Here is a 124,029-nt window from a genome sequence, read left to right on the forward strand (position 1 = left end):
ATATACATATTTCAGTTTTTTGTTCCACATCTGCTCCCACTCCCTAAATTGAATAGGTCTTCTTATGTTTTCGGCCCATTTTATCATACATGTTTTCACTTGCTCGCACTCCGTTAGCCAGGTTAATAATGTATTATAAATAACTGAAATTACTTTCTTATTCGTCTTTAATATTTTGTCCCAAATTGACTCTTCCCAGGCGAAGCCTATCTTATTGTCTTGCTTGATATATTCTTTCATTTACAAGTAGTGTAACCACGTCAAGTTACCATTTATTTCTTTCATTTGCTGAAAGGATTTAATTTCCATAGTATTCCTCACTAGTATGTCTCTATATGTTGGCCACGCTCTCCAACCTAGTAATCTTCTTTGATGTGCCTCCATCGGTGAAACCCATAGAGGCGTTTTAGTATAAAAATGATTCTTGTATTTCATCCAAACTCTTAATAATGATGCTCTTACAAAATGGTTTCCAATTTTTTTTTCATTTTTTTCTCGGTCGTACCACGTGTAGGCATGCCAGCCTACACGTAGATCATGTCCTTCTAAGTTCAAACCTTTTCCATTTTCTAGTGTCATCCAGTCTCTTATCCACAAAAGGGCACTAGCCTCATGATATGTTTTCAGATCTAGGAATCCCAGTCCCCCTCGCGTTTTTTTATCAATTAAGTTCAAATATTTAATTCTCGGTCTTTTCCCATTCCACACAAATTTCAATAATTCTTTCTTCCATTTAATAAATTCTGTTTGATTTTTGATTATGGGTATATTTTGAAATAAAAACAATAATTTAGGTAAGACATTCATTTTTATAAGTGCAATTCTTCCTAATAGAGATAATTTCAGTAAGCTCCATTTCTTTAAATCCTTCTGTATCTTGCTCCAAGTCAAGTCATAATTATTCTTCAATAGTTGGCCATTCTTTGCTGTCAACCAAATCCCCAGGTACCTTAATTTTTTCACTATTTCCATTCCTGTAATCCTTGTAATTTCTTCTTGGTCTTCTTTCCCTATATTTTTAGTTAGTATTTTAGTTTTCCCTTTATTTATTTTGAGGCCTGCCACTTTCCCAAATTCTTGTATTTTTTCAATCCAATTTTGTAGATTATTAATTGGGTCTTCCACTATTCCCAATAAATCGTCCGCAAAAGCTCTTATTTTGTATTCATATACAAAAATTTTCCCGATTTTTACTCCTTTAACATTTGTATCTTCTCTTATTTTCATCATCAATGGTTCCAACGCCATTATAAAAATTAACGGGGGTAACGGACATCCCTGTCTCGTTCCTTTTGTAATCTCAAATTCCTCTGATAATTGGCCGTTTATCTGAATTTTTGCCTTTTGTAGATCATAGATCGCATCAATTGAATTTATAAATTTAGCTCCCATATCCAATTCTTGAATCAATATCTTAAAGAAGTCCCAATTCAGATTATCAAACGCCTTCTCGGCATCGATTGATAAAATAGCCATTTCTTTCTGGTGGTTCGCCTCAAAATATTCAATCAAATCCAATACTGTGCGGATATTATCTTTCATATATCTTCCGGGGAGAAACCCTGTTTGGTCCTCCCCTATCCAATCTTTCAGAAATTCCTTTAGTCTCGCCGCCAGTATATTCGTAAATATTTTATAGTCCACATTTAATAGGGAGATCGGTCTATAATTCTTGATATCTTCCGGGGCTGAACCTTCTTTGTGTATCATTACTATCTCAGCTTGCTTCCAGGTTTCTGGGATTCTTTGGTGATTTAATGCTTCATTTAAGACTTTCTTTACCACAGTTTTTTTCATTGACTTGTAAAATCCTGCTGTAAATCCATCTGGTCCCGGAGCTTTATCTGCATCCATTTTATTAATTGCTCTTTCAATCTCTTCTTCCATAATTTCTTTATTCAATTTTTCTCTTATTTCCTCTGTAATTTTCTGCAATTTCAATTGGCCTATATATGCTGTAATATCATCTTTCTTTATTCCATCTTTCGTATATAATTTACTATAGAATTTCATAAATTCTCCCATAATCTCCTTATCAGTTGTAACAGTTTTATCTCCCGATATTATTTTTGTAATTTGTGTAGTTTGTTTCTTCTTTCTTACTTGTCTTGCTAGCCATTTCCCTGATCTATTCGCATTTTCAAAAGATTGTTGTTTTAGAAACTTCAACTCTCTTGCCTGTCTTTCCATTTCCAAGCAAGACTTCTCTTGATTAAGTCTCGCTAATTCTTTATTCAATTTTTTACACTGTGGTTTCTTTTTTAGCTCTGTTTCTCTATTAGCAATCTTATTCATCAATTCTTTCATTTTTTTATTTCTGTCTTTATTCTTCCTGGACCCATGTTGAATAAAGCATCCTCTCAAAACCGCTTTGAGGGCGTCCCAAGTCACTTGTATTTTTGTCTCCTCAATGTCATTAATGACAATGACATTAATGACACGATGTGAACTTTAGTATAGCTTGTAATAATTTCTTTACTTAAAATTGTAAGAAATTGTTCTGAAAGTTTAACGTTATAAAATAAGTTCTGGGGGATGCACACATTTATCCAGCACGATCCATGCTGTTCATGGACCAGCATATTGTAATAATATTATTTTACCAAAAAAAAAAATGCATAACAAAATGTATGCTGCTAAAAGGCATTCCTCCTTATGCCACAGTGTGGTAGCCAAACACAGGTAATCTATTGCTTTCATCAGCAACAAAATAAAACCTAGGCAATGTAGGAACAACACTTCTAAGCACACCAAGAATAAATAAATAGGTAAGGTAACTAAGAAGGATCTGTTGGATAAAACTGAAACAAAGCAAATTATTGCATTACTATAGGGTTGTTCTGAGGCTGAATGATGATCCTAGTAACATCTCAATCTTCACTTGAGGTTACATGTTTATCAAATATTGCAAAAGGTTCCAGTGTATATGCACCTGCCTCTAGAATCCCATTTATTGTACAAATTTGAAGGCTTCCAGATTTGTCTGGCTTGCAGTCCATATCATCTTGTCAGTTCTATTCAATGTTATTCTTAGATTCATAGAATTGCAAGAAACCACGAGATACATCCTGTCCAAACCCATTTTGCCGTGCAGGAAGTTCCAATCAAAGAAGACTTGACAAATGGCCATCCAGCCTCTGCTTAAAGCCCTTGAGAGAAGGAGACTCCGCCATGATCCAAGGCAGCAGTGTATTCCACTGCCAAACAGCTCTTAGCACCAGGAAGTTTTTCCTAACCGAATGTTTCGGTGGAATCTTTTTTCCTGCTATTTGGAACCTAGTCACCTGAGCAACAGAAAACAAGTTTCCTCCCCTTCTCAATGTGACACCCTTTCACATTCTAAAACGTGGCTAGCATGTTTTCTCTCAGCCTCCTTTTCTCCAAGATGAACATATCAGCTCCTTCAGCTGCTCTTAATAGGGCTTGGCTTCCAAAGCTTTGATCATTTTGGTTTACTTTCCCTGGGCATGTTCCAGCTTGTCAATATCCTCCCTGAAATGCAGTGCCCAGAACTGGACATGTTCTTATTCCATATGAGGTCTGAAGAAAGCAGAACAGAGTGTGACGATGACTTCTCTCAATCTAGACACTATATTCCTATTCATGCACCCTAAAATCCCATTGCCACATAACACTCTTGTTCAGCTTGTGGTCTACTAGTGACTTCTTCATACTGGCTGTCGAAATTGCCACGCATTGTGGGTGTGTCAGGGAGCGTGGGGAACCCATTTGAATGCAAAAAGACAAATCAAAGAAAAGTGATAAAAAAACAAAGACATCTCATTGTGTATGCACTACATAATGATCTTTGGTGTTGTACTTGAACCTGCCTGGCCATGACATCATAACCAGAGAGTTTAACTCCTCCTCCTTTGTAATTTGAACTGTGATGTCACCTGGCAAGTCCAGGCACCCCCACACCCCCATGAGAGGATGCCAAGGGACAGGAATTCAGTAGGAGTTGCTGTTTCAAGCCAAGAAGAACACAACTTGAAAACCTCTGGTCAGTATTTCCAGGGAGCTAGATCTCGAGGACAAATAGTTTCAAACAGTGTCAACTGTTCTGTGCTTTCAAATGGACACTGATTGATGGTGACACTATCATAGGCAAGGTTTATTCAGAAGAGGTTTGCCACTACCTTTCTTTTAGGGTGAAAAAGTAATAACTTGCCTAACATAACCTGTTGGGTTTCCATAGAACTATGCATTTTGCCCAAAATTCCTATTGGTGTTTGACTAAATTAAAACTTTGCATCATTTATACCAAATTTTTACATGTTGAACAGTGTGGCTTTAAAATCCACATATAGTCAGCTTTCCGCTTTCAAAGATCTAACTTTTGTGGATTCGATTATTTGCATATTTAATTAATATGTTCTCTTTAGGAAACTCTAGATCCTCCAAGGTGACTATGGTTAACTTCTAAGACTACATCCTGCAATGTAATTTGAAACTCAGCTTCCAGCAGGTTGGCAGTAGTGTCACCCTGGAGGACCCAGAGAGTCCTTGGAAAGTGTTTTTTCAGGTAATAAAATCAATTTTTAATTCACAGTTTTCCTATTTTCACAGTAGCCCTGTGCTCCAACTCTCACAAAAGCAGAGGGCCTACTTTATAGCTCAAAACAATGCTTTTGACTGTATTTTACTTTCTACAGCATATCATCAAATATAAAGTGATTGAAAGGTCACGCAACCTGTATTTTCTAATAGCGGGGTTGCAACAATAAGTTGTCTAAACTGAATTAAAAAACCTTTGTTGTACTAAAAAAAACTACTGTCAGCTGATCCACCAGCACATGAGTTAAACATAGTTGTTTTAAATATAAATGTTTACACAAACTGTAGCAGGGAAACATTATCATCAAGGACCCATGATTCCTTTTATAAAATTAGTAGCATTTTTTCATAATAATAATAATAATAATAATAATACTTTATTTTTATACCCCACCTCCATCTCCCTGAAGGGACTTGGGGCGACTTATAAAGGGACAAGCCCGAAAAAATATACAGAATTAAAACATAGCACAATAAAATAAAATCAATAAAATGAAATCAGGTAAAAACATATCACAGTATCAGAGCAAATATCATAAAAACAATATCATGGCTCATCTAGGGGAAAAAGAGAGATAAAGTGTTACCTTTCTCCCAGAGTATTGATCCTGTTAAATGCTGTCTAATCAATCAATTAAAACTGATACAATTAATAAACTTAGGTTTTCCCCTCCTTAAAAACAGGTCACATTCCTCCTTTTCATACTTTCCAAACCCTTTTGAGCCTGCATGTATTGACTGTGTCCCAGTTCTCCCAAAACACTTCCGTTGACAATGAAGAAGACAGGCTTTGTTTTCCTGAAAGACAATATTATATGTCCAATATGCCTCGAGGTGTTCAGAAACCCCGTCACCACCGCCTGCGGGCACAACTTCTGCATCGACTGTTTGCAAGACTACTGGGACCACCAGGTCCTGATTGGGGAGTGCCCCTACTGCCCCCAGTGCCGGGAGCCCTTCAGCTCAAGGCCTCAGCTCCGCAAGAACATCACCTTGGGAGAGATCGCCATGAAGTTTGTTCGCGAGGAGGCCCAGGTGTCCAGGAAGTCGGCCAGCTCGAAGGACGTCCCCTGCGACTTCTGTGCCACCAGGAAGTTCAAAGCCGTCAAGTCCTGCCTGCAGTGCATGGCCGCCTTGTGCGACAACCACATCCGATCCCACTACGAAGACAAGACCTTCAAGAACCATCAGCTGGTTGACCCACTCAGCGACCTGAAGGCCAACATCTGCCTGAAACATCGCAGGCTGCTGGAGCTATTCTGCAAAATAGAAGGAAAATTCATTTGCCAAACCTGCATCCGGGAGGAGCACAAGAACCATGAAGCCGTCTCTCTCAAAGATGAGAGAGTCAAGGCCGAAGTGAGTATTGTGCCTTTCATCATAAGAATAACGTTGACAACACTGAGGAGGGTGCAAGGCTTCCAGGATAACTGCCTCCCTTGAACAAGTTACTTCACACCTCTTAAATTTAGGATTGTCAGAATGGAAACTGGAGACAACTCCCTCATTTTTTATGGTTGTGTAGAAGAGGGAACTCCAATAAATATCATTTGTCATACAACCAAGCAACAAGCAGTACCAGCTGAAATCCCCTCCTCTACACAACCATTAAAAGGACAGGAACTGGTTCCAGCTTCCACTGGTGACTCTAGCTCTCATCTTCCTCTCTGCTGTCTGGGGTGTTTTAAATCTTCCTAAATACCCACGCATCTCCTACCCCTCTTTAGATTCCTTGGCTAACAGTTTGGACCAGCGCCTGTTTCAGATTTTGTATTCTTGAGGCTCTGCACTTTAATCTTCTCTGTACCTGACAGCTTGGCTACCATAGCATGCAACATCTAGGCATTTAAGATCCAAAGGCAATGGATTATCATCTGCTCTACTGACACACACTCATGGCCTCATCACACTAGAGCATGCATCTACTTTAAATCAGGTTTCAGTCTACTGCAGAATTCTGGGATGTGTAGTTTAATGAGGTCCACAATCTGTCTAGCTGAGCAGTTTAAAGGCCCCTCCCTAAACTACAAGCCCCAGAGTTCTGCAGGAGACAGAAAAAGGATTTAAAGTGGATCCATGCTTTAGTGTGATGAGGCTGTCAGCTCTGTCAATGCTGAAGCATATTAAGATGCACCCTTCACCCCCCCCCCCCCATGAATATGGAAGCAGGTTGTGTATTTATTGTGTCTGTATATGTTGATAATTCCATCATTTGGTGAAAGAGTGTTATAGATAGATTCATCCCTCCTCATTTGCAGATTTCATTATTTGTGAATTTGATTCAAAATGTTATCTCAAGCTCCTCCAGCATGACTCTATGGTCAACTTCTTCCAGTCTTGCTGCAAGGAGAATCTAGAGATAGCTAGTGAAAGCATTTCTCTGGGAATTTCTTGGTCCTCCAATGCAATTCTGTGGCCAGCTTTCCATCGAGTCGTACCGGAAGACCTATACATTCCTAGATAGATGATCTCTCAGGTCAAAATAAGGAATTTCTTTATTCATAATTTTTCACAGGGGTCCTGTGCTCCTAACCTCATCAAATGTGGTATTTGGGAAGTGGGGCAACATTAAAAATAATAATATTCAATATGTATTAGATTAGAATTCACTATCTAGTCCAGGATTCTGTTCCCACATTGAGCAACCATTTTCCTTTTGGAGGTCTGCAAAAAGGTCTTGAATCCAACAGTAGCTTCTGTTCATGTTTTTTTTTACAAACAGTTGTTCAAAGGCATTCTCATTGTTAGCAGAAGTCATCCCAAGGCTTAGCTTCACTGATTTCATTAAACCCTCTTTAACACTCTCCAAATTGTTATTTCCAATCTTACAAATTGCATATATATAGAAATTTAGCCTATCAGGCATTCCTCACTGGAGGAACATTGTGCAGCCCTCAGCCAAGTTTAATGTGAACCCACATTGTTTGAACTGAGGGTGGCATTGCATCTTCATTTTGCATGCTGAGAAATCTGTTTTATGTTATTTGCATCCCCTGGAAGGAGAATGGGAGAAAATACAGAAAATAAATTCTAGGTTTTCTTTAGAAAAGGTTTAGATATTGTCTGAAGAACTGAAAGCAATCACATCAAACTTATCTTCTTCACCCAGAACAAGCAGTAAAACTCTCATAGTTACTGGCTTATCACTGCAGGGAGATGCTGTTATTGCAGTTGGCATAAAAGAATAATCAATGCCACAGAAACCTGATATGATCCTAAGGTCTGAAGCAAGCAAAAAGAGAGGATATCTGCAGTGAAAGCGCATATCCCCTTGTGTATTGTTGTTTTAAATTAAGCCCTCTTGCTTCATTTCTGTTTTGTTTGGGGGGATGATTGGATTAGATTAGAATATTTGGAAACTAGCTGCACTTAGATTACACCGTCCAAGATCAATGGGACATATATTACTAAAAAAGTCTCATTGATTTCAATACTTCTGCTTTAAATGTAGCTCTCTAGTTCCAATCCATTAGTAATAAACATATAAGAAGTTACACAGAGGACACACAACTATAAAATTCAGTGAAGTCTCACTGGGATATAACTTCCACATACATTTATTAGATGCCCCAGTAAAATAATTGATAGCACATACAAAAGGTTTAAAACAATGGTGGCCCTCATCACACTAGAGCATGGATCCACTTTAAATCTGGCTTCTGCCTCCTGCAGAATTCTGGGGTTTGTAGTTTATAAGGAGGGGGACTTTAAACTGCTCAGCCAGGCAGGTTCTGGGTCTCAATAAACTACGAACCCCAGAATTCTGCAGGAGGCAGAAACTGGATTTAAAGTGGATTCATTCTCTAGTGTGATGAGGCTGAAACATTATTTTGAAAAGTGAACACATTCCTGATTATTCTTTTGCTGTCCCATGAGTAACATATATATTAATCTAGCCCCCATCATCAGCAACTGCCTTCCCAAATACCCCCAATAATGTTTTCTCTATTATGGGTGAATGTTATTAATTATGACACAAACACAAACTTACTGTTAACACAGATGCCATTATAACCTTTCAAACGTAATGTCGGTGAACCTCATCACCAACTATAGTGGTGAATAATTGCACTGTACTTAATGCATTACTTCCAAGCTCTGCTCCCAACTTCTTTCTCAGCTGTTAATCTAAAAGATACTACAAGATGCAGTACTGTTCCATTATCTGGGCAGAGGCCACAAGGGGGTGCTAGAGAGAGAAGTATAGTCCATTTTATGGAGGGAGGGGAGGGTGGGTTGAAGGAGGAAAACCAATACCCCCTGTTTTCCTGTTATTCCCACACCAATGTTCCCGTTGTGGAAACAACCCTCGTTTATGAAATGGGAAGTGTGGTGGGGGAATAACCAGGGAAAATGGTTTTCCTCCTTCAACTCCCCCCCCCCCCCACATAAAATGGACTAGCCTTCTCTATCTAGCGCCCCCTTGTTGCCTCCGTCCAGATAATGGAACCGTACTCAAGATCCCATTGCGTACTCAAGATCCCATTGCATCCCATTATGTATACCGCATAAGCGGTATACAAATATAGTAAATAAATAAATAAATCCAGATGGACATGGCTATGACTTTGAGTTCTACTTCCAAGCTCCATTAGAAAAAAATGGTAGTGCCTAAGTTAGTCTTCCTTCAGACCTGGTACCTTGGAACCGTTGTCCAGTAGGTACTATTCTGTTTTGAGACTGTGCCGAGCTACCATTGCCTTGTTCCCAGTCCTTGACCACACTGAATTAAGCTGGTGGGAGTTGGTATCCAGCAACATCTAAAGAGCAATATCCTTGTTGCAGATGTCCACAGAGTTGAGTCATAATACTTCAGCACACTGGATGTTTGAGAAACCGCAAGAGTACTAGGGACTACATTTAAAGATGTACATGAAGTAGTGGTTTCCAACCTGCTGCTTTCTATGTTCTTATTATTTCTTTTTCTTTTCCAGGTGGAGGTCAGGCAAATACATGCCAATGTGGGAAACCAGATCTTCATGTTGGTTGCAGACAGTCACAAACACAGAGGGAGAGTGAATTACCTTGAGGTGAGAAAAGCTTCTGAGACAGTTCAGCAAAGAGGGGGTGAAACTGTGTATGTGACACACCCTGCACAGTCTCTATGGCATGTATGGCCACTAGATATGTAAAATTTTGTAGGTTAGTGTGTCTACTTGCATAGTATAGATTCACCGGATACTTTGAGTCTGAAGATGGAGGGTACAGTAGTCATCCTGCAAGGGTGAATAAATGTTGAACATATTTTTCCTACTGCTCTGTTGATTGGGCATGTAGCCCAGTCTCAGATTGGCTATAAACCAGGAGCTCTCAAACTTTTTAAACAGAGGGCCTGTTCACGGTCCCTCCAACTGTTTGAGAGGCCAGACTATAGTTTGAAACAAACATGAACAAATTCCTATGCACACTGCACATAACTTATTTGTAGTACAAAAAAACATGAAAGAATTAGACAATATTTCTTGGGTAATAAGTAGCCTTTCCTTCTTTACATTTTCTATGTAAACAATGCAAACACACAGCTATGACAGATACAGACTTTTTCCTTCAAGTCTAGCAGTCATCCCAGGACACACACACCCACCAAACCCCACAGCCATCATCGTCATTAGCCAAATAGAAGATCTGGGAACTATTGTTTATGAAAAGTAGCTTTTCCCCAACTCTCAGTATGGTAAGCTCTCCTCTTCATCATGACTTTGCTCCTCAAACAAAATATATGGCTGCCTCATGACTGAAAACTGAAAACGTCCTCCTCTTCTGCTCTTATTTTTCATGCTGATTATATTTTTACAAAATATAAGCCCACTTAGCAAGCTTATCTGCTTAAACCAGTGTTTCTCAACGTGTGGGTCCCCAGATGTTTTGGCCTTCAACTCCCACAAATCATAACAGCTGGTAAACTAGCTGAGATTTCTGGGAATTGTAGGCCGAAACACCTAGGGACACACAGGCTGAGAACCACTGAGTCTTAAACAGGTTTTTTTAGAGTGTATGTGTGTGTTTTTAAGAAATCATTTCTTCAATGTAAAAAGCCTCCACTCCCAAGAGAAGGAGGAAGTTGGCAGTGTGATATCCCAAGTCCTTGTTAGTACAGTGTACAGCTGCCTTTACACCAAACCAGCAAAACCTGTTGCCATTTGATGCTACTGAGAAATTCAGGCTGAAATGTGAGGAGGGAGGGAGGGGAGGTCCGTTTTGAGGGTGGCTTCTTACTGATTCGAATGTTTTAGTGCAGAGGCACAGAAATGAAAGTATGGTGTAATGCGGACGGAATATTTAAAAATCCTTTTAGAGTTTATTTATTTATTTATTTCATGAATGGACTTTGATAGTGGTCTGAACTCGGTCATTCAAATATATATTGCCAGGTCAACTATAATTTCATAATCCAAGGTTTCACTCCAAATTAGCAATTAAACCAAATGTATGTAGAATTTTTACAAAAACATATAATGCCAACAATTGAACAGCAAAAGGGCATGACATACACATTCGCCAGTATGGAGCAAGCACTGTTTCCAAACTGTCTACAAAGGCTTCTAGGAGTCCGCTGATATTTGGTTCCAGATCCCCTTGTGGATAACAAAATCCATTGTTGCTCAAGTCCTATTATAAAGAATGATATAATAAAATGGTCTCCTTGAAATAAAATGACAAAATCAATTATTTACTTCATTTATAGCCCACCTTTCTCACCCCGCAAGGCACTAAAGGCAGCTTACAGACTCCGGCAAAAATTCAATGCCTCATATAAACATAACAATAAAAACATACCGCATCAAATTATAACAACTAAACACATAAGCAAATAGAACAACGAAACGGATTAAAACATGTAAAGTGCTGAGTTTTTATTTCATACTTATTGATTGATCCATAATCCTTATTCAGACTATGTCAAAATAAATATTTGTATTTTGGAACTGTTATTGTTTTGGAATATTTACAAGCCATGGGTGGTTGAATCTGCTGAATCTATAGGGCAGATTGTATGTCACACTTGTGCTTTTTGTCTTGTTTCGATGTTCTAGCTGTTATCATACAAGAGCTTTGGGAGCATGGCTCAGAATGTTTTGTACATGTTTATCTTAACTTGAAACCACTAGAAACTTGCAACATTTTCCATGTCTACGCAAATTGTTTTTGTCCATTTGGCTCTAATCCATCTAGCCTTTGTAGTTACTTTGTGGATTTCCCCTTCAAGTGTTCTCCTCCCCCTCTCAGAAAGTGGTCAAAGCAGCTAGAGATGAAGTGAATCGGGCCTTTGCTGATGTGCTCAAAGAGGTCAAGCGACAACAGACCAAAGTGATGGACTTCATAGACCAGGAAGAAAAATCCGCCTTGGTTGGAATGGGGAATTCCATTCAGCACAGGCAAGATCAGCTGGCCAATCTCAGGAGGCAAAACCTCTGGCTGGCGACACTGATTGACGAATCAAGTGACTATCGGTTCCTCCAGGTATGGTTCACACATTCTTTCTCTCCTTATCTGTGTCTGGAGGATACATTAGGAGGACTGCTGCTGCTGCCTGCGACTGTGGTGTGGTCTCCTGGGGCCCATTCAGATAGTGGCAGGTCTGACTTTGGTGGCGTCTGAGGCAGAAAAAGTGGCACACATCTTCATGACATTTCCAAATGTGATCCTGTGGGTGAAATGCAAGTATTGGAGGAAGAAACTCCTAGAATGGCTCTCAATATGGAGAGAGTCCACAGTGTGATAGCAAGCCATATAGTCCTTGAATGTTCACTCAGTCCTTAGCAGTCTTTCTCCAGCCAAACAATAATTTACTTACTTTGTTTCTATCCCACGTTTCTACCCGTAGGGACTCAAGGCAGTTAACAATAACATGACAACCCAATGCAATGTAAAAACAAGACAAATACAACAGTTAAAAAACCAAATATTTGTGCCATGACAGAACGAAAGTGAGCATCTGTGGCCTTCCAGGTATTTTTGGACTGTATCCCAATATCCCTCATCATTGGTATGCTGCCTAAAGCTGATGCAAGCTATAGGCCCAAAGGTATGAGCAGGGTCACAATGAGTTATTCTGAGATATCAATGGATGGGAAAGACCATTCCCAGCTGAAGAACCACTTGCAGTCAGGGAAAGCTGATTTACTTGGACAACTCAGATCTTCCTTTGCACATCCTAGAATCTCTTTCTCATTCCCATTCTACATATGTAATATATATGTCCCACAGGTTTACTATAAAGAGAAACAGACTCAAAAGCTGGAACACAATTTACAGGTCAAATTGCATTATTAAGAGAAATTATGATTTTTGAGCTATTAGTAAGAGAAATTATGATTTTTGAGAAGTCACAAATGCTGAACCTATTGTGAACCGTATCTTCCCCCTTCGCATGAAGAACAGGTCCTGGAAAAGCAACATTTTGGGCTATAATGATAAAACTTAACTACGAGAGATAAAACTCCCAGCCATCACCAGATCCCCTCTGCTCTCAGAAACTAAAAATGGCCAGCCCTGGTGAGTGCTTTGAAGGAGGACCACCAAGGAATCCCAGTTGCTGTAGGATAATTTGGAGGAAGGCATTGGCAAAATCACCTCTAAATACTCCTTGCCCATGAAAAACCTATGAAGTCCGCGGGGTAAGTAGGCAATTTGGAAACACACACATGAGACCCAAAAGACTGTGAGCTATACCTGACTAGGGTGAAGCCAGAGAAACGTGTGGTGGAGGTCTGTAGTAATCCTGGCTTGCAAAGCATTCATTCATCCTGGGTACAGGAGTGAAAAACTGATCAAAACGTTTAATAGCTAGTTATCCCTGAAGGTTCCCACAGGTGCTTGTCCAATCCCCCATCACAGTTTTATCTGGTGGGACAGGGCTTTATTAGATTGCCTGCAAGATCTGAGGAGAGCTGTTGATGTTGGGAGGACTTGAAGGTTTCTCAGGCACAGGATAGTCAATGTAAACTTGAGGGTATTTGACTTTGACTCCCCTATGGCTGAGAAACCTTCACATTTCAACAGTAGCCCCAACTTCTTCCTCTTTACTCTCCTGGGAAGAGTGCCAGGAACACATGGGAGGCTATGGGTGTTTTCACTTGACCAGCCTTAATGCTAATATCCGTGACCTGCCCATCATTCGATCTCTCCCATTCTGTGTTTACAAAACAGTCTTCTCCTCTAAAGTCTGCATCAGCTACTGACCCAAGCAGTTGGCTTTGCAACTTGGATTTCATAATTTATTGCAGAGCTTGGGGAAGTTCCTTTTTTGGACTACAGCAAGGTGAGGTAGGAAATTTTCCAGGATCTAGACTATAGGTGCATTAGGCAGCAAACAGCAGAGAATCTCTCCTTTTGTGATGGAGGTGCAAAAAAGAGTTTGTGTTTTTTGTTATTTGTTTGAACAGGGAGGAGAGGTTTTGCAAGGTCAAGCCACTGCAGAACTACAAGTAATAAAACACAATCTAGATCAAGAGATAAAAATTATGTGATCAAGTGGCCTCTACCCCATTTAAGTCAAACTATAAAGACACAAATAAAAATGGTCTTCTCTGCACAGAGGTGACATTTGCTGAATAGCTATAGGTGGGTTTATCCTGCAGTAAAACAGAAGCTGAGCATTCATTCAGTTACATTCCAATGGCATTGTATATTTTCCAGTAATGTTCACATTTTTACATGAAAGTATACCATAAGCTCTTGATGGTTCTCTTAGGGATATTTTTGTCCACCCAGGATGTTGTTTATTATTTGTTATATTTACACCACACTCTTACTCTGAGGAAGTCACAGCTTCAATTCAGCCATGAGACCGCCAGGTGACAATTTTGCTTAAGGCAGTCCTTAGCAAGCAGATGCAAATATAGGCATCCAAGGGCTCCTCCAGGTACATGTTTTTCCAAACCATCTTCTGGTAAATCCCTCCATCAACTGTAACATTTAATTCCCACCTAGAGTTGCTGTCTTTATGATTCTGTCACAATTCAGAACAATGTATTGTCGAAGGTTTCATGGCTGGAATCACTGGGTTGTTGTAGGTTTTTTGGGCTGTATGGCCATGTTCCAGAAGCATTCTCTCCTGATGTTTCCCCTGTATCTATGACAGGCATCCTCAGAGGTTGTGAGACCTGTGAGGATGCCTGCCATAGATGCAGGTGAAATGTCAGGAGAGAATGCTTTTAGAACATGGCCAGATAGCCTGAAAAACCTATAACAACCCAATTCAGAACAATATATTCTGTTTTCTTCTCCCTTTTTCTTTTGATTTTTAGCATGATAATGCTATAGTGCACCAATGAAGTGGCACTTTTTCATGAATATGCAAAACAAAACATTCAGAGAAGAGAACATTTTTCCTTTGAGCCACATGTCCACCCCATATGGAAAAGGTTTAGTGCGGATCCAAGAAATCATCACAAACAGAATGGAACAAGTGGCTGCATTGGCAAGAACAACCAACAAAACTTGCAAAACACAAGGACCTATATTGTGAAAGTTTCCACTTTGTTAGGTTAATCTGGAAGTCATACATTTAATAGCATATCATGTTAGTTCTCCCAAATGCATCACTTATCCAAGAATTCAGGGTTGGTGTGTTGCAGGGTCTCATTTCCTTTTGTTTTGTTCTACTGTCATCTTTCTTTTCTTCGCAGGACCTGTCCAACATCCTCCTGCTATTCTTTTCTTCTTCCATCTCCATCCCACCCAACAAGCACTCCTTTTGTGCAGTCTTTTCTTGACCTTCATCAATTGACAATCCAGTATCCCCTTTTCAAGTTGGGAAAGTATTTTTTTGGATTTACTCTAGATTTCCGACAACCTGCAAGATCAGTACTGTAATATTTCCAACCACTTCTTCACAAGCTGGGTACTTGAGATAAATGTTCAGAGTCTGACTATGTTGCAACAAAGAAGGAGACCTGTAACACACACAGAGAGAGATTGATCTCCTGCTAATGCTTCCCAGTTTGCTTGTAAACATTTTGTTCCTGATTCAGGCTTTAGAAATGTAAATAAGCACAGTTTGAACTATCCTCACAAAAGGATTTGTAAAGAGTAGGAAGGATTGGCTTACCTCTTCAACTTGTGTCTCACCTTTATCTTTATCCCAGCAAGCATGGATTTCTGGCAGTATGTTGCTTCAAGCTTCACCCTCAGTATAACCAATAAGCAGCCAGTGTTGCCACCTGAATCATAGAAGTAAGAGATAAAAACAATTATGTACTATATGAGTTGAAGAGATAGCCTTGTCAGTCTGCTTTATCATAAAAAGATTTACGACCTCATCACACCAGGAGAAATTGGCGTCCTAGCACGCTGCCAGGATGCTTCCTCCTTGGAGCCCACGAGATGCCATCACACAATGTATGGCAACTTCCAGTGGGGCTCCATAATGGAAGCCTCCTGGTAGCGTTCTAGGACGCTTCCCACATTTGATGGAGAAGTGTTGCTGCAGGAGAGGCAGGGCGCAGGGCGACAGGATTGCTCCGCTGCCCCACAGATTTGCCATGGAGTCTGATAAATCACCTCCCATGCCCTCATCAATGTGATGAAATCCTTAAAATAATCCCATGACACCTTTTGGACAAAGATACATTTCTAGCATATTTAATGGTTCCCTCCACAAACCCCATTGTTCTTGTGTGCCTACAAGTCATTTCTGCTTTATGACAGCTCTAATGTAAACCTATCATAGGGCTTTCTTGGCAAGATTTGTTCAAAGAAATTTTGCCTTTGCCTTCCTCTGAGACCCAGAGAACATGACTTGCCCAAGATCGTGCCACAGGCTCCCATGGCCAAGGCGTAATTCAAACCCTGGTCTCCAGAGTTGTAGCCCAACACTCAAACCATTACATCACACTCATATGGGGTTGGCAAGATTTATTCTGGGAAAGTCGGCTGTTGCCTTTCTCTTGCTCAAGGTGAGTCACTCACTGGGCTTCCTTGGCTGATCAGGAATTTGAATCCAGGTCTCCCAGAGTCCTAGTTCCACTAACAACGACTTCTAAAGCCCATTTCTTCCTACAGGACTTCCCCAAAACTAAGAAAATGTCTGGTTGTATAGAAGCTTTGATCGGTCTGAAATGTGAGGAACCCACCAGTTTCGTAGGGCTTAAGCAGACGCTCACTGACTTGAAATCCCAGATATCCATGATTGGGCTGTGCTTTATTAACAAAGTGCTTCAGAAAGGTGAGTTGAGAAAGGGATCAATGGGAAACAAACATGTCAACCTTTCAATAATGCTATGCAGTTTATAGTACAACCTCGTTTGAACCACAATTGATATTTCTGGTCACCCCTACCTCTCAAAAAGCTGGAACTATGGAGAGCTGGAAAAGTGAAGAAAGGGACAACTAAATAGGGTTGGAATAGGCCTCCTCTGAGGAAGATTACCAGTCAAGTAAGATGGATGGATGGATGGATGGATGGATGGATGGATGGACGGACGGACGGACGGACGGACGGACGGACGGACGGACGGACGGACGGACGGACAGACAGACAGACCATGTATGTGTCTGTATACACACACACACACGTATATGATGATACATATATGCATGATGCCTACATAAAATGGATAGGGAGAGTTTTTGTTATACAGACTGAGTATCCCTTTTCTGAAATGCTTGAGACAAGAAATGTCAGGGATTTTTTTTTAATTTTGAGTACCCGTATTTGCCTATACATTATATAAATAAAAATGTAATGTTCGGGATTAACATAACTCAAAAAGCACTGGATGAATTGACATGAAAGTTGGACACAATACACCTATCAAGCCAACAAGTGACCATCACTCATAAAAACACTGAAAAACACATCAGAAGAGACTTAAAAAGCCAAAAATTAAAAAATACACTAACGCATGTGCAAAACCACACGTATATACGCAAACACACATATATACACATATACACACACAAAACACATATACACAGACTGAGCCACAGTAACGCGTGGCAGGGGACAGCTAGTTCATAATATCTTGGGAAAAGGACCCCTGTCTTGTAATAATTTTGTGCATGAAGTAAAATGTTTGAACATTGAATCATCAGAAAGTAAAGGTGTTACTATCTCAGCCTCCCTTGTGGACAATTTGGCTTATTGGAATACTTTGGATTTTGGAATGCCAGCCAAGAGAGGCTCAAGCTGTGAATTGTTATGGCATCAAATTGCTGCCAATTTGTAAGCTGCCTTGAGTCACCTTCAGGCTTGAGAAAGGCGGGATAGAAACAGCGTAAATAAATAAATAAATAAATAAATAAATAGTGGCAGCAAGAAATTGAACAAATGAATGGAGAGCAATACTGGTGGTAGCTACTGATCATAATGGTACATATTGCATCAGAGTCAATATATCTCTGGATTTCACTTGTTGAGAAGAATGAGTTGGAGAGATTGCTGTTGCCTTCGCATCTTGTCTATGGGTTCCCCAAATATGGCAAGTTGACCTGTTTTGGGAAACAGAATGTTGGACCACGCTTAGCCTCTACCCTACTCAAATTCCTATATTATGGCTAGGTTTGTGAGATCTTAGCATGCCACACAGAGTCCCCAGTTTTGATGATTTGCCTCCAAGTGAAAGGAGAAGGTTTAGGTTCTCCACTTTTCACAGGGTCAGCTCCAGACAGGAGGCAAGGTTGCATGCAAACCTCCAGAGCTTTCTAACTGACGTGTAGCTTACTATACTTGCAAAGGTGTCAAGATGTCACAGTTACAAATACAATTAATTTCCAACCAGAAAAATGTGTTCTGTCTATGACCAGATCTTGTTTTGGTTTAATGCATAATGCTTAGTTACATCACCAATGTCATCACCAGAGTCCAGCCCTAGGTCTCATGTTTTTGCCCAGAGATTTGAGGGCCTGAGATGATTCTGATCTGATGACTCTAGTTATGGTATTTGGTGAAGGGTGGAGCTGGAGTTAATAGTAACTCAGTGGAGCCTGAGAGGTTTGCTTGTGGGAAGTTCTTGGTGAATAAGGGATGCTATTATAAAATAATGTTTTCAGACACACAAATAGTTTTAACCCATGTTCCAAGAGAAGACCTATAGTTGACCTTTTTGTTCGACTCTTATATAAAGTTCCATCACATGGCAGATTGGGTGCACTCCCAGAGTACTGTTTCTGATGCCGTCTACACAAGAAAGGAGATTTGTCAAAGCTCTTCACAACATTGTTCTGCCCTTTTCTGGCACAGCTTGAACCACTTCTACTTTTGCAGTAAAATACAACTGTAAACTGAGATTGAGAAAAACTCCTACGAGAAGCTGCTTTTGCAATCGTGCCAAGCTATTCTAGTGTCTCAATTTCTAGGCAATGGCACCTGGCTTTATGTTATGACCTCTACTGGGTACAAATGTGGGAAAATAACTCAGAAAATAAAGGTTTACTGAAGCAAAGAAACTTCAAAGGGAGATTAGAACAAAAGATTACTGCATTAAAATTCAGCAGTAGGGTGCAGGGATGTAAACGGAGGCATAATTGTTTTATCACATTATCTTGTGTTTACCAACTAATTGAAGGCCAGAGGATTTGCATTACATTGTGTGGGTGGCCAATATTAATAATGTAATGATCACAGGCAGTACTTTATAAGTTTAATACCCCTTTGACCTCATTGTCTACAGTCCCATTGGTAAACCTATTCTGATGTGTGTAGCTGTAATTAGACTATACATTCTTCCAACTGATAAAGTGGATCAGGAAGGCTTATAACCTTATTTCATAATGAATGTGTTAGTCTGAAAGGTGCCACAATGCAAAACACCCTACTGTTTACTACAGTACATTGAAACAGATGTATATTGATAATCAAGAACTTCGAGGGATAGTGAAGAATAGAAAGTCATCCACTGTGACTCAAGTGTTTAAAAAATAAGCTCAAAATCAGCTGTGTCCACGGCACTAAGTGTGAGATCGGACCTTTTTACAAAGCACAAGTTCAGAGTGTTCAAAGGGTATAGAATACATATAATGGGCACTTGGTTTCCACTGGGGTTTGGGTCCAGGACTCCCTGTGGATACCAAAATCCGTGGATGGACGTTCAATATGCAGTGGCATAGCAAAATAGTACCCCTTATATAAAATAGCAAAATCAAAAAGATAGATAATATTTTCAAGCTATGGATGGTTGAATCCACGGATGTAGAATCTGTGGATATGGAGGGCTGACTGTAACACAAATACTTTTTGTTTTCAGGGATCACAATGGTGCCCTATGAAGTGATACCAGCACCCTCAGATCGGAGGAGCTTTCTAAAGTGTAGGTGATATACTAACATTTGTTTTCTCACCATCACCCTTGCAAAGTTTTTAACCCAGAAGCAGGCAACATTGTAAATTGACAGATTTTAACAACTTATTTTATTAAACTGATTGCTTGTATGTGGCAGGACAAGATGCGGTCACCAGTTATGAGTTATTACCAGCAATGGAATACTACCCTTCTGCAGTCTATCTGGCCCCAACATTAACTACTTTTTGGTACCAAGTTAAGACAATCCTCTGCTCCAGTTGTCAATTATAGGATGTAATTGATCATGTCGGTTGTTTTTTTTTAAGATCAGCATTATAGGTCTACACTACATATATATATATATATATATATATATATATATATATATATATATCTGTTTTTAACTTTTGTGTATTTTAACTGTGTAAGGTAGTAGTAGTGGTGATTTGTGTAGTGAACGGCATTATAGAGTTACTAGCTGTGCCCTGCCACGCGTTGCTGTGGCCTATAGTAAAACTTATCAAAGTAGAGGTAGATATCTGGACTATTATGAAAGAGAGGTCCCTACCTATTCCTTCCCCCTTTTCCTCCCCCTTTCTCTCCTTTCTTCCTTCTCTACCTCTTTCTTTCTTTCCTTCTTTCACTACTTGGTTTCATCCTTCTCTCTTTCCTTCATTCCCTCCCCCTTTCTTCCTTTGCCTTTCTTCCCTCCCTGTTTGCTTCCTTCTTTCACTTTTTATTTCCTTTTATTGCACCACCATCATAACAATAACAATAATGCAATGCATTGCCTCTGGGACCTGACACCTCTCCCATTCCCCCCAAAAGGGTCTCAGAGGAAGAATAATAGCATCATCATAATCATAGAAATAACAACCTTTACCCGTCACGTGTTGCTGTGGCCAATCTTCCCTCTTTCCCTCCCTCCCTCCCTCCCTCCTTCCTTCCTTCCTTCCCATCTTTCCTTCTCCTCTTCTTTCTCTATCTCTTTCCTTCCTTCCCCCTTTTTCTTTCTCTTCTGCTGTCTCTCTTTTCTTTCCTTCCATCTTTCCTTTTCTTTCCTTTTCTTCTTCCTCTAACTTTCCTTCCTTCCCCCTTTTTCTTTACCTCCCTTTCTCTTTCTTCCTTCTTTCCTTCCTTCCTGTCTTTCCTAGATTTTGACAGGGCGGGAAGGGGTGGGGTGGGGTTTGGAGGTGGCGTGAAGTAAAAGGAGGTAAGATTGGGGCAGGGGAGTGATGGAGCGTGGGGTTGCGTGTGTGTGTGCGGCAGCGGGGGGAGTGATGGAGCGTGGGGTTGCGTGTGTGTGTGCGGCGGCGGTGGGGGGAGTGGGGTTGTGTGTGTGTGTGTGGCGGCGGGGGGAGTGGGGTTGCGTGTGTGTGCGGCAGTGGGGGGAGTGATGGAGCGTGGGGTTGCATGTGTGTGTGTGGCGGCGGGGGAGTGGGGTTGCGTGTGTGTATGCAGCGGCGGGGGGAGTGATGCAGCGTGGGGTTGCGTGTGTGTGCGCGGCAGGGTGTGTGTGTGTGCGGGAAGCGGCGCGGCGGGGCTTGGAGTGGGCATGGTTTCCGCAGAGGGAACGTTGGCCGGAAGGCCATGTGCGCGCGCCAGGGAACTTGCGGCTGGGCACCAATGCGCATGCTCAGTTGTTTTGCCGTTTTGTGAATGTGTTGTTGTGTTGTTTTTCATTTTGAGTAGATATGTTTGTACCTTGTGGGTTGTGTTATGGGCACGGGGATTTTAGTTAAGTTTCGTTGGGGGATTTTTGAGTTTTGTTGTTTTGCCGTTTTGTGAGTGTGTTGTTGTGTTGTTTTTCATTTTGAGTAGGTATGTTTGTACATTGTGGGTTGTGTTATGGGCACGGGGATTTTGGTTAAGTTTCGTTGGGGGATTTTTTGAGTTTTGTTGTTTTGCCATTTTGTGAGTGTGTTGTTGTGTTGTTTTTCATTTTGAGTAGATATGTTTGTACCTTGTGGGTTGTGTTATGGGCACGGGGATTTTGGTTAAGTTTTGTTGGGGTTTTTTTGAGTTTTGTTGTTTTGCCGTTTTGTGAGTGTGTTGTTGTGTTGTTTTTCATTTTGAGTAGATATGTTTGTACCTTGTGGGTTGTGTTATGGGCATGGGAATTTTGGTTAAGTTTCGTTGGGGTTTTTTTGAGTTTTGTTGTTTTGCCATTTTGTGAGTGTGTTGTTGTGTTGTTTTTCATTTTGAGTAGATATGTTTGTACCTTGTGGGTTGTGTTATGGGCATGGGAATTTTGGTTAAGTTTCGTTGGGGGTTTTTTGAGTTTTGTTTCCTTGTTGGATGCCCCTAACAAATTTATATATATAGATTGGGAATGGATTTGTGCCTTTAATTTGTGAAAGTGGCATTATCTGGCTGGTAAAGCTTTAAAACATTATAAAGTCACAGTGGTAGGAATGATGTCAACAAAGGAAATTACTTGGGCATGGGGGATACACCTAGAATCAAGCCAAATTTTTGCAAAATCCTATAAAGATTTTTACACAGCGGAATATTATGCTTGGTGACATTACTCTTGATTTGTGTTGCTTGCATGGTTTATGCCAGGCACAGGCAAACATTGGCCTTCTAGGTGTTTTGGACTTCAACTCCCACAATTCCTAACAGCCTACTGGCTGTTAGGAATTGTGGGAGTTGAAGTCCAAAACACCCGGAGGGACCAAGTGTGCCCATACCTGGTATATGCCATGGTGACTTTAAGAATAGGAGACTTCCAAGAACCTTGATCATCAGCAGCCATGATTGAATCAATCCACTAGTAGTGTGATTTTCCTGTTTTTGACTGTCTTCAGTTTTATCAGGCATTATTGTGTGTTCCAATGAGTCAGGTCATCTCATGACATGTCAAAATTATAGCTTCAGTTTGGTCATTTTGACTTCTATAGAGTTGTTCAGACTTGATTTTCTGTAGAACCTATTAATTTGTCATTATGGCCATCCATGGTATCCATAGAACTTTTCTTCAACACTTAAATAGACAAATGGCCACCCTAGATTACTTTTAGGCAATTTAAGCACAAAGCAAAACTGAATTTACACAGGCTCAAACTAAACCAACAGAAATTGAGGGTTTTAAAATTACTAAGATGGATGAAGGTATCTTTACTGTTGTCCATCACAAGTTGTTTTCCACAGTCCAACAGCATTTAGATGCAAAATATAACAAAACTTTCCTCTGCTTAAAGTCAGGATAGTAGGATACTAGCATACTTGGGGATTTGAAGCAACCTACCCCTGCTCCCAGTGGCGGAGCAGATTAAACCACTGAGCTGCTGAACTTGCTGACCTAAAGGTCGACGGTTTGACGGTTTGAATCCAGGGAGCAGGTTGAGCTCCTGCTGTTAGCCCTAGCTTCTGCCAACCTAGCAGTTTGAAAACAAGCAAATGTGAGAAGATCAATAGGTACCACTTTGGTGGGAAGGTAACGGCGTTCCTGCAGTCTTGCTGGCCACATGATTTTGGAGGTGTCTACAGACAACGCCAGCTCTTCAGCTTAGAAGTTGAGATGAGCACCAACCTCCACAGTCAGACAAGACTAGATTTAATGTCAGGGGAAACTTTTACCTTTACTTTTACCCCTGCTCCCTAGTCTTAGAAGGTGTGTATGTGAGACCCAAAGTCTTTAGCTGTAGCTTGTGCTGCCATTTGTACATAATCCTATTAGATGAGTTGCCTGAGAACCAGTGTCACCCTGGACTTATGACAGCAGCATGTGCTCTGATGATGTGCCAAGTTTATACTAAGGCCCATGTACAGAAAACCCTTCAAGGCAGTCCCTTTGAATGGATGAACTTAAGTGCTGCATTAGAAACTCAGAAATCAAGGACCAGAAAGTAAAGTGTTAATCTGGCCTTACAAATTCTGAACCCCAAACATTCTGGATAAACTGTCCAGAGGGGCAGAAAGCCTCACTAAAATTAGAATCCAAAAGCAAGCGAACACTTTCTACTTAGCTTGCCTTATTATGGCTGTTTATTTATCGTATTTATATCCCTCCTTTCTCAGCCCGAAGGCAATATATTATATGAAATGTGACAACAGTTGAGTTGTTGGGAAGCAGGAATGAGGAAGAGTAGCCATTTATGATTTCTTTTCCCTAACTGATTGCTATAATTTGAACAGTATGATCCTCCTGTATCTTCAGAATCAATATACGTCGTTTCCTTTATGTTGCCCTATACAAATTATGCCCTTTCCTTGCTATTGCCACATTTTGTACCATAGATAAGAATATGGTTCACTATAATCCATGGCGTCACATATCGATATGAAATCCAAGAATGTATCCCCTGAAGATTTGGGGGTCATATTATATATTACATCTTTATGCTGGAAAAATCCATCCTGGTGAATTTGTGGCTTAAGCAGCAGTCAAAAGGATTTGTTGAGGGATGGAAGGACTTAGCACAAACCCCAGGAAATGACCTGCAGCTGTGCTATGTCCAAATTTTGACAAGCTTCTTCTTATAGCATTTCGTTGGAGACTTGCGCAACCTTTTGGCTACCCCAAACTGCAGGTTTTGTAGGACTCTTTCTGAGCCAGTCTCCGCAAGAGATGTAACAAAAATAATCATAATATTTAGAATGGTTCATGCAAGAATTCCCAAATGCATTCCCTCCAGCTGGTGTTGTAGAGTAGTCCAAAACATCTAGGGGATGGGCAACATTTGGAGGAGGGTATAATAAAACATCCCTGAATCCAGACATTTTCTTGCTTGGTGGCCGTGCCCTAGGTTTTAAACATGCAATTACAATACCTGCAGACAGGAAAAGGATTCACCATGGGCTTGTTCCTGAAGAACAGAGCTTTCCAAAATGTGTGTCATGACACGTTGGTGTGTCGGTTGCTGTGTATAGGTGTGTCCTGCAAACATAACAAGAACCCTCTGAGCCTGTGTAAAATAAGCAATAAATCATGTATTTTTAAAAACATAAAAGAACACTTTTCATGAGATAGTAGTAGTAGTAATAACAATAATAATAATAATGTATTTGTAGACCACCCTATCTCCCCGATGAAGCTATATTCCAACATGTATGGCAAACATTTTGTTATTATAATTTATGTATTTGTCCATATCTCTTATAATAACTGTTTGTTTTAACCCCTGGTTTGCTAGTAAAACTGAATTACTGTGCTACAAAATGATACATGTCTACAAAGTTTGTCACTAACATTAACACTAACATTAGGACGGGTTTAAATGGTGTATTTTAATATTTTGCTAAATGTTTTTTAATGTTTATGTATTGTATGTGAATTTGTGTCCTGGCATTGAATGTTTGCCATGTATATGCTGTGCTCCGCCCTGAGTCCCCTTCGGGGTGGGAAGGGCGGAAGATAAATGTTTTAAATAGTAAATAAATAAATAAATGTTTGGAAAAGTCTGCTGTAAAGCAAGCCTGTCTTCTTCTCTCACAGTGTTACCTTTTGTAATACTTTTGATGAGAAATGCTTACTTGTGAATCAAACATTTTATAGATTTAATTGCTGACTTAATTGTTCCTGCAGTTCTCTTTATGTTCCAGAGCAATATTTCTGTCTTTTAAAAGCTAACCACCATCCTTTAAAAAAGTATTACTCTTTGTCTTTGTAAACAAACAAATATTTTAATATGTTGTAGCATTAAAAAAAATTGCACCTAGTGTGTGCAGGGGGGGGAGTTTTAGAAATTCAAAATCTCCCTGGCTCTCAGCACAATGCGAACACCTGAATCAGTTTTCATTCACGCTTGAACCTGTAGGTCGAGCAAAATTATGTAATACTCCTTCATCCTCCTAATTTAAGAGCTGTTTTGATGCATCCTTTGCCTTTAGTCATGATGACTACTGTTGGTGTCACCCAGTGCGGTTACCCATGATGTCAACCCCATGAACTTCCTCCCATAACAAACCTTACCACGATATTGTTGCTGAAATACCAGAAAATGTAACAAAATTAGTGACTATAAAAATCACCAGCAGAAAAACTGACATGTGCTAGTAACATGTGCAGACAAAACCACATGATTTAAAGTGTCATTGTAATTTGGTAATAATGTCAACAGTAACTAGAGCACATGCACATTGGAAGGTTCAAAAAGTAAATTAGCTTAGAGTTTTAGCCTTGTTAACAGATTGATAACAGTACATGTAAGCTAGGCTTACAGAAAATGTTTTTGTGATTATCAACCTCATCACACGCCGCTGCCCCCTCCCCACAAATGATGTTTCGGCAGCCTCCATGTCAAAACGGCAGGGACACGGACTGACTGTCGCTCCGTGTGCTGTTCTTGGCTTCCCCCATTACATAGGCGAAGCTTCGTTAATGTGCCACTGAAGTATGCTGGCTCCATTGGAGCTTCAGTTGCTACATCTTTTCCCCATGATAACTCTTCCAAAAGTGAATTTCCCTTCCTAGGGGTACTTTTCTCTCACTTCCTGTTTTCTCAGCCCTGTTCTTAACTATGCGTCATTTGTGTTGGATGTAAGTCAGATGTTTATAGGTTAGGGACTGTCTATACACTGTGAAGAGGTAGGAGGCCCTTATCAATTGTGGCACCCATTTGTGGAATGTCCTCTCCTTAAAGACTAAGTGAGTGCCAATCCTGGTTTCATGTGGGCATGATTTTCATGAACTGGTCTATTTTTAAAAAATGCATTATTTTTTTAATAATATAGCTTAACAACAACAACAACAACAACAACAACAACAACAACAACAACAACGCTTTATTTTATATTCCACCCTTCTCCCCAAGGGGACTTGGAGTGGATTACAGCATATAAACAGACACATGCAAACATTCAATGCCTTGTTACAATGAAATATACTGAGACACAAATACAGGGACAAAGGCAAAGGCTTCTCCTCTCATTTCCAGCTCTGGAAGCGATGCTCATCTCTGGTTCTCTTCTCCATTTCCAATCCGAGGAGCCTGCGTTGTCCTTAGACACCTCCTGGTCGTGTGGCTGGCATGACTGCCTGGAGCATCTTTTGCTTTTCCCACAAAAGCAGTACCTATTGATCTACTCAAATTTGCATGTTTTCTGCTAAGCTGGCAGGAGCTAGAGCTAACAGCAAGAACTCACTCTGTCCTGCAGATTTGAATGGCCAACTTTCAGGTCAGCAGTTCAGCAGCACAAGGGTTTAACCCATTGCACGACCTGCAATGTTTTCATCTATTTATATTTATTTTGCTTGTATACTGCCTGGAAGATCTTGTGATATTAGTCGGGATATAAAGAAACAAAACATATCTTTTGGTCTTGCTGGGATGGAGTGAGAGTTTTGTCCCCATGCTTTCCTCCAGGGTAGAAATGAAGATCAGTAACAGGATCTCTGGTAGACAAAGGGAAGGCTCTCTCCACTCCCTTCTGCAGAGATCTTCATTTAGATAGTTTGTCCTTGCTGGTAAGATGGATCTGTGTAGGCATAGGGAAATCTTAGGAGGAGTTGAAAGTGTGCAGCTGGGTAGGGGAGGCTTTTCTCTCAATAGCTTCTGAGGATCAACCCACGTGAGGGGTGTATCCCAGCTTCATTGCTTGGTATGATCCCATTAACCTTACGTCCTCCAGATTTAATTGTGCAACCTAAAATAAACTCATACAGCGGACATGGGTAAAAACATCCACTTGTATCTATTTGACTTCAGTTGTGGGAAATCTGTGGCTTTCAAGACCAATTTGATTTTGGATAAAAATGGCTGAGTATGATGTCAATGTGTCGGATAAGAGCAGGATATTGCACAGTGTAGCTGAGATACAGCCTTAGGTGGATTTGGCCTGGGACAAAGGGCAAGGTGGTGCCTCTCTCCTTGTTACACATATCAACTGACAGGTAAATCTTACTGCAGTGCTACTGAATGGTCAACAACACTGGAAGCCAGCAAGCTAAATCTGGCAAAGAGGGCAGGCAAGGAGGTATGTTTGCTAACTGTCCTAATTTGGCAGGGACAGTCTGAATGAATCCTCTGTTTTCCCACTTTTCCCACTACTTTTTAAATATGCTTTTCTGTCCTTCTCCACTCACTTTTCCCCTTTGACTTACTTACTTACCTTTGTCCTTGACTTTTTCCAGTTGCTGCAAAATCAGTTCAAATTACAAAAGAATTTGTACTCAGCTCTGGAAAGGAGATGAAAGGATAGGTCCAAATGTTACCCTTGCCAGGACGCACAGGCAAAGATTAATTTCTGCAACCTGTCCCTGCTAGTATGTTCTTCCTCATAAATAATCTTTGACATTTTGATCACATCTTGATTTTGCTTGGCCGCAAATGACACAGTTTTCATCTGTAAAATGTTAGCAGGTATGGAGAAGCCATGTGGTGCATGCTGCTCTGTCAGTCTGAGGGCACATCCAGACAGCACCCAAAATGTGCACCCTCCCGCGTTTTATGTGGGGCGTCCAAACAACTTCCCATATAAAAATGATTGCCTTCGGGACAAAGCAAGAAAATCTGCTTTGTCCCGAAGTAATTTAACAGCTGGAAAGGCCTGGTTCTTTCAGAAAACCCTTGTCTTTCCATCTGCGGGTGCTGTGTGGATTGGGTCCGGGGATAGTGTTGTGTGACTTCCGGTGCCCATCCACACAGCTGTCTTGCGTTTCTTGGGCTTCTGGAACCCAACAAACCCAAGACAGCCCCCACCCTCTCCCAAAATCCTTTTTTAAAGCCTTTTAAAAAGAAAATAACTTACCTGGCCACCATTCCTCCTTCTCCAGAGCTCTCCTGGTGCATAAAAATGACGCACCAGGAGAAGGAGGGGAGTAGGAAAATCACTGGTGGTGCAGTGTGTTAAAACTCTGAGCTGCTGAACTTGCTGACCGAAAGGTCGGCGGTTCGAATCTGGGGAGCGGGGTGAGCTCCAGCTGTTAGCCCCAACTTCCGCCAACCTAGCAATTCGAAAACATGCAAATGTGACATCAATAGGTACCGCTTCTGCGGGAAGGTAACGGTGCTCCATTCAGTCATGCTGGCCACATGACCTTGGAGATGTCTACGGACAACTCCAGCTTTTCAGCTCAGAAATGGAGATGATCACCACCCACCAGAGTCGGACACAACTCCACTTAATATCAGGGTAAAGCTTCAATTTTACTAAAGGGGTTTTGTTTTGTGTGCCCTCTCCCAGGAAAGCATGGATGTTGGGTGGTAAAGGTAGAGGTAAAGGTAGTCCCCTGACATTAAGTCCAGTCATGTCTGACTCTGGGGTGTGGTGCTCATCTCCATTTCTAAGCCGAAGAGCCAGCGTTGTCCGTAGACACCTCCAAGGTCACGTGGCCGGCATGACTGCATGTTAGGTGGAGGTGTGTGAAATTCAACCTGGGCACAAACGGGTTTAAGAAACCCGATTGCGCCTGGGTTAAAGCTCTGTGTGGAACCGCCCTGAGAGAGGGTCTTTGCCACCTCTGCTAGTATTGCTCTACCTGCTTCCCAGCATTAATTATCCATGGTGACTGTTCCCACTGATGTCCTATGTATTGGTACAGCCAGTCTCTCTAGAGCAGTGGTTCCTAACCTTTGGTCCTCCAGGTGTTTTGAACTTCAGCGCCCACAATTCCTAACAGTTGGTAAGGTGACTGGGATTTCTGGGGGGTTGAAGTCCAAAACAACTGGAGACCAAAGGTCGGGAACTACTGCTCTAGAGACACTAATTTCAGCATGCAGACATATCTAATCACAGGAACTCTGCCTCCTAGGTGGCTCCGGTCCAAAGGATGTGAGCAGTGCAGCAGGAGAAGATCACAGGAGTTCTCTCCCTGTCAGATTTCCATTGCAATGAAAGATAGAGGGAGGTCATCCAACATGCAGTCTGTTGCTTTAACTCATTTCATAAGAATCCAGAATTTCCCCTCTTTTTAAAAAAGGGTATCAATGTGACCACCAACATCAGTAAATTGTCCCCTAACTGTCTTTCAAATGAAAAAAACAAACAAACCAGAAGAACTTTCCTAGAGTTTGAGGAATACTTTCCCTCTGACAATATTTGTGCAATCAAATATCTTCCAAATAAACAAGAGAAACTGTCTATAAATGTAATTTTATCTGTTTGTTTGATTAGATTAGATTTAGATGCTTTCTTTGTTACAACATGGGACCCAAGGCAGCTTACAAAGGTTCAAAACAACAACAGGCTGGATGGCCACCTGTTGGGGGTGCTTTGAAGGCGATTTTCCTGCTTCTTGGCAGGGGGTTGGACTGGATGGCCCAGGAGGTCTCTTCCAACTCTAGGATTCTGATACGATGATTCTATGATACTTTTAGATGTACTATTCAAATAGAAGACTTTGATCCCTTAAAGAAAATATATAATGTGAGAAATGATATTGAAACACTAATAGCTGGAAAATATTGCACTGTATGCAACAAACAGTTACAAATGCATGTCTATTTTAATTAATAAATAAACATTAAAATATCTCAACCCCCCAAAAAACAATATGAATAGTTTGGTATTAAAAAAGCTAAAACACAGACCATCATCATATTAATTTATTACTTGGCTTCGCACCAAAAGGGTAAAAAAACTACCATATGTGAGCATGGGGTGGTTTTTATAATTGTAATTTAGATTGAGCAGGTGTTTCTATTTAGTACAGACTGGTCACTAGCTATAGGCTTTGTCTTTGTTTTGGTTCGTTTGGTTAAACTACCTAGTTTGCTTACTGTGTTATGTTCCTTATCCAGTGAGGCACCTTTGACATGGATCAGCTTGTTTCACCTTGTTCTCCACTTGTGGCACATATCAACACAATAAAGAATCAGTGAGATGTAGGGGATAAACCACGATCTGGAGATGAACCAGGGCAACGGTGAGGAACCTTTGGCCCAGTGTGAGCTGTCAAACTGCGTCTCTCATGAGGCCTCACCATTGAGCTTATGGAAGATGAAGTCTAGCCATGTCTGAAGGGCCAAAGTTTCTCTATCCTTGAACAAAGGGAAATTCTATATGGAAATTCCCTCACAGCCATGGAAGTCTCTGGATAAGTTCATTGCAATGTTGTTCCCCAATTCAGCTGATTATTATGATCAAGATGAAAACAAGCAAAGCTCCACATTGGTTGTACTAAGCTTTATGGCAGCAATAAATCTAAGATTGGACAATTGCTCTGGATCTGGGATCACAAGGTGGCAAAAATGCTCAAAGCATAACATCACTTTCAAAATGAAACCTACATGTACTGAAGGTAAAATTCAGGAGATGGGAAGGCCTATATTTTACTTTGGACCCCTTGGAGGAGACCTACTCTTTAAAAAAAATAAGATCTCTTGTGTTCTCAACTCCTCTATGATTTTGAGACATGCTTGGTTCATTCTAGACCTGTTTATCATCATCTTGCTTTCTGTGACATGTTTTTCTTTTCCACTAAACAGATTATTGTACCCTAAATTTTGATGCCAGCACTGCCAACGAAGAACTTTTCCTCTTTAAGGAGACCCACTCTGTGCTGAACATGGGGATCTTGCTGGAGAACTACTCAAAACCCAGCCAAGGGTTCAACCACTGGCCACAGCTTTTGTGCACCCGCAGCCTGTGCGAGGGCTGCCACTACTGGGAGGCAGAGATCTCAAATACATGGCTGTGCTTAGGAGTCACCTACAGTTACAGGCACCGCACCGAGAAGTCATGTATGTTTTATCTGATTGGGAGGAACAGCAATTCCTGGTGCTTGGAATGGGACTCTGTGAAGTTCTCTGTCTGGCATAACAATATCCAGACAGTGGTGCAAGGCAATTACTACAAGAACATAGGGATCTTGCTCGACTACACTGGTGGCTCCTTGACATTTTATGGCATCACCAATACCATGAACCTCATCTACAGTTTCCTGACCACATTCACTGAGCCATTATACCCAGCTGCCATGGTAAGCAGTGGGGCATCTGTTACTTTGAGACAGCTAAAAGAGTAAGGCCAAATCACTAAAAAGAACAAGAAAAAACCAACACAAATTGAAACCTCAGATTCTTTCTTAAAGGCCAATTGCTGTTGCTCATAAAACTAACTTTTATCTCAGATTCCTGAGGCATGCTCATTAACTTTTTTTAAAAAAAGTCACATGGATACAAGCAGAATGTGTATGTTGGCAATGGACTTTAGCTGTGGGAGATCTTTACTTTCTTCACAGGACTACATGGTGGTGAGAAAGAGAAGCCCACAGCCTCTCTAGTTCAATCGCAACTTCCTCTTACATCGGCACTTCTTTGAGGAATGCAGCCAAGTGCTCCATTTGAAACAGGACAGGTGCCCTACCTCATGCTTGCCTACAAACTTCTTTGTCCTCTTCCTCGGGTAGCAGACAATACCTTATGCCTTCTTTATAGAGCTTGTTGGATTGAAACTCCCATGAACCTTAGCTAATGCGGTGAGGGATGGGGATCTGCAATCCAACAACCTCTAAAAGACTGTATGTTCTCTGCCAATGATTTATCCAAACACTCTTTCCTCACTACATCTGTATGGCAATGGATACATATTCAGATGCATTCCACCTAGCATGTTTTCAGAGGGAAAATCTGTGTAAAGACCAGTTATTCTGTTCAAAACATTCCTTGCCTTGTTCCATGGGTATAAAGGCATTGGCTGGTGCCTGCTAGTGACTGGTGATACCCATTGTACACCATTGAAAATCATGTTGAGGATCACTGTGGAAATCAGAATTCTCTATTCCTAAACCATCTTTTAGCTTTGGGCGCATCTTCTCATAGCTACTGAGTGAGTAATGGAGAGTCGCAAGCCTCGGGCATTACCTCGCTATGTCCTGTAGCCAGGCACAGAATGGTATGTGTGCTGTCGCACGCTGGGCCTGTACATTAGACCGTACACAGGACATAAATTCTCTGTGCCCAACGGGACGCCGGGGCTGCCTCAGAATAAAGGCCCTTAGATTCCCCCAAACAGAGTCTTTAGAATACTTAAAATAAGTCCAACAAAATTCTTTTATTAAGGAACAAACAGGTACTTTAACGGTTTTCTTAAGTCTATAGGCTCTTTCAATCTGGTCCACTAGGAACAGGCACTGTCTTCTTAACTGTAACTAACTGATGGGGAAATCCTAGCTTCTAATCTGGGCAGTCTGTACTTGCCTCTGTTGACGTGGAGCCCCTGCACCCGGTACCAACTGCGTCTGGCTTCCGCGAGTGACCCTTGCCTCAACAGAGCTTTGTAGACCTCCAGGGAAAAAGAAGGAGTTCAGGTTGCTGTGATGGCCGGCTGGAGTCCCTCAGCCAAGCTGTGGCTGTATGTCTCCTGGCCAAGACGCAGGGCTGTATAACCCCGGCCAAGCTGTAAAAGACGAAGCTTTTCTACAGGAGCCACTTCGTTCTATGTCCTGTGTGAAAGGCTTCTCTGTGAGAACTAACTCAAAATGGCTTTTTTCCCTCCAAAACTCAACAAGGGGCGGGATCAGGGAACCTAACTATAACTGGCAGGTGGCTTACCCTATAAATGCAAATTATAACAGGAAACCCCCTGCTGCAAAATCCCAAGCATGGGATTGCACACAAACATTTAAACACAGCAAATAAATCTGGAGCTCCTGGAACAACTGTTCCAGAACAGTATGGTCTCACAGATGTTATCATCCTGTGTTTGGCTATAGAAGTGGTTCCCAACCCGTAGGTCCCCAGACGTTTTGGCCTTCAACTCTCAGAAATCCTAACAGCTGATAAACTGGCTGGGATTACTAGGGGTTGTGGGCCAAAACACCTGGAGACCCACAGGTTGAGAACCACTTGGCTCTAGAGACATAACTATCTTCTTCTCCAATGCCCCCTGCTTTCCACCAGTCACTAAATGGCCGTGGAATCTCTATAGTTAAAAGAGTGTAGAACTGTTATGCTATGTTTCTGCATTGCAGGACCTTAGGCATTATTTTCCTCTGTTTCTTCTTAACATAACTGAAGAAGATACTAACAATCCTTTTCATGTAGTAAAACTAGCTGATTCTGAGTAGATTGTGGTGTATTTGAAATCAGGCTTTCAGTTTATCCAGAATGATTCACCATCTGATTGCATTGCTTCATCCCCTGCATTGGCGAAAAAATTCCTGGACATAGCACTAAAATTTAGGCCAAAAGTGATGATCATTTCATCATATCAAAAGTCCCCAAGGAACATTGCACCCATGTTCACCATATCAGTTATACAACATCTCCTTCTCTTCCCAATTTCCCTGTCCCTACTCTATTTAACCATAACCCCAAAACAGAATACAACATTTTTTACTGTTTCACTCATGCTATTCTATCCATGTGATTGTATTTTCATGAACTACAGAATTATCATTTACAAACTCTGTGTAGGCAAGGGCAATTCGACATAAGTTTGAAAATCCTGTCTGCGCCACTTCAGAAGACTAGGCAAAGAGGCACAGACCATTCCAATTAGCCACAGTGGGATATGTTTTGGGTCCAGATCAGGCCTTGAGTTAGCTGGATTAACTTCACGAGGCACTTCAGTACCCCATCAGGCTCTTTCAAGTTAATTTTTAAGATACTGTGATTGTTAATTATCCCTTATTGGCAGCACTTACCAGCAATTTGCTATGGATGGCAGTCCTGGCTGTGTCCCAGAGTCTCTGGAGCCATATCCGAAGGCACTCAGGCAGTCAGAGATGTTGCAAAGTGGCCTGAAATGTTTAGACTCATTATCAAGGACATAGTCATCTGGCACTCAAAAGACATTTGTTAACTTCAGTCTGTGGTCCATAATGTACAAAAGTTGTTTATTGGCTGTTTTTCGTGTTGTTATTGCTGCTGCTATTGTTTGCAGTGAACATGTGCACGTATGCTTTCAGATATTCCAGGTACATTATTGGATTTGTAGTCCTGTGGCCTTGTGAAATTCATGGGGACGCCATAAGTCGACAGGCAACTTGGACGCGCATTTACACAAACATGATTAAGTACAAGAGTCAGTGTGATGGTCTGGTCTGAGTGCTGAACTAAGTCTCCATGAGACCAGGGTTCATATTACTGCTTAGCATCCGCTGGGTATCCTTGGGCAAGGCACACCCTTTCAGCTTCCAATCTTTAAATCCTCCTGCTGAAAAAGCAGATGTGTTTCAATAACAATGTATTGACTTAATCAGAGACATCACTATCACAATTACCCTGTGGCAAATAATGTGCAGTCTTCTTTTTCCGTAATATAGTGGAATAAGAGCTGCTTTGTTCTAGTGGTTGCAAAATTCGATTTGCATCTCAGACAACTGTTCAAATCTCCACTCAGTTAATGGGTGACCTTGGGCCAGCCACTCTTTTCTGTTTTTCAGGCCAGAATGATCAACCATGAATAGAGCTTGGAAAAGTTGTATTTGGAGAGCATTTGTGAGTCCCCTTGGGGAGATAGGGCAGAATACAAATAAAGTTTTATTATTACATCTCTCAGGATCCTGGGAATTCCTGTGAGGGGGAAAAGTTACAACAGTTGTGCCAAAAAACACAGATCATTTGCTTTAAAAAAGATATCATCTGCAAATAACCTTACTATGAATTAGCAATTTGTGATCACAACAACTTGTCCTAAAATGTGTGACTTCTTTATGGAATTTCATTATGATCTTATGGAATTTGAGATTTAAAGCTTATAATATATAAAATACAATAGAGTAAAGCACATAGGCATATAAAATAACAACTAAAGCTCAATAAAACTTTGCTCATCAACCAATGGTAGTAAGCTGCTGTATACATGGCCAGGCTGTAAACAATAGGATGTGCAGAGCTGTAACAATGAAAAGAGGGCATGGGATGAAGTGCAAGGCTGCGTAACTACTGCGCAGAACAGCTAGGGACTAGGCATTCTCAAAAGCTTGTTTGATTAGGACTCCTTTGTTGACATAATTAGTCCTTTCCTGTTTGTATTGATATTTTTAGTGAGCCCACCTCACAGCTAGATATGGGAAGAGTTTCACAAGCACATATCGATATATAATATAACATTTTAAGATTTCCCTAGATGCACTGGCCTGTTTCTGCACTTATCCATTTCAGCACATCTTAATTACTTTTAATATAAAATATATATGCATGAGTCCCAACTAGTTTATAACCATGTGCACACCATAAAGTATACTTCCAAGGAACCCAGGCACGCACAGTTCTAAAGTGGGGACCGAAACTCCTTTCTACCTCCCGCAGAGCATCCTGATATTAATATTAGTGAATTATTTATTAATCTCCTCCAGAATGCCTGGATCTGGCTGGGCTATTGGAGACTTGATCTATTTTGGATTTGTATGGAGTAATGAAATATATACGTTCATAATTTCCTTGTATCAAGTTTATTTTTAGGGAGGGGGGAAAAATTGTTAGACAATAATAGGACTAGAGCAGCCAATCGGTAAAAGGGTTGGGTCCTCAGCAGCTGGCATTTTATTTTATTTTAATGCAGTGTATGTGACTCTAAATGCAGTCTATGTGGCCCTTTGCAGGTTCTATGCTGACTTACACTTCTAGACTTATAGAAACATACTGACTTCAGAGCCCATTTTGTATTAGCTTCTTTGTAAGAATATCATGGGACACCCTATTTAGTAATACCTTTGACAAGGTCCCTCATGTCTTTACATCAGTGGTTCCCAACTTGTGGTCCATGGAATGCCAGTGGTCCACAAGAATGAAAATATGGTCCACAGCCTCAGTATTACTACACCGTTGCCTCGAATCCACATGGAAATAAGAGTGACTGGTCTTGCAAAACCCTCTTATAGTGCTGAGGCAACAGGGAGTTGGGAAGGGAGAGGCTGACTACCCACGAAAGATTGTTACTACCACATCAGCTCTAGATTATTAAATATGGGTTTCTATGGGCGAGCAGATGGCGACTATTCGGTGGCATATGTTCTGTATCGGAAACTAGAGCTGATGTGCCCTATCCAATGCAATTTTCTGAAACAGCACCCCAAATAACCAAGCTGAATCTAAATTTGATCAAAAACTGGTTTGTAACCCTTTTGGTGCTAATGTTGGAGAGTGGTCCCTGGTCAAAAAAAGGTTGGGAACCATTGCTTTAGATATTCTCACTAAGGACTAGTGAGATATAAACTAGAGATGTTCTTTCTTGCTTACTTACTTAGTGTGTGAGCAAGGAGCACCATACAACTATGTATCAACCTAGCCTGTTTGAAGTGACCTCAAGAAGGCTGTAAGTTGCATCCAACGAGTTCTGTGGCAAGTCTAGTGAGTCCTCTAATCCAGTGGTTCTCAACCTGTGGGTCCCCAGATGTTTTGGCCTTCAACTCCCAGAAATCCTAACAGTTGGTAAACTGGCTGGGATTTCTGGGAGTTGTAGGTCAAAACACCTGGGGACCCACAGGTGGAGAACCACTGCTCTACTTAGTCCTGATGCCTATGCAAGGAAACTTCTCCTCACTCTCACTAGTAAAGGAAACATGGAAGTACAGCTCTACTCCTTGGAAAAACTGACAATTTTGTATGTTCAAAAATGTATTGATCATAGGTGGCTTTAAACTGTTATAATCAAAATCCTTGCCTCCTCCCCTTCCTCTCTCCCACACCTTCAAAAGAGTTTCTGCAAAGTTATAATAAAATAGAGAGGACCTTCCCCATGGGATTCAATGGGACATCCCTTTTCATCCTGCCATAGACCAGTCTGCATGCATAGATATGATGGCAAAGGGTGACATGCCAAATAACGTACCATTCGGAGGTTTCCAAGGCAGTGGATCAGTGAATCTATGCTGAGTTTTAGGCTAAAATTTCAAGGTGCTATCCAAGGTGCTGAATCCTATATCCAAAACAGGTTTAGCATCTTGGATAGCTCGTTTAAAGTTTAGACTAAAACCCAGAATGGATTCACTTCTCTACTGACACAGAGTGACCACCTGCTGATGTCAGTGCTCAGATAGAAGACAACTTAATTCAGAAGACCTAATTAGGAAGAGGTATGTCTTTTTAAAAATGCTGGCCCACCTCTGTGTTGTCAAAAATGACAAATGTCCAGATGAGTCCAAAATAAACAGAGGAAGCATTTACAAAAAAAACAAGCAAGCACAAGTATGGGTTTGCTTCTCCAAACAGCAGATAGTCATAAACTGCTATCTTTGTTGTTGTGTGCCTTCAAATTCTTTCCAAGTTATGATGACCCTAAGGCAAACCTATCACAGGAGTGTATGACTTGCTCAAGGTCACCCAGTGGGTTTTCATAATTGAGTGGAGATTCAAAGCCTGGCCTCTAGAGTCATAGTTAGAAATTTAAACTACTCTACCACATTGGCTCCATAATCTGCTATTTGCTTGGGCTTATCTGCCAGCAGTGTGACTGGACATTTGTCATATGCTGAAGGACACTTAATGCAGATTAACTATTTATTTATTCCAACACTAGCCGTCTCACGCGTTGCTGTGGCCCACTCTGGTGGTCATGGGGGTTCTGTGTGGAAGGTTTGGCCCAATTCTATCGTTAGTGGGGTTCAGAATGCTCTGTGATTGTAGGTGAACTATAAATTCCAGCAATTACAACTCCCAAATGTCAAGATTCTATTTTCCCCAAACTCCACCAGTGTTCACATTTGGGCATATTGAGTATTTGTGTAGAGTTTTGGTCCAGATTCATCATTGTTTGAGTCCAGAGTGATCTCTGGATGTAGGTGAACTACAACTCCAAAACCAAAGGACATTGCCCACCAAACCCTTCCAGTATTTTCTGTTGGTCATGGGAGAAATGTGTGCCAAGTTTGGTTCAATTCCATCATTGCTGGGGTTCAGAATGCTCTTTGATTGTAGGTGAACTATAAATCCCAGCAACTATAACTCCCAAATGACAAAATCATTTTTTTTGAGTGAAGGACATACACCTGGTTGTTAGGTGTCTTGTGTCCAAATTTGGTGTCAATTCCCCCAGTGATTTTTGAGTTTTGTTAATCCCACAAATGAACATTACATTTTTATTTATATAGATTTATACCCTGTCCTTCTCAACCCCCAGGGCAGCTTACAACAGCAGCAATTCAGTGTCGACAACACACAAAAACACATTACAACAACATTATACAACATTGGATTAAAATATATTAAAACATTATTATTCAACATATAGCCGAATCCAAATCTGATTTAGCTACTGATGACTCAGTCCAAAGCCTGCCACACAGTCTACTCACACAGTATATGTGTTAGAAGTCTTGGCCAAGCTCTCCAGTTGGTGGGCAGATGCAGAAATAAGGAAAGAACGTATATGTAAGTGTGTGTGGGAGTCGTCCTGACACCATTGATAAGACTTTTATTACATGCCATGATCATTTGCTGATCTCACTGACTGCTTTGTGCTTTTCATCATTGCCTGCCTGCTTCCTGCTGTGATAAGGGATATCTATGTGTCACAACCTTGAAAAACACTTGACCCAAAGATTTCTTAGAAGTACTACTTAGAACTACTGCCTAATTCTTGGAACTACTGCCAAATCTATACAAATGCAGCATTGACCACAGGATGCCTTTCAAACTCTGTATTGTATCTTTAATAGGTCAACCAAAGGAACACAAATCCTTTTTGGTTACGGTAATATAAGAAACCTCTTTCTAAACTATATTACTTCAAAAAAGAGATTGATATCGCTGATTTTTCTCTGCACATCACACACAAGGTAACCCAAACAGTAGAAGACATGATGATAGCGGGGAGGCTAGGTTTGATTCCATATCCTGTTCCGCAATCATGTTACTGGGCTCGACTACAATTCTGGGACATGACATCTCAAATGTCTACTCAGCCTGGGAAACCCACCAGGTGACCTTGAGCAAGACACATTCTCTTGGCTTCAGAGAAAGGCAAAGGGAAACCTCTTCAGAGGACAGGCACAGAACAATTCACTTGACCTGTGAATTCACCATCCTTTTGGTATGGAAGGCCATCCCATCATCCACTCTGTGCTGTAATGGATTGTTTTGGGCTACACTTGGAGAGGCAGCTTCTTTGCACTTCTGGCCAGCCATTCTTTCAGGACAGCAGTGGCTCTTTCTCAGTGCAGTCTGTGGAGCCCCCGGTGGCGCAATCGTTTAAACCCTTGTGCCAGCAGAACTGATGGCTTGGTTGGTGGTTCAAATCTGGGGAGTGGGGTGAGCTCCTGTCTCAACCCTAGCTCCCCATGTGGGGACACGAGAGAAGCCTCCCACAGGATAGTAAAACATCAAACATCCGGGCATCCCCTGGGCAATGTCCTTGCAGACGGCAATTCTCTCACACCAGAAGCGACTTGCAGTTTCTCAAGTTGCTCCTGACACACACAAAAAAGCCCAGCCTGTCTCATAGTACTGTGGTGAAGAAATGAAGAAACAGGTGCTATTGTGAGCAAATTGGATTCTTAAAAATCTATCCAAGATATCTATGACCTTGTAAGATTCCTGATGTAACACCCTATTCATATAGTCTACCCTCTCAGTGAGAAAAGCAGGACGATTGGGGAGAGATGGCACCAAAACACAGCTATTAAAATCTAGTGCTTGGAGTGCATCCACACTGTAGAATGCATGTACTGTGACACCACTTGGCCTGCTGTGCCCCGATGGAATGGAGTCCTGGTGGTTGTACTTTTCTCCTTCTCTGTCAAAGAGGGCTGTAGTTGCCTAACTACAACTCCCATGAGTTCCATAGCCCTGAGCCAAAGCAGTTGACATTCATTCTACAGTGTAGATCAGGCATGGGCCAACTTGGGCCCTCCCTTCAGGTGTTTTGGACTTCAACTCCCACAGTTTCTAACAGCCTCAGGCCTTTTCCTTTTCCCCCTCAGCAGCTTAAGCAGAAAGGAAGGGGCCTGCAGCTGTTAGAAAGTCCAAAACACCTGAAGGGAGGGCCCAAGTTTGCCCATGCCTAGGGTTGATGCACCTTATAATAATAATTATTATTATTTATTTATTTATTTATTTATATACCGCTCTATCTCCCTGGGGACTGCCCTGGGGACTCAGGGCAGTTTCTAAACAACAACATCAAAACATACAGAGTCACAAAAAATAACAGTTTACAGCAACGTAAGCATGGAATTACCCAACAACACATAAATCTTAAAAGAAAAAATCCTGCCTGCTCTTCATGTCTATTTGTTAGGGCATGAAAAGGAATGGGTCAGAACAATTAAAAAGCTGGGTCAATACTGATACAAATTGAAATAAGATGGGACCAGCATTTGGGTACAGTGCTGTAATAGGTAAAACGACAAAAGCTTTTTCCAGGGGACTGTTAGGAGCATGACCAAGGTAATATATAGGGGGCTAGGTTGTGTCCAGACAGTGTCTGGGCTGAGCTAGCACTGGTCACTCTCGAAGATTTGTTGAAACCACCAAGTCTTCAAACTCTTATGAAAAGAGGGGAGGGATGGGGCCTGTCTTATTTCCCTTGGAAGGGCATTCCAGAAGTGGGGGCCACTACCGAGAAGGCCCTCTCTCTCGTCCCCACCAACTGTGCTTGTGACGGAGGTGGGAACGAGAGGAGGGCCTCCCCGAAGGATCTTAGAGTTTGTGCGGGTTCATAGATGGAGATGCGATCGATCGCAAAGCTAGGCGAGCCCCAACCTTTGAAGTCAGCTTTTTCCCAGCCACTGTGGCCAATAGTACAAACCATCTGATGAAGCCCATGTAAGAGCAACCCAAACCCAAGAGCGCAGAGGCGGTATGCCCTCCAGACCAGCCTGGAGGCTCAATGTTGGGGTCATGAGAAATCTGGCAGCAGGAAAAGGTTTCTGAGCGCCCCCTTGGCATTGAGAGGAACCTCTCTGCAACAACGTGCAGTGTTTACAGTGGACCCTGGCAGAGATGCTCCAGCTGTACTTCATTAAAAGGAAAACCCGCCTGTTGAGCAAGCCTTGCAAATGTTGCTTTGTTATGGGCAACTGCTTGGTTATTTGTGCCTCTTCTATTCCTACATATACGTGAAAATGTCTCCGGCGGGGAAGGGGTGGCGAGTGGAGAAAGTGGAAGCAGCCCTGATCCAGGTCCCCACCCGAGGCTCTTTGGTGGCCTGACCCCGCAGCAGCGCCTCCTCCGCCACCCAGTCTCCTCCTCCTCCTCCTCCTCCTCCTCCTCCTCCTCCTCCTCCGTGGAAACAAGACACGCTGGACGGAGGGGAAACTTGGACGGGTCCCTCTAGGTCGGAAGAGGCTGGGAGAACCCAAAGGAAGCTGCCACGGAGGAAGGAGAGGGGCAGAAAAAGCAAGCAAGCAGAGAAGGAAAGAAGGAAGCAGCACCTCTTCCCTTCCCCTCCTTCCACCAGTGTGAACAGGTAAAGCGAAACCGAATCGAAACCGCGCGGGGATGGAGGGAAGGATCCTCTCGTGGTCTTCCACGCGTCTCCCCAGTGCTATGGGAAGGGGGGGGGGGGTTGTAGGAGTGTGGTCTCTGAGTGGCTTGATTGGGATCTGTGGCTTGACGTCTGGGCGTGTTTTTGTTGTTGTTGCTGCTGTTGTGTGCCTTCAAGTCGCCTCCGACCCACGCACCGTGTGTGCTGGTCCTCCCCTAAATGTTGATGGACCGCATCTCCCAGCATCCCTTTCCCTGTTGGGGAAACCAGCCCAGGCAACTGGGACTTGCAGTCGAGTTCACCTGGAGGCGAGCCACGAGGAGGAGGAAGAGGAGGAGGAGGAGGGCTCCCGTGAAAGCTGCCCAGGTCTTGCCTCATCAATTCAGTGCCTTTCTGACTCCGGAACTGGCTTGGAAAAGAGACTTGGCCTATGTAACTCAGAAGTGCTGTTGCCCTGGTTGTTTTCGTGGTTTTGCATTGGCTTTATCTCCAAGAGAGAGGAAATAGACTCTTTGATAACCAGAACCCCTGGGGCTGCCATTCCTTTGCCTTCATGTGACCTTTCTGATGTAAACCAGGGATGGATATGTATATGTGTGCTGCAAGTTTCCAAAGCCAGCCAGGCATGTAGCAGTACAGTTTGGGCATGCAAAGAAAAGTTACTAGAATGCTAACCTAGCAAATTAATTGTAGAGGGCAAATGATTTTCTGTGTCTTACACACTGCAATGCTAGAAGCTTGGGGACTGAAGCACATTTCAGTTTGTTACTTCGAGAGCTATACTCTCATTTTATTCACCCAGTAATTAGTTATATTTGTGTATCAAGCATTCTCAGTCCAGAGGTTCATCAGCTAGATTTCCTACTAAGGGCCCTTCCACATAGCCCTATATTCCATATATATATATATATATATATATATATATATATATATAATTTTTTCTCATGCCAGGAGCGACTTGAGAAACTGCAAGTCACTTCTGGTGTGAGGTAATTGGCCATCTGCAAGGATGTTGCTCAGGGGACGCCCAGATGTTTTGATGGTTTTACCATCCTTGTGGTAGGCTTCTCTCATGTCCCCGCATGAGGAGCTGGAGCTGATAGAGGGAGCTAATCCACGCTCTCACCGGATTCGAACCTGCAACCTGTCAGTCTTTAGTCCTGCCAGCACAGGGGTTTAACCCACTGCACCACCGCGGGTTCTATTCCAGAATATCAAGGCAGAAAATCCCACATTATCTGAGTGTGGACTCAGATAACCCAGTTCAAAGCATATATTGTGGGATTTTCTGCCTTGATATTCTGGGATATAGGGCTGTGTGGAAGGCCCCTAAAATGGCATTTTGCAGGGCTGAAAGAGAGGCTGGGGTGGTACACATTCCTCAAATGCCTTGTGAGAAAACACCCCAACTTCCAGTGGTTGTGATCAATTTATACTTAGAAACTGACTCAACCAGTCCTGGCCCAATTTAGGTAATACCAAGATATGTGTGAGTGTGTCTCGCATATCCTTCTGGTTATTTAGACCCAGGACCAAAAGTTCCTATACTTTGGTCCTACAATATCAGTCAAGTTGGCTGGTGGCCCTTCCACACAGCCATATAACCCAGAATATCCCACAATACCTGCTTTGAACTGGGTTATCTGAGTCCACATTGCCATATATTTCAGTTTAAAGCAGAAAATGTGGGATTTTATTCAGACATGTAGAAGGGGCTTGGGACATTTAGGAGCTGAATCCCAAAACACCTGGAATCAGAAACCTTGCTGCTCCTGGCTTTATTTCAGTGGCTGGAATTGGCAAAACCATGTCTGAGTATTCCTTGCCTAGAAAACCCAATGAAATCTATGGGATCGCCATAAGTTGACAGGTGATTGTCATCTATACACTTTAGATCAGGGGTTCTCAAACTAAGGCCCAAAGCCAGATGAACTCCTCTAAGGTCTTGTACCCGGTCCCTGTCTTAAACTTTAGACTTATGGTTGCCCTAAGTCTGAAATGACTTGGAAGGCATATAACAACAATCCTAATTAACTTAACTATTTCATCAGCCAAAAACAGTCCCGCATTTCCCATTGAAATACTTGCAAGTTTGTGTTGGTTATTGTATTGCTCTTTCATTTTTTTGTACTACAAATAAGATATGTGCAGCGTGCATAGGGATTTTTCAAACTATAGTCTGGAACCATGAACTGGCCCTCTGCTTTAAAAAATTTGAGCACCCCTGGCCTAGACAAAGTGATAGTGTGTAGCACTCCCCAGAAAACAACTAGACATCCCTTGAATTTGTGCCATGTTTTCTTTATATCTTGGTACATAATTTTGTGGAACCCAGTTCAAGGAAAAGTTTCTGGTTTAAGCAAGTTTGTCAGCCTGGAGGTCTAGATGTGATCGAACTTTAGTTCCAAGAAGCGAAGGATTCTAGTTATTGAAACCAAACCACATGTGGGGCCTCTTCGCCTAACAATAACTGCTTCATTACTTTCCACATGTGGCATTAATAACATATTTTGAGAAATGTCTCCTGGATATTTTGTGTACATGTGTGAGAGCTTTCTGTGGAGTGAAAAAAAATGAAGAAAGTAATGTGTATTTCAGAGCTGATGCATGGGATGGGACTTACCAGTATGTGGCCCTCTAGCTGATCTTGGACTGGAAGTCCCATCAAGAAGCCTTACCTAGCCAGCCACTCATGAAGAATGCTATTAACTGTTGTCCAAGAACATCTGTAGAGTTGAATGTGATTCTCATCTCTGGGTTGCTGTGAGTTTTCTAGAAGCATTCTCTCCTAACGTTTCACCCACATCTATGACAGGCATCCTCAGAGGCTGTGAGGTCTGCTAGAAACTAGACAAGTGAGGTTTATATATCTGTGGTATAATGTCCAAGGTGGGAGAAAGAACTCTTGTCTGCTGGAGGCAAGTGTGAATGTTGCAGTTGGCCACCTTTATTAGTACTGAATGGCATTGCAGCTTCAAAACCTGACTGGTTGCTTCCTGGGGAATCCTTTGTTGGGAGGTGTTAGCTGGCCCCAGTTGTTTCCTGTCAGGAATTCCCTGTTGTTTGAGTGTTCCTCTTTATTTACTGTCCTGATTTTAGAGGTTTTTAAATACTGGTAGCCAGATTTTGTTCATTTTCATGGTTTCCTCCTTTCTGTTGAAATTGTCAACATGCTTGCGGATTTCAGTGGCTTCTCTGTGTAGTATGACATGGTGGTTGTGAGAGTGGTCCAGCATTTCTATGTACTCAAATAATATGTTGTGTCCAGGTTGGTTCATCAGGTGCTCTGCTATGGCTGACTTCTCAGGTTGACTTAGTCTGCAGTGCCTTTCATGTTCCTTGATTTGTGTTTGGGCAATGCTGCGTTTAGTGGTCCCTATGTAGACTTGTCCTCAGCTGTATAGTGTATGGTAGACATTCTACAGATACATAAACCTCACTTGCCTAGTTTTCAACAGACCTCACAACCTCTGAGCATGCCTGCCATGGATGTGGGTGAAATGTCAGGAGAGAATGTATCTGGAATATGGCCATATAGCCCGGAAAACTCAAAGCAACCCATGAAAGCCTTCAACAACACATTATAATCTCTGTTTTATCAAATGCAGCAATTACTCTAAAGTAGTAGGCCTCTTTATAAACTGATAAAACTCAGCCCTTTGACTCCTTTAATTGTGCCCAGAAACAAGGAGCACAACTAGGCAAGGAGCTTGTGCAAGAGCGCATGTTGCAGCTCAGCAGAACTATATATACTCTTTCCCTATACTTGACATTTGCCTGCTTTGCTTCCTCCTCTTGGCACCGGGCGGGCATTTATGACGCTCAAGAGAGGCAGCAAGGGGACTCCTGGTACCAAAGCAGGTGAAAGGGAATGCTAATCAGCAGGGAGCGATGGTGCTGAGTAATGCTCGTTCTTTCCTCCCTAGAGGTGTGTCTAACATTCAGACCAGTGACATTTATAATCGTGTCAAATAAAAGGAGAAGACACAGCATTGCAGCAAGCACAAGCAGGTTGGTGACTCCCAGAGCCGGTGAAGCCGATGGCCACGCTGTTGAAACGAAGAACAGAAAATTCTGCTTCCAACATGGATTGTTTTTCAGCAGTTTGCCTTCTATCATCTTGGCACTGAAGAAGCATCAGACTCTTTGTTTCCTTTCCTCTAACTGGAAGTGCTGAGAAAAAACTTCAAGTGAAAATGCCTAACGAAAGAAGGACAACCCTTTCTGCCTCCAAAGTTCAGGACCAAGGTTGGGCATGGGTGGTCTTGGCGGCCACAGTACTGGTTCAAGCCTTGACTTTGGGCTTCCCCTCCTGCGTTGGAGTCTTCTTCAAGGACTTGCAGGATGACTTCCAAGCCAGCAACAGTGAAACATCATGGTTCCCCTCCATCATGACAGCAGTGTTACATGCGGGTGGTAAGTGCTTGTTTTCGTTGGTAATTTTTTTCCTCTGTAAAACATCCAACTTCCGACAAACACAACACCCTGTTAAAGTATTTACAGCTATCTTTAAAAGAGATTTCTTAACTATTGTAAGCTTTTCCACTAAAACTTCAAAAAAACGTGGATGGGAATCTAATAATTAGCAAGTCATATTTTAAAGGGCGACACGTGGCGCTCTTGCTGCCATTGGGCTGCATCTCCCAGCAATTGTAGCTAGCAAAGCAAATGGTGATATGGGTTGTTGTGAGTTTTTCAGGCTGTATGGCTATGTTCCAGAAGCATTCTCTCCTGACATTTTGCCTGCATCTGTGGCAGGCATCCTCAGAGGTTGTGAGGTCTGTCAAAACCTTGAACCTGCTAGGCCATTATGTGCTAATCAAGGTGGCCAATTGAAACATTCATACTTGCCTCCAACAGACAAGAGTTCTTTCTCCCACCTTGGACATTCCACAGATATATAAACTTCACTTGCCTAGTTTCCAACAGACCTCACAACTTCTGAGGAAGCCTGCCATAGATGCAGGCGAAATGTCAGGAAGGAATGCTTCTGGAACATGGCCATACAGCCCAGAAGACTTACAAAGACCCAGTGATTCTGGCCATGAAAGCCTTCGATAATACATCAACTGGTTAGAAATAATAAGCATTGTAGTCTATTATCATCTGGAGGGAGAGTTCCTAGTGAAATAAGGGACAGAACTTCTCCACTTTTAATCCTTATATAGAAGCGGGGATTTCAGCCAGTACTGTTTGCATGATAAGCAACAACTGCTTAAATTCCCTCTTAGGAGCATCGTCCTTATTTCACCTTCCAGTCCTAACAGGAGGATTCCTGCTGTATGAGAGAGAACTTATATGGGAAGTTTCTTGTTCAGTCCCGTGCTTTGTGATTCTACATTCTGGGTCAGACACCACTTTTTCCTGAAGCCATGGTGCCACCGTATTTCAGGACAACACTTGCAATCTTGTTAGCTGTCAAAAAGATTTCCTGAATCTGCCGGTATCTCTTGAGTGATCCGTCCTCTAAGTAGTATTGCTTTTTGGAGCAACAGCTGGGTTGCTGAGAATAAAATATATATGCAGAAGTCCATATACTTTTATTGTACCTGCCTTTATGGCACATGGTTGTATTTATTATTATTATTATTATTATTATTATTATTATTTATAATCTTTAATTATATCCTGCCACCATCTCACAGAAGGGACTCAGGGCAGCTTACAAGGCACTCCAGGGTGCACATATAACATACAACAGGTGAAAACGGTACAAAAGTATAAAACAAGTCTCATAAAGTTATAACAACAATCCCTGTCAAGACACGTAGCATAAGTAGCTGCTGAGTTTTGAATGGCTTTGACATAGTGAGACCATAAAAACTAATGGCGACAAAGCTCATTTTGAATAAGAATGCAGGGGTTCCAGATGGGGAAATGTAGCCTTTAAAGAGACTTCAGCCCTGCCAGGAAATAAAATGTGGCAATCCGATTTATAATCTCAAAAGTTCCTAGCCCTTTAGTATGGTTTTTACTTATTCAAGTGTCTTTAATGCACCATCCCAAGTAGTAAAGTTAATGAAATGTCTTCCAGGTGACCGATAAGAGCCATGTGTTGTACTGTCTCAGAGATAATTCCCCTGTTTGCAAAGGATGCATCGTATGACAGTAACAATCATGGCATGTCCTGTATACCTGAGGACTTCATCTAGGAAGACAGGTGCTCTCGGGTGTATCTGGTTCATATCTCTCGCAAAGGAAAGGAATGCTTCTGTGTGGGAGGGCCACAAGGAAACAGTGAAGCAACATTTCAGAGAAACATGTAGTTACCATAAATCATTTGTGCTGCAACCAGTACAACTCTAATCTCTCAAACACCAGCCACAAATTATTAGAAGTCTTTGACCCTGTGGTATTCCCTGTAGTAGCTGCACGCAGGGCAAATTCAACCTTGCCTCTATATGTACACTCATAGCCTCTCTATGAACCCTCATAGCCCATGTGACTGGTGGCCTTATATAAACTAGTGGCAAGGAAGAAGAGAGATTTAAACAGTCACGGTGAGTAATCCCATAATAAGATAATGTGAAGTTGAAGCGGCATGAGGGGAGCGGGGGACACATATACCTTAGATTCCCGAAACAACAAACTGACTTCTCCCCTTATACTTGTGAAATTTGGGGAGAGTCCAGCCAGGAAAATGTCTTGGCAGTTATATATTCTAGTTGAGAGATGGTCAACAGGTGGCCCCATGAAAGTTGTTGAACTGGAGCCACCATCAGCCACAAGTCAGGAGCTGCACTGCAGCAATATCAGGAGGGTCACAGAATTTCTAGCTAATCTGCAGGCAGAAAGAGATATCTAGAGCTGAGGTGGAAGTACATTGTTAATAAAGGCTTGCCACCTGGTGAAAAAAAGTGTCTGGCATGCACCTGTTCCTTTCACAAAGGTTGTATAGAAATCAGGCCATTTTTATTATGGGTAGTCGGCAACCCTAATTGTTAGAATTAATAGCTTTCGTAAGAGCCAGTGTGGTTTGAGCACTGGATTATGACTCTGAAACAAGGGTTCTAAACAAGGGCTTGGAAACTCACTGGGCAACCTTGCGCAAGGCACACACTCTCAGCCTCAGAGAAAGACAAAAGCAAACCTCATCTGGACAAATCTTGCCAAGAAAATTGCACAATAGGTTTGCCATAGAGTTGGCATAAGTAAAAAAAACTTGAAAGCACAAAACAAGAATAATAGATGCAAAGCACTTTATAGTAGTTCTCTTATTTAACTTTTGAAACAAAAGTCATGAATAATGTCTCACTGTTCCAGTTGATTGGAGATCTGTATCAGGGATATACCCTTAAACCAACCTTTTCATGCTGTATTTATCTTGGGCAGAGGAGGGGAAAATGCAGCCTTCCATATAATGTTGAACTGCACCTTCCATCATTTTCAGGAAGATCTTGGTTAAAATCCCTATTAAACCATGAAGCTCACTGGGTGATACCACTAGCCAATATCTCTCAGTTTACATTGCTATTGAATTCAGCTTCAAGACACTTAACAATAGTCACTCCATAAATGAAAGGCCTCCAAGTCCCCCTATCATTCAGGTCTTGCAGATTCTGGGCTGTTGCTTTTCCGATTGAATCATAGAACCATAGAGTTGGAAGAGATCTCGTGGACCATCTAGTCCAGTGCTTCTCAACCTGGGGTCCCCAGATGTTTTTGGCCTACAATTCCCAGAAATCCCAGCCAGTTTACCAGCTGTTAGGATTTCTGGGAGTTGAAGGCCAAAAACATCTGGAGACCCCAGGTTGAGAACCACTGATCTAGTCCAAACCCCTGCCAAGAAGCAGGAAAGTCACATTCAAAGCACCCCCAGCAAATGGCTATCCAGCCTCCATTTAAAAGCCTCCAAAGAAGGAGCTTCCACGACACTCTGGGGCAGAGAGTTCCACTGCTGAAGATGAATCATAGAATCATAGCATCATATAGTTGGAAAAGATCACATGAGCCATCTAGTCATCCCCCCCCCCCCCTCCATGAAGAAAAGGCAGAATCAAAGCACCCCTGACAGATGGCCACCCAGCCTATGTTTAAAAGCTTCCAAGGAAAAAACTTCCACCACACTCTGAGGCAGAGAATTCCACTGAATCCATCTAGAATACATCTTCCTCTTTTCCTATGCTTTCCACCTCGCAAAGCATTGTCTTTTCTAATGAACGATATATTCTTGTGATATGTCCAGACTCAGTTTAGTCATCTTGACTTCTAGGAAAGGTTCAGACTTCATTTGCTTTAGGGCCCAGATATTTATCCCTTTGCAGTCCATAGGATCTTTAGACTTCTTCTTCAGCAACACTTTTCAAGGGAGTTGGTTTTCTTCCTATCAGCTATCCTACCTCACAGGAGAAATGCTATAAAGATAAAGCATGTGCATAACCCTAACCACCTTGAAAGACAAATGGGATAAGAATGTGATGAACAAATATACTTTTACTTCTCTGTTATCTGATGTCTTGGCACTTTAAAGTGTCAGGTATCCATGGACAAAGGTGAGGAAAAATCTATTATAATCTTCACAATATCTGCCCTTCCTTGCACTGACTACGTTGCATTAATTCATTGTAACTGTGTGTTTCACTTATGCTCACTTTGTAAACAACACAGGACTAAGGGAAAGGAGCAGGGTGCCACCATGGGCTGAACCTTCTGTTTCATGCATACCAATGCCGGTAAAACGTGACCTGTTAGGAAATTGAGTCATGCTGACTCCAAAGGTGCATAGGAGGAAATGTACTAGTGATTTTTACTTGTGCCAGGTGAGGCCCTGCACCTCACCTGACAGTCCATGAGGGACAAGTCAGAATATTTGGGAGGATGGCCTGTGTAGCTGGGGTTCTGGAACAGAGCCTGCTCTCATTTCTTCAGCAGAGATTTAAAATGCTGCAGGTTGCCATGTTGAATAAAGTAACAATTTCTGCAAACTTAACCTCTATTGAAAGTGCAAAACAAGCCAGTTGTAAGCCTTGGGTTGACTTCTGGAATGCAGTTTTTGTGTGTCTTCAAGTCAACTCTTTGCTGCTGTTGTGGGTCTTCAAGTCAACTCTGTGACCTAACCATAGGGATTTAGTCGATGAATTTATTCTAATAAGGTTGATCATTGCTGTCTTCTAAGGCTTATGGAGTGTGATTTCAAAGTAGAGTGGCAAGACTAAATCTGGAGAGGGCTCCTGTACGTCTAAGGTTGCTAACAGAGGGAATTTCAGCAGGTGATGTTTCTCATGCAGCCAGGTAACAAGCAAAACCAGCAGAAATTCCCCTCTCCTTCACAACTTTTAAAGGTACAGGATCTCTCCCCATTTTTCTCTCTGACATCACTGGTGACTTGTGGGCTTCAATGGTTAAGCAGGCACTTGAACCCTGATCTCAAACCTCTATGCATCGGAAGCCCTTGTTACTTTGCTTGGGCTTTTGCTAAGAATTAGGGTTGCCAGGCTGGAGGGTGTTTCTGTACTTCCAATGGTATGAAAGAGCGAGGAGCTCCTGGTGGCACACAGGGTTAAACCGCTGAGCTGCTGAACTTGCTAACCAAAAGGTCACAGGTTCGAATCCAGGGAGCAGCGTGAGCTCCTACTGTTAAGCCCGGCTTCTGCCAACTAGCAGTTTGAAAACATACAAATGTGAGTAGATCAATAGGCGCTGCTCTGTCGGGAAGGTAACTGCACTCCATGCAGTCATGCTAGCCACATGACCTTGGAGGTGTCTACAGACAATGCTTAGAAATGGAGATGAGTACCAACCCCCAGAGTCAGACTGAATTTAATGTCAGGGGAAAAACCTTTACCTAACATTTTTATTTATTTATTTATTTGCAGTTCTTATATTCCGCCCTTCTCACCCCGCAGGGGACTCAGGGGGGATTACAGTAAACACATATATGGCAAACATTCAATGCCAGTTTGACAAACAACATTTAACACACAAATACACCGAGGCTATTTAACTTTTTTCTGGCCGCCAGGGGAGCTGCTGCTTTTCATCATCCATCAACGACACCGATGAAGTTCTTCCGTATTCCACATTCCCTGGAGTCTTTTTTCTTTATGGCCTCATAAATTAGTTAAATTTAGCCTCCCACACAAGGTGGTACCTTATTTTCCTACTTGACAGTTGCAACTGTCTTTCGGGTTGCAAAGGTCGACAACGGGCTACACAATGGCTGGACACCCACTCCAGCCCGGGCTGGCTTCAAACTCATGACCTTTTGGTCAGAGTGATCTTAATGCAGCTGACACTCAGCCAGCTGCGCCACAATCCCGGTGAGTTGGAAGAGACCTTGTGGGCCATCCAGTCCAACCCCGTGCCAAGAAGCAGGAAAATTGCATTAACCATGACAACACAAGGGGAAGTATTTATGCCCTTTCAACCCCTTTGAAGACTGCGACAGAGTGATCAAACATACCATTATCTCTTTGAGCTGTCATTTGGATCAAAGAGTAGATTGTGCATCAGGGCAATGTAAACTATTCATATAGGGCCCTTCTCATGCTCACAGAATGTGTAGCTGGAAGGGAAATGGTTCCCAGTTGCACCAGTGGGCTTAAGGCATAGCTGGGCTGTCCCATAATCCTTCATATATCCTTTCTATTCATCACCATCATCATCAATGTTATTTCTTAACTGCCTCTCCTTGTGGCTGAAGGTGGGGTACAACATATAATACGTAGATAAAATATAAAACCATTAAAATACATATATAAAAAGGCACAGAACAAAGATTAAAACATCAATACTAATAACATGTAAATTTAAAATGCATACTTTAAAATTACCTAAGTAGGCCTTCCAGTCTTTATTTTTGTTTTAAATTCTGACAGCTTTTTTAGCTGTTGAATTTCTTCTGGAAGGTCTTTCCACAGTTGTGGGGCAGCCGATGATAAGGTGCTCTAGGTGCCAGGTGCCAGTCGGGTTGTGGCTGGTTGGAGTAAACAGTCCCTCAGAAGACCTAAAGGTCCCAAAGAAAATTATATGAAAGAAGGAGATCATGCAGGTAATCTGGACCCAAGTCACGTATGATTTTAAAGGCAGGAATCAACACTTTATACTTTTCCCAGAAACTGACGACCAGAAGAGTGATTTTCGTGTAGGTGTTACATGCTTATCCCTAGATGTACCCGTAACCAATCTGGCTGCCATATTTTGAACTAATTTGACTTTCCAAACTTGGTATAGAGGTGGCCCAATGCAGTAGTCCAACCTTGAGATTATCAGCCCATGTACTACCATCTTTAGGTCCTTCAATTCTAGGAAAAGCCACAACTGGCGTGTCAGCCAAAGCTAATAATAAGCACTCCTGACCATCTGAGCTGACATTTGGACAGACATATCCAGGAGGACTCTTAAGCTGGGAACACAATTTTTCAAAGAGAGAAAAACTAGCTGATACCCTTTAACCCTAGGAGGACATTTGGGAGCAATCATGCCAATAGCTCTGATTACCTCCTCCAGGAATATATTCAGAAAATACACGCTATCCTTAGGTAAGGCTGTTTTTGAAGATATGGAGAAGTATATTTGGGTGTCAACATATTGATAACACCCAGCCCCATACTTCCAGATAATTTTTCCAGCAATTTCATGTAAATGTTAAAAAGCATTGGGGATAATATACCCCCTTGTGGAATACCACATAACAGCTCCTTTTTTTGGGGAGCAGCTATCCTCAAGCACCACCATCTGGAACCTGCCTGAGAGGTACGACCAGAACCACTGCAGCACATTCCCAGCCCCTCCAGGTGTTCCAGAAGGATACCCTGGTCGATGGCATCAAATGCTGCTGAGAGATAGATGCACCAATGGGGACGCACTCCCTCTGTCAGTGTTAAGATGGAGTTGGAGGACCACTGCCTTCTTGACCACCTTTCCCAAGAAAGGAAGATTGGACACTGGCCTGTTAAAATCTAGAAAATCCAGGGAAGGCTTTTTCAGCAGGGGTGTAATTGCTGCTTCTTTTAAACAGGATGGAAAATTCCCTACTCTGAGAGATGCATTTATAATATGTTGTATTTGAAATTGAATTGCATCTCCTCCCAGGATGACCAGCCAAGAGGGGCAGGGATTGAGAAAACTGGTTGTTCCCATCTCGCAGCAGCTGGTCCATATTCGCAGTACTCATCAATTGAAACTGATCCAGTGTAATCCCACTCACAGAGTTGCTGGAAACTATTATCAACTTCTGTTCCAATTACAACATCTAAATCGGCTCTTATTCCAGAATTTTTATCTGTGAAATGGTTTTTAAAGGAATCACAGTGAGCTACTGAATCAGGTTCAGAGGGGAGGGTACCTAAGGTTGACTTTGCACTTTCTTGGATAGCTCAGCTGGACATTAATTCACAGACACAATATATAGAGAGAATAAATGTTTTTTTTGCAGCATACAATGATACCCTATAGGAACAGAGATGCTCTCTACCTTGTGTCTTGCCACATAGAAGTTGAGTTTTCTGCCATTTGTGCTCCATTTGTCATCCTTCCTGTTTCAGTTCCCTGAGAGTTTCTGTATACTAGGGAGCTTGGTTAGTAACAGGTCAGAGAGGACATTTGGGAGTGATCATGGTAATAACTCTAGTTAGACTTTAATTGCACTTATTGACCAGGGATTCCACAGGATTGTCAGTGGTGCTACCCATAGAACTCCCTAAGGCAGTGGTTCTCAACCTGTGGGTCCGCAGATGTTTGGCCTTCAACTCCCAGAAATCCTAACAGCTGCTAAACTGGCTGGGATTTCTGGGAGTTGTAGACTAAAACACCTGGGGACTCACAGCTTGAAAACCACTGCTCTAAGGCCTCCTGGAATCTCAAGGAATCTCGATCTCCATTAGCCTTTAAGGATTGAGTATTTAAATAGGGATAGGTTGTATCTGTGATACTAGCCTTGACCAGAAAATAGGCAACCTCCATAACAACATGGAGGTATTGGTCACTTCCATCCACAGATCCACATGTTCCAAACTGAAGGGTATAAAAAGTGTAGGTCCAGAGACCGATTGAGATAGGTCCATATTTGTCATGGATACTACAAACTCCCAAGCTGCGTGTAGAAACTGCCCTCCTGTGGTATGTTGAAGTCCCCCAGAGGCAAAGGTTTCGGGTGACTTCAACAGCACCTGTTCTGCAAGCTTGGTCAGGGAGGCAGTGGAGTGGACACTATACTAACAGAATCCCCAGTCTGTCCCTGATATTCAGACTCAAGTACACATATTCAATGTGATTCAGTTCCCTAGTAGGTCATCTGGTCAGATCAAGATGGTCTTTATAGTCCGCGGATATTTCCCACCCACACACTTTTCCCTCACCTGCTCACTAACACAGTATCCAGCTATCATCTCCCAGCCAAGCTTCAGTGAAGTATGACAGATCAGGTCTCTCATCTTTGAGGAAATTATAGATGATATGGGTTTTATTTTTAACCAACCTGGCATGGCTTAAGAGCAATATGAGGTTTTGCAGGTGACCTGGCTCGTTTTCCAAGTTCCCAAAGCTGGCAGGGTGACTGGAAGGGTAAGATAGATGTTAAACATCTTTCTCTCCTTCCTCTGTGATAGCATGTGCCTCTGCCATCACCATATCTTCCTCTGCCATGTACAGCTTGTTTTGCCACTCCAATTTCCTTATAAATGTTATTAAAAACAAATAACAAACAGGACCCAAAAAAAAAACCTCTTATCACACCATACTAGTTCATGGATGTGGTTTCCAATCAAATGGGCCAATTAGTTGGTTATTCTAACAGAACTCTTCTCCCATTAAGGCACTGCCTTATAAACAGCTCAGTAGCTCCAGGTTGTCTTCGCCTTGCTTTCCAGTTCTTCATCTGGCACTCTCTCTGCCAGCTGGTGCATTAGTCCTAAAGGAGTTGGCATCCACCCAAATGAACTGATAGAAATTTTGTGTACACATACAGTATACAACCTAAAATAGAACAAAAATAAACTCTCCTTTCAGCCAGGAAGGTATAGCCCAGCCAGGCAAAGCAAAAAAGCAGCAGCAGTTGGGTGGGAAAGTGCTTACCTTTGGGCTTTCTCTTTTGGCAGAAGCTTTTGAATCTCTCAGGTCCTGTTGGACTGAACCTGTCTGTCTAAAGAACATGACTACACAAACACATTTGTTTTCACAACCAGTCACCTTAGAAGCCCCTTAGCTTCAAAAGTGTTGCCTTTGACAAGAAGTAAAAGTAATGGGAGAAATTTTGCATACATATATATTTAAAGACATTTCTTGGATGGAAATCAAATTGCTATCTCACTTTAAAAAAAACTTCACAAAAACCAATAGCACAAAACACCATTACGAAATAAGAGTAATTAAAAGCCGGTTAGTAGATCCCAATAATGACATGCCCCACTTCCTGCTTATCAGATGCAGCATGCCGAGAAAGTCAGCCCCTGAGAGAAAAAATATCTGGAAAGTAGTTAGCATGCCTGTAAAAAAGATTGTTATTACCTGAAGGGTAAATACCCCAAAGGCACCAGATCCCATCTAATACCAGAAGCTAAGCAGGGTCAGCTCTGCCGATTAGTTGGAACGAACACCAGGTGCTGCAGGCTATATTTTAGAGGAAGAAACTGCAAAAGTCTGTGTATCTCTTGTCTAAGACATCCCTATGAAATTAATGGACTTGTCATGAATTGAGTGACACACAAACAAGTTTGTCCAGGTAGTAAGTTATGCTGTTTTGTAATAGTAACTGCAACATGAGGTGCAAAGGCACTTCACAGCTTGGATATTTCACTAGTAATTTATCTATAACTATCCACGCACCATGGCCTAACCTCCTTAGCTTTATTCTCTTGCCTATCAAATGGTATTTCTTCAAATAATCTTTCAGTTTCGTACTAAGAACCTAGCCTATTTAATGAAAGTAATCAGTTTCTTATTTTTTATGTTTCTCACACTAAAACGTAGCTCTGTACATCCCAAGACTGTGTTCCCATGTCCTCTCTTACCATCATGGTAATTAACTGCTGCTTTTTACTCTTGTAGTGTTTGCCCAGTTTATTTTCTCCTCGCTCTACCACCATGGCATTACCAAAGTTATCCCAAGTCACAGGGAGGAGGGGAAAAGATTGTTTTCTGCTGCCCTGGAGACTAGGACGCGGAACAATGGCTTCATACTACAGGAAAGGAGATTCCACCTGAACATTAGGAATAACTTCCTAACTGTGAGAGCAGGAACTGTTTGCCCTGCAGTGTTGTGGGGGCTCCTTCTTTGGAGGCTTTTAAACAGAGACTGGGTGACCACCTGTCAGGGGTGCTTAGAATGGTGTTTTCCCGTTTCTTGGCAGAATGGGGTTGGACTGAATAGCCCACAAGGTCTCTTCCAACTCTATGATTCTACAAGATGGTCCTCTGTATTTCACATTCAGAAGACATGATGAGCCCTTCACTTGACATCATCATAGCATTGTGATTGTGCTTGATCTGCCAGAAACCTGGACCAGAGAGCTCCAACTCAGTTTTCCATATTGTGGAATATAGTTCTATAATTCTGTAGTGAGAAAGGATCAGAGAATTGGCCATTCAGCATAGTAACCCAGATGGCAGGTTAATATCCTCCCCATACCTTGAGGGCAGCAGGCTAGTTCAGGGGCCTCGGGGGTGGGCCATGTGAACTACACAGCTATGAATGGGCTCAGGAGAAACACCAGAGCTCCCCAGCATCAGTTTCCCAGAGCAGTCCCCTTGCCCTGCCTAATAAGAATGATCCTCCCGACCTTCTAAATTCTGTTTTGCATAAAACAGCCTTCTGGTATATGGGTAACAATTAAATTAAATGGGTGGGTCATACAGCATTTTAACTATCCTTATCACAATATAGATATATTTTGGTTAACAGAGTAGATGTGTTCCTGGGCATTATTTTCATTAAAGGAAACGTTGTTACCAAAGACAGAAATAATATGGAAAGTATAGGATAGGTTCTTACGCAACAAAAAGAACAAATTAACATATTTTATCAAACTTTATATTCAAAACTAATAAACATGTGGGTGTGAAATGAAACAACCAGTCAGGTAAGCCATGACAAAGTAAAATAATTTTTTGTATTGTCAAAGGCTTTCATGGCCAGAATCACTGAGGACCTCACAACCTCTGAGGATGCCTACCATAGATGCAGGTGAAACGTCAGGAGAGAATGCTTCTAGAACATGGCCATACAGCCCGAAAAACCTACAACAACCCAATAATTTTTTGCATTATCCAGAGCCTTGAAGTCTTGTTCCATAATGCAGCCAGATATGGCTTGTTCCTATTATTTCCATTTTGGTGCCCAAAATTTCAGTTCTGTGCTATTTTAATGCATTGGCACAGGGGTGAGGTAGACTTAACTTTTCTCTGTTTTGTTGTTCACACATACTCTTAGAGAAATTGTGGAGAGCTGCTGTAGACAGGCACACACATCTACAGCAAGATCGGCTGGAGTGGAATCCAATTCTTTGCCAGCTTCAGCTTTATTGCATTGTCTACTACAGACTGTAATTTGACTCTGAAAATCTGTGTTTCTGCAGTCATCTTTCACCTTCTTTACAAAACTAACGCTGCTTCAAAACAACCCTTCCAGCTAAGAGAATAAAAACTAAAAAGGAGGGCTGGGCAGCAAGAAACAAAACTCAAGTGAAAAGGGGATACTTTGTTAACGGAGGGGTGCCTTTGATTCTTATGCAACTGAAGTTTCTACTCTAATCCTGGTGTGTTTTTTTCAGGGCCCCTTTGCAGTATTTTGGTGGAACGATTTGGCTGCAGGGTCACTGTCATGCTGGGAGGCCTTCTCAGTGGTGTGGGCATGGTTGCCAGTGCTTTCTCCAGGTCTATTAGTCAGCTGTACATAACAGCTGGATTCATCACCGGTGAGTATTGCCAAAATGCTATATGCCAGTGTTTCTCAATCTGTGGGTCCACAGGTGCTTTGGCCTACAATTCCCAGAAATCCCAGCCAGTTTACCAGCTGTTAGGATTTCTTGGAGTTGAAGGCTAAAACATCTGGGGACTCACAGGTTGAGAACCACTGTTGTAGACCTAGGTATGAATAGTCAGAAATCCTACTGGGTTCATTAAAACCTACTACCAGGAAAGTGTCTCTCAGACCATGAATATAAAGATTGTGATCCTGCTTCAGCCATTATTTCAATTCTACATATTCTGCATAACCTGTCATAACCCATCAAATCTTAGTATTGGGTATCTTCATAATTAAATTAGCATTAAGCCACTGTGATTAGAAAGCACTTGCTGAAATTTCTTTCTAAAAATCTCATAACTAAAGCACTGTTTTTAAACAGCAGTCACCCTTGTCCCTAACATGCATACATAAAATGGATGACATTGCTAGAAGCTCATTTTTGTATACTAATAATTTAGAATGGGTATAGAAATTGGTCAGATAAAAAAAAAATCCATCATTTGGGAACACTTTCATAGTGATCACATAGCCTCATGTGATCTCACACTGAGACCAGAGATTGTAAAGACATGGAGAGCAAAACTATACTCCACCCCGTCCCCCTTAAGTAAAGCCCCTGATTTTTTGTGTGTGTCAGGAGTGACTTGAGAACCGTGGAGCTCCTGGTGGCGCAATTGGTTAAACCCTTGTGCCAGTGGGACTGAAGACCGACAGGTCAGAGGTTCAAATCTGGGGAGAGTGCGGATGAGCTCCCTATGTCAGCTCCAGCTCCCCATACGGGGACATTAGAGAAGCCTCCCACAAGGATGTTAAAACATCAAAAAAAAACATCCAGGCATCCCTTGGGCAAAGTCCTTGCAGATGGCCAATTTCTCACACCAGAAGCAACTTGTGACTTGCAAAGCCCCTGATATCAGAGATAGACAAATACTTAGTATTGAGATAGATGCTACTAGATACTTTGTCTGCCTGCCTCTTTCTGAGTTTAGCATGTTCTAAGTCTGTGTCCTGCAATCTCTTCTTTCTTCCTCTAAAGGCTTGGGATCATGTTTCAGCTTCCAGGCAGGGATCACTGTGCTTGGTTACTACTTCGTACGCCGGCAAGCCCTTGCCAATGCGCTGGCCTCCACGGGTGTCTCCATTGGCTTGACGCTGTGGCCGCTGATCTCCCAGTACCTGCTTGATGAGATGGGCTGGAGAAACACTTTCCTCATCTTCGGGGGAGTGCTGTTGAACTGCTGTGTGTGTGGAGCTGTGATGAGGCCAGTCCCAGTGAAGGCCCCAGAACCAACACCAAAGCCCTGCCCTGGACAGTTGCTAGAAGAGACACACTTGTCCAATGGCAATACCTCATGTCATGAGGAGCCACTGCGTCCATCCAGATGCGCTCCTTGCCTTCAGACCCTACAGAAGTACCTGGCTTTTGACATCTTCTTCAAGAACAAAGGCTACCAGATCTACACCATTGGTGTGTCCTGGATGGTGATGGGATTTGTGCTGCCCCTCATCTACCTGGTGCCCTATGCCATCCTGAATGGAGTGGAGGAGCGCAAGGCAGCACTGCTTGTCTCCATCATTGGCTTCATCAACATCTTCATGCGGCCCATGGCCGGCCTGCTCTCAGGCCTCAGTGTCTTCAATGGCCGGCGGATCTACCTTTTTAGCATGGCTGTCATGTTCAATGGTTTGAGCAACCTTATTTGTGCCATCTCAGCTGAGTACAATGTTCTCGTTTTCTACTGCTTGGTCTATAGTGTGTCCATGAGTATCATAGGCGCACTAATTTTCCAGGTATTAATGGATGTGGTGGAAATGGACCGGTTCTCCAGTGCCTTGGGGCTCTTCACCATCTTGGAGAGTATCACCATTCTCATTGGACCCCCTCTTGCAGGTGAGATGTAAATAGAATTCAGCAGCTGATTTTAATATGGAGAGGCATTTTGGAAAACCAAATTTCAAAAACATATGGAGAAAAGAAAATTATCAAGTTCTATATAAAATCATTATTTCGGGGGTGGAGGGGTTAATGATGTTGTTCTTTTAAAAAAACTGGGTAAAACTGTGGTGTAGCCTGGGCTTTTTTTTTTAAGAAAAAAGAGAAAGGAAATATCAAATGCTCTGCAAGAATCAGACCCAGATGTTCAAATTGGAATAGATTGGAAATCTGTTTCAAGTAAGAACCAAATCAAGTTGCCTGCTGATATACCATTAATTTGATTGCTGAGTGATGTTCCTGCAGATTTACATCATTAGATAAGATTGAGGGGAGACTTTGGTCTTTGGGTAAAGGGTCTTGAACAACTCAGGATAAAACTATGTTAGCAGAGCTCTTACACCAGTTTTCCTAACATTAATAGGAAAGAAACATGCAAGTACGTTAGGATTCAGAGATTCTGGTCTTGCAACTGCAGTGACAGTTTATTCCTCTTTACTTGTTCCTGGTTGCTCCTCTGACAAATGTCAAAAGTCCATCATTCTTATGGCTGTGTTAGCCTCAGACTGGGCTGCAATCTATGCTGCTGGACTGCAACTCCCATCATTTCTAGCCAACATAGCCAAATGATTATGGCGGTTAAGAGCCAAATAAAAGTAGAGGATTGCACATTTCCCATTTCCCCTAGAGAGTGCTATTGGCTCACGGTCTGTTGAACTACTTTACACATCTGGACCATAAGAATGCCAAGTTATGAAACTGTATTGAACAACAAACTTCAAGTTCTCTAGATGTGCCACTCAGAGGTCAAGTTCCACAAGATGTCCAAACCCAATGTAATATGGGATAGACATGATATGGAGTGAGAGAAGAAAATGAGAACAACAAGGAAGAAAGACAAATGACAAAAAGAGATGGAAGGATCCAGAAACAATTGGGAAGCTGCTGAAGGGAAAATAGAATAAGTAATGAGGGAAAGCAGGGAAGCTGACAAGGAGGAAAAACGAAGGTTGTGCAAGAAAGGACTGGAATCATGAGCATCCCAATGCCTGTGATCTAATATCTCTGCCTGAAGGCCTCTTAACATTATCAGGACATGAAGCATAGTGCTTTCAATTTATCAGTCTCAGGGTGACAAAAAAGTAGAGAGACATTGAGAGCAGGTTATTAGTAGCCTATCATGTACATCTTTAAGTTCCAGGTCCATAGCAATACTTCCTTATTATATCTGTATTCTCAATAGACCCATGGTCACATTATTATTATGATTTTACAGATGAAGAAGTGAGTGGAGTCAGTAGGGTTTGCAGCTCATTAATTCGATGGCTGAGCTGGAATTTGGAGGTTCAGCTCCCAATTTTGCTGACCACCTCATCCCAAAACAGATTGCCTCATGCTGCATAAGTAGGCACTAGTTATGATTGGGTAGTTATGATCTACTAGTTATGACTATAGCTGAGGTCAAGGGAGCAAAGAGCAATGGCTTAAAATCACAGATTTAGTCCTATATCTGCCACAGGGTTATAATTAGCTATTCCTTCTCTCCAAGGATCATGATACTTGTAGCATTCTAATACAGAATTCTTCAAATTCTGTAAATTTATTTTGGGTGTGAGAAGAGAGGGAATGACAGTTGAGATGCTGGCATACTTTTGTAGAAACTCAAGGTGAATAATATGTAGTCCAACAGAGGTTATTGCTGCTAGAACACAGCCATGCAGCCCAAAAACCACACAACACCCTAACAGGGGTTGTTGAGCTATTGATACTGTTTTTCAAGGGGGAGGATGTGACCCATTCTGGTTAGGACCATTAACAGCAAGCTACTTTGTTTTGCCTGGATTCTGTTTCAGCTTGTTTTTCCTCATCCAACCCATTACTTCCTCCAGGCATTAATTCAGAGGAGACACACTGTTCTTAACTGACCATTAGTGAAGGCATAAAGAAGCATATTATGTCAAATATATAATAGGAATTATTTTTTTCTCGGTGGTGGCCCCACAGCTTTGAAGTTCTTTCCCTAGACAGGCCCCCACAGTGTCCTCCTTTCATAGGGACTTGAAGACGTCACTCTTCAATCAAGCCTTTGAGAATGTTTAATCCCTAGTTGTCCTGCTAGTAGTGGCACATCTTGCACTTTATCCCATGGCTTCTCTCCATTACTGCAGCTGGCACTTATTTTATTCCTAATGTTTACAGATTGGCCATGTTTTCAGCAATTTACCACCACAGTTAGAGGACCGCAGTTTGATTAAGTTTGAGTTGATGTTTTTTATATATGCATGTTTTTTATTTTATTGTATTTAATTTTGTGTTTGCTCTTATGTTTTGTTTTTAGGCACTTTGTGCTCTCTGTAAGCCGACCTGTGTCCCTTTAGGCCTATTATTATTATTATTATTATTATTATTATTATTATTATTATTATTATGAAAGAGTGGGGAAGGGCACCACAGAGATAGCTCTGTTCATTGTATGATGAGATCTTCTGCCCATGGCGGTTAGCATTTTTAAAGAAAATAGGAATTCTATTGAGATGTAGAAAACTGAACCTCAACATGTTTTGGGCTGAACTTTTGTTGCTTTTGTTTCTAGGTCTTCTAGTGGATCTATTGGGTCACTATAGCTATGTCTTTTATGCTTCCTGCTTCTTTATGGTCACAGCAGCTCTCTTCATGGGTATTAGCTTCTGCACCATGGAAGCAAAAGCCAAATTGAAAGAAACTAATAAGCCACCACTTGAGAACCCACCCAGGGGCAAGTACACAGAGGTGCCAGCTGAACTGGAGCCCGAGAAAAATGGCCCTCCAGACGTCACCTATGTCACAAGCATCTGAATCCAGAGGAGCTGGAGAAGCATTTCATTCCTCACAAATGCAAGAGATCTGGAGGCAGAAGGGAAAAAGAAGTGCCTCATCCTTTCCTACTCCCTCTGGTACTCACATGTTTCCTGCTGTAACCTTCTCCTCAACCATGTTGGGCTCAGGTTTCTAAATGAGGCATCTAGATTGGACAATTGGAGTTCAAAGCCCTCCAGAAATCCAAAGAGCACTTTAAACAAAATATTCAGGATGCACGGGGTCAAACAAAGACATTGGCTGGTAATGAGGTAATATCAATTTTACTTGAAGCACAGCCATTTTTATTATGATTGTGAGGTTTCCATTTCATATTCCAGTACATATAAATGAAAAGACTTATTCACTCTTCAAGTTATGAATTACAACCATTTCTTAATAAAAAGGCCAATCCAGCAAGGGACTTCCAACATGTTTCTGGACAGGCCCATCTGCCAGAGCTGAACTCAAGGAGAAGCCCACCGGATGACCCTCTTCAAGCACAAAAGACGAGCTCTTCCTTACGGGGCCTTACTGCTAGGCTCCTTGAATGTTACACAGAATTTTTCATTCCTGCTGTATGATCTGGGACCAGTTGCTATATAAATATATCACTTCTCCTGCTCATAGTAGCCACATCAGGGGTAAGTGGGGTAGTAAATGCTATTAAATGAAGTAATATCTGCACTTCAAGGGTATTTTGAGCAGCAACAAAATGAAAAGTTACCTGCACTTTACCGTAAAACTGCTTAGCTCCAAAGTGCCAGTAATTCTAGCCAGTAGTGTCTTAAATCCTTTGTTCCTATTTGATTTATAGTGAAGAAAGGGTCACTGCCAATTTAAAAAGGCAGCCATAGTGTTTTGCCAGCATTAGATCATAACAGTCATACAAATGCCCACTCAGGGACATCATCTTATTCTCCTTCAAACATCACTCTTGTAGATACGTGTAATCGCTGTAAAGCTAATTAGAAGAAATCTATAAACTAAAAGTAATATGTTACATGTGGGTAAACCGACACCTCTATACACATACATTAGTGTAAAGAAACATTAAATATGACCAGTGCCATCCTTATTGGCATATCTAAATCAAAAGGCCAGGATCAGAAGTGTTTCTGTTCTGGCGTGATGTTCCTTTCTTAGATCACATGCAAAAAATTGTTGTTAGGGAGCTGGTGCTTTCTTTGCAATTGTTTTCCTAAAATGATTGCTTCATGGTAAAATTAGCCCTGGAAATGACCCAGGAAGCTGAGTTGCCTGGGAAAATTTGCAGTTAGTTTTGCCAGATCCTCTAAATTTGATCCTCTGGCCTTGGCCTTGTAAAAGCAGTCATGTTTGAACTGGAAGACATCTGTGCTTCAATTCAGATTTTGCTTGCTTTTTCTTCACAGTTCCAGGCCCACATCTCACGTCCTGTTCTTCCTGTTCTGATATCTCACTAAACATGACTTTCAATATTTCAAACAGGTCTGAAACAGTTTTAAGTGGTGGGAAAGAAACATTGTCTATGAACAATAACATATTCAGAAAGGGAATGTTTTGAAAGGTCATTGGATATAGAAACAGATAAGAAGGTCATTGCAATCCTGCTGTTGCATTTGAACTGAAGGAATTTTCTTGGATGCCTGGTCCAAAATCTCTTTTGAGGCAGCGGAACCAAGTGGTGCTCCCTCCTTAGCTCAACTAACATGGGCCACAATCCTTTGCACAAACTTTTTCAGAGCTGAACAGCAGTTGGATACAAACACAACAACCCTGCTTTGTGGCTTTGATAGAAGGTATCCAGTTAACTATGGTCATATATGAGGTATGCCTGCCATTCTACCACATGTAAAACAGTGCACAGAATATCGTCTCCTGAGGGAGCCACTTTACCTTACACATGTGAATAGATATTCCATGTTTAAAGAATGAATGTCTAACATATCTCTTCAACATATACGTTCATGCACACATGCACAGTCTGGAAAAGCTGTGTTTCGGAAAGCCAGATCTTCCAGCTTTACAAGGCTCTTGAATGTTTTTACACTACAAAGACATGTTTGGATCACATTCATATTATTTGTGTGCCTGTTTTTATGAGTGTTGTCAATAGAGGAACAAAACAGAGGTAGAGACAGATTCAGAACTGAAATGGGACTTGCTGTATTCAAGACTGAAATGGGATTTCAGGAAACTGACCTACAGCCCACTTGCGTTTCAGCTCCTAATAAAGGTGAAAACTGTTAGTGTCTGATCATCAACTAATTATCACTGCTCTGGTGTTTATGTAACACACGTTGAATGGGAGTGGGCTTCTCTTTACTCAGAATTTTAACAGTAGACCAAAGAAAATGGGCATTGATGCAGGGTATTTTACCCCCAAACACTTTGCAATGGTTTAGCTTCAGGACTGTTGCCTGTTTGTTTAAAAATGCTGCATTATTAGTTGGATTTTTTTTCATGTAATCTTTTTATAATGTATGTAATATATTAAGACAAATGCTTTTAGTAACTTTTATAATGTTGAGAGCATTAAAGAAAATTGGTAGATTCTTGAATTGTATCACGCACAGAGGCTTTGTGTTTGTTCCAGGCTTAAGGAATGTATGGTGCATTTTCCTCTGTGAGAATATATCAGTTGATAAAGGACCAAATTTCCTCCACCACCCAAAACCCTTTTCTGAATAAAGAAGCCAAATAGTACACTGATTTTGCTCTTGGTGTTTGCTTGTGTGTGTGTACATAATCACAAACATAAATTCAGCTATGTGTTTCAGAATGTCACTTCTCTATCTGTTCTCCCCCTTAGCCACGTCACAATTCTTTATTAGGAGTATTATACCCCAAGGGGCCCCCTGGTGGTGTAACAGATTAAACTGCTGAGCTGCTGAACTTGCTAACCGAAAGGTTGGTGGTTTGGATCAGGGGAGTGGGGTGAGCTCTCACCATTAGACTCAGCTTCTGCCAACCTAGCAATTTAAAAACTTGCATGTGAGTAGATCAATAGGTACCACTTCTGCGGGAAGGTAATGCCACTCTATGCAGTCATGCTGACCACATGACCTTGGAGGTGTCTACGGACAATGCCGGCCCTTCAGCTTAGAGATGGAAATGAGCACCAGCCCCTAGAGTCGGACATGACTAGACAATATCAAGGGGAAACCTTTACCTTTACCTATATCCTTGGCATGCCATCTTTGGTCTCTACTAAAATCAGGCCAGTGACACCAGAGAGGCAAGGGATCTGGCGATTCCCATGGTGGCTTGCAGCAGAAATCCAGCAATATTAAACTATCCCTTCGAAGGGTATATGTAAAAAGACTATGCCCCTGGGATACCATCCCGTGGACTACAGCATTGCAACCCAAACTAGGCTTTTTCATTACAATGCCTTAGTTCCATTTCATAATGTACCATTAGTCTTTGTCCCCTGCCTCATAGTAAAACAAAAGGGGACAAAGAAAGCCTAGGGTTTAAACAGATTTAATATTTATAAACTGCTGGTATTTTCCAGTGAAATACTCCTTCCCCTTGAGCTAAGATGCTCATTGTATACAAATTATTCGGTTTTCCTTAACCTGTATGACTTTTTCTCGCTTTTTACTTTCTGCCTTTGTGATGACCAAACCTCCTTGACATCTTATTTCTATCACGTGAGTTTTGTTTATACTTCTCAATGTTTTAATTATCAATAAACTAAAAATAAAAACCTATCACAACGAGAAAGGACATTGTGCTGCCGTTACTAGACCTTGCATTAGAATTGGTCTATGGCTGGAAGGATAGTTCATATTTTAAAGGTCAGGCAAAATAATAAATCAACCTAGTCATTGTAATATGAAAGTCAAGTTCAGTTTGATCATCAAGCCCTGAAGCAGAATTAGTTTCTTCAGACTTTCTACGTAGGGCAAGATAGGAAATTTTAATTATATTATAAATCTAGGTAAGCTAGACACAATTAGTTTTATGAAACATTGAAACTTAGCAAAGCTGAGGAAGCAAATCTCTTGCGAAGTCTCTCCAGATCACCAAGATCTTCCACTTACTTGAAAGCTTTTTCAACTCATCCTAAGCAGGAATTGAACAATTGTGCTGTTTATCAGCTGCCATGAGGCAAATGTTTGTTGTTGTTGTTTTAGATTAAAAGGTTACCAACAAATCAAAATATTCAATTAAATCAAGCAGCACACATGGCCTTCCTGATGACTTTAAAACAAAGTATATTATGAGCCACTCTGTGCAGAGAAGGCAAGGAATCTCATATCCACCTAATGAGCCTTTCTTTCTGAACTACCCCAACTGATGCCCAAAGAAGGTCACAAACATCTACCTCTTTGGGTTGCTGTAAGTTTTTCAAGCTCTATGGCCATGTTCCAGAAGCATTATCTCCTGACGTTCTGGAACATGGCCGTACAGCCCGAAAAACTTACAGCAACCCAGTGATTCCGGCCATGAAAGCCATTGACAACACATATCTACCTCTTTATTACCAGACATGGCCTGAAAACCATAAGGAGAGTGTCTTCCCAGCCATTCCCTTCTGCTATTTTTGAGGCAGTTCTCCAAATCATTTTGGATTTTTTGTTGCACTTCCCATCCATCTCCTTAGTAGGCTCTTGTTCAGGATTACAGGTGGATGGCAAAGCTTAATCCTGTTTAGGGCATCCTTTGGATCCTGGTGTTTATACACTCACTGTCTCTATTGCTAGGTAAAGCCGTATATTATATATTCTATTATTATTATTATTATTATTATTATTATTATTATTAAAATGAGTTAAAAGAGCGGCACTATTGTTTCCACAAAATGAGGATAACAAAATACTATCCACAATGAGTCTGGCCAATGAAAACACTATGTAAATCCCATTAAGTGGACTCTGTTTCACAATAAATCAGCCAACAATTTATGCCGAGTCACTCTGTTTCTGAGTCTGCCAAAAAAGGTCTTTCTCTCATGATGCATAAGAATATTAAATCAATTTTTAAACACCATATCAAACTGCAACATCCATTTTAATTTTAACAGGATGATATCTCGCAGAAGTATCAAGGGAGACAGGTAAAGCAAGAGGAAATATCTAGTCATGGGTGTGCAAGTGTCCCATAAAGTAATCACATATCATGTTTACGAATTACACACGTGCACTATGCCAGAAGTAGGTCTCATGATTTTCCTAGGGTTACCATGTATTTCTTCTATGCACATGCTCAGTTTTTCTCTCTCTATTCCCCTTACAACCTCCCTTTTCTCAGTTCTACCTCTCGCTAATATAGTTTCTTTCCTAAAATTTGTGATTAGGTATACTGATACAATTGGCATTTTTTAATGAATCTCAGTATTTGGGATTATGTACATATAGCCCTTATTAAACTATTTTATTTAAACCTTTAAGCAGGCACTATAATTTTCTAGTGTGTTAAAATGTGAAAGAGAGAAAAAAAAGGTTCACACTAAACCAGTAGGCCTCCAGATGTTTTGGACTTCAGCTCCCAGTTCCTAACAGCTGGTATGAATTTCTGGGAGCTGAAGTCCAAAACATCTGGAGGCCCAACAGTTGGGAACCACTGCACTAAACTGTAATAAAACACTGCTTCATTTGATTGCTTTACCCTCAAGCTATTAATTTGTCCATGACTTTTTTCACTTAATACATTATAGTACCAAGTTTAATCAATTCTAAGGCATTGATTGTAAGCCGCATACTAATTTCAAGGTATGATACTAAGAAAAAAGAATTTTCATAAAAGTATCTTCTAGAATTTCTACAAATTAATTCTAAGAACAAAATAAAACCCTAAAATATATCTAACAAATATTTTTATTACTCCAATAGAATTAAATTTACGAACAACAATAGGGAAACAGATTAAACATAAACAATGCACACAAAATGAAGAAGGTATGGTATTTTATTCATCTCTTGCTTCTGAATCTGTATTTGAATCTGATTCATCAGAGTCTGATTCCTCTGACCCGTCTTTAGCATAATTATTCCATTATATATTGTCTTCTGACCCATCAAGAGCATTTGTGATGCAACATTTTTTAATGAGTCCAGCACTATTCTTTTGGGATTTGCTTTCAAGCTGTTGATACCCATTCTGCCAGTTTTATTGCTGGTGCTCTCTTAATTTTTCCAGAAGGTGTCAGAGGAAGTCTGTCAGTCATCAGCCAGGATTCGTATTCCTTTCTCAAATTATCCTTAAATGGTTTGTGGACTGAAATGTTGAGTGGCTGCAGTTGGATATTCATGCCATTAGGAATCACAATTAACTCACCACCCTTTTGCCTGGTTTTGTTTTTGACCTGGTTGGACAAATGTCCATGAAATGCATCAAGTATTTGAATGCTAGGTGGGTTATGAAGATTTCCAGGACGCCTCTCCCACACAACACTTAGCTGGTCTTTCATAAGCTCTGCTGTCACCCATCTATTTCTCTTGAACATACAATAACATCTTTGGGGAAAATCTTCTTTGTATGTTTTTCTGATTTAAAATTAAGTATGGTGGCAACTTTCTACCATTGGCAGTGATACACAGCATCACAGTGATACGCTGCTTTTCATAGCCAGGACTTGTAGTGTGGATATCTTTAGCACCTTCCGCATTGATGGTGTAATTTTGAGGGATATCAAAGAAGACTGGAGTTTCATCAGCATTTCCAATTTGACTGAACTCATATTTTCTTTGTTTCCTTAATTCAATCACATATTGCTGAAAGTTGATCAGCTTCTGTTGAAAGTCTGCAGGATTCTTTTGACAGACAGATGTTCATCAAGGGTAACTCGCTACGACAAGCGAGTCTCTCACACCAGCCCTGGCGGTCTTTAAAGATTCTGTCATCTAGTCTGAGGGACTTGAGAATTTCTATGGCTTTCAATTGCATGGTTTGTCAAGTGATTGGTAATCCTTTTGTGCTTGTCTGCTGTACAAAATGTATCACAGCTTCATCAAATTGTGGAAACCTTCCTTTTTTAGGTCCTATAAAGCACTTAGTTGATACTTTGCCCAAAAATATGGAATTGCGAGCATTTCTCCTGAGACAAACATTTACCTCACTTATATAAAAATGTTGACCTGTAGCTCTATTTCCATGCTTTTCTGCATATTCAATAACTTTTTGTTTGAATGTGGCTTCGTAGTGCAATCTTTTTGACATTTTGATGTGCAATAAGGGATCACAACAAGTGAAACACAGATCTGGGAACTTAACTTTTTACGTAGGTGGTTTTGGAGATAAAATCAAAACTTGTTCGATAATAGTGGCTGCATACTTATGAAGAGTGCTACTTTGTTCAAAATGGGCTTGTGAAAGCATTATCTGTGAAATTTGGACATGCCTTTCTGCCTAAGGTGGGTTGCCTGCCTAAAAATAAAATGTGTGCTCCATCAACAAAGTGCAGTAAAAGTATTTTTTATAAACGTGATTTTAAGATGCACCTGCGATGATAAGATGCATGATTTTGAAGACCACTATATGGAAAAAAAATTCACCTTACAATCAATGAAATACAGTAATTCATTTGTGTTACCAATTGGGTTTCAAACAGTGATTAAAAATACATGTACAAGAATCAGAATTTCTTGATTCTGAAACTCAAAGCAGTGAGTACACTAACATGTCTGTCCTTCTGTCTCTATTAATGAAGAAAAACACAATCAGCCCTTCATATGAATTACGTAGAATAGCGAACACTTGACAACCTGTAATCGGTATTTTGAGTCCCGCTCCAGAATTCATGTCCTTCCAGACAAATCACTTTCTCCAAGAAAATATCTTCTTCATTAGGATGTGACCTGCTGAACTGTACAAGCAATGAAGGCCAAAGCTCCTAGGTACCAGGAGTAATGAGAAAAGCCACCCACTCTGTCTAGGCAGCTCTCCTTTAGGGGCAAAGGCTGGCTAGGATGCACTTCTCTTCTTTGGCAGCTCAGCCAGTTGTTGCTGGCGCCTCTGCAGCACCTCCTGGCGCTTCTCCTCATAATACTGGAACTCCTGGGAACGAAGCTCCTCTATCTCAGGGAAAAAACTCCGTCTGTAAAAAACAGGCACACAGAGAGAGTTTGGTTAAAGAAACTAAGCACCCAGGGGCCTATTCCGCTCAAACGGAAACTCTTCTGAATTCATCACTATTCACCGCCATACTGCTATACGAGCACCAATAACGCTTAGCACTGAAGAGCTGAGAATGCTGGTTAACTGAGGGCCCATCCACACAGCCCTATAACCTAGCATATCAAGACAGAAAATCCCACAATATTTGCTTTGAATTGGGTTATCTGAGTCCACACTGCCATATAACCCAGTCCAAAGTGGATAATGTAGGATTTTATACAGCTGTGTGGAAGGAGCCTGAGTCCCTACTGTATTATTAGTATTGCTGCTGCACAAACTCTCTCCCTCATACGAAATGCTTCTGCTCTATAAAGGAGCCTTGAGGCACAGCTTTGAAATACAATGGGCCCTCAGGATGTCAAAAAGACATGAAAGTTCACATTCTATTATTCACAATTAAATTTACCTGGGAATTTTCAGATACTGTTTATATTTAATCCTGTTGTAATGCGTGTATATTTGTACTATTTTTTGAGCCCCTGGTGGCGCAGTGGGTTAAACCGCTGAGCTGCTGAACTTGCTGGCTGAAAGGTCGCCAGTTTGAATCCAAGGAGCGGGGTGAGCTCCCACTGTTACCCCAACTTCTACCAACCTAGCAGTTCAAAAACATGCAAATGTAAGTAGATCAATAGGTACCACTGGCACAAAGGTAACCCCGCTTCATTCAGTCATGCCAGCCACATGACCTTGGAGGTGTCTACGGACAACGCCAGCTCTTCAGCTTAGAAATGGAGATGAGCACCACCCCTCGGGGTTGGACACGATTAGATTTAATGTCAGGGGAAATTTTTACCTTTTATTTGTATATTTTAAATTTTAAATGGTTATGCTAATGCTTTTATATTAAGCCGCTTTGAGACCTCTTTGCAGGAGATAAAGCAGGAAATAATAATAATAATAATGTGCAATAAAATAGTGTCCCTTATGTAAAATCAAGGGTTGCTCTTCTCTTCTTTTTCATCTTTTAAAGATATTGTCAAACTGTGAGTGGTTGGATTCATGGACACAGAATCCGGTGGCACATTAATGAGCAACCCATTTAATGTCACACAAAGCCTGGCACAGGATTTCTGGTATGCTGGAGGTGGATGAAGTTGTACAACATGGGTGCCTCAAGGCCAGGACTGGGCAAACTTGGGCCCTCCCTCCAGGTGTTTTGGACTTCAACTCCCACCATTACAAACAGCCTCAAGCCCATTCCTTTTCTCCCTCTGCCGCTTAAGCTAAAAGGAAGGAAAGAAAAAGGAAGGGCCCTGAGGCCATTAGGAATTGTGGGCGTTGAAGTCCAAAACACCTGGAGGGAGGGCCCAAGTTTGCCCAGGCCTGCTCTACGGTCTACGCTGTAGAATGAACGCAGTTTGACACCACTTGAACTGCCATGGCTCAATGCTATGGGGTCCTGGGATGTGTAGTTTGGAAAAGCACCATCCCTCCTGGGCAGTGAAGGGTGAAGACCTTGTAAAACTACAACTCCCATGATTATCTCGCCATTGCAGTACATGTGGGATCACTACATTAGATGCAGGCAGTGCGTGGGGCGACTATAAGGAGAGGCCTGGCCCGGGCCGCACTGCTGCAACGGGACATGGCCGCCCCAGGGGTTTTGCTTGAACCCGGCAGCAGCCCGCCCGTCCGCGTCTCCGCACCTGAACACGAAGGCGGTGGCCAGGGCACACAGGATGCTCCCGAACAACAACGGCTTGGGCAGGCCCTTCTTCGCCATGGCCGAGAGCAAGCTGGTCGCGAAGGGTAAACAGAATCCGCTCCGCCCTTTACGGCCCTCGGAGGCTTCCGTAGCCGACCCTCTCAAGGCGGGAAGGAACGGGATTGCTTTTGCCCTTACAGAAGCCTTTCCGCCCGTTGTCAAACGTCACTTCCTGCTTCTGCTTCATGCTTTCCTCCCTCTCCTTTTCGGCTCTTGTTAGGCATCAAGGAAACCGAAGGGGATGCTGTCGCTTTCCTTGGCTGGTAAGTGAACTCAAAAACAATCCTTCTTCCTATGGTACATGATCCAGTGGTTCTCAACCAGTGGGTCCCCAGATGTTTTGGCCTTCAACTCCCAGAAACCCTAACAGCTGGTAAACTGGCTGGGATTTCTGGGAGTTGTAGGCCAAAACACCTGGGGACACACAGGCTGAGAACCACTTAGTTCTTAGGATAAGTTAAAATACTGTATGTATTCTCGGGTCAGGCTGTATTGTTTGGGTTCTTTGCATGTCATATCCTTTGATGAAGAAGGAAAGGAGAGGAATGGAGAATGCGATAAAACGTGCCCTGGTGGTGTTTTTTCTCAAATTTCATTCAATATTTTGTTTCCCATTGCTAAGTTTGAAATGTTATTTTTCTTGAACATGTTGTTTTAAATATATTTATTTGCCACATTTATATACCGCCTTTCTCAGCCCAGAGGCAACTCAGGGCGGTTCACAACTGGCAACAATTTGATGCCTCAACAATTATAACAATTAAAACAACAATAAAATAATGTTAAAAACATTTAGCATAAAATATAGGAATATTTTTAAAAACCGTACAAAGCCTTAAGAAACCTTAATAAAGCCTTAGGGATTTATAGGCGTTAATCTATAAATCCCTAAACGACTCCTGCCCCGTTTACCTGTCTGAACGTATTCTCCCCTATGAACCATCAAGATTGTTAAGATCTTCTGGAGGGGCCCAGCTCTTGGTCCCACCAGTCTCACAAGCGCGCCTGGTAGGGACAAGTGACAGGGCCTTCTCGGTGGTGGCCCCTCGGCTCTGGAACCCCCCCCCCCACTGGAGATTAGAACTGCCCCTTCTCTCCTGACTTTTAGAAAACAGGTGAAAACCTGGCTCTGGAAACTGGCATTTGAGTCAATAACTCATGGCTATATGGATGGATGGTGATGAACAACAATTTTATTGTGACAACTTGGCCATTGTAATTATATGATTGTATTTTGGTATTTTAATGTGTTAGTGTGATGTTTTTAAACGATTGCTTGTGATATTATTGTCGGAAACCGGCCTGAGTCCCTCCACAGAGGTGAGAAGACCGGTATACAAAAGTTCTAAATAAATAAATAAATATTAACAGTACTAGAAAGTTTTCTCTAACAAAGGATAAAAATGTAAAAATGTATATAGAATCAATAAAGCTGAAGTAACACTTCAGTGTAAGTAAATCTGAATAACTGCTGCTTCTAATAATAATAATAATAATAATAATAATATTCTTTGAGTGTACCAGGACTGTGACACAGCTGGCTGGAAGTCATCTGCATTGAGATCACTACTGACCAAAAGGTCATGAGTTCGAAGCCAGCCCGGGTCAGAGTGAGCTCCCGACCAATTTGTGTAGCTTGCTGTCAACCTTTGCAGCTTGAAAGAGTTGCATTTTTCAAGTAGGAAATTTAGGTACCGCTTATGCGGAGAGGCTAATTTACAATGCCATATACATCCCCAGCAAGCATGCAAAGAATGAGAAAGTACTTCATCAGTGTCACAAATGGATGGTGAAGCAACAGCTCCCCTGGTTGCCAGAATACCCTCATAAAGCTGAAAGGTTAAATGGCCTCTGTGTCTGTCTATATATGTTGTGTGTCTATGGCATTGAATGTTTGCTGTGTATATGTACATTGTAATCCGCCTTGAGTCCCCTGCGGGGTGAGAAGGGTGGAATATAAATACTGTAAATAAATTAAATAAATAAATAAAATTGTCTTCTCCATCAGCACTATGTCTGAAAAACAGAAGGACTTGCTAGGCCTGGATCGACTGGAATACCTGCAAGCATTGGTCACCGAGTTCCAAGTGTCAGAAAGTTCTGGTGAGGAGAACCTACTCATCTCTTCCTCTTTGGCTCTGGGTTTCTGAATGCCTTGCTCCTCTCCATCGATTGTTTCCTCATCTTAAGGCATGCATTTTTTTTTTATTATATTGCAGAAGCCAAGGAGCAAGTGCTGGCCAATCTAGCTAACTTTGCTTATGACCCCAAGAATTATGTATACCTCCGGCAACTGAAGGTTCTGGACCTCTTCCTGGATATGCTCACTGAGGACAATGAAACCCTTGTGGAATTTGCACTTGGTAAAGTGTGGGTTTAAACTAATCCTTGCTGGAAATGAGCCACAATTTATAAACTCCTAGCCCACAGGAAACTCACCTCTGCCCTTGGAATCAGATTCCCTAATTGATTTAGCAATAGATAGAGGTGCCATAAAGTCAGCCAGGGACTCAGGACAGAAGGCTGAGTTCAGAAAGGTTAAATAATTCCACTTGAAGCTATTTTTACCTGTTTGAAAACATGTCAGCATGGCTATAGGGCAGTAGTTACGATTGTAGGCAGGGAAGTTTTATTATACAGGGTGTTTCAAAATGTCAAAGTAATATAGTTCATGTTGGCAACATGGTACAATGACATAAAAAGTTACCAACGGGTTGATGAGTTATCAAGTTTTACTAACCATTTTTAGCCAGAAACAAATTTAAAACTCTAACTCATTTAGTGGAGAATATCTCAGTGGTTCCCAAACTTTTTTTTGACCAGGAACCACTTTGATCAGGGACCACACTCCAACATTAGTACTAAAAGGGTTATGAATCAGTTTTTGGTCAACTTTAGATTTGGTTTGGTTCTAGTTTCTGATACAGAACATATGCCATCCAGTAGTCGCTATCTGCTTGCCCAAAAAAAATCCATATTTAATAAGCCTCGGTACTATTAAGAGGGTTTTGCGAGACCAGTCGCTCCCATTTCAACGGTGTGGTAATGGTGAGACAGTAAACCATATTTTAGTTCTTGCGTGCCACTGGTGATCCACGGACCACAGGTTGGGAACCACTGCATTAGATCTTACATCGCAAGCTCACCATCTTGCGAATGAATGAGGCTAGGAGCTGTTTTTGGGCTGATAGAGGCATCTAACAGGAAGCATTTGAGACTCTATGCTCCCCCAGCTTTAAGTTGGAAGAGTTTCATTCATGGGCCATTTGGGGTTGCAGGTATAGCGCAATTTCAAATCATGTCCATCTTTTTGAAACACCCCATATAGCTTAAATTTACTATTAAACCCCAAGGTGGTCTAAGGCAAACCCCCCAAGCCTCCGCACACACACGTACACACCATTTTATAAAAGGTGAATATATTTAGTATGTATAAAGGTGACTGAAGCAATACATGTGAAACACTGCATCCTAAAAGCAATCTATACATCTTAAATAGTATTGTGCTCAAAATCTGCATCCTTGACAGGAGTAGGGTAGTGTCCTCATTACTTTATACTTAGGGCACTTAACATGGCAATTTTAAGATAAGTGCAGGCACTGCAGCGTTACGTGTTTGAAAAGGGTTCAGGCAAAAGGAATGGTGTAGAAAGAACCATTAAAGAAATCTGAGCTGATTAGTGACATTTTATGAATTAATCGAGAACCAATAATAGTTTAGCAAAGAGCTAATTTCATTTCTGGAAGCTGTGATAGGCATACTTTTCCAGGATCCAAAATTCTGGAAAAAAAATTCAGCTGAAGGAAAATATAGGACTCTGCATAGCGCCTTCATAACAGGAATTACAGATTTCTAAAAACAAAAAAGACTAAACAGCAGTCGAAAGATATAAATAGCACATAAAAGACCAGAACGCAACCAAAGGTACAAAGTCCATCATTCTCCTGTGATGAGGTTTCTATGTTTACAGTGATACAGTGCCTTCCAGCGTACAGCATTTTGTAGACTAGCACAAATACTTTGGTGAAGGGAGAGGAGGATTTCCTTGGGATAACACAGATAATTAATACTGAATATTCTAGATCCTTTTTTATGATATCTGGATTTAACAGACAGCTTACATGAAAAGTTATAATTTGCATTATATGACATTTTTAATGAAAAGGAAACAACAGCAAAGTGTCGGGATGGATAAAATAGTACTGTCACACAATGAGAAAAGTGAACTTTGTAAGACAGGGCCTCATACAATCCTAAACCTGGAATATACAATTACTCAATGCTGTCGTTTGGGAAGGGACCAGCACTCTTTGGTAGAGAAAGTTAAAGACCTTCTAAAACTGTAATTGCCATGATTCAACAGCATTTAGCCGTGGCAATTAGTGTTATCAAACTAATTTAACTCTGCATTGTAAATGCACCATAGCTTTTGCTGGCTCTTTATTTCATCATTTTGCGCTTTGCCAGTAGTTTCCAAGTTCATACGAAGCTTGTTCAACAAGTACAATATAAATGTTTGAAAATGTGTGCAATGTTTATAAATCATTGTGATTTTAATAGTAGTTTTTAATCTGGAAAAAACCTTCCTTAGCTGCACACATACTGTAGCATAGCTTTAATGATAAAAAGAGATTGCATCAGCACATTTGTGCAGTCTCTTGCAAAGCCAGTCATTTGCTTTATCGTATCAAACAGTGAAACTTTTTTCCGACTCTGTTGCTCTTGCCTATTTTTGATTGGGCAAAGAAATATTTTATTCTGCAATTGGCAAAATAAGATTATAGGCTTTCGTGATGGCTATATCCACACTGTGATAAGCTGCAACTTATTAAATTTATAAATCCCATTTTCCACCAGACAGCTACCTGGTGTGATATACAGTAAGATTTGAAAGTAAGAAACTGGAACAAGCAAACGTGCAATTTAATAAAATTTGAGCCCAGCATTAAAAAAAGAACATTAACCCAGTATCACAAAGTTTAAAGAGTGCTACAACCACAGTAATTGGAGCTAATCTCACCTTCAGAAGGGAACCCACAGCTGGGATGCTGCTACTGAGATTGTGTCTTTAGGACATACCACTTCTGCCAGTCTATATGAGATGTATATCAGGCTCTTCAATGATGGTTAAAATTATGAGCAAGTTCTTGTGAAAAGAGGTGGTTGATCCTCCAGATTTCATTGTCCCAGCCATTCTGTTTTGATAAAACAAAGCCAGCTCCTTGGATAATGCATCAAAATCAACTGAAAGCCAGTTACGTTGACGTAAGACTAGGGTAATTTTGCCTGCAACATGTACCCGTCAAATGCAGTCATTCTGCTTGCTGTAGTATCCAAATCCCTCTACATCAAACATATTACAAGAAGTGATCAAAATACAAGACAAATGGGTTTCTTCATTTCTCTGAATATCATGTTTATTCCAATTGCCAGGTCACTGCCAGATTTCTTCAGACCAAAATATCTGACTTGGATTGCGGTCCAGTGTTGGACTCCAAACATTATTCTTTAGACACAGAACCTGAATTCGGTGGGAACTGCCTCCCAAGGAGCATGTTTAGGTTTTAAGGCCAGCAGTGTTTCTAAGGAAACAGAGAATGGAGATGAATTCAGCAGCCACTTCTGGCTACGTTTTGTCCCTGGATGCTGCAGAAGTGGGCACATACCATACCACTGTCTCAAAAGTGCTTCAGATTGAGAAGCAGTGTTAAAGAGAGGGCCACTAGCTATCTTTACTATCACAATCTCTCTCTTATATTCTAGGTGGCCTTTGCAACCTCTGCCTGGACAAAATCAACAAAGACTATATCGTGGAGGCAGATGGGGTCTCTGCTGTGGTCAACTGCCTCTCCAGTTCCAATGAGGAAACTGTGCTGTCCGCTATTACCACCCTGATGTACTTGACTACCCCCCAGTCTCGCCAACAGATCACCGCCCTCCCAGTGATCGAGTGCATGCTGCGGTTCTCTGTCTCGGCCAGCAAGAGGCTCCAAAACCTGGCATCCGTCTTCCTTGAGGACTACTGCACCCCTCTTCAGGTGGAGAAGGCCAGGAACCTGACTGAACATACAGCGCTAGGGATCCCATTACCTAAAGACTGATGCACCCTAAAGAAATATGCAAAAATCTTAGTGGTGTGGGATTACTGCTTTTTGTAGTTCTGTGTTGCAGTTTCTCAAGTCGCTTCTGACACAAAATCTGTATGATGGTAAAAACTATACATGTTGATTTAAATGTTTAATAACCTGAATAATCCAAATATAATCCAATGAGATACAATTTCGTTGCAGACTGAGAAACATAATGAGACACTTTCCCACCATTTAGACTGGCCAGCCAAGTATGTGCTTCCTTCTTCCCAACTCCGCTGGCAATTGAAGTGCAAGAATCTCTTTTTATTGGGCTCTGGGGCTTTTGCTGTCCAGTATTGCCCGCCAGTCATCCTTCCATGACTCCAGTCTTCTTTGTGGGGGCTCCAGCTTCAGGTGCTTGTTATGGCAGCAAGAGAACAAGATATGCTCCCAGCTTGGATTGGGTTCCACTCCTGAGATGAATCAAAGCAAGAAGTTGCCATAGTGACCATAACATCACCAGAGACAAAGCACCCAAACGTGAACGTCATACCTCAAATTCCCATACCTCTAATAGTGTCCTTGTCATCAAAGAGCAGATCCGCTGACACAACTGTCTTATCTCTAGTCAGAATTATTCGCTCCACAAACGCCGGACCCAAGTGCTTGTCAACCCACTGGTACTGTCAATATTAAAAGGGTTTATAATAAATAAATAAATAATAATAAAAACTTTATTTATATCCCACCACCATCTCCCTGAAGGGACTCAAGGCAGCTTACAAAGCATTCCAGGGTGTACAAATAACATACAACCAGTAAAAACAGTACAAAAGTATAAAACAAGTAACATAAAATTATAACAACCCCCATCCACACATGTTAGCATAAAATCAAAACAATACAATTTTAAAACAACGGTAAATTAAACTAACTGCCATCAATTCACAGGTGCCAAGTGTCAGCTTCATATGAACCCAGGTCAAAGCCCTGTCTGAACATCCATGTTTTCAGGTTGGAACGGAAAGACTGAAGGGTGGGGGCTAATCTATTCTCTTTTGGGAGGATATTCCAGAGCCTTCAAGTTTCAAATGAGAGCTTTCAAAAAGCCATTTGCCATGTGGGGGATCTTACCCCACAGTATTAAGAAGAAACGTCTGAGTAGTCCCACTACTGGTGATAAAACTCATCTGAAATATAATCTGTAAATATATTTGCTCATTTTACAAATCACCTAGGTTGCAATCTTTTGTATGCTGTCTTGGGAATGAACGTCACTGAAGACTGTTTTAGTTTGTGTGTGTGTGTTTTAAAAAGCAGTGTTTGGATTTATTTTTTGAAGGATAATTTCATCCATGTACCTTACTGTGGAAGCTCAAGCAGCTGAAAAGTAATAAAAGTACTTTAATAAATAAAATAATTCTGAATACGCATACATAGGACTATATGGTTGACCTACCCCCCAGAACAGGATGAATTAGCCTTTTTTTTTTAGTTTGGAGATACCCATCTTAGGTAAGGCTACTTTAGTTAATATAGCTCCTTCTCCCTCAACCCTTTTTTCTGGACCCATTTATGGATTTCCCAAGTTTTGTTCACAGAAGAAAAAAAGCATTGTAATCATAAAATCATAGAGCTGGAAGAGACCACATGGGCCATCTAATCTAACCATGCAGGAAAGGCGTAATCAAAGCACCCCCAACAGATGGCCATCCAGCCTCTACTTAAAAGCCTCCAAAGGAGGAGCCTCCACCACACTCCAGGGCAGAGAGTTCCACTATTGAACAGATCCTATGGTCAGGAGGGTCACATTCAGGTCGATCTCCTTTCCAGTAATTTGAACACAATGTTCCCATTCCTAGTTTCCAGAGCAGCAGGAAAACAAGCCTGCTCCCTCTTATGACATCTTTTCATATATTTATGCAGGCTAAACATACCCAGCTCTTTAAGAAGCTCCTCATAGGGATTCATGGTCTCCAGACCTTTGATCTGTATAAATATAGGCCATGATGTTGCATTTGACACATAGCAATGCTGTGGCTATGCTCTCTCTCCTAACAATCCACCTTAAAATCCAGACAAGGGACAAAGTTATCTGTTGCTGGTGAGCAAGGCATTGAAGAGCATGTCTAGCAACAGTGAGTTCTCAACAGTCCAGCACTCACTGGGAGGACAGAAGAGCTGGGCATTAGCTTCCATCAGCACCTTACCCACCTTCCCTCTGTGCTTCAGAACTGTCTCATTATTGCTGCATGGATTTTAAGATAGGTTTGAGGGGTATTTGCAGTGCCATGGTGGTAAATAATCGTAAACAATTGCAAAGCCATGGGTCTAGGTTTAGAACATTATCATTGGCAACACAATAAAAGCCAAAATGAATGCCTCATCAGGTATGAATGATACACATATGTAGAGTTAGTCAGAAATCTCTTTTTAAAATATTGGCTGAAATGACGTAACACTTTTTGAGATACTGATTTAAAATTAAACAATACTGCCTCAGGGTGTGGTAGAGAGTCCTCCTTTTAGATGTTTTTAAACAGAGTTTGGGTGGCTATCTATCAAGAGTGCTTTGATTGTGTTCCTGCATGGCAGAATGGAGATGGACTAGATGGCCGTTGGGATATCCTCCAGCTCTATTATTCTGTAAGGTAAAGCCACTGCTGATAAATTTTACATCATAGTGATGAGAAGTATATGGTCTAATATATATATTATTGAACTGTAACTCCCCATCCTCAGCCAGCATAGCTATTGGTGAGATATGCTGGGAAGTGGGAGTTCAACCACCCCGGGTGGGCTGTACAACTCCTACTCCAGCTTGAATTACTCTGATTTTCTTGTACGTATCCCTTGGTATACATCACAGTACAACTTTTAAAGCAAAAAATGCATATGACTCCTTTAGCTCCATAGACTGATCAACTAATTTGATTCAGCAAGGCATTTTTAAATGGAATATTCCCCAGAATGGAATATAGATAGATAATTGTTACAGAATCTGGGTTCAGATTCTGTAACAATTGCCTAAGTGCTCAAGTTTTTAGGTCAAAGCAGGCCAAAGTTCAGGGCCAAAGAAAAAGCAACAGAATCAACCCAGACCCACGAAGACAGAAGTATATGCCAGGCAGTAGGGATATCATAAGAGAGAGAAAGCAAAAGGGAAGAATGTTGTTCTAATGGCATTCACAATACACCCTATATCAGTAAATACTTTGCCTTACCTAAGATTGAAGTTGGACAAAGTTGAAAAAGAAAGGGTATGGGAGGAAATAGCAATGGCCTACCTTCTCCTGGACGCAGTATTTATATTTCCTTAGAGGGCTTGTGCAAAGAAAAACTTCAATGCTGAAAACACAATACATTATGTGTCATTATAGAAGAATGCGTGGACGGCAGCGAAAATGTTCTAAATTTGAAATGGTTCTTACTTGGGCATTTTGATCATCTCTTGCATTGCTTCAACAGCTCCAGGAATGGGATCCAATCCCAGAAAAAAGCCTTTTGACTCATACACACTGGCTAGCTTTGCCTGGAAAACACACAGAAATAATTACGTTTCTCCTTGCAGTGCACTGGACAGAGTTTACCTGTTGCTTAAGTCCACCTAAATGTGGAGAATGAATGGCGAAACTAGAAGTTTCCTGCTCATGAAAAGGCCAGAAAAACTTATTTTCTGAACATCCCCATGTTTGTAAAATTGAAGCGCTTCTTTTTTAAAAAGTCTCTGGTATTTGTTTTGAAAAAGCTCAATTGGAACGTGGTCCAAGTTGTCTAAAACAAGATTGGCATTTAGTGTGTTTCCTTTAGTAATAATCATGCAAAGAAGTTCCATTCTGCTTACATGTAAACGTAAGTAACTACCTTCAAGTTATTCAAGTGAATCACCCGTTCTTGTTCTGGAGATTTGCAGCTAGTGAATCACTCTTGATATTATTATTTCTTTATACCAATAGCATCATAGTTTCCTTCTCAACTGTTTTGTTTTCCTTTTATAAAACACTACCAGTTGTGACAGAAATTGCCACTTGACGTTGAAACATGCTTTTGATTAAATAGAAGATACAGCACACACAATTTTTGTAGGGAGTTGAAGTCCAAAACACCTGGAGGACCAAAGTTTGCCCATGCCCGATGTAGAGTCATTTGCACAGAAAGGAATTCCATCCAATGCTTAAAAAACAACAACAATACTGTATTTCTGCCTAGGAATAAAACTCCTCCAGCTGCATTCATGAGTCCAGCAAAGCTGCTGAAAACAGGAAAGTTGCAAAATTGTGTGTGTGTGTGTGTGTGTGTATAGAGAACCTAAGGACACCTCTAACTGAAGTCTTGAATTTGAACCTTAGTTACTATTTTCCCAACACTCTGGTGGAAAGTCCAAAAGTCCTACTTGGAACATGACCTAACAGCCCAGAAAACTCACAACAACCCATCTTACCTTTTTTTTGCTTCAGCCAGCCAGGCTTTGAAGCTGCAAGGCCATTCAATGCTAAGCAAGCTGGCTAATTACAACATTCACACTTTCCTCAAGCAGACAAGAGTTCTTTCTCCCACCCTGGACATTATTCCACAGATATATAAACCTCACTTGCCTAGTTTCCAACAGACCTCACAACCTCTGAGGGTGCCTGCCATAGACGAAGGTGAAATGTCAGGAGATAATGCTTCTGAAACATGGCTATACAGCCTGGAAAACTCACGACGCATCTCACCATTTGCTTTGCTAGCTACAACTGATGGGAGGTGCAGCCAGCCAGTCTTTGAAGCTGCAAGGCCATTCAGTGCTAAGGAAGCAGGCCAATTACAACATTTACACTTGCCTCAAGCAGACATGAGCTCTTTCTCCCACCCTGGCAATACACTGGGTGGGAGAGCTCTTTCTCCCACCCTTGCGACTGACCAGGAGTACCTCTGCCTGACTTGGCTCAATGCTATGGAGTCGTGAGAGCTGCAGTTTGGGGAGGCATCAGCCCTCTGGGTCCTTGTGGAACCACAGCTCCCAGGATTGCACCGCCTTGAGCCGCAGGCAGTTAAAGCGGCGCCAAACTGCATTCGTGGTGCAATGTGGAGGATGCCTCCCTTTGCTCCCTGGGCCTCCTCACCCCGAGGTCCTCCCTGAGGCTGCGGTACTGCTCCTGGGTGGAGAAGCCCCTCCGCTGGGCCAGCTCCACGCGGGGCTCCCCCGGGAAGAAGGCCTTGAAGCCCCGCAGGGCGCCGCCCTCGAAGTCGGCCAGCACCCCGTCCATGTCCACCAGCACCCGCAGCGGGCGCTCCCCCGGGGACAAGGGCAAGGCCGCCGCCGCCGCCGCCATGCGCCCAGAGGAGCTCCGCCGAGGCGCGCCTCCAGGGGGCGGGCTTCCCCAACAGGGCTGCTTCCCTGGCTTCCAGGAGCCAGTCCCCGACTGCTCACCACGAATTCCTATTCACAATGCATAGATTTTATTTGCAAGTCGCTTCTGGTTGTGTGAGAATCAGCCGCCTACAAGGACGTTACCCAGGGCACGCCTGGATGTATTACCATTCTGCGGGGAGGCTCTCTCATGTCCCCCATATCAAGCCAAAAGCGGGCGCTAGATTTTTTTTTCGTGTCTGAAGCGACTTGAGAAACTGCAAGTCGCTTCTGGTGTGAAAACTGGCTGTCTGCAAGGACCAAGGACGTTACCCAGGGGGTGCCCTGATATGTATATTTTTTGGTCAGGAGCAACTTTAGAAACTGCAAGTCGTGAAACCCTTGTCCCAGCAGGACTGAAGACCGACAGGGGAGAGCGTGGAGGAGCTCCCTCTGTCAGCTCCAGCTCTCATGAGAGAAGCCTCCCACAAGGATGGTAAAAAACCAACAGCTGCTCTGGACCACAGAGAAGAAGGGGTGGGCGGGCAGGGGACAGCTCCACCTTGTCTTCTTTTTTTTTTGTCGTGTCAAGAGTGACCTGAGAAACTGCAAGTCGCTTCTGGTGTGAGAGAATTGGCCGTCTGCAAGGACGTTGTCCAGGGGATGCCCGGATGATTTAATGTTTTTATCATCCTTGTGGTTGGCTTCTCTCATGTCCCCACATGAGGAGCTGGAGCTGATAGAGGGAGCTCATCCGCCTCTCCTCAGATTCGAACCTGTGACATGTCAGTCTTCAGTCCTGCCGCACAGGGGTTTAACCCACTGCGCCACCGGGGGCTCACCTTGTCTCCTGTGCTATACTAATAATATATTGAAGTTTAATATATTGCATATACATATAATATGTATAATATTATAATGTAGTACAGTATAATACTAATAATATATTATTATTATACTTATATATTTTATATTACATGTAATATTGCTAATAATATTACAATATAATGGTATAGTACAATATAGTAATATATAATACTGATATTGTACTATGCTAATAATTTAATATATTGTATGCATATATATCTTGTAAGCCACTCTGAGTCCCCTTCGGGGTGAGAAGGGCGGCATATAAATGTCGTAAATAAATAAATTAATAAATAAATGAAACATCAAAACATCCAGGCATCCCCTGGGCAATGTCCTTGTAGGCAGCCAATTTTCTCACACCAGAAGCAACTTGCAGGCTGATGTTTTACCATCCTGTAGGAGGCTTCTCTCATGGGAGCTAGAGCTCGACAGACAGGAGCTTAACCCACTCCCCAAATTCAAACTACCAATCTGTTGTTCCGCCAGCCCTGCAGGCAAAAGGGTTTAGAATCATAGAATCAAAGAGTTGGAAGAGACCTCATGGGCCATCCAGTCCAACCCCCTGCCAAGAAGCAGGAATATTGCATTCAAATCACCCCTGACAGATGGCCATCCAGCCTCTGTTTAAAAGCTTCCAAAGAAGGAGCCTCCACCACACTCTGGGGCAGAGAGTTCCACTGCTGAACGGCTCTCACAGTCAGGAAGTTCTTCCTCATGTTCAGATGGAATCTCCTCTCTTGTAGTTTGACCCATTGTGCCAGTGGGGGCTCCTTGCGCTGGAAATAATATCATACAAAAGCTGACTCTGGCACAACCCAAGGATCACAACCAGACACAATGAAGACATCAGCCCTTACGCTTTGCTACTCTGCTGCTGAATACACATGCCCAGTGTGGAATATGTCTCGCCACGCTAAAACAGTGGGTGTGGCTCTTAATGAGACATGCTGCATTATCAGAGGATATCTACGCCCCACAGCACTGGAGAAATTACACTGTTTAGCTGGTATTGCACCACCGGGAAGTAGCAGCCAATAATGAAATGACCAAGGCAGTGATATCTCTGGCCCATCCTCTGTTCGGATATCAGCCAGCACGCCAATGCCTGAAATCAAGAAATAGTTTTCTAAGATATACAGAGATACTTGCAGGAACACCTCAGCAAGTGAGAGTCCAAAAGTGGCAGGCTAAAACCCAGCACCTCAATCCATGGCTGATACCAAATGAGAGACTCCCTCCTGGGACAAGACACAAGACTGGGCGACCTGGAAGGCGCTGAACAGGCTGCGCTTTGGCACCATGAGATGCAGAGCCAACCTTAAAAGTGGAGTACACAACATGAGAGTATGGAGAAGAGCAGACCACCTTTTACAATGCAGTCTGAGCCCTGCCCCATGCACAATGGAGGACCTTCTCACAGCAACACCAGAGGGCCTGTCAGCTATAATATGTAGGTGTGATGGATGAACTTAACAAGAAACCTCTGAATCTTTAAAAAGATCCAGAGAGGTTTAATGAGTATAGAAGTGGGCATTATACTAAATGTCCTTTGACCAGTAGCTGGCCACTTGTCAGGACAGGACATGTCAGGACAGAGTTTGGAAAACGAACTCTGGACATGTGCACGATTCCAGAGGGAAGAGCCAGGATATTAAACTGGTAGGGAAACCAGTCAGTATCAGGAATTGTGGAGGTGTTCAGGCTCTTCAAAACCATGCTGGGAGAGACCAACACATTCACCTCAACCCTTGTTCCTTAGGAATCATTGTTTGCCTTCCGTGGCAACCCTCTCACTAGGTTTTCTTGGCAAGACTTGTTCAGAAGAGGTTTGCAATGGTCTTCCTCATATTATTATAAGAGTGTGACTCACCCAGGGTCATCCAGTGGGTTTTCAAGGTTGAGCAAGGATTCAGGTCCTGGTCTCTCAGTATCCTGGTCTAACACTCCACTATGCTGGATATCTCTCATTAGGAATTATTTATAGCTGAGTCCTCCCAGAAGTAACAAAGGCATCCTGGGATCAGCCCAATGCATACTTACTTGGGAGTAAGGCTTACTTGGGAGTAAGGCACAAGGATCTTCATATTTGGGGATAAATGAATGATAACAGATGGGAGAAATCGATTGTGCCTGGTAGATATATACAAGTTTTGTGGCGGAATGAAAATTGTAGTTCACATTTTACCAGTCCACACATTGTCTTGCCAGAGAAAAAAGATATGCCACGCAGATGATCAGCAAAGAATAAGGTATTTACTCTTTGTAATGCAGAGCAACATATATACAGTCATGAGAACAATTGCATTGACTCACACAATGTCCTTTGAGATTCAAATGGTATTTAGGTGTCCATGTGGAGAATCTTATTCCAGCAGCTCATGAAGCAAGAATACAAAACCGTCTTGGCAAGCTCCTGCACAGAAAACTTAAACATGTAACTGTTGCCAAAACTCCCAGGCTCAGCTGGCTTCTAGGCGTGGCCCAACCAATCAGCTTTGGCTTTGCATTCATAGATTTTGCTTTAACTTAGTAAAGGGACATGTAGGATAAGAAACCATACAGGCCCTTTGCATTCACCTAAAATTTTTCCCATTTTCCTTGATATTTTAAATGTATTTTTAATCTAGTTTTTTAATATATTTATTCCATTTTACCATTGCTTTTGTGATATTCAGATTGTTCCAGCTTTAGTGGGTTGATGTTTTTCTTAATGCAATGCATTGTTTTTTTAATTTTATTTTGTAGCCGAAATACCTTAATGACGCCAAATACTGTCAGCTCTGGTTCATTCTTGGATGGGAGTCCACTAACAAATACTAAGTGCAATAGGCTGCTGAACCACCTGAGTATATCCCATCCCTAAGGAAACCCTATAAAATTAATGAATACACATCAGTAAGCAGGCAACTTGAAGGCACATGCACACACAAAAGCCCCATTGTTGGCCCAATACCATATGTAGACCTTCTGAGCAATATGCTCTATTTCTACTCACAACAACTTACACAGTATTTATGATGCCTTCACAATAAAACAAAGGCTCTGCAGATGAGAGCCAAGCTTATTATTTCTAAACCAGTACAGAGATTTCTTTATAGGCCTTATATGCAATATCTGAGCTTGGCAAACAGCATCGAGATAAGAAAAAACTCTTCATTTACAGGGATTGAGAAACGAAAGACTAGCTGGTACTAAAGTAATCAGTGAAACTACATTGGTCCCTCCTTGAATTCACTACTTCTCACATTTACATTCCTCTGCATTTACTAGCAAGCATTTGCTAAGGCAGAAAAAGCTGCTTTCCCATCGAACGAAGATAGAGCTGGGTTTATCCAGCATTTTATTTGCTTTTAATCCTCTTCCCCAAAGAAAGCTGGGTTGGGGTTTTTGAGAAAACAGTGGTTCATGCAGAAAAAGGATGTTTGTAAACATCCACTCCATAAAACAATGTATTCTTCATAACTGAGACATGTCCACAAGGACAGTGTCTTGTACTAGTAACCTGATCACTAAAGAATCTGTCTTTAAAAGGAAGCACAAACAGTACTAAAGTTCCTAGGCACTGTAAAATATGCTAAAATCCAAATTGCTTAAAAAAAATTCTTAGTAACATTGTTCTTTCATACTGTTACACTGCAAAAAAAAACAAAAACCCTTGGGTCTATAAGAGCTGCATTGTAATGCCCAATGGATTGGGGGAGGAGGGGATTCAATGATTAAGACAGGACTCAGTCCAGGACAGCTTTGCCATCTAAATTCCTTACAGCTTTGTTTTTAAACCTTCTGCTAAGGTGAAGGTGAAAGGTGGCAATTGAATTGAAGATCGATCCAGGTCATGGAGGACAGAGCCTGGTGAATAGTCTGTTAGGAGCTGGATTAGAATTAGCATCTTGAACCTTTATCGTGTCAAGACAGAAATTTTCCTTCTCAATTGGCAGACTTACAAATTGAGAAATAGTTTAGACTATAACCAAGGGAAGCAATTGCTTACCCAGTCTTCAGCCTAAAGGGACAGAAATGTTCTCACCCAGTTTGGTTTCTGGCACACCAGCTGCACCTGTTCCCAAGACAGATGGGGCTCTGATGACACCCAACTGATAAGGACATCTTTCCACCATGTATATTTTGTTCCTGAAGATTTTCTGGGAAATTTGTTCTGCCTTTGATTTAATCTGGTACACCAGAGGGCACTTTCTCTTTTGTCATCGCTACACTGTGGCACTTCTTCCCAAGGGTTGGCCTTTCCCCTCTCTGATTACCTATTTAGCAGCATATGAAAAGTCCTAGCTCAGTGACAGATCATCTACTCTGCATGCAAAAGGTTGCAGAATCAGTCACATCTACAGGTTGGGATTGGTGCTTTAAGTCCCTCTAAATTCTTATAAGCGCAACTTTAAATTCTTTTCAGAGTTCAAGAACTCCCCACCCCTTCAACAGTCAAAAGACTTTCATTAGCAGAAAGGGGCCTATTTAGCTACAAATGAGAAGGGTCACAAGTGGGCCTTGCTCATTTAGACATACATATAGGAAATTATGGAAGAATCAACCTACTTTTTGGGTTACTGTGAGCTTTCCAGGCTGTATGGCCATGTTGCAGAAACATTATCTCCTGATGTTTCAACCACATCTGTAGCAGGTATGCTCAGAGGTTGTGAGGTGAGCTAGAAACTAGGCAAGTGAGGTTTATAGATCTGTGGAATGTCCAGGGTGGGAGAAAGCTCTTGTCTGGTTGAGGCAAGTGTGAATGCTGCAGTTGGCCACCTTGATTAGCATTCAATGGCCTTGTTGGGATTTGTTAGCTGTCCCCGATTAATTCTTGTATGGAATTCCTGTTTTTGAGTGTTGCTCTTTATTTGCTGTCCTGATAGTTTTTAAATACTAGTAGCCAGATTTTGTTCATTTTCATGGTTTCTTTTCTGTTGAAATTGTCCACATGCTTGTGGATTTCACTGGCTTCTCTGTGTAGTCTGACATGGTAGTTGTTAGAGTGATCCAGCATTTCTGTGTCCTCAAATAATATGCTGTGCCCAGATTGGTTCATCGGGTGCTCTACTATGGCTGACTTCTCTGGTTGAATTAGTCTGCCGTGCCTTTCATGTTCCTTGATTCGTGTTTGGGTGCTGTGCTTGGTGGCCCCTATGTAGACTTGTCCTCAGTTGCATGGTATTTGGTAAATGCTAATTAAATGCTAATTAAGTTGGCCAATCACAACATTCACATTTGCCTCAAGCAGACAAGAGTCTTTTTCCCCACCCTGGACATTCCACAGATAATATAAACCTCACTTGCCTAGTTTCCAACAGACCTCACAAGCTCTGAGCATGCCTGCCATAGATGTGGGCGAAATGTCTGGAGAGAATGCCTCTGGAACATGGCCATACAGCTTGGAAAACTCAAGGCAACCCAGTGATTTCAGCTATGAAAGCCTATGACAACAAACCTACTTTTTATTGTGTGTTTTAATCAGGCATCAATTTGAGAGATGAATAGAGCAGCAGACCAATCTGACCTTGCAAATAAAACTCTGACACTGCTTCAAAACTTCTATATCTTTTATTAATAAGCAACAATTCAGCTTTATCAAGATACAACATACATTTAGAAGGATGAGATTTTTCACCTCAAGGTCAAGCACCAGCATAATCATGCATAGCACTGGAGTAATTTGGACCAGAAATGTTCCTTTAGAGATTTGCCTCCACCCCAATACTTACATCTGCAAGATCCATATTACTGTCACTCAGAGGGGAGCAATACTCAGGAAACAGAAAAGCAGGCTCATGTCAGTAACCCTGTATTTGGCACCGGCCTCATCTTGTCACGGCTGAAGATTTCTCTTGTTGAAGGCAGCACGGTTAATTACTAGCACCACAACTCTGTTCTGTAATCCACAACCGGACTAGATATTTGCCAGTTACTGAGCAATATATATAGGATAATCAACCAGCATGTGTTGCTGAGATGGACAGGAAAGAGAAAGCATTTGTCACCCATGTTCTGATATGTACACAATCCCAACTTTCAACTCTCCTAAACCAACTAAGGGCTTTCCTACAAGTTTTTGGACAAGAATGATATCTAGCACACTCAGAACCAACCAGCCTAGTTTATGAAGCACACTACTATAGACCTTAGAAATCTTTCAATCAGCCACAGGCTGCATAGTAAATACAGCTCTACATCTACTACTAGAAAAAGAAACCACACATGCCACTTCCATTAGACCCAAGGGAAACAAGACAGAAGTTAGAAAAAAACAATTTCTTTCCTTAAAAAAGGTATGAAGTACATAAAGTGCTTCTTTAATGATAGTTTCAGAAGTACAGTCAGACTCAAGTTGTGCAGTTCACAAGCATGGAAGAAGAAACAAAGATGACAGACATGAGTTCCAAGTAGTTAGAAGAAGCAAAGGACGATGATCAAGTGATCAAGTTTAACCAAGGACTAAGCTGGACTTTCCACCAGGTGGATTTCTTCTAGATGGTACAGGTGCTGCAGCTACTGGGCTAGGCATGGGTGCCGCCGGCGGAAGCTTCTCTTCACTCGGGCCTGAAGCAACGTCTATTTCGACCTCTGTGTTTTCTAGCAAGAGAGGGAAGGAGTCAGAATTTTGTAGAAACAGAAACACAGCATTTTCACTGAATACCTGCTAGAACTAAATTCCTGCTAGAACTGGCAGGAAGCATAGAAAGTCTCGATGCCAAGAATGCCTACAGCTTGTGCAGGTCTTGCCAAATGAAGGATCACATTATCCAGCTGTCCTCTGCCTTACAAGCTACAAGTACAGACCCACTTTTTCTTACTACAAAGTGTCAGTTACTTAGGAGGAGCAATGAGTGCATAGGAAGACTTGTAATAATGGGAAGGAGAAAAAAATACTAATCCCAAACTTGTCTGAAATAACTCTAGTGTGACATACATTTTTTACAGGCTTAATTCACACAGAATATTGTGTCAGGGGAAAATGAATGGTTGGCTACTTCTCTGTCACCAGTTCTAAGGGCCTACAAGAGGGCAAGGATGCTGCACTTTCAAAAAGAGGAAGCAGCCATTGCTGCTCAAGTTTTCATCCCTCAAGTTTCCATTTAGCAAGGGAAAATATTGCCTTTAATTTGCATTACAATTCATTGTATTGTTTTAATCTACTGCTGTAAATCGCTCTGAGCCAAATTGGGAAAAGCGGTATACAAGTCTAATAAATAAATAAATAAATAAATAAAATGTATTTTATTACTACTGTATGCATTGGTAAAAAATCATTGTGTGAACACTGGAAAACTGGCTACACCCATCTGCTTAATTCAAGAAGATTTCTACTAAGCTCATCACTTAGTAGAATACAATATGAAGCAGTGCAAAGATTAACTGTTTTGCAAAATTAAATGTAGGCAGTATGGGAAAAGCAATCTGTTGGGAGGTAGAAGCCGGAGCAGATGAGCTACTAAATCTAAAGCTCTGCAGGACTCATGCTGACAGGGCAGGAGGTCTATATGTTTCACTATTTGTAGTGGTGTTTTGTTTTCTTAAATTCCCTGCAACTGAAGCCCACCTGCCTCAAGGGTAGTGTACTTCTCCCCCTATCTGAGGATATATTACAGTGACAGGCAGACTAGGTCCAAAGCCTTCCTCAGTCCATCATAACTTTTAAGATTTCTGTATTGGACAGTAAAAGGGAAGGGGGGCAGACTTTTGCATGGCAGCTGAGAACGGGATTTTTGATGGCAAATCTCCTCAAAGGAAAGGCACTGTATAATCCTGTGATTTTCTCAGATGTCCTCCCCAGAGCCTTAAGGTTTATTTTGACCAGAAAACCAAAATTATCTTGTCAGAGTGGTCCACTTCGTTGATATTTATATATTGATCCACTTGAAGAACTCTCTACACTGAAAAATTGGCTATTCTAGGATTTCTGTACCTTCACAAACTACCACCTGAGGAAGATTCTACACAGTCAAAACCGGTTGTGTTAAAAAACTTTGGGTTTCAGAAAGACATACAAACTTTGATTCATAGGATTGGATTTACAACCTGTGATTTACATAGTCCTTGATTATAAACCTTGATTATAAGAGGGATGCCTTCTATGAGTATGTTTGTTTGGAATACACTGATCATATTCCTTTGGGTTCTGCTTCAGGAATCATTTGTCTTTCCCGTGTAAGGAAGATTTTGTGTTAAGATATTTTTATTTGGAACCATTGTGTAGTATATTTTGAATTTCCGGCAAGCTTTGTTTGTACATTGAATGCTCTATGACTATAGTATATATATGAAAAATATTCTTATTGTTTATATTATTGTATTACATTATCATTTATAGTGGCTTCTTGCCCTTGTACTTCGGGGAATCCTTTCTCTGTAATGCAGTGTAAGTGAGCCATTGGATCAATGACTGTATCAAAAGCTTATAAATACATTATAATAACTAATGTTTACGCTTTTAACTTCATACAGAATACATTCAAGCTATTTCCATAATCTTGCTACAGAAAATACTCTTAATATCCTGTACTACTCTGAGATTGGGTATTATTTATCAAAGAGCTAGGATGAAAAAAGGTTCCAGTCATATTTTGGAGGCAGTACCAGGAACAAGTCCATTTATGACTTAATCAGATTGGAGCAAATTCCTTTCAAGGAGTGAGAGGCCAGTCTCTGGCTGAAATGCATTCTAATTAACAGTGATAGGTTTTTGCTTTTCTGTTACATTTTACAACTCTATTATTTGACTATATAATGTGTGCATGAGTATTATATGACAAACTAGGAGTTCATCAGACACATGCAATTTGATCACATAACCTGTGCAATCCAGGTTGTCTTCTTGACCTTGATTTCAAAATCTAGCTAAAACTGGCCAATTTCTGGATGGCTAACCATGGCGTCTAAAAAGACATGCATTTGACTTAAGAATCGGCCAAGGCGATCTGCTGAAATAGTGAAGATCATTCATCTGAAGCCATCAGCTTAGGATGGCTTTCTTAGTTTTTCATGCATGTAAAAAGCCAACTAAGAGAAACCCCATGGAGAGATTAAGTGAATAATAACAACTGTCTGCCAGAAGAAAGGTATGCTATTGCACAGTTGATAAGACCACCCATGTGCATAAGGCATTGAATGTCAAGGGTAAAAATGGGATTAATTCCCTATTATTCACCCCATTTATTCTACAACTGAGTCCATCTATTTGGATTATTGGTCCAGCTGGCTCTCCCTGTTGTTGCATAGGAACACTGCTGAATGGAGTACAAGATGTAAGCACAACTTATAAATTCTACTACTTGTTGTAAGAAGGACTCTCAACACTTGACAGACCACCACAAATAAGACTGATATATTATTGCAAAAATTTTGAATCTTAAGGGAGAAGTCTTACATTCCTAAGGTCCCTGAAGAACTGGAAAATTCAAATTGAAGATGTGAGGCAGTTAGTGAACGCTGTTTGTTCCATTTGATATGCTGAGCAAAGTATATGAAGTCATACATTCTCTAAATTACCTTCTAGTAATTCAATGTATCACAGTTATAGGTTAATAAGCTTAGCCTAATTTTTAAAATGCTTAACCAGAGATTGTTGTTGCCAAAAACTATGCTAGTGGAAGCTTTTTCTCACTTGACCTTAATTACCACATTTCCACACACAGAATGATCTGTGTATTTCCATACTACTTTCTACCATGTAATATGGATTATACTCCCTTGCAAGTTAATTTCAACATTTCCACTACCATGATCAAAACATTTAAGATTACAAACATACATCCATGTCATTTGAAATGAATCTCCTTTCTGCCAATTCTGCCCCCTCCACAAAATGGAAAAAAGTACAGACATTTGAAAATATACGCATCAGTATACAGTAAACACAGAAGAACATACGGTATATTGCATGTGGTAAAAGGTTTTCCCCAGACTCTCACACAAATCATCAATATTCTCCAAATATGTATGTGATCCAAGACTGGGGTTTCTGATTCTCTTTAAACTGGCAAAGTAGAATTTTTCCACTCATGTTATCAGTGCTCTCCCCCTCAAAATTGCAAGGTTTTAAAAACTAAACATTTCTTTATAGGCAAAGAAAGGAAATAAAAAAATACTTACCAGGAGCCTCTCCTTCCCTGCCCTGCAATGTAAACAAAGTCAATGTTATTTCCTGTTCTTTGTAAAGCTAATCATGTGTTTGTACCCAAGCCAACAATAAACAGACACAAATTGTTTTTGAGAGAAACACCCAATTCTGATATAATAATGTCACAAATCCCAAAATTGCAGTAAGGGACGTGAATCTTCTAACTTGGCTAATACAGTCATTCCCAAACCAAGTCTTGAGACATGTAATAAAGTTTAGCATATTTGTCTTTCTCTGTGTGACCCATCATTCCTGTTGATACAGAATAACCATCAGCAGAAAAACTGGAAGAAGATAGGACTAAAGCAGTAACTTAGACAGGGGCATAATAGGCAACCGAGATGTGTATTATTTTCAAATTGAGATGTTATATAATTTTTTTTCATCTTCCAAATTGCCAAAGACAAAGTGTTGAAGATGGGCATTTGTATATCAATTCTATGGCCCCTTCAATTACATAACTTAGTATGTGAAGAAAAGCCCATATTTTCTGTTCTATACAACTACGATGGTATTTGGGGTAAGCTGTTGACATCTATGACATATAGAGAGGACTGATAGCTTGCTCCAAGTATCACTATTAGTATCTATGGTGTTCACTGGTTTGGCCTTGCCTTTTTCTTGTCAGCCCCTACCAAGGACCTGATGTTCTCACTTTTAGATAATCATGAACCAAAGCTGTACAAAAGCATGAACAAAAGAGTAGTGCAGGACAACTGCAATTCAGAAGAAAATTCAGGGATTTGGGGAGACATCCTACTAGAATTCTTCCAGTTACAGAAGTTGATACACTTAACACAGCAAAATGCTAGACCATGAACCAAACTCCACGGCCAAACTGATCTAGAGGCAAATATTTTCACATTAATAGATGTATAGAGAAGTCAGTAACCAGACACTCCTTACAACCTGTTATGCCGTTTCTCCAGAAACAGTTGTTAAATTGGCTGACTAGGTTTAACAGCAATTTGGGTGGGATGAATTACTAAGGACCATCGTATTTTTTTTCAAAGTAATTTCTATTGATTACAAACTATTTGCAATATCTTAAAAAGCAAGAAAAAAAAGGTAAAGCATTATAGGGTATAGAGGTATAGGGTTTCCCACCTAAGTGCACTAACAATAATATTAATACTAAATAATCAAACACTACAGCTTTGTATATACCATAATATGCTATATGCAAAGGTCAGAGACTTCCCTTCCATGAAGACAACATGGGGTTTTCCATAATGAATCCACATATATTAGTTGTTGCTCTGTGGCTACCATCCTCTTTTTTTTTAATTGATTTTTAATTGATTTTATTTTGCATATACTTTAATAAAAACAGGGGATGGGTGTGTATGGGGGGCGGTGACAAAGGATTGCTGTGGAGGAAAGGAGAGGTTAGGAGGGAAAGGGGATCGGGTTACATATAGGGAGGGGGAAGACGTGTGGCTACCATCCTCTTGGTTCTCAAATCTATTTTCATCAAAGATTGGCACTTCTCATTCAAGTCTCAGATATTAAGTTTTGGTATTACTTAAAATGTACAGGTAGTCCCTGAGTTACAAACATCCAGCTTACAAACAATTCATAGTTAAGAACGGGAGTGAGACATCAGGAAGTGACAGAAATCTGCCCCTAGGAAGAGAAATTTGCTCCTGGAAGTTATCATGGGGAAAAGGTGTCTCAGCTGAAGCTTTATCACCAGTCCTTGTTTCCACAACAAGCCATGTTTTTCAAAATCCAATTATCACTGGGACAGAAAGAGGGGTTAAATCTGAACAGGGTGACAGATAGGGTTAACACCATGGGGGTGTTAACTCTTCCCTATGCTAGCCAAAGCTAAAACATTGGGGGGGGGGGCACAAAGTTAACACTCTGGAACAGGCTTTCTATCACTACAGTATATGACTTGGGACTCAGGCCAAAACGCATTCTTTCTTTAAAGTCTACACACAGCAAGCTAGGCACACAGAGGCCCAACAACATGTCTGATTTTGGATGTGTATTGATTTATCCATGTGAGGCCAAACCTATGTTAGTGCTGCCTAGAAAAAATCATTCGAACAGAACCTGTAAGTCAAATTAATATGTAAGAGTAATACTATGTTTTGTTAATAGACATTTTTTAGACTTAAGTATGGAAGTAGCTAAAAGCCAAGGCTAGAACTTGTTAACAAGCCCTAAAATAGTAATGCTGCACTTCTATTGGAGTTCCACCTGTCATTTTTCATCCAATAGGGTAAAAGGGATCAATTATGGTTCCTTTTGAAGTGCAGGCATTGCCAGAACACTTTTCCTGCACTTACAGTAAGTTATTCACATGTAAACAAACACACAAGGTACTTGTGTGCTTCTTAATATAAGAGGGATAAATTGGCCTAGCACTGTCGTAGACTGCATATCATCATCTGCATATCATCATCTGTTTAATATCAGCTGAATAACCTTTTGATGGGAAACACAAACAGCTTTTTCAAACCAGCCAGAGACTTAATCCTCTACCAAGGGCTCAGGGAATCTTAGTGAAATTACTATAAAGGGGGGTGAGAACAGGGTGAGGCAGAAAAGTCATTTCAATATGTTCCCAGCCAATATTTCAATTCTTACAATTAAAAATAGACCTCACCTTTGGCTCCACACAGTCACCAGAGTTTGCATCAGAAGAGTTCCTTCTTTGCAACCCAAGGGGTTCAGAACTTTCATCGGTATCACTGGGCTTGGGTTCTGCAAAGGGATTTGTCAATATAACCATCCATATGAAGCAGACTAAGACTTTTAAAATCTCTGCGTATAGTATTTCCTGCCACTGTTCCTGGCATCTAACTGTTTCCTTAATGATTTATACTAGTATCTGAAATTATAACGAATGCCCCTGAGGACAGTTCAGTACAGAAGGGTTTGGAATGTCAAACACCTGCTGAGATTGGAGCTTAGCATGTGTGATTTGTACAATACAAAAAACAGATCCAATAATACTTACTATCTTGATATGCTGTACTGTCTCAAACTTTTATACAATTTTATGCAAAAAACACAAAACAAAACATGATTAACAACTCATTTTGGATTGTCCCCCTTAAAGCTCCAACTAGTCCAACGCTCGGCAGCCATGATTTTAACAGGAGCGGAGCGCAGGGAGCATACAACCCCCCTGTTGCGCCAACTTCACTGGCTACCGATCTCCTACCGGGCTGAATTCAAAGTGCTGGTGTTGGCCTTTAAAGCCCTAAACGGTTCCGGCCCAAGCTACCTATCCGACCGCATCTCTGCCTATGAACCCACCAGGACTTTGAGATCTTCCGGGGAGACCCTGCTCTCGATCCCACCTGCTTCTCAAGCTCGGCTGTAGGGGACGAGAGATAGGGCCTTCTCGGTGGTGGCTCCTCGGCTGTGGAACGCCCTTCCTACGGACATTAGACTAGCACCATCTCTAATGGTATTCCGCAAAAAGGTGAAGACCTGGCTGTTTGAGCAGGCGTTCGAATAATTAGTGCAATGATTGGTTAATGAACACTGGAATGGAACAATGGATGACGAATATGGAACATGTTTTTGATGACGAGACGACAGTGAATGGGTATTGTAGTAACTGTTTATTAATTGTGTAATGTGTTAGGTTGTTAACTGTTTCTATACTGTAGCACTGAATTTTTGCTGTTCGTATTTGTTGTGAACCGCTGTGAGTCGCCTTCGGGCTGAGAACAGCGGTATATAAGTAAGGTAAATAAATAAATAATATAAAATTGCACCCCTATGGGGCGTGTGCTCCACAAACTATACAAAATATATTAAAATGTCTTTTTGTTTTGCATATGAATGTAGGAAGAAATATGTGAAAAAATCCAAAGCACAATTACTTTCATAGTTATGACAATATTTTTGTATGATTTTTTTTAAAAAGATGATCAGCCAAAAGAAAAATAATGTCAGGTGACTGGATATTCTTGTATATTCTCACCAAATATACGTAATAAAGTTGGACATTTAAGTTACCCTGAATTCACTGTGGATTGCTTAAATCAATTGTGCCTTGAATACTACTACTGCCCTTATGATAGTTGTTCTATTCTATTACTTAACTTTATCAAGATTTGAACATAGAAATCTCATATTTTCTATTCCTGCATTTTTTCCTGATATCTTGCTGGCTACTTAAAATACTTGGAGACTGTTCTAAAATACAGTCTACAACATCTTGCCTTTGTTGGTCGTCTCTCATCTAAGTACTAACTAGAGCTGACCCTGCTTAGCTTTCACAATATGACATAATCTGGTGCCTTTAGGGTATTTAGGCACATTATATGCAGGAATGCATTTAAAAGGAATCTTAACCTGTTGGTCGAGCCCAGGAAGGTGGATTCTCTTCTGGGGTCCCAAAGATACTGGAGGCCATCTTGTTCCTTCTGCCTCCTTGCTGATCCTTTGGTAAATCAAATCCCAAGTTGAAATTGGAACCACCACCTGGTGGGCGAAGAACCCTGGAAAGCGATATAGGAATTGCATTTAAAACATTTTAATTGCATTAAGATGTGATCTAAATGGTTTGCTTCTTGATCCAGACTCAAAAGTACAATCATGGCATCTTAGCATGAATAAGTTGCTTGTCTTTTTCATTCTTGCCGAGATCAATTTATCTCAAAATTAAAATATAAAATGAACTATACATTACCAATTAAGGATTATCTCCCCAACAAGATTAACTGATAGCAGGAAATTTGGTACTGATATAAGAGAGATCGAATAAGCAAAGCAATGGAGTCCAACAGATATAATGTCTAAAACATACAATTTCTTTACCAGAATTCCTCATCTATTGAAGTGATATACATGTGAATTGCATTTTAATTTGTACGCTGACTTGAAATATGAGGTATAAAGTTTATTGCTACTGCTATATACTAAATTGTCAGTTGTCATCAAAGCAGCCACTCGTACAGCTAAGAAATTAACAACAGCAATGGTCAGGCTCACACATGCAAACCTTTCACACACAAGAGCCTTTCATGCTGAATTGTGAAGGGACATGGCAATGCAACCTAATGAACAGAAAACCTGCTTCAGTGGGTTATCATCTTTACTATCAGTTTGTTCCTAAGGGCATTTGCAGTTCTGTATGTATCCTTTCACTGGAAGAAAAAGCCTGGAATTCAGATAACAAAATCTACTGCTAGGAGCCAAAAGAGACTCTCTTAAATACTGCCACACATTCACCATTACACCTTTATGTAGATTTCATTGTCAAGCTGCTATGGGAGGCAATCTTAGCTATAAACCAAGTTAACAACAAATCAGTCATAGCAAAAAATGTTAAGGGACTGAAATTTACCAAACCTCACTTCTACCTAGAAAATAAATAAGCCTATAGAACAGTGGTTCTCAACCTGTGGGTCCCCAAATGTTTGAGCCTTCAACTCCCAGAACAGCTGGTAAACTGACTGGGATTTCTGGGAGTTGTAGCCAAAACATCTGGGGACCCACAGGTTGAGAACTGCTGCTACAAATAACCTATACACACCCTTATTTGAAAGAGCCCACAGGTACCTGTTTGCCTAATACTTTGCAAATTATTTGTGGTGCAAAGGGAGTGCATGCATGAAGACACAGATGAAAATTCTTGCAGGCTGCGCCAAAACAAATTAGCTCAGTAGTACAAGGCCTTCTGTTCTCAAATTAAGCATTCAACAAAAGCCAGACAAAATGTTAATTCTCTCAACAGTTCACAATTTTTGCTTGTGAAATAATCAACTTGTGATTTATCAGCAATTCAACGGTATGCTGCCTCATTTCTGCTCTGCTTTTTAATTCATACTACTCATGGCACACCCCCTTAAACACTCTAATTTGTCATAAAACGGGAGCAAACAGTTCAATTCAAGAAAGACAAGAAAGACACTTCTAATATCCTGCACTAGATCACACTTCTGGAACAGAGATGGAAAAGCATTTCAGTTCCCATGGGACTATAACTCCCAAAGTGTCTCTACTTGCCAGAGCAGATCAGAGCTCCAGGGCTAGAACTGCTGATAGCTGACATGTCCCCCAGTTTGCTTACTTAGCACTCTTCTCAGTGCTCAGATAACAAAAGACAGGTTTTATTGCCCTCACATAGAAGTATACTTTCAAGGATGGATCTCACTTTCTTCCCTCAGAAAAGATGACCCATTAAACTCAAAGCACTAAACCTTTGGTCCTTCCAGGTTTTGGTGATCCCTAGTTTCCATCATGCATGGCTCCTGGAAACTGGGGATCACCTTTCCTCCTTCAACCCTGGAAATACCTTCTCAAGGAAGAGAACTGCGGTCTGAGAAATTCAAGAGTATTACAACAAAAAGCTGGCCAGACATGTTGTTTTGCTACCTAACACCTGGAGACCTTTGTTCCATCCCTCTGTAGTGCAGATATGAGTGTGGTACAACACAAAACGTTTTAAAAACTAGGTTTCTTTATTGCCAGATACAACATTCCTGAAGTGTTACCTGTTGGAAAGTGCAGCATTGCCTCACCTTCCCACCTTGGACTGTCTCATAAGCATCTCTTAGTCCCGAGGTTTCTTTGTTACAAGATGCAACATTCCTTAAACATTTCCTTTGAGGAAAGTGCAGTATTGCGCTATACACCCTCTTCCTAAGCTGAACCAATGCTGGATTTTGGCCAATGAAGATGCTCAGCCCAAGACCCACAGCATGTGTAAGCCCTAATCCATTTAAATCAGCAGTAGACAAAAAGCTTAACAGAGTTGGGAGAGACAGCAAGGGCCATTCGGTCTGACACTGTGCCTGAGGAACATACAACAAAAGCACTCCCAACAGATGGCCAGCTTTAAAGAAGGAGGCTCCATTGGACTCCAAGACAGCATATTCTAACACCAAACAGCTTTAACTATCAGAAAAAAACCTCTAAAAACAGAACAGTAAATTTATTTATTTCGTATCAAAAGCATTGCATAAATTAGTATAAAACTGATAAAAATAGAAGGAGCACAAGAGGCTAAATATCTTTTGACCAAAAACGGGCAACAGCGACCACATTGTCTATAGCCTCCAACAATTCTTCCTCTGCACACGAGGCTGGAAACTGTGAGCAAGCAATAAATAAAGGGCAGTAAATAAAGAGCAACACTCAAAAACAGGGGAATTCCAGACAAGAATCAATCAGGGCCAGCTAACGCTTCCCAACAAAGGATCCCTCAGGCAGGAAGCGTTCCACAGATATATAAACCCCACCTGCCTGGTTTCCAACAGACCTCACAACCTCTGAGGATGCCTGCCATGGATGTGGGCGAAACGTCAGGAAAGAATGCTTCCTGACATACAGCCCGGAAAACTCACAGCATAACCCACTATCAGGAAGTTCTCCCTAACCCTCTGGCTAGGAGCGCAGGCCCGCCCTTTGGAGAAAGAAGTTCCTGGCCTAAGCGGGGGCTCTCCGGGTTAACAGGTAGCCTTGGCCGCCGAGAGGCGAGACAATGGAAGTGTGCTCAGGCCCCACCCAGTGAGGAGGGGAGGGGGAAAAGGGAGAGTGCCTTCCGGGAACCTGCAAGGCGGATAAAAGGGACACCCGAGGGGGGAAAGAGCGCTACACGAAAGCACCGCTGCCAAGGAGAGGGCCTTCAGGGAGACGCCTCCTTTGTTCGGCAGACGAAGGAGGCGCAGAGATCCATCTCCGCACTGAGGCAACCCGTTTCTCGCGAGGGCGAGAAGGAGGACCAGGCGGACAAGGGCCTTTCCCTGCCTTCCTTCTTCCTCAATAGGGAACCGGGAGGGGTCCCCACCCGAGGTCCAGCGGGTGGGAATCCCAGGCGACTGAGGGAGGCCCCATCCACGCAGCTTACTGTCAGGGCAGGCTCAGATCATGCAGGCAACGGGCCCTTCCACGCAGCCCTATATCCCAGGACATCAAGGCAGAAAATCCCACAATATCTGCTTTGAACTGGATTATCTGAGTCCACACTGTCATACATTCCAGTTCAAGGCAGAAAATCCCATATTATCTGAGTGTGGACTCAGATAATCCAGTTCAAAGAAGATGTTGTGGGATTTTCTGCCTTGATATTCTGGGATAAAGAGCTGTGTGGAAAGGCCCCCTAAAGGCAGAAAATCCCACCATATCTGCTTTGAACTGGATTATTGGAGTCCACACTCAGATGTGGGATTTTCTGCCTTGATATTATGGGATATAGGGCTGAGTGGAAGGGCCCTGAGTCACGCAAACAGCATAAGCAAGAGAATACAAAAAATATTTTAGTACTATACCTTTATTATAGGGCTGTGAGATAAGGCCCCTTCCACACAGCTGAATAAATCCCACGTTTTCTGTGGACCCCCAGACTATCAAGGCAGGAAATCCCACAATATCTGCTTTGAACTGGAATATATGGCAGTGTGGACTCAGATAACCCAGTTCAAAGCAGATATTCTGGGATATAGGGCTGTGTGGAAGGGCCCCGAGTTATCTGAGCCCACGTTGCCATATATCCCTGTTGAAAGCAGACAGTGTGGGGTTTCATTTAGCTGTGTGGAAGGGGCCTGAACTGGGTTGTATAAGTCTACACTGGCCTTATAATCCAGTCCATCTGGCATTATATGCCAGTGTAGATGGGAAGGGAAGAAACGCTGGGAAAAGCAGGGAAATGAATAAACAGACCTAAAGCAATGCGAAGGGCATCCTCCAAGCTGCTTTTATAAGGCAGTCAAACGGTGCGACATGAAGCCTGTCTTCCTTCCCATTGATATCAAGTCAATACAGAGTTTCTGCGAGGATATAGGAGTAGTCGTAGCGAGGCCTGCTCCTAGCAGTAATTCCCAAGCCACCAGAAACTGCCATTTATCCGGCATCCACCCACCCACCCACCCTCCATGGGTGCCGGTTAACTGGGAGCCTGCTGTGTCCGCGCCTGGCGCCACAGGTCCGCAGAAAGGGAGGCCTCCGCCTGCCAGGCTGGGCCTCGAGGGAGAAGCCCCTGGCGTGTCAGTAGGCCCCGGCGCCACTCCCACGAAGGGAAAGGGCGCCGCAAGCGAGAAGGCAGGCTGAGGGGAAGAGAAGACCCCATCCCACCCCCTTGCTTCCCTTCCCTTCCCTTCCTCGAACCTGGAGCTGCTCCGTCCGCTGGGGTCCATCCCCTTGTACGTGGTCGTGGTGGTCATGGCGGCGCGTGAAGTAACCGCCCGAGTGAGAGAGCGAGGGAGGCCGGCGGAAGATGATATTCCCGCACCTCCTTCCCCAGCTGCTGCCGGCGACAACTGCAGGAGCCGCCCGGCGTTGGCAGCCCCTTTTATAAGCCCCGCCACTCGGCTCGCCTCATTGGATCGTTCAAACCCCGTCTCTCCATCCTTATTCGTCAGCCTCCTGCCACTCCGCACCTTGTCCCGCCTCCAAACGTTAGAAACAAACCCGTCCCCAGCTCCTTAAGTCAAGACTGGTCGGCTTTGCGGCGATTGGTTGTTCTTGGTCGTGCGTCTCCTTTGTTTGTGATTGGGCGAGAGGCCTGTCGCTTAAAGCGACCTGGGCCAGGATTGGTCGGGCCGCGCATGAGGTAATAACAACTTCCTCGGCTTTTCTTTATGAAATAGCGGCTGAAGGGAGAGCCCTTCGCAGGGAGTGGCCGAGTTGCGGTTAGGCAGTGTCTGACACGCGTCTGGCCCTTCACACGTTGCTAAGCGGTGCCCAAGGCCTATTTTTTCCCACAGACCCAGGAAGAGAGCCTGATTACCTTTCTTATTTTCAACTGCTGTGTGTTCCTGTCTGGGTGCATCTGAACCAGGCATGGACAAACTTGGGCCCTCCAGGTGTTTTGGACTTCAACTCCCACAATTCCTGGTCTCAGGCCCCTTCCTTTTCCCCCTCAGCGGCTGAGGGGGAAAAGGAAAGGTCCTGAGACCAGGAATTGTGGGAGTTGAAGTCCAAAACACTGGAGGGCCCAAGTTTGCCCATGCCTAATCTAAACTGCCAAATTAATGCAGTTTCACACTTAACTACTAGGCCTATAATATGGGATCCTGGGAATCCTACTTTCATACGTTCCTAAGCCTATTTTCCTCAAACCTCAAATTTATAGTACTGTACCATAGCTGTTGAAGTTGGGCCAAACTGCATTCGTAATGTAGATGAACCCTTTCACAATAAGACATTTCCAGTTAGGTATCCCTTAACCAGAAAGTTTGGGACTAGAAGAAATCTGAGTTTCAGATTTTTTTTATTTCGGAATACCTCTTTATGTTTGAAGGGTATATACAACATAAACATTGAATATGTTTATGTTGTATATACCCTTTGTACACACAGCCTGGTGTCATACGTGTGCATGAAATGAAGTTTGTGTACATTGAAGGGAAATATGACAAAGGTGGGCAACAGCCTCTCCTGTGGGCAATTTTGGAAGATTTTAGAATGCAAAGGGATGTTCAATCTGTATCACTTCAAGAGCAGAAAACTTTCAAAGCATACACTGCGGCATCACAATTATTACTGAAAACAACCAACCATGCTATGTCTAAAAGGTGGAAACAAAAATGGAGCAGCAGTGGAACAAAGGCAATACTCTCCAAGTTACATCTGACTTACACACAAGTCATAGTTAAGAACAGGAGTAAGGTAACAGGAAGTGTGAGAAATCTACCTCTATGGAAAAGTTATCAAGGGGAAAAGATGTCTCCCAACTGAAGTTTTATAATCGATCGTTGTTTCCATAACAAGCCATTTTTTTCAGAGTCCAATGATCACAGGAACACAAAGTTAGGTGAAATCTTCTGAACAAGGGCTCAGACATCAAAACGAACATCAGAGGTGTTAACCCTTCCCTGTGGTATTCAAACCTTGTGCATGTATGGTTGGATTTACACTGAAAAATGTACCTATTCAGACTTGCATACAAATTCAACTTAAGAACAAACCTACAGAACCTATCTTGTTTGTAATTTTGGAACTGTGTATATTGTGTTTAATGGAGGGGGACGACAACACTGGGAGGTAGGTTGTTCTAAACCAGTGGCTCTCAGCCTGTGAATCCCCAGGTGTTTTGGCCTACAACTCCCAGAAATCCCAGCCATTTTACCCGCTGTTAGGATCACTTAGAATTGAGTCTTTCTCCCATAATCTATCTTTATTAATTAGTTTTCATATCTACACATAAGATATAAAAAAATACTAGGGCTTGGATAATCATGACTTCATTTTGTTACCTTATTATATGGTGATGCTGCAGAAAAAAGCTGGCCGTTTCAACAAAAACCAAAACATAGGTTCAAATTCAGGAAAGAAAGGTGAATGAACAATGCTGCTATACCCTATATCAGCTATTAATTAGCTTAAATAAGTTTATGTGAGGAAGGGCAGGATGCAAACAAAATTAATAATTAATCAAAATGGAGTGCATTTTTCATAATTCATGTTATTCAGTCACCCTGAACAATAGGTTTTACATTTAGTCTGTAGAATATCAGTGGCTAATTAGCTATGCAGTTGCTAGACTGCATATGCTAATCAGAAATGCTGGGCATTATGATCCAACATCTGAAAAAATGACATGCTTTACTATCTCTGATTTAAAAGCTCAAGAGAGCATAATAAATAAAAAATACTTCATTGTGTTTGTAGTAGAAAAATGCCACAAAGGACAGGGAAGGAATCAACATGGCAGAATGCATAGACCAAGAAGGAACAGCTGTTATGGGTGAGCATATCTCTGTAGGCTTTTGACTCTACAATTATGATTTTGCATGTCCCTGCATGTTTGAAGCCTTCAAACAATATGCAACTGCTAACTCAGAACAAAGCCTAGGGACACTATAGTCCCAATTTAAGATAAAATTATTTTAGGATCTAACAGGATGATCCTCAATAAAAGAAGCACATTCACCCATTCTTTCTGTTTAGAAGCTGTGCTGAAGTATTTCCCCTTCAACCTAAAACTAGTAAAAGGTAATGAGAAACATTACTGACCAGATTGCAAAACTATTTTAGACAGAGGCATCAGATAAGACAACAAGGATTATCTTCAACAGATGCTCAGGTTTAGTGTTAAAAGTCATATTTCTTGTCTCCGATGTGAGAAATATTGCAAGAAGCCAGTCAGCGTGGCATAGTGGTTTGACAGTTGAATAACCATGACTAAAAGGGTTCTAATCCCTGCTCAGCAATGAAACACACTGTTTAGCTTTGGAGAAGTAACCCACTCTCAGCCTCTGCAAACGACAATACCAACCCTTGTCTAAAGAAATCTTCCCAATAAAACCCCATGTCAGATTCACATTAGGGTCATCATAAATCATAAACAACACAAGAACGGGGGGGGGGGGTTCTTCTATAACTGTCAATTTCAAAAAGAGTTTGTAATGGTTAAATCTGAAATCGTGGTTGTCTTGGTACAAGTAAATAGGAGGAAAGAAATGAAATTGCCTGCCAGAACACTTCGCACTCTACATTCCCCGAAAACTTGTTATTTCATGTACCGGGTATTGAGATAATTACCCTCTTATTACTCTTTACTCCTGTTTCTTGTCATGTGATTCACTGCATCTTACACCCTTGGGATAAAATGAAAACAGCAACAAAGACAACCCAAACACTGCTTAATGCTCTTTCATGCCAGTTTTTTTTTTCATTTTTCTCTGGACTTGATCATTTACTATTTATTTTTGAACAGCCTACATTAGGTTCACTGATCAGACAGCTGACCTCCTATTTACTTATTTCTCATATATACATTTACCACAGAACACTGGTTCCATGCCTATCTATGTTTATTATGGTTTTGTTGATGTGGAAGTAGAAACAATAGATGTGTTCTAATCAAACATTCAAATGCCCTACACACCTAAATTCGAAACTAACTTTGAAAAAGATGTTTGTTGGACAGAGAGAAAGCTAGCTTCAGTCCCTTGCACACATTTCCCTTTTGTCAAGAAAGGAACAATGATAGAAACTGGCCTTATACCAAACCAATTATGAGTGATGAATAGAAACAATAAAAATTACCCAAGATTGATTTCAGATAGATGCCCCATTACTTTGGAAACATAAATACAATCCTTCTGAAGCTTTCCCATTTTTTGGATCAGGTAAGGTATTCCTCAAAGACACATAATTAATTCTAGACATCTCTAAAAAATTCATTCAATGAAAAAATAGAACAGAATCTTTTCTGGTGTGCAATGTGCTTACCTTGACGCATATGAACTTTCAAATCGCCTGCCAAATAGAGATAACTATGAATTTCTTAGGGTTTTCTTAGGCAATGAATACTAAGAGGTAGTTTGCTGTTGCCTTCCTCTATAACCCACAACACATTGTATTTGTTGATGTTCTCCCATCCATGGAATAACCTACTTAGCTCTCAAGACCAGCTTATTTTACTACATTCCAACGAGGGCAACAAAAATTTCAAATCATTATGTAATCTAACATTACTTTAAGACAGTGGTTTCCTACTTAACATGTCTGCTTTTTATACTACTTCACTAAAGGTTCTTCAGTTTTCATTCCAGCTCATCTCAAGCCACTGAATGCAATGAACAGACTTTAAAACAGTCAAAGTTTTGTGCATGTCAAACAAGCAGTATCAGGTCACAACTATCCACTAGGCACCTCACCCCCGCCATGTCTACAGGTACATCTTCAGTGTGGAAGGAATGCAATTTGACACCACTTTAATTGCCATGGCTCAATGCTGTGGAATCGTGGGAGCTGTGGTCTTAAACTTCTCTTCTCTGGTGCCTCATCAACTTACAACTCACAGGATTCCAGAGGATTAAATCATGGTAGTTTAAATGGTATCAAACTGGATTAATTTTGCAGCGTAGATGCACCCTATGGCTTGGACTGACAACTGCACCACCTTACACTGTTCCTAAAGAAATCATATGAACCCCACCAGAAAGCAATACATTAAATGCTTTGGTTCAATAGACTGATGGCAAGAGTTAGACCCGTCGCAAACTAGGCTCCTGCGGGAGCAAACTGTGCCAGCACGTCCCTGACGTCATGAGACTCCGCCTCTTTCTCCGTGCCAGAGTGGTTTTTCCTTTGCTAGGGCAGCATTGCCAGCGTACTCTCGTTGTTGAATTCTGCCAACAATGAGAGTACACTGGCAATGCTGCCCTAGCAAAGGAAAAACCACTCTGGCATGGAGAAAGAGGCGGAGAAAGGGGCGGGGCAAGAGGCGCAGCCTCATGATATCAGGGACGTGCTGGCACAGTTTGCTCCCACAGGAGCCTAGTTTGCGGCGGCTCTAAGAAGGCAGCAGCATATATTGCTCACTTTCCAATGGTGCTTCCAAGCATCAATGACAACATTAATGCTACCATTGTCATATATAAATGTTGTAAATAAATAAAATATCATGGATCATAAGGCTGATCCATGATATGAGGATATATATCATCTCATTTGGGTAACATTATGTTCTTATATGGAACATCATCTTACAGAAACTAAATCTGTCATTCTGTAGTTTACATTGTGTGATGCCATCGTAATGGAACAAACTAGATAAGACACATGAGATTCAGTTTCTCTCAAGGCTGGATTAATACACAGAGAGAGAGAGAGAGAGAGAGATTCCCCTCCCTCACCAGACCCATGTGAGTTGAAATTCAGAACAGGGAAATAACACAGGAAAAGGGGTTAACACACATCATTCCCTAGCATCAGGTTTTAAAATTTCGAAGTATTCAAACAGATCTGCTAATCCCCTTTTTAAAATCTATTTTACAACCTAACTTATTAGTTGCATTTCTGATATGATTTTAGTTTTCCAAACTCAACATAAAAATATAATCAAATTTGTGTTTTTTTAAAGAAATCCCAAATATCTGAGCAAGTAAACCAAACCAAACATTGCAACATAGCTGTGGGGTTCAGCCTGAGTTTGAACTTGAACCTGATTCTCTGTTTGTTCCTCCTGATGCTAATGAAAGTATATTTACTGATGCTAGTGGAAATGTACCTTTTGATGCCAATGCTCCTGAAATTAGTGAGGAAGAATCTGCTGTAGGTTTGGAAAATGCCAATGTTCCTGAAATTAGTGAGGAAGGAACTTCTGTAGATTTGGAAAATGAAAGTACCGGTGTTAATGAGAATGTTGCAGAGGGAGACCTTGAACTTTCCCTCCCTTCTGCACCTGTTAACTGTAATGACAACAGAAGGAGCCAAATTTGGGAAGACAGAAATAAAATACTCAGTTTGCGTCGATCCTCCCGAATTCAAGAATTAAAAACATTGGTTTCAAAACAGAAGGGCGGTTCACGGAACCGATTCTTGAGTTTTAATTGCAATACGCCAGGCTGATTCCCTCCGTTCAGGCATCGTTTCAGAATTGATGAAGACCTTGGCAGTTCTCCCGATTCCCTGGCCATAGTATGGAAAGATTTCTAGGATATCAAGTACGGTTAGTGGATTGCTAACAGATTCAAGTATTTCTCAGAGAGGCTTTTGGTTTTGCTTTGTCCATTTAAATTCATGTTTGCTGATTTTGCTGTGGCTTTTGACTTGCATTTTTCCTTTATTTTGTAACCATTTTTCTTCAATAAAAAAGGATTGTTTTTCACAGCCAAGTGTGGTGGATAGTTATCTTAGGCCTCATTCTCTACTCTGGATTGCAACAATAGCCATTTACATTAGAGATTCTGTTGGCCGGCACTTTTCAGTGCAAGAAATGTTATACACATTCGACAACCCAGCAAGGAAAAAAAACCATCAAAAACAAACACCACCCAAATTATAAGGCAGCTTCAGGGCTCTTGTAACTTTTTCCTCTTGTCTAGACAGCATTACAATAATTGGGTAGGAAAGCTGATGAAAAAAGCAAACAACTAGCAGATTCCGTATCTGATACAACAGCTGTCCTAAACCAGGTGTTATCACAGTACAGAAAAATAAGCTGTTTATTTTAAACAAGAAGTTTATTTAAACAACAAGACGGAAGGGAAAACTATCCAAGATCAAATTTTTGTTTAGAGTAATTTCTCCCTACTTAAAGACAGTTTGCTCTACATGTAACAGCTACGTACAAAAAAGTTATAAAATCGTCCTTGGTTGTACAATGATAAAAGAAAAACATTGAAATTATCCAATCATATAAGGTATGCAAGGTTTTTGTTTTATCAACAATGAGAGCAAAATAACTTACTGGAATATAAAGATAAAAGTTAGAGGAGCATGCCACTAATGGAGATCTGGGATATTTTCACAGACCAGTTTGTTTTTACCACCCCATCTCCATATGATGTTGATCAAACATACCATTGGCCATTTAGTTAAAAAAAATATGCATGTCTGTGCACATACACCAGTTACGTTATGTACAATAGAAGGAATAGGAAAAGAAATCAAAGAAGAGAGAAAGCTATACTGCAGTAGTCAAAGATGTGGCTGAACCAAGTCTCATTCTTCTAATTGTGAATGTGTTGTTTGTGGGAAAGGAAATTTGGTTCTCTCTTTCAGTACGCTCCTCCTGTCTGCTGCTGGAACACGTCAATTGTATCTTCATCCTCCATTTCCAACTGCAAGGAAAACATTAAAATTAAATAGAGAATATGAAAAATGACAGAATTCCAACAATTATTCATTTTCTTCAATAAAACCCAAAGATTACACCATTTTAACACAAGGAGAGATCATACAGTGCACAATATGAAGTTTCAATATAGTGAAGCTGATAACCCAATTTCTGATATAAAACACTAAAGAAAGAATGTCAATGAGACACCCACCAGGTTTTGTCTGACCACAACACCCATCAGTACACATGATTATCTATGTTGGAAGTTCAACTACTCTGAAGTGTGAAATGTTCACCACCCATTACACACCCAGCCACACTGGATAGCAGGCTCCTGCTACAGAACTGAATTCTGGAAGATGTCAGATTTAATGGCAAGAACTACACCCCATGCAATGAGTTTTTCCTGGTTCGTATGTTGTTTTCGTGCATTCTCTCTCCCTGCAACGATGCTCTTGAGGCAGAGACACTCTCTAGAATAGCACAGAATGGGCACTGGAATTTGGGAAACCCCCGGAGAGCTTATTTTGTGTAAGACCTCTTTGGATCTAGGCCAACAACTTTTGATTACTCAATGTTAACTGTTGCAAGCTGTGCATTCTTTGTATTACTGAATCTCACCATGTAACCATAGAGGACTGTGGATCTCTCGCAATCATCATGAATTTACATGATTTTAATTGCTGTTTTAATAATTTATGTTTTATTGCTGTTTTAATTGTAATTGTTATTTTTGGATTTTGTTTGTTGGGCATCAAATTGCTGCCAGTTGTGGGGCCGCCCTGAGTCCTCTTCGGAATGAAAAGGGCGGGGTACAAGTACAGGAAGTAAATAAATAAATCATGCAATTAAGGAGGGATACTATTAAAAGTCCCAGCATCCCATAGGGAGAAGCAAGGCAGTACAAGAGAAAGGAAAAACCAGTATTCTAAAATATATTCTAAAATATTGAGAACTGAATCAAAGACCTGACTAACAGAAAGTGGAATACAAATCTAAACATAAAATGGCTTCTTTTGACAAGAAACTGAATAATTACTCTACATACTTCTGTGTTATGTTTTCTCCAAAACCAGGAACTAGTTGCAAAACTGAAGTATAAGAAAGGTCTACTATTACATAATTACTTGGCCGATCTCTTGTTTTTAGCTGCATCCAGCAAAAACATTTTAGTACTTTTCAGTTAAAAAAAATTACCTGTGCAGGCGTGTCTGTTTCATTGATTGGCTGCCCATCAAACCGGAATCTGATTTGCCTCATTGACAAACCCTATGGCACATACAAAAAGAAAAATTAACAGCAAGCTAAAGCCCTAGCCAGTTCTAAGAGTAATATACAACATTTTAAATTAGACAGAAACAACTACAGTGTACCTTACAATACTAGATACTCACTTCTGAATCATTTTGAATCAACAAAAACATATGACTAGGAGGTTTCAAGATTTTTTCATAAATGTCTCTTCCAAGTTCCCACTTAAGTATGCTTATTTACTCTGAAATAGCTTGGATCATATTATATAAATGGCTACCCCTGGATATCTTTTAAGGTTGAGAGTGTGGGACTTTCTGACGTCACCCATTCAGGTGGCTCATCTGGGATTTGACCCCTGCTGTCCTTAGTTCTCACCCTACACTCCAACCAGTACACCACACTGGACTACTCTTGTTATGTTCTGGTCTTTGCTTTACTGCAGACCACAAAGTGGCAGTCAGGTATGTATAAACTGTTGGTTACTCTTAGCTAAAAATAAACTGCTAGGACTAAGATCACCTTAAATTGAGGCTGATTTGCCCTTATCCTTGGTACATGACTCTTATAAGTAGAATTTAGTAACCTGTTAAAAAAAACCCACTGTACTTTGACAAATTTTCACAACGCCTAGTGCTAAATTATCATCTTAGGCTTACCCAAGCAAGTCTTTAACACGCTTAGTGTCTAATTCAAGGACCTATGGCACTCCACAACATCACAGCAAGCAAAATCAATGGTGAAGGAATAGGAGAGTTGAATATCTGGAGGCTTGCTATCCCTATTCAACCATCATAGTATGTGAGGTTGGAAATAAAGTATAAAGTCGGGCAATTTTATTTTTAAACCTACCAGGATCGACTGTTTTTTCTTTCCAAAATCTGTTGTTACTAGAGCCACACCCACCTTCCAACAGGGTAAGTGCCACTCTTTCTTGGGTATGTCATGGTTAGTTTTAAAATATTTTGAAACACAGCACAGGCTGCCAGACTGCAAATCGAATTTATTCCACAATGCTTCCAAAAGCATATACAGCAATTCCCAGCAAAATCAACCCTAAACCATTTATCTCCTCTTAAGACAGAGGATCAACTCTACAGTTTAGCTGTACTTATTTGTATATAAAATGTATATATAAAATGTGTTTCACATTTTATTGTTTTACTTAGTAATAATAGTTTTATAGATCTGTAAACCGAATATGAAACTGTGCACTTTTTAAAGTCATTAGTGCTTAGAAAGTACAACTAGGTGTGTATCTCCAAAAGGAGAAATACCTCATTTTCCAAGTATATTCTTCTAAAGCAATACAGGAGTTGTTTTTTAAACAAGTTACACAGCAAGCTGAACATAGATAAGTTCCCTTAGTTTTATACGTCTCCTGTCAATTTATCTTGAGAATTGTAAAAGCCATAACAGAATAAGTTTTTAATTACACCTTATTCAAAGTTTCTTGGAGTATTTACACATCCTTCTCACCTGTCGTTCACAATAGGCTTTCATTAGTTTGCTAAGTGGTGTATGCCTTTTAATCTTAAACTGCACCACAGATCCATCTTGCCCTGCAACCTTCAGATTAATGTGGTCATTATTTTCAGTCTTCACTCCTTCCTGTAAGAGAGACAATAATAGTATCATTAGAAAGACAATGTATCCTGCCTAATAAGCACTCAAATTGAACATTCAGATCACCTCTGAACAAACCTCCACAATTCTCTGACCCAGAAAACGATTAGTAAATTCTACAAAGCTGCTATCAAGCAGCAATACGGCAGCACTGACAACAGCTTCTGTTGCATGTTTTAAAGCATATAGATTCACCTGATTTCACTGGCATCCAATATTCTCAGAACACAAGTATTATTTATTTTATTTATTTGGGGGTTCTTTTACCCCGCCCTTCTCACCCCGAAGGGGACTCAGGGCGGCTTACAGGAGCAAGGCACAATTTGATGCCTGCTTTATAAACAATCGTACACAAAATTACACAAAATTACAACAATTCACAGTTGACATGCATACAATATAGTCATAAAATCAATAAAATCATTAAAACCAAATACAAACCCAGTTTCTCCTCTTACATGGTCAGTGTTTGTTAACACCTAGATCTAGTTTCCGTTCCATTCATCAATCCTGCTGGTCTTACCTGCCTGATTGACTGATTTAATTGCCAGAGTGCCCAAAGGCCTGGTCCCATAACCAGGTTTTCACCCTCCTCCTGAAGGCGAGGAGGGATGATGATGCCCTAATCTCCCCCGGGAGTGAGTTCCACAGGTGGGGGGCCACCACTGAGAAAGCCCTGCTCCTCGTCCCCACCAGCCTCACTTGTGACAGTGGTGGGGTCGAGAGCAGGGCCTCCCCAGATGATCTCAGACTCCGGGGTGGGACATAGAGGGAGATACGTTCGGACAGATACACTGGACCGGAACCGTATAGGGTTTTGTAGGTCAAAACCAGCACCTTGAATTGTGCTCGGAACTGAATCGGCAGCCAGTGGAGCTGGCACAACAGGGGGGTGGTATGCTCCCTGTATGTCGCTCCGGTGAGCAATCTGGCTGCCGCTCGTTGGACTAGTTGAAGTTTCCGAGCAGTCTTCAAGGGCAACCCCACGTAGAGAGCGTTGCAGTAGTCTATTCAGGAGGTAACAAGAGCGTGGACCACCGTGGCCAGATCAGACTTCCCAAGTTACGGGCGCAACTGGTGCACAAGTTTTAGTTGTGCAAAAGCTCTCCCAGCCACCGCTGAGACCTGGGGTTCCAGGCTCAGCTGTGAGTCTAGGATCACTCCCAAGCTGCGAACCTGCGTACAGTAGTTCCACATCTAACCAACTTTATAAGCTTGCAATCACATGCACATTTATGTGAACTCAATGAGGTTAATTTCCCAGTAGATTTATATCATGCTGTATTAATAGTTATACAATAAAATTAACCAGTACAGCTAATATCCTATACTGGAAGTTAAGACTCTACAGGTAATGGGAAAGCCTAAGACTCAGCCTAGATATCCTAAAGCAGTGGTTCTCAACCTGTGGGTCCCCAAGTGTTTTAGCCTACAACTACCAGAAATCCCAGCCAGTTTACTAGCTGTTAGGATTTCTGGGGGTTGAAGGCCAAAACATCTGAGGACCCACAGGTTGAAAACCACTACCCTAAACCAATGTCTAATCTTGGAATTTAAGCAGAGCGAGCCCTGGATGAAAGACTATCCACCAATCCCGAGTGCTGCAGGCTAAATTACAGAGAAACAACTTGGTAAAACCATCTCTATGTATAACTTGTCTTTTAAAAAAACCCTATGAAATTTGTGGGGCAGCTAGAAATCAAGAGGTGGGATCAATAAAAATCAAGAGGCAAGGGCTTAGTCTGCAACATGCATTTGTAACGAGTATAACCATTAATGCTGTCCTTCCTAGGAAAGCTGTATCTGTTCTCGGGAGATTTAGCTTCTAACATACCAATTACTAATGCTTCCCTTATTTTACTTGAATTAAGTCAGGCATGAAGTCATTGTTCTAATCTATTTAATGTACTGTATGCAGCTTTGAAGCGTTGCTCTCAGTCATCTCCTTTAACACACAGAATAACAACATTCATTGCTTTTCAAACACTTTCATTTTAGAAAAAACGAAGAAATTGCCACCTGATTTAGCCCTGTGGCTTTTAACTCAGTTGATTTTTTAAAAAAGGGTCGTTACTAGAAAGTCAGTACATGTAGTCTCCAAGTTATGAACAAGATAGGTTCAGTAGGTTTGTTCTTAGGTTGAATTAGTATGTAAGTTGAAACAGGTACATTGTAAGTGTAACTCCAGCCATACACAGAGAGAGAGACTTTGGATAGCATTAGGGAAGGGTTAACACCCTGTGGTGTTTGCTTTGTTGTCTGTGCCCCTGTTCAGAAGATTTCACCTCACTTTCTGTCCCCGTGATACTGCGATTTTGAAAAATGTGGATTGTTATGGAAACAAACTGGTGATAAGGTTCAGTGGCGACCCCTTTTCCCCATGATAACTCTTTCAGGAGTGAATTTCCCTCTCTAGATTTCTCTCACTTCCTGTTGTCCCACCCGGTTCTTAACTATCAGTATTTTAAGTCGGATGTAACTGGGCAACTGCTTGTTAACGATATGGAACCAAGGAGTCTTTCGCTTTTACATTGCCGTAACTGCACAGTGGGAAAGTCAAGCATGCAGTTGAATTTTACTCAAAGAGTTAAATTGTGAGCATTTTAAAACGTGGGCACAATTTCTACACTTGTGCATGGAAAAACTAGTCCAACAGAGATCTTGAGGGGGAAGATGCTGCTATGCCAGGGCCCTTCCACACAACCCTATATCCCAGAATATAAAGGCAAAAATCCCACAATATGGGTTGTTGTAGGTTTTTTCGGGCTATATGGCCATGTTCTAGAGGCATTCTCTCCTGATGTTTCGCCTGCATCTATGGCAAGCATCCTCAGAGGTGAGGTGAAATATTCCTCACTACCTCTGAGGATGCTTGCCATAGATGCAGGCGAAACATCAGGAAAGAATGTCTCTAGAACATGGCCATATAGCCCGAAAAAAACCTACAACCCACTGATTCCAGCCATTAAAGCTTTTGACAATCCCACAATATGTTTTGAACTGGGTTATCTGAGTCCACACTCAGATAATGTAGGATTTTCTGTCATGATATTCTGGGATATAGGACTGTGTGGAAGGGCCCCCAGTTCTAAGGAGATGGTTTATTTATTTTTTAAAACAGTCTTATTTTTAATCACTGTAAAAAAAACTTGCGCGTTGATTGTGAGCCCTTCCAAACAGACTCTATATCTCAGCATCTGATCCCAGGTTTTCTGTTTGTCCCAGATTATCAGGCAGTGTGAACTTGTATAAACCAGTTTAAAGCAGAAAACCTGGGATCAGATCCTGGGGTATGAGACCTGTCTGGAGGGGCCCTATGGAGATTAAGTTAGAAACTCCGCACTTATACTATTTTTCTAGGAACCTTTTACCCCTTTCGGGTCTTAGCAAATAAGCATTTCTTACCATTATCATTTTATTCATGCAGAGACCTCCAAGGAAAAGACCCCAGAAATGTCTCCCTTACACACAACACAAATCAATGTGGGACCCTGCATCCACATGGACCATTTAATGTGGTTTGAAACTGTGGTGGCCAGGCAACAAAGGGCCCTTCCACACAGCCCTATATCCCAGAATATCAAGGCAGAAAATCCCACAATATCTGCTTTGAATTGGGTTATCAGAGTCCACCCTCAGATGTGGGGTTTTCTGCTGATATTCTGGGATATTGGGCTGTGTGGGACCACAGAATACCATGGCAGAAAATCCCACAATATCTGTTTTGAATTGTGGGCCATTCCACACAGCCCTATATCCCTGAATATCAAGGCAGAAAATCCCACATTATTTGAGTGTGGACCCAGGCTCCTTCAATACAGCTAAACAAAACCCCACATTTTCTACTTTGAATTGGAATATATGGCAGTATGGACTTGATAACCCAGTTCAAAGCGGATAATGTGGGATTTTCTGCCTTGATATTCTGAGATATAGGGCTGTGTGGAAGGGCCCCCGGATTATCTGATCTACACTGCCATATATTCCAATTCAAAGCAGATATTGTGGGATTGTCTGCCTTGATATTCTAGGGGCCCTTCCACACCACCCTATATCCCAGAATATCAAGGCAGGCAATCCCACATTGTCTGAGTGTGGGATAACCCAGTTCAAAGCAGATATTGTGGGATTGTCTGCCTTGATATTCTGCAATATAGGGCTGTGTGGAAGGGCCCTGAGTTACCCGAGTCCACACTTAGAAAATGCGGGATTTTTTGCCTTGATAGTCTGGGATATACTAGGTCTGTGTGGAAGGGCTCTTGTGTTATATGGTTGTCTGAAAGGCCCCCAAACTCCCATGAAAGCGCACGCAAGAACGCCCTGAATGCTGAATGCAGTGCTTCGTGGTTGCTGTAATCCCCACCCGGGTCTCGAGATGGAACTGTGCAGGTTCCATACCGGTTTGAAACGGCATGAAAGGGCCCGTGTAGAGGAGGCGGCGGCGGCGCTCTCTCTCTGCCGCAGAGCCAGAAACGCCGCTCTGCCTGGGAAAAGGAGCGGGAGGAGAGGGGCCCCTTTAGCCGGGACGTGGGTTTGGCGCCTCGGAGAGCAGCGGAAAAGGAAACAGGAGGGCGCCGAGGAGGAGGAGGAGGAAGGGGCCGCCGTAGCAGCGCCGAGGCCGGCCGGGAGGGGAGCCACACAAAGAGGCCTCCCTCCCTCTTCTTCTTCCTCCTCCTCCCCTCCCTCTTCCCTCCCTCCTCCTCCTCCTCCGGCGCGGATGGCGCCCAAACACACGAGGGGCCGGCGACCCCGCTCCCTTCCCATTGCAGCCAGAGCTTGGCGGATAAGGAAATCCATGGAGCACCCACACACACACACGGCGCTTGGCCCGCTCTCTCTCCCTCTCCTTCCCTTCCCTTCCCTCCGGGGGAGAGGCCTTTCCCTCCGCGAGGCGCCTTCCTCCCAACGGGAGGGGAGGGGAGGAGGAAGGGAAGGAGGAAAATGGCGCGCAGCCCCGACGCGGAGGAGCCAGGCCCGCCGCCAACGCCGTCCTCGGCCTCTTCCTCGCCCTGCCGCCCGCCCCCTCGTCCCCAGCCGGGCCCCGCTCACCTTGGGCTTCTCGTCCGCCATGGCGAGTCCGCGGGGTGGGTTCCGCTCCGAGCTCCTTCCTCACCGCGAGCGGCGCCACGAAAAAGATGAAAAAAAAGGGCGACCGCGGCGGCCGAGGCAGAAAGACTGGGGGAGGGGGCGGGGTGAGCGCGCACGCACTGCCGCGGGGCCGCGCCTCGGCCGGCGGGGGCGCGCACGCACGGCCCTCCCCTCCCCCGGCCGCCGCCTCCCCATTGGGCCTCCGCCGGCGAGAGCGCGCCGAGCCGTTACATAACTCCGACAGGAAGACGGCGGGTGAAGGAGGGACGCGGCCCTGCGTGCGCGCACCCCGGGGGCGCCGCCCGCGCGCCGGCCCTGCGTGCGCGCACCCCGCGCCCGCCGCGAGCTTTGCTCTCGCTCGCGAAGAGGGCATTGTCTTTTCAAAATGGCCGCCGGGCCTGCGAGGCTGAGGAGACCTGCGCCTGGGCCAGTGGCCTTGGGTGGAAACCTGGCCTTCGCGCGGGAAATAGGGGGCTTCACCAGTGTCTTTTCTCCATTTGGCTGTTCTTTTGGTTGAAGGATTTATGCCCACATTTATGCTTCTGTGTATCCTTTTTTTTTGTCACATCCTTCATTTGGTTTCACAGAACTTCATTCCCTAGGTTTTGTTACTTGGTTGCACAATGTGAAATTTCTTTATTGCATTAATACCAGTATATATTTGTGTAGCCCACTAAATACATTGAACCAGCTTAATTAGTCGCTTCTTTGATCACCTTATTGGAGAATTAAAAACTTCATGGGAATTTAGACAGCTTGATTTCCAGTACCCCTAGTGGCGCAGTGGTTTAAACTGCTGAGCTGCAGAACTTGCTGACCGAAAGGTTGGCAGTTCGAATCCAGGACGGGGTGAGCTCTCACTGTTAGTCCCAGCTTCTGCCAACCTAGGTGTTCAAAAACATGCAAATGTGAGTAGAGCAATAGGTACCGCCTTAGAGGGAAGGTAACAGCACTCCATGCAGTCATGCTGGCCACATGACCATGGAGGTGTCTACGGACAACACCAGCTCTTTGGCTTAGAAATTGAGATGAGCACCAACCTCCAGAGTTGGACACGACTAGACTTAATGTCAAGGGGAAATCTTTACCTTTTTTATTTCCAGTGGTTCCACCTTTTAATCTAGAGCCATTAGTTACTGCAGCCCTGAGTAGACATGGACTACACATCTCATCATCCAGCTAGCATAGCCATTATAAAAAGGGCTTAACTGATAAGGGCCTACCTATTCTTGCAGACTTTCAAACTGGATAATGCTAAATGTGCACACCATGGCTTTTAGTAATCTGTGTCTCTTAATGAAGCACCCTTACTATGAAGAGTCCCCAAATTACAGAAAATACTTGCCATCAAATTCCTTCCATGTATTGTTCCATACTAAGTTATACTGAACTACTGATAATTTTTTTATTTACTATTTAGTTATTTACTACATTTATATCCCACCCTTCTTACCCAGTAGGGGACTCAGAGCGGCCTTACAAATAGGCAGTAATTGGATGTCCTTAGCACACAAACAATAAAATAAACAAGTACTTTAAAACCGTAAAGTTAAAAACACATCATTTTGAAAACTAAATTATTAAAATCACACCATCCAAAATTGTAATCCAAAGCCGTTCCTTTTCTCATATCACTATTCCATATTCTCATACTGCACTAAGCTTCTATCCAAAAGCTTAGTCCCATAACTAAGATTTTACTTTCATCCTGAAGGTCAGGAGGGAGGGAGCTGCTCTAATTTTGCTGGGGAAGGAATTCCATAGGCAAGGGGCCATCACTGAAAAGGCGCTGTCTCTTGCCCCCATCAACCGCAGCTGCGAAGGAGGCAGGACCTCCCCAGAAGACCTTAATCTCTGAGATGGTTCATAGAGGGAGATACAGTGCATTAAAAACAAATTAGTTATCAATATTTTTTACTTTCAGAGCCAGACCATACTGCTGTGCCAGTATACCAGAAGGCCCCTAATACACCACATAATTAGTATAATTTCCTAGACCTGGGCTGTATGTGAAAAAAACCACTTTTGGGGACTGAATGGGACAAAAACTGCTAGGTGAACATATTGCTGCCTCTACAAACAACATTTTAACAACCACTGGCATGTACACCGCACCTGTCATGATGATGGCAACCTCTTAACACAGAAAAGCAGACCCCACAGTCCATGCGCTGAAAAAAGCATTTTGAAAACTCAGAAATCTTCCATGAAACCTAGTTCACTTTTGTAACCTACAAGACTGGTCCACTGGGCCTTCTTAATTGACAATAATGTCTATGTTATTTGTAGCTTGGGAAGGTGTTGCATTGGGGCTTCCTTCAAAATAATACATATGCATATCCCGGTTGGTTGGATTAGGTTTGGCCAGAGCCATTTTGCCTCGGTCCATCCTCATGACCTCACCCCTGTCCCACTGATTGAGGTAGATCTGGAGGCCCTTCCCAAATCGGAATTTGGCTTCAGGCCACAGGGTATACTTCCCCAAAGACTTTTTGAATAACAAGATAATAAGAATCCTTCCTCTGAGATTCCCCAGGAATTTCCAAACATTAGGGTTTAAATTCCTATCATTCACTTGCAAAGACTGCTCTTTCAAAATCTCTTTTGACTGCAAACTACACAGAAAGGATAGAACCTTCAACACATTGAATAGTTAATTTCAATTAAAAACTTTTAAAACTTAAATAAAAGCTTTCCTTGGTCTATTACTAAAGTTCAAAGGGGGGGGGGGGCCTTGTCAGGGCAAAAAGGAAAAAAGCAAAAAAGATCTGGAAAGTGTAAGTTAAGACCCACAGTGGCAACTTCCATTTGTTGAATAGCTGAGAAACAGGAGATTTGAGTCCAGGCCCCATCGTAGGTAAAACGATGGATTATCGTATCAGGTGAAGAGAATTCTCAGGACTTGAACCCAGACTGCATAGTCTAAAGCAGATGTACACACACTTCCACCTTGTAGCACCGTCTGTGTTTGAGAGAGTGTTTAATAAAAACCTGAGATTTACCTGCTTGAACAAGATGCAAAATAATGTGCTCAAGATGAATTAACTCAGGAATTTATTTTCAATATTATGACATACCTGATAGATCTTTTCACATAAACTCTTTATTTCCCTCCAGTTTAACTAGGTTAGCAACTTAAGTTAGCATGAGAAAAGTTGCTATATTAGTCCTGCAGTTCTATACGGTTTGTGGTTGATCCACTCCTTTGGGCTTCACACAAATTAACCATTTGCTACAATATACAATCCTGTGATTTTCTTTTCCATTTCTGGCCGAATAGCTTAACTATTGGTTTGTCCCATTAGTACGAGGTCTGCCCAAGGATCACTGGTGGTCTCTTGGTATCCATTTTGTTAGTCGATATGCCCATGCTATATTCCCTGCCTATCTTCTTTTTGCCTCATAGAATTCATTGACCACCTCACGTTTCCCGGTTCTTTGACGCAACTCTTTATTGTTGACTTTATAAACTCTTATTGTCATGCCACACATCTTTCTTTCCGTTGCTCTCTGAGTCGCCACCAGTTTTACCTCCTTTAACTTTGTCGTTTCCCATGTTTCAGATGTGTATAACATTGCTGGTAAGACTGAAGTGTTGGGAGATATTTGCTCTGATCTTCATTGGCAGCTTATCATCTGTTAGTTCTGTCCAGTT

The 124,029-nt window shown here is 41.8% G+C and overlaps 6 protein-coding genes and 1 long non-coding RNA gene across 7 annotated transcripts; 3 read left to right on the forward strand and 4 right to left on the reverse strand.

Annotated features, from left to right (window-relative positions):
* The first annotated feature begins 5,251 nt into the window (after positions 1-5,251).
* On the forward strand, positions 5,252-31,775 carry LOC132765551 (E3 ubiquitin/ISG15 ligase TRIM25-like). The gene is made up of 6 exons (XM_060759832.2): positions 5,252-5,916; positions 9,492-9,587; positions 11,785-12,018; positions 16,564-16,726; positions 19,746-19,808; positions 31,154-31,775. The coding sequence occupies exons 1-6, from the start codon at positions 5,332-5,334 to the stop codon at positions 31,690-31,692; spliced, it is 1,680 nt and encodes a 559-aa protein (XP_060615815.2). The 5' UTR covers positions 5,252-5,331; the 3' UTR covers positions 31,693-31,775.
* Positions 31,776-41,801: 10,026 nt separating this feature from the next.
* Positions 41,802-66,403, forward strand: SLC16A5 (solute carrier family 16 member 5). Its single transcript, XM_060764710.2, has 5 exons — positions 41,802-42,020; positions 45,965-46,454; positions 58,745-58,888; positions 59,978-60,832; positions 63,468-66,403. Exons 2-5 carry the CDS (start codon positions 46,235-46,237, stop codon positions 63,707-63,709), a joined length of 1,461 nt encoding a protein of 486 aa, XP_060620693.2. The 5' UTR covers positions 41,802-42,020; positions 45,965-46,234; the 3' UTR covers positions 63,710-66,403.
* A 3,186-nt stretch (positions 66,404-69,589) lies between these two features.
* LOC132768632 (uncharacterized) lies at positions 69,590-73,601 on the reverse strand. Its single transcript, XR_009630732.2, has 2 exons — positions 73,462-73,601; positions 69,590-71,735 (listed from the first exon to the last, which is right to left on the reverse strand). It is a non-coding gene; the product is annotated as an uncharacterized lncRNA (long non-coding RNA).
* Positions 73,602-73,681: 80 nt separating this feature from the next.
* On the forward strand, positions 73,682-81,027 carry ARMC7 (armadillo repeat containing 7). The gene is made up of 4 exons (XM_060764712.2): positions 73,682-73,783; positions 75,529-75,623; positions 75,740-75,883; positions 79,285-81,027. Exons 2-4 carry the CDS (start codon positions 75,533-75,535, stop codon positions 79,620-79,622), a joined length of 573 nt encoding a protein of 190 aa, XP_060620695.2. The 5' UTR covers positions 73,682-73,783; positions 75,529-75,532; the 3' UTR covers positions 79,623-81,027.
* NT5C (5', 3'-nucleotidase, cytosolic) lies at positions 79,746-84,934 on the reverse strand. The gene is made up of 5 exons (XM_060764711.2): positions 84,698-84,934; positions 83,024-83,124; positions 82,880-82,940; positions 80,161-80,275; positions 79,746-80,065 (listed from the first exon to the last, which is right to left on the reverse strand). The coding sequence occupies exons 1-5, from the start codon at positions 84,905-84,907 to the stop codon at positions 79,917-79,919; spliced, it is 636 nt and encodes a 211-aa protein (XP_060620694.2). The 5' UTR covers positions 84,908-84,934; the 3' UTR covers positions 79,746-79,916.
* Positions 84,935-91,328: 6,394 nt separating this feature from the next.
* Positions 91,329-105,176, reverse strand: JPT1 (Jupiter microtubule associated homolog 1). Its single transcript, XM_060764709.2, has 5 exons — positions 105,002-105,176; positions 100,247-100,392; positions 98,541-98,638; positions 95,896-95,917; positions 91,329-92,376 (listed from the first exon to the last, which is right to left on the reverse strand). Exons 1-5 carry the CDS (start codon positions 105,055-105,057, stop codon positions 92,228-92,230), a joined length of 471 nt encoding a protein of 156 aa, XP_060620692.2. The 5' UTR covers positions 105,058-105,176; the 3' UTR covers positions 91,329-92,227.
* A 6,615-nt stretch (positions 105,177-111,791) lies between these two features.
* On the reverse strand, positions 111,792-120,498 carry SUMO2 (small ubiquitin like modifier 2). Its single transcript, XM_060764707.2, has 4 exons — positions 120,336-120,498; positions 115,140-115,271; positions 113,607-113,678; positions 111,792-112,410 (listed from the first exon to the last, which is right to left on the reverse strand). Exons 1-4 carry the CDS (start codon positions 120,354-120,356, stop codon positions 112,348-112,350), a joined length of 288 nt encoding a protein of 95 aa, XP_060620690.1. The 5' UTR covers positions 120,357-120,498; the 3' UTR covers positions 111,792-112,347.
* Positions 120,499-124,029: the final 3,531 nt, after the last annotated feature.

The sequence above is a fragment of the Anolis sagrei genome, chromosome 2 (assembly GCF_037176765.1).
Source record: "Anolis sagrei isolate rAnoSag1 chromosome 2, rAnoSag1.mat, whole genome shotgun sequence".
Lineage (NCBI taxonomy): Eukaryota > Metazoa > Chordata > Lepidosauria > Squamata > Dactyloidae > Anolis > Anolis sagrei.

Excerpts from the sequence above, each read along its gene's own strand:
- ARMC7 (XM_060764712.2), top strand. The coding sequence starts at position 75,533 with ATGTCTGAAAAACAGAAGGACTTGCTAGGCCTGGATCGACTGGAATAC. Across the intron at positions 75,624-75,739 it reads CCAAGTGTCAGAAAGTTCTG|AAGCCAAGGAGCAAGTGCTG; the intron begins GTGAGGAGAACC and ends ATTATATTGCAG. Across the intron at positions 75,884-79,284 it reads CCTTGTGGAATTTGCACTTG|GTGGCCTTTGCAACCTCTGC; the intron begins GTAAAGTGTGGG and ends CTTATATTCTAG.
- LOC132765551 (XM_060759832.2), top strand. The coding sequence starts at position 5,332 with ATGAAGAAGACAGGCTTTGTTTTCCTGAAAGACAATATTATATGTCCA. Across the intron at positions 9,588-11,784 it reads GGAGAGTGAATTACCTTGAG|AAAGTGGTCAAAGCAGCTAG; the intron begins GTGAGAAAAGCT and ends TCCCCCTCTCAG. Across the intron at positions 19,809-31,153 it reads TCGGAGGAGCTTTCTAAAGT|ATTATTGTACCCTAAATTTT; the intron begins GTAGGTGATATA and ends TCCACTAAACAG.
- JPT1 (XM_060764709.2), bottom strand. The coding sequence starts at position 105,057 with ATGACCACCACGACCACGTACAAGGGGATGGACCCCAGCGGACGGAGC. Across the intron at positions 100,393-105,001 it reads AGCGGACGGAGCAGCTCCAG|GGTTCTTCGCCCACCAGGTG; the intron begins GTTCGAGGAAGG and ends ATCGCTTTCCAG. Across the intron at positions 98,639-100,246 it reads TTCCTGGGCTCGACCAACAG|AACCCAAGCCCAGTGATACC; the intron begins GTTAAGATTCCT and ends ATCCCTTTGCAG.
- NT5C (XM_060764711.2), bottom strand. The coding sequence starts at position 84,907 with ATGGCGGCGGCGGCGGCGGCCTTGCCCTTGTCCCCGGGGGAGCGCCCG. Across the intron at positions 83,125-84,697 it reads GCCTCAGGGAGGACCTCGGG|GCAAAGCTAGCCAGTGTGTA; the intron begins GTGAGGAGGCCC and ends TGTGTTTTCCAG. Across the intron at positions 80,066-80,160 it reads TGACAAGGACACTATTAGAG|GAGTGGAACCCAATCCAAGC; the intron begins GTATGGGAATTT and ends GATTCATCTCAG.
- SUMO2 (XM_060764707.2), bottom strand. The coding sequence starts at position 120,356 with ATGGCGGACGAGAAGCCCAAG. Across the intron at positions 115,272-120,335 it reads TGGCGGACGAGAAGCCCAAG|GAAGGAGTGAAGACTGAAAA; the intron begins GTGAGCGGGGCC and ends TCTCTCTTACAG. Across the intron at positions 113,679-115,139 it reads AAGCCTATTGTGAACGACAG|GGTTTGTCAATGAGGCAAAT; the intron begins GTGAGAAGGATG and ends TATGTGCCATAG.
- SLC16A5 (XM_060764710.2), top strand. The coding sequence starts at position 46,235 with ATGCCTAACGAAAGAAGGACAACCCTTTCTGCCTCCAAAGTTCAGGAC. Across the intron at positions 46,455-58,744 it reads AGCAGTGTTACATGCGGGTG|GGCCCCTTTGCAGTATTTTG; the intron begins GTAAGTGCTTGT and ends TGTTTTTTTCAG. Across the intron at positions 60,833-63,467 it reads CATTGGACCCCCTCTTGCAG|GTCTTCTAGTGGATCTATTG; the intron begins GTGAGATGTAAA and ends TTTTGTTTCTAG.